Raw genomic sequence first — 144179 nt, 5'->3', positions numbered from 1 at the left:
TCTATATTGCATACCCCTCTGCATATGCCTCAACCTGCTAATGCCTCTATGCCATGACTTGCTTTTAGCCTGATGGGGTCCCTTCCCACCCACTTGTTTATTCCCCCCCCTCGGGGTTGTTCCCTTGCACTTTTCCTTCATTCCCTACTTTTGTGGTCTTGCCATGTGAACGCACCCTACGTTCACTGAACTCCATATCCAACCTTATAGCCCTGTTTCTCCCTCAAAATTGACCATTTTTTCTTTTTACCTACCCTTGTTTCGGTGCACGGTTTTTGAGTTATTAATTTTTGAAGCATTTTGCGCAAATTAGCTGGTTTTCCATGTGAACGCGCTTTGCTTCCTTCGGAACCGTGATCTGACATTATAGCCCTGACAAAAAATTTCCCCCTAACATTTTTTCTTTTTACTCCGAGTCATTCCGATACCCAATTTGTCCACTATTAATTTTTTGGTTTTTCAGGACTTTTTCGTGCGTCTTTTTACATTTTTCCATGTGAACCTACCCTATTTGCATTGGAATTCCAATTTGATTTGACAATCGTGTCCTTCGCGCCTTCCCCCACCTTTTTCCTTTTTCCTCCACCCTCTTTCGACTTCTGGATTTTTAATTATTAATTTTTCAATGAGTTTTCGGGCGTATTTTTGGTGTTTTTTGCATGTGAACCCCTTCTCCTTCCACCAAAATTGCATTTTGACATGACAATCCTGTACCACCCCTTCCTGCGGACATTTTTCCTTCTTATTGCATGTCATTCCGTTGCACGGTTCGTCCAATATTAATTTTCGATCCCATTTTTGGATTTGTTTTTTGGGTTTTTTCCATGTGAGCGCGTCTTATCTTAGTCAGAACTATGTTTTGATGTGATAGGATTGTTGGGCACGTCTTTCTGCACATTTTTACTTTTTCTTGCACCTCGTTCCGATGCACGGATCTTCTGATATTAATTTTTAATTGCGTTTTTTGATCCATTTTTTGTGTTTTTTACACATGACCGCCCTTTACCCCCCCGGAACTCCTGTTGCACATTTTCCCTGTCTTCCCCCTGCTAACCTGCCCTCTTTTTGTTTTTACGCCATTTCGTTTTGATGATCCGATTGGAAGATATTAAATTTTCTTTATTTTTATGTGTTTTCGCGCGCCCGTCTCGCGCGTGAACGCGCCCGTTTTTTATTTTCCGTGTCTTAACGCGCTCTGTCGCGTCCGCGAGCTCTGTCCCAGCCTCCGGGCGCCCTTTCAATCCCGTCACGGTAATTTTTTTTACCCCGCCCCGCGCACGTGCGCGGGACGGGGGTACGCCTCCTTTTTGGGCCCCTATCCTAGCCTCCCTCACCTAACCTTTCCACCCCCTCCCCTAACCCCACCCCTTGGGCAACCCCCCTATGGGCTCCCCTACCCCACCCTCCCCCTACCCTTCCCCGGGCACCCCCAACCCCTACCCCGCCCATAATCCTACCCCTATCCCGCCCATTCCCATTACCCCCAGCCTATCCCGCCCACCACCCCACCCTACCCTACCCCTACCCCACCCCCACCTTTCCCTATCCCCCCTCCCCTCTCCCGACCCCTCCCTACCCTAACCGCCTCCCTCCCTACCTCTCCCCTCCTCTGCGTACTCCTTCCTCCCCCTACCCCTCCCCTCCTCCTCCATTCCCTCCTCCTCTGCTCCCCCTCCTCTCCTTTCCTTCCTTTCCCTCCCTCTCCTTCCTCCTTGCGACAACGCCAGGCCGCCTGCCACCCACCCTCTGCCCGCTCATGCCGCCTGTCGACCCGTGCCGGCCGCTCTCGTCAGCTTCTCCGCCATCGCCCGTTGGCCGCCCTCCGCTTGCCTGCCCCACCTCGTCGCGCGTGGCCAACACCACCTTCGTGGCAGAGGGGCGCGGCCTGGGTCCACCTACTAGTGAGGACCGATCAGCGGCGGCGACAGGCCTGCCATGTGGCGTGAGGCAGTTGCTTGTTTGGGGTCTGGGGCTTCTGGCCTTCTCCAGGCTGGTCATGCTGTGGACGTCAGGCTCGTTGAAGAGGCAACGCCAGTAGCAGCAGGGCAAGAGGAAGCCATCGTCGTCGGCCTCTCCATCATCCTGCCCATCAGCACGCCGTGCGTACAGCAACAAATCTACCAACACTAATGGCAGCCAGAGCCCACAATCCCGTCACCGCCGTCATCTTCCCGTCAGTGTGACCCGCCTGCACGCACCGCTGCTGACGTGGCTGCCCGCCCAAGTCCCCCGCCACCCGGGCTCTGCCCGCCATGGTTGCCACTGGACGCCGCTGCTGCCGCCAACAGCACCCCTGCCGTCTCGACAACGCCCCTGCCGCCTGCGTGCCCCCTCGACAACATCGCCCTGCTCCGGCCTGGTCTCCGCCTGATGCGCCGCCATCCGCACTCTTCGTCTCGCCGTCCTCCTCGCCGCGTAACGCCGCCTTGCCCGCCGTTGCCTCCCTCCTGACGCCCGCACCCATTGCCCTCCTGCCCTCCTCTTGCCCTGCTGCCCTCTGCCACGTGTAGCCCCACCCCCAACCAAGCCCCCCTTCCCCCCATCGAACCACACTACCCCTACCGCACCCCCAACCAAGCCCCCCATCCAACCACACTACCCCTAACCCACCCCCAACCAAGCCCCCCTTTCCCCCATCCAACCACACTACCCCTACCCCACCCCCAACCAAGCCCCCCTTCCCCCCCTTTTTACCCCCCAAACACCCAAAACCAACCCACCCCACCTAAACCCCCCTTCCCCCCCCCCCGCAAACCAACACCACAAAACCCCCCCCTCTTCCCACCATTACATAAACCTACCTTCCCCCCCACTAACACCCCCCCCCCACACAAGCCCCCTTTCCCACCACAAACAACCCACCCCTCTGTAAGCCCCAGTCACACCACTAACACACACACACAACCCCCTTCACACTAAACCCCCCTAAGCACCCCCTTCACACTAAACCCCACCCTACCTCGCTGTCAGCCCCCTGTTCCCCCGCAGCAGCTTACCCCACCCTTTCCATAAACCCCCGTCTCACCCGCCACCACCCTCGTGACGCAGCCAAACGCGCGAGTGGGTGCTTGAGATAGATTGTTCGCGATTGATCGTGCGCGGGTGCGGGAGTTTGTTCGTCCATTGCTGCTACACAACTTCTTTCTGGATATTTTTGGATTGCAGAGAGCGCATTCTTTGCATTTACATACACCCACTACCAGGTATTTTTCCTTTTATTTTTTTATTTTTTTTCAGCTACCCCAAAACCCATGGTTAATTAAAAAATAAAAAAAACCAAACATTTAAAAAAAAAGAATGAACCCTAAACATCACCATGACGCGCGTTCGCGCTCAACACACCATTTTTTTAAAAATAAAAATAAACCAGCCATTCACTTAGCACGCGCTAAGTGCGCTAAAGAGGCACTTTAATATTTTTAATTACAATGAACCAGCCGTCACAAGAGCATGCACTGGCAAAAAAGCGCTCCACATCACCTTAATTTGTAATCAATGAACTTGCATTTAGAGACCCAATCTCGGTATCGAAGTCCGGGATTCGAATTAAAGCACCGCTTTAACCTAATAATTGGTAATTAACTTTTTAAGAAGGAACCGCCGTTTTCTTGTTAAGGTTTATCACTTAATTAAAATTCACCCATTCTTAATAATTTATTAAAATGAACATTTCATTAAATTAATTCCCCCTCACTGCACTTAATTCCCCTTTGTAATAAACCCGGTTTCGTGGGATGGATATGCGCAGTCTTTGGAGTTATTTCCATAGTCCAACACCGGTTTATCACAGATGTGGTCTTGATGTGTGTAGATTGTTGTGATGTTTTGGTTCAGTGTCTTTGTTACGGTTAAGGGTATAGTGTGTAGTTTTTTCTTTATTGCCTTATACGAGGTTTTGGGTGTTTGCATGACGCATAGCATGAAGCTTTCGGTCGCATATGTCTCGAGGTCATGTCGAATTTTTTTTCTCGGCTGTGGTTTGCTTGGGGATAGTTGGTCGAGTCACGTTTTATTGTTTTGGTTGTTCTCTTATCCTTGGTTTTTTGTCTGTTGCTTTGTAGGCATTCTCCTTGATTGTCTGTGTTTGTGGTGTGTGTGTAACCATCTGAATGGCGCCTTCTCATGCTCCTCCCCCTATCCAATATGTCCCACTCATCAGTAGGGATTACTCTTCCCTACTCACTTTTGAGCCTCTCACGAAGGTGGGACTCGCTGCTTTTGTGGCTACCTCCTTTCCATTGCTTCCAGAGGATCCATCGATGTGTGATGAGTTTCTGGCCTCTTACAGCAAAAAGTCGGGACTGGTCCAGGGTATTTCTATGACTTTGACACCTTGAGGCCTAGGGAAGGCTCTTTCTCTTCCCTCCAAAGGTGAACCCTTTGTTACCACTCGCCCACTTTTCTCTAATGAAGAGATTTTGAAGCTGTTACAAAAGCAGACAAGCAAAGTGCTGGATGTTAAGAAGGTGATCAACTCTTCAGGAGTTTCCTTTTTCATGATCACTGATCCTGTGTGGAAGATGGTCTATCAGTTTCTCCAAGACAGGTTTATGCCTGCCAAAACGCCATCCCAGTACTTGTCCAAAGAGCTTTTCACAGCTTCACGAATGGTGTTGAAAGGAGTAGCTATTGATTGGAGCACTTACTTACTCACTAAGATGGATCAACATTTCGTCAAAGTCACCAGGGGTAATGTTACCAATGTTACCTATGGATCGTATTTGTATGCCTTCTTGACCTACTCAGGTTTACAGAAGAGTGTGCCTCCACCTCCTCCATCAGATCCAGTACCTCCTCCTCCACCTTCAGATGAGTCAAAACTAATTGATATAGAGGATGATGATTCTCCGCCTCCCTTGGTCATACAACGCAAATGCTTGAAGCGGGTAGCGGATAAAGCTCCTTCAGTTCTTCCTTTAGTGCCCATTCTTGCTACCTCTGGCAGTGATCTCCCTAGTTATCTCACTTGTAATAACCTGTTCAGAGCACATCGAGAAGGTTCGTTGGATACATCAGTCCCCTCACTGAACAATCTAGTCGTAGGAGATGCAATTCCTTTCCTCTGTAAAGACATTCATAGTTCCATTGAATTGTCAGTGACAGCCTGTGTTCAACAGCTGTATGCTTCCTTTTATGAAGAACTGATGCAGTCTAAGGACCAGTTGCATAAGGCAACATCCGAGTTAGCCTCTGCTAAGGATACCCTAGCAGATTTGTTTAAGAAGATGGAGCAACAAACCCAACTGGTTGCAACCCAATGAGATGAGATATCTTCTTTGAAGATCCAGTTACTAGAGGCTCAATCAGAGGTTACTAGCCTTTCAGAGGAGAAGGAGAGGATGTCCAGCGAAGCGCAGGCGTTCCAAACTCTTTTAGATGTCAAACTTTTAGCCTTACAGACTGCTAATGACACGGTGGAATCACAAGCTTCCCAAATCAAGCAGTTGCAAGATCAACTGGCAAAGTCCCGCTGGCAAAGTCCCGGTCTGTTCCTCCCAGCCCTAATGTTCCCTTGATCCCTTCTCTCTCACAGCAGGACTTGGCTGCTCTTCAGAGACAGGCTACCTTGTATCCTCTCTTCCAAGATAAAGTGGAAAGATGGCAGTCCAGGATGGATTTGCTATGGTCTACATTTGAGCAGTTTCAGGAATATGTTCCACCAGACCATTCTTTCTTTGTCCACTACCACTTACAGAAGTTGGCCTTCTACATGAAGCTTTCCACGATGGATTTACCTCTTCTAGAGGATGGATGGAGTGGGGCTTGGTCTGGTGAGTTGCTGACAGAGGTGGTAAGGATGGTGTTTGAAGATTCTGTCACGACAGATACCATGTTGATGTCCTACATGTATCTACGTGGAGACTTGTTAATTTCCGATGCAGTGGATATGGCTTGGTATGTGGGAGACGTGGTTCTACAAGCTGTTTTGTATGTCAACCATTTGGAGTTGCGCATAGCTGACATGTTCCAGAGTTACTCATCCAAAGTGGCTAATTGCCCTGATAATTCCTGGCATACCATGATTGATTCTGTGGTCCTGAATCAAAGACAGAATATAGCCCCTACCTATGCCGAGAGTACTAATCAATTGAGGGTGGATCTCTTAGCTTATCTTTCAAAACATAATCCGTTTGATTCTACCTTTTTTGATGCCTATCATAGACGATCTCTCTTAGGACCTTCTGTTCCTACCCTCCTGTATTACCAACAAATGGCTCACCGATATCATATATATCTTTCCCTTTGTCAATCTAATTCCACAACCATTTTACCCCTTCTTTTCCAACCTTCATCTTTCCCTCAAATTCCCATTTTTACATACTGCTCTTTTATTAAGGATAGAGTATTTTCCCCTTCTCCACCGTGTCCTTCTCCATCCATTAATGTACCTTCCACCTTTCCTATTTATCAATTAACACCCTTTTTAACTGATTCCCTACAAATTTCAGCCACTCCTTCTTTAAACTATTCTTCCTTTTATGATTTTGCCTATCCCTCACTTCATCCCCTTTTTCTTATTCCACTTCCCTCTCCTAACACTTCTATATCTCAACCACCTCAGTTGGTTAGTGACTATGACGGGTTTGATCATTAGATTTCCAGAAGAAGGGGATGGAGCTCGAATGATTCCCTTACAGGACCTCAGATCAATTGGCCAGTAATCCCAGGAGAATGGACAGCTACCAGTCAAGCATACCAGAACTATATTCATTTTGCTCAGCAGTATTCACAGTTTGCAGATCCTTCAGTGAGATTAACTGCTCACTTTGCTTGGTACCTGGCGTACATGCATAGGCATTCTCATAATGATTCCAAGCCTATTCCAAAGTTGTGCCTGAATGTCAATGTGAGCATTGATTCCCAGCAGCTAGATATATTGTATTTTCATGCCCTTTGTTTGCCTAGCAGATACCTTGTCCTGTTGGAAAGGATGTGCTACCTTCAGTTTTTTCAGAATCCTCCCAAAACATTTGTAGATGAATCTTTGTCTATGGATCGTTTTCGAAATCATCAATCTTTTAAGAGGGATCATCTTCATTCATACCTTTTCCAATGTATGGTGGATGATTTTTAATGAAAATCTCTCTTTTCGGAGGAGTCATTCAGATGGTTGTGTTGTGTGTAGTGTTTGTGTTGTGGGTTAATTTATGTAATAAGATCGTGGTGGTTGCCTATTGGATTGGCTTTCGTGCGAGCTACATTTTGGAGAATTGTGGTGATGGGGTCGTGGTTGGAGAGTTGAAGATGCTGATGAAGAAGAAGAAGAATAAACCTCTTATATCCTTTACAAGTTTGTTGTGATTTTCAGTTTGATAAGCAGTGTTAATGTATAAAGGGTTTTCCTTTCGTTGCATTTTTATATTAGATACAGGTGATAAGTTGGGGTCATGGTTGGATGGATTATTTTTGAAGAGATATTGAAGATCCAAGTTGAGCTTTTGAATGAACTTGTATTCCCTTTTTCCTGGGTCGCGAGGACGCTTTCTTATTAAGTGTGGGGATATGTTGAGTGTTGAAATGACTTGTTTTTTGGCTGATTTTTGTTGTTTTTGAGAGCTGAATGGTTGATTTTATGAGATGATTGGTTGGTTTGGAAGTGGTTTGAGAGTGTCTGGATGATATTGATTGTGTTTTGGAAGCTCATGATGTTTCTTAGTAAATATGTGAGGTTCTATGATGTTCTGATAAGTTCTGATTGGTTCTGTATACCTTCTGTATAGCTTCTGTTTTGTTCTGTTTTGTTATGATTGTCTTCTGTAAGGAGGGATGGAGTATTAATTGATGAAGATTGAGATCTTGTGAAAGATTATTGAATAGTTTGTGAGAGTTTGGAATGGTTTGAGTATGAGTTATGAGGTTTTGATGACCTTCTGTAACCTTCTGTAGGTCTTCTGTAGAGCTTCTGTCTCTATTCTGTTCTGTACTGTAGTTGTTCTGGTACTGTACTGTGACTGTTCTGTATGCTTCTGTATGTGTTTTGTTGAATGAAAGTGTAGCTTGGGAAAGTTTTCTAGCCTTGGAAAGAGGTGAATACAAGTGCAAAAGAGTTGAAAGAAGTGAAAGAAGTAGCTGCTGAAGACTCAAGTGAAGACTGAAGTGAAGTGACAGTAGTGAGCTATGAAAAGACACTGTAGTGGCTCTGGTGACCCTTCATATCAGACATACCTCTTGGGAGGGGTATCCACGACCTAAGAAGGATTATTATGAGTGATTATGAGAGATTTGTAGTGAGGATATGATGTATTATTGATAGAGAGAGAGAGAGAGAGTCAGAGCTAGCCAATTCTACTGAAACAAAGTGATTGTATATGAGAGATTGGGAGAGAAGACTATGAAGATATTGAAGATGAATACTATGTGATGTATTTCCATTCAAAGATGGTGTATTCCTTTGCTTTCTTTGTTATATTGATGGATTTTGTGAAGATATTGAAGAATATGGTTGATTCTATCAAATCCGTGGGAGATCTACATGATGCTGCATGAAGATTTGTTGTGCTTGGTGTTCTTTTCTTCATTGTGATCATATAAAACCTAATAAACAAGCTTGTTGGTGTTACAAGATAGATTTTCTTGCAAGAGAATTCTCTTTTCCTTGGTGTTCCTCTTGGGGTTCCACAAAGTAGCATGGTGATGGCCCTCTCCTCCTCTCAACGAATTCTGCAATGCAGTCAGTCTACTCTTTCCTCCTCATGGCAGTTAGACGGTGATGTGGGCAAGGGGATCAGACTACAGCGGCAGCTGCAATTGGTGATTGGGCAGCGTCTCATCTGGCTTTACAGCAGCCCTCCCTTGCTCTATGGCAAACTCTTCACTCCCTCCTCGAGCTTTCTAACAGCCCCATGCCCCAATCATCCCACCATCCTTAAATAGGTGAGGGGAGGGGATCCTCCCTCCCATGCGTGGCATAGTGCATGTTTTCCCTCCTTGAGCAAGCTCCAGCAAGGAGCTTACTCATACATGCTATTCCCCTCTTCCTCCAGCATGATAGTCGATTGGAGGAGAGGGGGATAATTTAAAAATTTTTCCATTATCTAATTAAAAAAATTATCCCTATGACTTATAAAATCAATTCACGCGTGAAAGATCAAAATGTTACATTCTCTCCCCCTTGGAGAAATCGAGATGTCCTCATCTCGAGATAAACTAGGGATATTGGTGGTTGAGAGTGCTTTCATCTATCCAAGTGGCATCCTCTTCGGGATAATCTTTCCACTGGATGAGGCATTCTCTCAAGGTTCTAGATCTCAATTGTCTCTCCCTAACATCTAAGATCCTGTCAGGCCTTAGTTCAAGGACTCCTTGACTAGGCATTACAACTTGTTGATCATCAAGTACATGGTTAGGACTAGGTACATACTTCTTCAATAGGCTGATATGGAATACATTATGAACCTTTAGGTTCTCCAGGAGTTGGAATTTATAAGCATTAGGTCCTAGGCACTTGAGGATCTTGTATGGCCCATAATACCTTCGACTTAGCTTTTTGCAATCTCCTAGGGATAGAGAACTCTTTTTTGGATGTACACGAATGAAGACCATATCTCCTTCCTCGAAGATTCTATCCTGATGCTTCAAGTCCGCGTATGCCTTTTGTCTATCCTTGGTGGCTTGGATGTCCTGTCTTATTGACTTTATTTGGTCATCCATCTCTTCCAGCATCTACCTTGAAGCTTCAACCCTCAAGGTTGTATCTGAGAAGTTTAGGGGACTTTGACAGTCATGACCATACAATGCTTGGAAAGGGATCATCTGAATGCTTTGTTGGTAAGAAGCATTGTAGGCAAATTCAACCAAAGATAAGTATTGAATCCACCTTTTTGATTCATGATAGCAGTATGCCCTAAGCATATCCTCAATGACTTGATTAACTCGCTCTGTTTGGCCATGCGTTTGGGGATGGTAAGCTGTGCTTAAACAGAGTTGAGTCCCAATGGCTTCAAAGATGGCTCTCTAGAAGTGTGATGTGAAGAGAGAATCACGATCACTAATGATTCTTCTAGGTAGCCCATGTAGCTTGAATATCTCCTTAATAAACAATCTTGCAATGTCTGAGGCTTTATAGTTTGTCTTTACTGGAATAAGGTGTGCAACTTTAGTAAGCATGTCAACCACAACCATAATGGAGTTGTATCCTCCCTGAACTTGGGGTAGGCCAACAAAAAAATCCATACTGATGAATTTCCATTTCATTTGGGGAATGTCAAGCGGTTGCAACTTCCCTGGCATTTTGACATGTTCGGCTTTGATACGTTGACAAGACAAACACTCGATGTATTTGGCATAGATACCTTTGTAGCTAGAGATCTAGCCGTTGATGGGTTCTGCAAAATTAGGGAATTAAGGAATGCCTTGCGACTGAGTGCATCAACAACTACATTCTGTTTTCATGGTCGGTACTTGATTTCAAAGTCGTACTCTTCCAGCACTTCAATCCACCGACTTTGCCTCATGTTGAGCTCGTTCTGGGTAAAGATCCACTTGAGACTCTTATGATCAGTCACTAGAGTAAACTTGTTACCCAACTGGTAGTGTCTCCAAAGTTTTAGAGCATGGATGATAGCTAACAATTCCAGATCATGGGTAGCATAATTCTTCTCATGACTCTTTGGTTTCCTTGAAGAGTAAGCTACTGGGTGACCTTCCTGCATGAGCACACATCCTAAGGCAAGTGTGCTAGCATCAGTTACTACCTCGAGCTCCTTACTGAGGTCTGGAAGTTTCAGGATAGGTGCTAATACCAAACTCTACTTCAACCTATCAAAGCTAGTTTGTTCGGGAGTTGACCATGCAATGGAAGTTTGCTTCTTCAGTAAGTCCATCAGAGGTGCTGCAATCAAATCATAGTTTTTTATGAAGACCCTATACCATCCTGTCAATCCAAGAAAGCTGCGTATTTCATTGATAGTTATTGGTACTGGCCATTCTAGCACATCTTTGACCTTGGCTGGGTCCACTGAGATTCCTTCTGTTGATACGATGAATCCCAGATATTCAATCTGACGCTTGAAGAATGCACATTTCTTCATCTTAGCATACAGCTTATATGACCTCATTGTCTCAAGGACAATCCGAAGTTGGGATTCATGATCTTCCTCCTGTTTGGAATAGATTAAAGTGTCGTCGAAGAAGACGAGCATGAAGTCATCAAGATACATCCTAAAAATATCCTACATTAACGTGTTGAAGGTGGCAAGTGCATTTGTAAGCCCGAATGACATAACTATTAACTCAAAGTGTCCATATCTTGTATTGAAGGCCGTCTTTGGGATATCTTCTTCCTTGATCCTTATTTGATAGTAACCCGACCTAAGATCAATCTTGAAGAAGATCTTTGCACCCTAAAGATGATCAAGAAGCTCATCTATTCTAGGAATAGGGTACTTGTTTTTTACAGTTGATTGATTCAACCGTCGATAATCAATACATAGTCGAAGTGTTCCATCTTTCTTTTTTTGGAATAGTACTAGAGCTCCCCATGGTGAACTGCTAGGACAGATGTAGCCCTGATATAGCAGTTGCTTGAGTTGTTCCTTCAGCTCAATTGCTTTTGGTATGGACATTCTATAAGGTCTCTTTGCAATTGGCACAGCTCCTGGTACTAGCTTGATCTCATGATCCACTTCTCTTTGAGGCGGGAGTTCTGTCAACTCTTCAGGAAATACATCCATGTATTCCTTTAGCCATGAAGGTCCTTCACTAGACTCCTGCTTTTGATCTAGCTTGTTGAGCTTAATTAAGTAAACAGCTAGTCCTTTTCTAACTCCCTTTATAATCTGAGATGCTTTGGCCAATTGAATTTTTGGATTTCCAGCCTCACATTGAGTTGTAACCAATTCCCTTTAAAAGTTTTGAAAGGTAACTTGGCCCTTTCCACAATGAATGTAGGCGTCATTAGGTTTAAGCCAATCCAATCCAAGTAGACACTCATGGATACCTAGGCTCATGACTCTGAATTTGACCAAAGTCGTCTTTACTCCCAAAAAGAATTTCACCTTAGCAGTTTGCCTAGTACAAGTAACCTCACGACCATTTGCCAATTCCATAAGCAAGATAGGTGCTTCTACTGTGGCTATTCCTAATCTTTTTGCACAAGCTGGTGAGATAAAGGAATGTGTACTGCCACAATCAATCAAGGTCTTGAAACTTTTACCTTGATAGTCCGATGGTGTTTGAATCACAAAGAACTGGTGATTCGGGCCTTTCTTGTGTAGAGCGGCATGGACTGTCGCCCTTTCAAATTCTGCTTCCACGGTCGGATCTTCTTCTTCTTCGCATATTTGCCTATGGGCAATGCAGGCAGTTCTTCCTCTGCCTCAGGTAGCGGCTCCCTGACCATGGCCCATTCCTTGGAAAGGTGCTTGGCAATGTCCTCCTCCAAGCTTGGGACATTGCCTCTTGAAATGACCGGGCTCGTTGCAGTGGAAACAACAGATGTTTCGTCCATTGCTTTGAGTAGGAACAAAGTTGTTGACATTTTTAGTTCTTGCTTTCTTTCTTTGTCCGTGATTCTAACCTTGAACTCTCTTCACTTGAGGCCTGAATGCTCCTCTGTTTGGGTCATTATAAGACCAAGTTTTGTTACCCCTTGGTCTAGCTTGCACCTCCTAAATTATAGGGGTAGCTTGAATGAGTGCATCTTGAAGATGTGATGGGTGCATCGATTCGAGATGGATATTCACTGGTGGGTTTAAACCAGCACAAAATTTTGACACCTGCTATGTCATGTCCATCTATGGCGCATACTTAAGAAGTGAGACGAATTTAGAATAGTATGCGTCAAGAGTGAGTCCTAGCTATTTTAGCTCGTAGAACTCATTCATTTTCTGCATGTGATATGCAGGTGGTAAGTATCTTCCTTGCATGGCTTTCTTTAGCTTCTCCCAGGTAACGGATCCTTCTGCGATCCCTTGATCTCTGCACCATTGTTTCCACCAAAGCCTGGCTTCGCCGGTGAGCTTTAGCTTGGCGAGCATAGCCGGATTGGCGGGTGCAGTACCGACTGCTTCAAAGTAATCCTCCATGAATTCAATCCAAATTTCAGCATCTGCTTGGACGGACCTGCCTCTCCCGTCAAATTCGAGTGGCTTAATCTGCTTGAGAAGAAACTTCTTCTCCTGGATTACAACAGTACTTGATGTAGGAGGCGAACTAGGATTCTGTACCTAGGGTTGTGCCTGGACAAAGATTTCTTATCGTTATTACTCGTTAAGTGCTGTGTTTTATATTTCTTTTCCATTTTAGCTATCAACCAAGTAATCTAACCACTTAACTTCTTATCAATTCTCAACGACGGAACAGACATTGATAAAAAGAAGTCTTATTGTATTTATATGGGCATAGCCCTTTCGAAATACAACATATATTGGGATGATAAGCCAACTCTTTATATTTAGTTTGGGGAGAATAATGTTGTATTACATCTATCTATAGGAAATGTATAATAGTATGGTTTCGGGTCATGGATCTTCACGAATCGGTAAATCATTGGAAGTTCAGGGTATCCTTTCCTTTGGAACCCATTCTTCTCATGGCGCCCCAACACTTTAATCCTGTTGGCGGGGATTACACATGTCATTTCCTCATATACATATGAGTTCAGTTCAACCCTCTGACCTCGAATATGTAAAGTTGAATTTACGTGAGCTTCCACAAAAATGAGCAGCTTCACGACTTTTAGGTCTTCCAACCATTTGATCCTCTTTAGGTTGGTCTGTAGGTATGCAAACTGGTAGGCAGTTATATAGTAGATTCCTGAGGCATCCGTCCATCTTTATTCCATGTACAAAGGTGATGGATTATAGACACGCTCTAGGATGTTCATCATCTCAACCCTTTGTCGATAATTTGGAAAATGCCTTGCAGTCATAAACATGACTCGAAACACTAAGAACTTGTTCCATGCTTCGTAATTCTGCAAGACAGCATTGAGAGTAAGGAAATGTTTGGAACAGTAACATTTGCTTTGCTTCATCTTATTAAGATTTCATAAAAACAATTCCATTGTCGAATCGCTCTGATACCAATTGTAACATGTCCACTTGTTAGCTTCAAGACAAGTTTTAGCAGTCCATCGAAAAGGATGTCTAGAAAGCTCCGCTCGGTACTCCCATGGAATGTCACAAGGTTTGCGATCTAGGACTTTCCGAGTCTACCACGAAGCGGAAGTATTTCGACCGTTCCCACTTAGGACCGACTTGAATTAGGGTTTTCCATATTGGTCATTTCCTAACAGCAACTAGCGTTGAACCCGAGCGAACTACTTTACGTAGAAACGCCAGGTTCGAAGCGGATTCATGCTACCCTTGGTTCAAGGAGAATGGGAAACGAGAGGGATGCGAAGCTCAACCTCTCTACCATAAGGCATAGTCCCATTCCGTTCCCCTAAAACAACGTAAATCGGGATCATCTGTATCTTAAACTCTAGGTCAACTCTCTTGCTGTTCGTATTCTCTCAACAATCTTCTAGCTGTACATCATGATTGAGAAAAGTTCCCGGCCAATCGGGACCACCCATCCATAGGACGGACCTATGGCCACATCCACCGTACTTTTCTCAAGTTGTTTTAGTTATTTAATTACCTAACACATTTGGTTGAATAAGTGTCAATTAGCTTCCTTAATTAACCCATTAGGAACTTGTTCTTTTACGTAATAATAGCACTTGACATAGAAAAACAATGTCAAACAAGTTTCTTTTTAACAGGCTATCATATTTATCTTTGAAATACATAAAGTCCAGCCCGTAGGCTTATCCACAATCCGCCCAAAGGCTATCCAACAATCCACAGGGATCACTAATCTAAGTTTTCGCCCATAGATTAGTATGCGGGCCTCGAGATCCAATCCCGAGTCACGTTAGCATCTTGTGTAGGGCCCAGAAGGTGAGGGATTTACGGCCAGAGCTCCCCTGGCACCCAAGCGTCCTCCTGCTCCAAGTAGCGCTTAACAGAGAGACCTCTCACGGCGGGTTTTGTCCACCTTTCCGGCACGGTTAACAACCCCCTTCGTTAGGGTTAGGCAGGTAGTCGGGGGTAACTAAAGCTGCCTCTCCCTTCAGGCCTTCAACCTGAAGCATTAGATATTTATTTATCCTTTAATTCTTTGATCAAACAAAGCAAAATAGTGCTCTTAAATCTGTAACAAGCACAATCATTTCCATTGGTCGTTATTGTTGGCTGACTGCTAAGGAGTGAATCCTTCTTTCCGAGCGCATCCAGCACTCGATCCGAGATTACTTGTGACTTGGCAAGATCCCTTATATCCTGGGTTAGGGCCGTACCCTATTAACCAGACTTCTTCAATATCTTAGTTTCATATGTTATTCCAATTTATTGGTTGGTCTCTTGCTTTCTAGCAATTATCTTTACCCTAGAAAGATACTATATTAGGACGATTATTCATCCTCTTGCAAGATAACTTGCATAAGAATCTGCCAATCTTATTCCGAGGAATTGGCCATTCCCTTGTGATCAAATCACAAGATCATGCGACTCTACAACTTGTTGCACAAGTGTCGCATCAATTGTGGGACTATTTACCCATCGAACGGAGTCACAAAATAATTTGTTCTTAATGGCATTAGGCCGACTTATTAGTCCTAGGGTTTTGAGTTTCATCTTTTTAGCGAGAGATTCTTAGGAAAACCCTAGATCTTTTCTCGCAAGTAGATCCTACTGTCCCTACATTACGTGAATGTGGGCAAGTCTTTAGGGTATCCGAGTTTCAGTTTTAGCAATACGTGCGACTAGGTAAATGTCTTTACCATGCTAACCCTAGTCAGTTCCTTGGGATACGTTGCATGGAATTAACCCTTTTCTAAACGAGTATTCCGTGGTTTTTTTTAGGTGTTTAGGTCTATGCCAATTTAATCAGTCTATTGTTGAAGATAATTACGCTATAATTTCCATAACCACATGACTCATTGTCTACGCGTAAGTTGATTTTCAAACCCTAACTTTTTGGTTTAAGATCAAGCATAGGCTAGGTTATAACATAATTCCAATTAATCATCCTATTACTTGCGAACAAGATTCATGCTAAAAGAATCATCCTTTTACTAATAATTACGCAGTTGAAAAATGATAATTGACTAGAGTTATGTAACTTAAGAATCATTTCATGCCTTGCTATTTTGTATGGATTATTAGCACTTTCCTTAATGACTCATTGCAAAGAAGATATGTCCTAATAATGTGACACGCAGTTTATACTCCTATGCCTAAACAGAGTGCACTATCTTAATTCCGTTTTGTAAATATGGACATCAATCTAAGTTCAATTCATTGCAATGCATAAAACTACCTGCTAGAAATGCATATCAATTGTCTACTCACTTTATTTTGTTCGTTTTATTGAAAATACTAATGACCGAACTTTTCTATCTCATGAGCTAATTATTTCAGAGTTAACCTAAGTATTTAAGACGAAAAATGCATCCTATCTCCAACAATTATCCTCGCACGATTGAATTATAACAATACCAAATAAAAATTAGGAAGGAAAACCTGGACTTGTGGTGAGATGTCCACATGGATGCTAGGAGACGATCCTCCTGCGGTTGCGCCTTGGGATTTCTTAGGAGCCATTGCGAATGTAGCCTTTTCGCCTTGGGTGCGGAGTTACGATCTTGTCCATCTCCTTCGTACACGAACATTGGAAAGGGATTTACGTGGAATTCACATGAAATTGGATGGAAGAATCCCGAAGAGGAGGGAAAAACAAAGTGTATGAAAGGGGCACACAAAGGGCTTTGGATTCCCGGGGCAGGGGGTGTTTTAATAAGCCCACATGACCACGGCTAGGAGGAAGGCCGAAAGAAGAATTTGGCGAGGGCGGGATTTAAAGTCTTTCGATGGTAAGGCTTCTTTAAAGCCATGGAAAGAATACTTTTAGGAATCCCGAGGGGGGGAAGGGGGGGGGGGGAAACAAAAGGTATAAAAGGGCCCTAGGAGGAATTATTGTATGGGGGAAAAAGAAAGGCTTAAGGACCACATGAAGCCCCTTCAAGGGGAAAATTTGGGGGGAAATAGGGGCTTTAAGGAGTCCATATGAGGGCCCTTCAAGGCAAATGTTGGGGGAAAGAGGGGGCTTAAAGGGAGTCTATTCTTTTTGTGTGGGGGGAAAACAAAGGTATGAAAGGGATAAATAAGGGATTTTTGCATGGGGGGAAAAGGGGCTTTAAAAGTCCATATGAAGGGGGGCTTCTTAGGAGCTATAGAAGCTTCCTAAGAAGCTTCCAAGGAGTCTATTCTTTTTGTGTGGGGGGAAAACAAAGGTATGAAAGGGCTAAATAAGGGATTTTTGCATGGGGGGAAAAGGGGCTTTAAAAGTGCATATGAGGGGGTGCTTCTTAGGAGCTATAGAAGCTTCCTAAGAAGCTTCCAAAGCCTCTGGGAGTTTAGAGGAGCCCACATGGAGGGAAAAGGAGCGTGTTCTGGCGGCGAGCTGGCAGTAGAGGACGCCGCAGCGGCGACTTTCTTCCTCCCTCTTGACCAGTGGAGCAGCACGGTGATGGCCCTCTCCTCCTCTGGACGAATTCTGCAACGCAGTCACTCTCCTCTTTCCTCCTTACAGTAATTAGATGGCGATGTGGGCAGGGGGATCAGACTGCAATGGCAGCTGCAATTGGTGATTGGGCGGCGTCTCGTCTGGCTTTACGGCAATCCTCCCTTGCTCTATGGCAGACTCTTCACTCCCTCCTCGAGCTTTCGGGCAACCCCATGCCCCAATCCTCCCACCATCCTTAAATAGGTGAGGGGAGGGGATCCTCCCTCCCCTGCATGGCATAGTGCATGTTTTCCCTCCTTGAGCAAGCTCCAGCAAGGAGCTTGCTCATACATGCTATTCCCTTCTTCCTCCAACACGACAGTCGACTAGAGGAGAGGGGGATAATTTAAAAAATTTGCCATTATCTAATTAAAAGAATTATCCCTACGACTTATAAAAGCAGTTCATGCATGAAAGATCAGAATGTTACACCAAGGGGGTTGTTAGCCACGCCGGGAACATGGACCAAACCCGCCGCGAGAGGTCTCTCCATTGGACGCTACTTGAAGCAGGAGGATGCTTGGATACGAGAGGGGGTCTGGCTGTAAATCTCTTGCCTTCCGGGTCCTGCACAAGAGGCCGACGTGACTCGGGATTGGATCTCGAGGCCTGCATACTAGTCTATGGGTGAAAACTTGGATTAGTAATCCTTGAGGATTCCTGGATTGCCTTCGGGAGAATTATGGATTGCCTTCGGGCGGATTATGGATTAGCCTATGGGTTAGATTATTATGATGTATTCCAAAGACTGTTTAATAAGATAAATTGTTGAAAAGAAACTTGTTTGACATTGTTTTTCTATGTCAGTGCTAAGATTACATGAAGGAACCGATGATTAACTGGCTAATTAAGGAAGTTATTTTTGCGTGTCAAACTAAATGTGGTAGGTAATTAGACAACTAAAGCAACCTTGAGGAAAGTTCGGTGGATGTGGCCATGGGTCCATCCTACGGATGGGTGGTCCCGACAGTTGGCCGGGAACTTTTCTCAAAGAAGTTGACAGCAAGGAACGATTACCTAGAATCTAGGTCACTAGAATCCTGATTTATGCTGTTTTAGGGGAACGGAATGGGACTATGCCTTATGGGCAGAGAGGTCGAGATTTGCATCCCTCTCATTTCCCATTCTCCTTGAACCAAGTGCAGCATGAATCCACTTTGACCCTGATGTTTTTGCATAAAGTTGCTCACTTGGGGTTCGACGCTAGTTACTCTCTAGGAACTTGACCATTAGGGAAACCCTAATTCAGGTCGGTCCTAAGTGGGAACGATCGGAATGCTTCCGCTACGTGGCAGACTGGGGAAGATCTAGATCGCAAGCCCCATAACATTCCATGGGAGTACCAGGTGGCGCTTTCTAGACTCTCTTCTCGATGGGCTGCTAAGACGTGTCGTGCGAGCAAACAGGTGGACATGTTATGGTTGGTATCAGAGTAAACCAACGAGAAACTAATTTATAAGAAAACTTAATAAGGAAAAGTAGAGCAAATGTTGCTGTTAAGATCGTTTCCTTACTTACTTATCAATGCTAACTTGTAGAGTCGTGAAGTATGGAACAGATTCTTGGTGTTCCAGGTTATGTTTATAACCGCGATGCATGCTTTGGATGGATGGGTGTTTCAAGGATCTATTATATAACTTCCCACCGACTTGCATACCTTTGAACCAACTTGAAGAGAATCAAGTGTATGGAGGACTTGAAGATCGTGAAGTTGTTCATCTTTGTTGAAGCTCACGCAAACGCAACCCTACATGTCGGTGGTCGAAAAGTCAAGCAAAACAAGTATGTGTACAAGGAAGTGACTCGAGTAATCCTCGCCGACAGAATCAAGGTGTTGGGACGTTATGAAAAGAACGGGTATCAAAGGAAAGGATACCCTAATCTTCCAATGACCTATCGATTCCTGAAAATCCATGACCCCAATCCATACTATTACTCAATTCCCATAGCTAAATGCAACACAACCTTATTCTCCCTGAATTAATGTATCAGCTTGTTCCATCTCCCCAAGAATAATTGTACTCCAAAAGGGCTATGCCCATATGAATGAAATAAGACTCTTTTTATCAATGACTGTCTTGGCTGAGTGTTGAGAAAAAAAAGTTAAGTGATTTGGTCACTTGGCTAAAAGCTGAATAGGACATGTAATGTAATGTGGAATTCCTACTGGAAGGAAATTCGACTTCGGTCAGATTTAGGGTTATGAACCTCGGTTACCATGAGTGTTTGCTTGGAATGGATTGGCTTAAACCTAATGATGCCCACATTCACTATGGAAAGGGCCAAGTTTTCTTTCGAGATTCTAAAGGGGAATTGGTCACAACTCAAGGAGAGGTTGGAAAGCTGAAAATTCAATTGGCCAAAGCATCTCGGATAATAAAGGGAGTTAGAAAGGGACTACCTGTCTATTTGATTAAGCTTAATAATCTAGACCAGAATTAGGAGTCTAGTGAAGAACCTTCATGGCTAAAGGAGTATGCAGACGTATTTCCTGAAGAGCTAACAGAACTTCCTCCTCAAAGGGAAGTTGATCATGAAATCAAGCTAGTGCCAGGAGCTGCACCAATTGCAAAGAGGCCATATAGAATGTCCATCCCGGAAGCAATTGAGTTGAAGGAGCAACTCAAGCAACTGTTAGACCAAGGTTACATCCGTCCTAGTAGTTCGCCATGGGGAGTTCCAGTGTTGTTCTAGAAGAAGAAAGATGGAACACTTCGGTTATGTATTGATTACAGAGGGCTGAATTAATCAACCATTAAGAACAAGTATCCTATTCCAAGAACATATAAACTTCTTGACTGTCTTCAAGGTGTGAAGATCTTCTCCAAGATTGATCTTAGGTCTAGATACTATTCGAGCGGACGAATACACCTGCCACCTTCAACAGGTTAATGCAGGATATCTTTAGGCCATATCTTGATGACTTTGTACTCATCTTCTTTGACAATACCTTAGTCTACTCCAAACAAGAAGAAGATCATGAACCCTAGCTTCGCATTTTCCTTGATACAATCAGAGCACACAAGCTTTATGCTAAGAAGAAGAAGTGTGCATTCTTCAAGCGACAGATTGAATATCTGGGATTCATTGTATCAATAGAAGGAATCTCAGTAGACCCAGTCAAGGTCAGAGACATTATAGAGTGGCCAATACCAACAACTATCAAAGAAATACGCAATTTTCTTGGATTGACAGGATGGTACAGGGTCTTTATCAAAGACTATGCTTTGATTGCAGCACCTCTGACGGATCTATTGAAGAAGCAAACATCGATTTTATAGTCACCTGATGAACAATCTAGCTTTGATAAGCTAAAGCAAAGCTTGGTATCAGCACCTATCCTGAAACTTCTGGACCTTAGTAAGGAGTTCGAAGTAATAACTGATGCTAGCACACTTTCCTTAGGATGTGTGCTTATGCAAGAAGGTCATCCTATAGCATACTCTTCAAGGAAACTGAAGAGCCATGAGAGGAACTATACTACCCATGATCTGGAGTTGTTAGCTGTCATCCATGCTCTCAAGATTTGGAGACACTACCTGCTGGGTAACAAGTTTACCCTAATGACGGATCATAAAAGTCTTAAGTGGATCTTTACCCAGAATGAGCTCAATATGAGGCAAGGTTGATGGATTGAAGTGCTGGAGGAATATGACTTTGAAATCAAATACGGGCCTAGAAAGGAGAATGTAGTTGCTGATGCACTTAGTCGCAAGACATTTCTAAATTCTCTGATCCTGCAAGATCCATCAACAGCTAGATCTCTAGCCACAAAGGTATCCATGCCAAATAACCCAATACTTGAGTTAGCTAGAGAAGAGGCATGCCATGATCCAACCTATCAAAAGTTGCTAAGGGAGATCCCCATCAAGGATCAAGACCCAAAGCTACAGGCAAAGTATCTAGAATTCTCTATCAATGGTGGACTTATCCACTATAGAACGAGATTATGTATACTGGCAAGCCAGTCCCTCAAGCAAAAAATACTTTGGAAAGCTTATGACTCCCCTCTTTCAGGACATCTTGGCTATGCCAAGACCCTCAATGCAATCAAGAAGAGTTATTATTGGGAGAGGCTTAAAGGTGACATTCTCAAATATGTCACGAAATGTTTGTCTTGTCAACGTATTAAGGCCGAACATATCAAAATGCGAGGGACGTTGCAACCACTTGACATTCCCCAAATGAAATGGGAATTCATTAGTATGGATTTTGTTGTTGGCCTACCCCAAGTTCAAGGAGGGTACAACTCCATTATGGTTGTGGTGGATATGCTCACCAAGGTTGCACATCTTATCCCTGTTAAGACAAACTATAAAGCCTCAGACATTGCAAGTTTATTTATCAAGGAGATATTCAAACCGCATGGGTTACCCAGAAGAATCATTAGTGATCATGACTCACTCTTCATGTCACATTTCTAGAAAGCTATCTTCGAAGCCATTGGGACTCAACTATGTTTTAGTACAGCTTAGATCCCCAAACCGATGGTCAAACAGAGTGAGTCAACCAAGTCATTGAGGATATGCTAAGGGCACACTACTTCCATGAACCCAAAAAGTGGATTCAATACTTACCACTGGTTGAGTTTGCCTACAATGCTTCCTACCAACAAAGCATTCAGACGACCCCTTTGCAAGCATTGTATGGGCACGACTGTCGAAGTCCTTTAAACTTCTTGGATCCAACCTTGAGGGTTGAAGCTTCAAAGAAAATGCTGGAAGATATGGATGACCAAATGAAGTCAATAAGACAGGACATCCAAGCTGCCAAGGATAGAGAGAAGGCATACACAGATTTGAAATGTCAAGATAGATCCTTCGCTGAAGGGGATATGGTCTTCATTCGCATATGCCCAAAGAAGAGTTCCATATCCTTAGGTGAATGCAAGAAGCTAAGTCCAAGGTATTGTGGACCCTACAAGATCCTCAAGTTCCTAGGACCTAGTGCTTATAGACTTCAACTCCCTGAGAACCTAAAGGTTCATAATGTATTCCATATCAGTCTACTGAAAAAGTATGTACCTAACCCTAGTCATGTGCTTGATGATCAACAAGTTGTAATTCCTAGCCAAGGAGTCCTTGAGCTATGGCCTGACAGGATCTTAGATGTTAGGGAGAGGCATTTGAGATCCAGAACCTTGAGAGAATACCTTGTCCAGTGGAAAGATTGTCCCGAGGAGGATGCCACTTGGATGGATGAAAGTGTTCTCAACCAACAATACCCCTAGTTCTTCTTGAGATGAGGACATCTCGATTCCTCTAAGGGGGAGAGAATGTAATATTTCCGCTCGAAATATTAAAGAACTTTGATCATTGCACGCCCACACAAAATTTGTGCAAAGTCATCTCCTGCGTCGATTAATGTTGGTGGCTAAGTGTTTCCACCGCGCACCATGTTAAATTCCGGCTCTGTGTCATGCAAATGAGGCCGGGGCTTGAAGACCGCAAGCCGCATGAGAAACACCCCTTACGTAAAGGCAAATGGATAAATGATTAAAGTAGTGCAATTTTTTTTACTATTTACCCCCTCCCCTCAACCGATGCATGGCAGGGGAGAGAGAGTGGAGCTAAGTGGAGAGAGGGAGGAGTGTGGTGTGGGGATGCATGAGGGAGGGAAGGCATGAAAGTCCTCCATGTGTGTGGATCTCCCCCCCCCCCCCTTACACACTATAAAACCTCCCCCCCTGGAGCTTGGGGGAGAGGCACAAAGGGAGAGAAGAGGAGGCCGTGCTGCAGCCGTCGTTGCCGCCTTACAACGCCACGCAGCCCGCCATCATCATCGTCGTGAAGACCACCAGCTTGCCGCCTGCTGCTGCTGCCCATCCCACTACCATCATCGTCATAATTCTCTCCTCCAATCATTATCCCCCCCTCCACGTAATCCTGTAGAGAAGCAGAAGCTTCTAAAGTTGAGCTTCCATAAGCCTTGTTTTCATGTGCCTCCCCAGTTTTAGAAATCAGACTCATAAGCCCCAACTCCTGTGCGAGGAAAGAAGTATCGGTCTAATAGGCAGATCGGAGATCATGAATAAGGGCAAGGAGAAATCGCAGAGTTCACGTCCACTACATCATCGATGGCCCAAAGCCAAAGATGCAAGGCGCACCCGCGGAAGCCTTGAACCCAAGATTACACGTGGACATCGCTGCAAGTCCTCATAACCAGGTTCTTAGAAGTTTAATTCCGCATTGGGCACGCTTAAAATTCATGGGAAAGTTATGAATGTAAATTACTTATTCATCTTACGAGCTTAGTTGCATGTTGCATTTCAAAAGTGATAAGCCTAAACGCATATTGCATAGGTTAAAAGGATGAAAATTTTGTTTAAATTCACCCTTGTCTTCCTTGCATGAAAGAACAAGCGCATAATGCATCTAGGCCATGATTTCCTAGATATGATTTGTAAGAGATATTCATTAAACATCCATTAGAATGTTGTCCAAGGACTTGCATGGTATGAAAAGGAAACCATGAACTTGCGTGTTACATGCAAAGGTGCTTGCATTTTTAAGACAGATTAAGTATCGTAGAATGGATTAAGTCAACATTGGTCTTATGACATTTATCATGCATGAACTTCATTCGTCAAAGTTCTACCTAGAAAAGGTTGCACGTCATATTAAAGCCTGAAATTCAATTGCATTAAACAAAAGATTGTAGGCATACCTTCTCTATGTAAATCTATGTAGGTTTTATGCAAGTTATTTCCCAAGTTGTCAATCATCATGATTTTAGCAAGGAAAAGAAATGGAACTTGCAAACCTTATAGTTACACAGAAGTAATGAATCGCATATTTACACGTAATGTGATGTTTTGCAACTATTTACACCTTTAGAACAAGTTTAGCATCTTTAAGAAAAGATTGCTTCTTGTCGTAAGATAAGTAGACCGATTTGGCTAGATCACTTGTAAGGGTATAACCCTCAAGGGATTCGTAAAAGCATAACTAGTTGCTACGATGAACACTTCAAAGTGCTAGGTAGGAGATAGCACGTTAAAAATTCTGCATAGTATCGCACTTGGGACGCCAAGTCGAGACTTTCAAACCCAAAGGTCCTGACCACATTCACGGAATGATTGGGTTAATTGGACACCCAACAATTACGATCCAGGGTTTTACCTTAAGGATCGATCGACCTAATTCTAAACTTTCGATTAAGTTTAGAAACCCTGGGGCCAAACGTTATTGGCCTAGTTAGGTTAGGGATTGGGTTAGGTCAAGAGGACTCCCAACCCTATATCTTAGCCAAACATATTTCTTGACCAAGAAACGTCGTTTGATGGGAGAAACGACCCCACAAGTTAAGTGCGACACTTATGCAACAAGTAGTAACGTCGCATGCCTTTGTGTTTTAATCACAAGATAGATTTTCCACTCCTTGGAATAAGGTTGGCAGGTTCTAGTGCAAGTCTAACTTGCAAGAGGATGAGTAGTCATCTTGCTACATCACCCTTCTTGGGCTGATTTGCCAAGATAGGGTAACTATGAATTGCCTAGCAAGCAATTAACAAATCAAGTTAGAGCGACAAGGTCGCCAGGATTTACTCTCTTATTTTAAGAAACCTAAGGTGTTAGTTAATTTGGATTAACAGGGTATAACCCTAACCCATGGATAAAAGGGTAAACAAGCAACGAAACCCTTGGGGATCTTACCAAGTCGCAATTGATCCCGGATGGAATGTTGGACACATTCCGAGAGAAGGATTCACTTCTTAGTAGTTGGCCCCAAATAAATGACCACTGGTTTGATTGTGTTTATATAGTTTAGGAGCACTGTTTGTATTGCTTTGCTCAAAGAAATAAATATGGAAAAATAATGAATGCTTCAGGTTGAAGGCCTGGAGGGAGAGGCAGCATCAGTTACCCTCGACTGTTTGCCTGACCCTAACCAAGGGGGTTGTTAGCCCTGCCGGGAACGTGGACCGAAACCGTCATCAAAGGTCTCTCCGTTGGGCGCTACTTGGAGTAGGAGGACACTTGGGTGCCAGGGGGGATCTTGCCATAAATCCCTTGCCTTCTGGGTCCTGCACAAGAGGCCAACGTGACTCGGGATTGGATCTCGAGGCCCGCATACTAGTCTATGGGCGGAAACTTGGATTAGTAATCCCTAAGGATTGCTGGATTGCCTTCGGGCGAATTATGGATTGCCTTTGGGGTGGATTATGGATTAGCCTACGGGCTTTATTATTATGATGTATTCCAAAGACTATTTAATAAGATAAATTGTTGAAAAGGAACTTGTTTGACATTGTTTTTCTATGTCAGTGCTAAGATTACGTGAAGGAACCAGTGATTAACTGGCTAATTAAGGAAGCTATTTTTGCATGTCAAACTAAATGCTGGATAATTAGACAACTAAAGCAACCCTGAGGAAAGTGCGATGGATGTGGCCATGGGTCCATCCTATGGATGGGTGGTCCCGGTTGGCTGAGAACTTTTCTCAAAGAAGTTGACAACAAGGAACGATGGCCTAGAATCTAGGTTACTAGAATCCTGATTTATGCTGTTTTAGGGGAACGGAATGGGACTATGCCTTATGGACAGAGAGGTCGAGATTTGCATCCCTCTCGTTTTCCATTCTCTTTGAACCAAGTGCAACATGAATCCACTTCAACCCTTACTTTTTTGCGTAAAATAGTTTGCTTGGGGTTCGACGCTAGTTACTCTCTAGGAACTTGACCATTAGGGAAACCCTGATTCAAGTCGGTCCTAAGTGGAAATAGTTGGAATGCTTCCACTACGTGGCAGACTCGGGAAGACCTAGATCACAAACCCCGTAACATTCCATGGGAGTGCCGGGCGGCGCTTTCTAGACTCTCTTCCCGATGGGCTGCTAAGACGTGTCCTATGAACAGATAGGCACATTACATAATCCAAGTTTTTGCCCGTAGACTAGTATGCGGGCCTGGAGATCCAATCCTGAGTCACGTCGGCCTCTTGTGCAGGACCCGGAGGCAAGGGATTTACGGCGAGAGTCCCCGCTGGTACCCAAGCATCCTCCTACTCCAAGTAGCACCCACGAAGAGACCTCTCACGTTGGGTTTGGTTCACGTACCCGGCACGGCTAACAACCCCCTTGGTTAGGGTCAGGCAAACAGTGGGAGGTAACTGATGCTGCCTCTTCCTCCAGGCCTTCAACCTGAAGCATTATTTATTTTTCCATCTTTAGTTCCTTGAGCAAAGCAATACAAACAACTCCTGATATAACGTGTCCCATAGTATTATCCAGGACACGTCTTAGCAGTCCATCGAAAAGGATGTCTAGAAACCTCCGCCCGGCACTCCCATGGAATGTTACGGGTTTTGCGATCTAGTTCTTCTCGCGTTTACCACGTAGCGGAAGTATCCTGGCCATTCCCACTTAGGATCGACCGGAATTAGGGTTTTCCTAATGGGTCATTAGCTAACAGCAACTAGCGTCAGACCCGAGCGAACTACTTTACGCAGAAACGCCAGGTCCGAAGCGGATTCATGCTGCACTTTGTTCAAGGAGAATGGGAAACGAGAGGGATGCAAAGCTCAACCTCTCTGCCATAAGGCATAGTCCCATTCCGTTCCCCTAAAACAACGTAAATCGGGTAAGACGTAACTCTAGGTCATCGTTCTCGTTATTCTTTTTGATGATGATGATCATTCCGCTGTTCTTCAAGATTCTTGAGAAAAGTTCCCAGCTAACTAGGACCACTCAACCGTAGGATGGACCCACGGCCCATCCTCCGCACTTTCCTCGGTTTGTTTAGTTATGTAATTATATAACACATTAATTTGACATATAACAATCAGCTTCTTCAATTAACCTTATTAAGCACTGGTTCCTTCACCTAATCTTATCACGAGACATATAAAAACAATATCAAGCAAGTTCTTTTAACATCTCATCATTTTATCTTTGAAATACAAGAAGTTCCGCCCGTAGGCTTGTCCATAGTCTGCCCGAAGGCTAACCAATAATCTCCAGGGATCACTATTCCAAGCCTCCGCCCATCAACTAGTATGCGGGCCTCGAGATCCAATCCCGCGTCACGTTAGCCTCTTGTGCAGGACCCGGAAGGCGAGGGATTTACGGCTAGAGCCCCCCCTGGCACCCAAGCATCCTCCTACTCCAAGTAGAGCTTAACGGAAAGACCTCTCGTGGCGGGTTCGGTCCGGGTTCCCGGCGCGGTCAAAAACCCCCTTGGTTAGGGTCAGGCAGGCAGTCGGAGGTAACTGAAGCTGCCTCTCCCTTCAAGCCTTTAACTTGAAGTATAGGTACTTTTTTAATTTGTAATTCATAATTCAAACAGAGCCCTAAAATCTCTAGCAAGCACAAACATTTCCATTAATCAACCTAGTTGTATGGCAAACTGCTAAAGAAGTGTTCTTTCCTTTTTGAGTGTATCAGCAGTCGTTCTCAAGATGTCTTGTAACTTGGCAAGATCCTTTATATTCAGGTGTAGGGTATACCCAACTTGGTTAACCCTAAGGTACCATAGATATGCTAGTTTCTGGTTTACAACTTTCCTTATTTCAAAGGATACCCAAAAATACATCTTTTTGCAAGATAGCTTGCGTAAGGATCTGCCGTCCTTGATGAGGGTTTTTCCCTTTTCTCCTTGTGAATCAATCACAAAATGATTTCATACATGTTGCGCAAGTCCTGCGATGGAATAATCTGTTTAGATTCCTTAAGCTGACGTATGTCAGGCCTAGGGTTTCCTAGTTTCTTATTTTTATGAAATTATTGTCCTTACGGTAAGGAAAGTAGTCAAGTGTTTAGGGTATGAGTGTTTCTATGTTTAGATTGGTTCGGTTAGCTTTTGGAAAGATTGGTTCGGTTAGCTTTTAGAAGTAATCTTACTCGTCTTGTCACGGTTTTACTATCCTTGTGACAATTAACTTTCCCAATCAATAAAGTTTAATTTGGCATATAGCATAATGCCAAGATGATACAAAGAGCGACGATACTTCTGGGGACAAAGGCCTAGCTGAGGAATTGGTGTATACACACTTTATTAGTCCCAAGTCCTCAAATAGCAGGGGAAAAGTGTTAATAGAGTGTCATCCAGCAATTCCCATTACATTTTCTTTTCAAATGAGTTCGTATATCTAATTTTTATACTTGTTAATTCCTAACATTTAACTTCCGTTTTCTTTAAGGATGAACTCATGCCAAATAACAATAGTTGCCTTGCTAAGATGTGCAACTAGCAAAGATAACTCCCTAGTAATTTGAGCATCGAAAGAAACCTTTCATGAATTTAGCCATTTTACCATGATTCATTGTGAAAGGAATAAGACTAATGGTGCAAGATATAATTTCTATACTTTAGGAATAAATTACTATAGTAAATGGTTAGTCTTCCCTATAATTTTATAATGCTTGATGCAATTTGAAGAAAGCTAATTTGTATACATTGTCATTCATAAGCTAAATCCTCCGTTAAAAATAACTCGAACAAATATATATTTTCTTAACAATTTTCCTTTGCACGATTGACTTAAAACCGAATTAACACCAAGAAGAAAAATCTGGCTTTGAGGGGAGATATCCACATGGATACCGGGAGATGACCCTCCTGCCGCTACACCTTGGACTTTCTTCGGCCGCATCGTAGTTCGATTGTGAGATAGCCTTTTCCTTTTTCTTCTTGGAAGTCCACCGTCTTCCCCTTCCTTATCTTATACTTTTTTTCCCACTCTTCCTCCTTCACTCCCTCTGCTTCCCTCCCTATCTTTTATCTCACGGCTATATTCTTCCTTACGGGAGACCATACGAGGCCATGATGATGATTTGGATTTTTAGGACATGGGAGTGTGTGGACACCGGCTTGTTTGATAAGACTAAGAACACAAAGCTCAGCTACGAGAGCACTTGCACAAAAAGATTTAAAAAAGTGAGTGAAGGAATTTATGCAAGAAAAATGGAAGTCTGCAAGGTAGCCTAAGGACAAAGTAGGCTTATGGGTGTGACTTGATTAGTTTAAAGAAAAATCCGGAGGGGAAAAAACAAGGCTTGGGGGGGGGGGGGGGGGGAGAACAAGGGCCTTAGGGGGGGGATTTAAGGGGGGGGGGGGAAGAACAAGGGCTTAAGAAGCCCACGTTGGAACCTTCCAAGGAGCTTCTGGAAGGGCCACGTGGGGGGGGAAGAAAAGCTAATTTAGCCAAAACGACAGGACTGGGCGGACTACAGCAGTCGATGGCGATGTGATGGAGGGCAGATGTCGGCGTGGTAGTGGCGATTCGTCTCCCTTTCTTCAGCTCGGAGCTATGGCGGCATTCGGTTCTTCTCTCATGGCCCCCAGCCTCTCTGTACAGCGACCCCCTCCCCTCATTTAAATAGTGGAGGGAGGGGGATCTTTGCTTCTTGCGTGTCGACATGCATGCCCCCCCTGCCTCCAAGGCTCCACTAAGGAGCTTAGTAGCTCCTTCTATTCCCGTCCCCCTCCAGCTCGTCAGTCGGCTGGAGGGATAAGGGGGGGGAATAATTTTTTTTTTCTATTATTCCGATTTAATTTCTCCACATGGAATATTACATTCTCTCCCCCTTGGAGGAATCGAGATGTCCTCATCTCGAGATAAACTGGGGATATTGATGGTTGAGAGTGCCTTCATCTACCCAAGTGGCGTCCTCTTCGGGATAATCTTTCCACTGGACAAGGCATTCTTTCAAGGTTCTAGATCTTAATTGTCTTTCCCTAACATCTAAGATCCTTTCTGGCCTTAGTTCAAGGACTCCTTGACTAGGCATTACAATTTGTTGGTCATTAAGTACATGATTAGGATTGGGTACATATTTTTTCAATAGGCTGATATGGAATACATTGTGAACCTTTAGGTTCTCAAGGAGTTGCAATCTATAAGCATTGGGTCCTAGGTATTTGAGGATTTTATACGGCCCACAATACCTTGGACTTAGCTTCCTGCATTCTCCTAGGGATAGAGAACTCTTTTTAGGGCGTACTCGAATGAAGACCATGTCTCCTTCTTTGAAGATTCTTTCTTGACGTTTCAAATCTGCATATGCCTTTTGTCTATCCTTGGCTGCTTGTATGTCTTTTCTTATTGACCTTATTTGATCATCCATGTCCTCCAACATTTGTCTTGAAGCTTCAACTCTTAGGGTTGGATCAGAAAAGTTTAGGGGACTTCGACAATCATGACCATACAATGCCTGGAAAGGGGTCATTTGAATGCTCTGCTGGTAAGAAGCATTGTAGGCAAATTCAACTAATGGCAAGTATTGAATCCACCTCTTGGGCTCTCGACAGCAGTATGCCCTAAGCATATCCTCAATGATTTGATTCACTCGCTCTGTTTGTCCATCCGTTTGGGGATGGTAGGCCGTGCTAAAACAGAGTTGAGTCCCAATAGCTTCAAAGATAGCTCTCCAGAAGTGTGATGTGAAGAGAGAATCTCAATCACTAATGATTCTTTTAGGTAACCCATGTAGCTTGAATATCTCCTTGATAAACAATCTTGCAATGTCAGAGGCTTTATAGTTTGTCTTTACTGGAATCAGGTGTGCAACCTTGGTAAGCATGTCAACCACAACCATAATGGAATTGTATCCTCCTTGGACTTGGGGTAAGCCCACAACAAAATCCATACTGATGAACTCCCATTTCATTTGGGGAATGTCAAGCGGTTGCAGTTTCCCTGGCATCATGACATGTTCGGCCTTGATACGTTGGCAAGACAAACATTCAGTGACATACTTGAGAACATCACCTTTGAGCCTCTCCCAATGGTAGCTCTTCCTAACTGCATTAAGAGCTTTTGCATAGCCAGGATGTCCTGTGAAGGGAGAATCATGAGCTTCCCATAATATCTTATGCTTAAGTGACTGGCTTGCTGGTATACACAGCCTTGCTCTGTAGTAGACAAGTCCATTATCAATGGAAAATTCTTGATACTTAGCTTGCAATTTCTGATTCTGCTCCTTGGTAGATATTTCCTTTATCATTGCTTGGTAGGTCAAATCATGGCATGCTTCCTCTCTAGCTAGTTCAAGTATAGGGTTGTTTGGCATAGATACCTTTGTAGCCAGAGATCTAGCCGTTGATGGATTCTCCAAGATTAGGGAATTTAGGAATGCCTTGCGACTGAGTGCATCGGCAACTACATTCTCTTTCCCTGGTCGGTACTTGATTTCAAAATCATATTCCTCCAATACTTCAATCCACCGACGTTGCCTCATGTTGAGCTCGTTCTGGGTAAAAATCCATTTGAGACTCTTATGATTGGTTACTAGAGTAAACTTGTTACCCAACAGGTAGTGTCTCCAAAGCTTTAGAGCATGGATGACAACTAATAATTCCAGATCATGTGTGGCATAATTCTTTTCATGACTCTTTAATTTCCTTGAAGAGTATGCTACTGGATGACCTTCCTACATAAGTACACACCCCAAGGCAAGAATGCTGGCATCAGTTACTACTTCGAACTCCTTATTGAGGTCAGGAAGTTTTAGAATAGGTGCTAATACCAAGCTTTCTTCAATTTGTCGAAGCTATTTTGTTCGGGAGTTGACCATGTAATAGAAGTCTGCTTCTTTAGTAAGTCTGTAAGACGTGCTGCAATCAAAGCATAGTTTTTGATAAAGACCCTATACCATCCTGTCAAGCCAAGAAAGCTACGTATTTCTTTGATGGATACTGGTATTGGCCATTCAAGCACATCTCTGACTTTGGTTGGGTCTACTGATATTCCTTCTGATGATACTATGAATCCCAGATATTCAATCTGACGCTTGAAGAATGCACACTTCTTCATTTTTGCATACAGCTTATAGGACCTCATTATCTCAAGGACAATCCGAAGTTGAGGTTCATGATCTTCTTCCTGTTAAGAATAGACTAAAGTGTCATGGAAGAAGACAAGCACGAAATCATCAAGATATGGTCTAAAAATATCCTGCATTAATCTATTGAAGGTGACAGGTGCATTTGTAAGCCCGAATGACATAACCAAGAACTCAAAGTGCCTATATCTTGTATTGAAGGCCGTTTTTAGAATATCTTCTTCCTTGATCCTTATTTGATAGTAACCTGACCTGAGATCAATCTTGGAGAAGATCTTTGCATCTTGAAGACGATTAAGAAGCTCATCTATTCTAGGGATAGGATACTTGTTCTTGACTGTTGATTGATTCAACCCTCTGTAATCAATACATAGTCGAAGTGTCCCATCTTTCTTTTTCTGGAATAGTACTGGAGCTCCCCACGGTGAGTTGCTAGGCCGGATGTAACCCTGATCCAACAATTGCTTGAGCTGTTCCTTCAACTCAATTGCTTCTGGTATGGACATTCTATAAGGTCTCCTTGCAATTGGTGCAGCTCCAGGCACTAGCCTAATTACATGATCTACTTCTCTTGGAGGCGGAAGTTCAATCAATTCCTCAGGGAATACGTCAGCGTATTCCTTTAGCCAAGAAGGTCCTTCATGAGACTCTTGCTTTTGATCTAACTTGTTGAGTTTGATCAGGTAAACAGGTAATCCTTTTCTGACTCCTTTTATGATCCGAGATACTTTGGCTAATTGGATTCTTGGCACTCCTGCCTCACCTTGAGTTGTGACAAACTCCCTTTTAGAGTTTCGAAAGGAAACTTGACCCTTTCCACAGTGGATGTAGGCGTCATTAGGCTTAAGCCAATCCATCCCGAGTAGACACTCATGGATACCTAAATTCATGACTCTGAATTTGACTGAGGTTTTCTTTCCTCCCAGAAAGAATTCCTCCTTAGCAGTTTGCCTGGTACAAGTTACCTCACGACCGTTTGCCAATTCCAGAAGCAGGGTAGGTGCTTCTACTGTGGCTATTCCTAATCTTTTTGCACATGCTGGTGAGATGAAGGAATGTGTACTACCACAATCAATCAAGGTTTTGAAACCTTTACCTTGATAGTCCAACGGTGTTTGAATCACCGAGAACTGGCGATTCGGCCCTTTCTTGTGTAAAGCGGCATGGACTGTCGCTCTTTCGAATTCTGCTTCCATAGTCGGATCTTCCTCTTCTTCTTCTTCGCATCTTTGCCTATTGGCAATGCAGGCAGTTCTTCCTCTTCCATGGGTGGCGGCTCCTTGACCGCGGCCTGCACCTTGGAAAGGCGTTTGACGATGTCCCCTACTGAGCTTGGGACATTGCCTCTTGAAGTGACCGGGTTCATTGCAATGGAAACATCGGAGGTTTCGGCCATTACTTTGAGTAGGAACAAAGTTATTGACATTATTTGTCCTTGCTTTCTTCCTTTGTCCCTGATTGTGACCTTGAACTCTCTTCACTTGAGGTCTGAATGCTCCTCTGTTCGGGTCACTATAGGACCAAGTTTTGTTACCCCTTGGTCTAGCTTGCACTTCCTGAATTATAGGTGCCGCTCGAATGAGTGCATCCTACAGATCTAATGGACGCATAGATTCAAGACGGGTATTTACGGGTGGATTTAAGCCTGCGCAAAATTTGGACACCTGCTGTGTCGTGTCCATCTGTGGCGCATATTTTAAGAGTGAGACAAATTTAGAGTAGTATGCGTCAAGGGTGAGTCCTAGCTGTTTTAGCTCGTAGAACTCATTTATTTTCTGAGTACGACATGCAGGTGGCAAATATCTCCCCTGCACGGCTTTCTTTAACTTCTCCTAGGTAATGGACCCCTCTGAAGTCCCTTGATCCCTGCACCATTGTTTCCACCATAGTCTAGCTTCGCCGGTGAGTTTTAACTTGGCGAGCATGGCCTGATTGGTAGGTGCAGTACCAGCTGCTTCAAAGTAATCCTCCATAGATTCAATCCAAATTTCAGCATCAGACTGGACGAATCTGCCTCTCCCGTCAAACTCCGGTGGCTTTATCTGCTTGAGGAGGAACTTCTTCTCCTGGGTCACAGCAGTACTTGATGTAGGGGGCGAATTTGGAACCTGTACCTGGGGTTGTGCCTGGATAAAAGTTTTCTTAACGTTATTATACGATAATTGACGTTAGCTTATCTTTAGTTCAGCTATCTCGTAAATCATGAAGCTACTTGACTTTTTAACAACTCTGATGCACAGCCACATATTGATAAAAGAAGTTCTTATTTATATTTACATGGGCGTAGCCTTATACAACGTCTCGTGTGATGATAATTCAATCATTACATTCAGTTTGGGGAGAACAAGGTTGTATTGCATTTGTCTACAGGAACTGTGTAATAGTAGGGTTTTGGGTCATGGATCTTTAGGAACCGATAATTCATTGGAAGTTCGGGGTACCCTTTTCGTTGGAATCCATACTTCTCATGGCGGCCCAACACTTTAATCCTGTCGGCTGGGATTACACGGGTTACTTCCTCATATACATATGAGTTCATTTCAACCCTCTGACCTTGAATATGTAAAGTGGAATTTACGTGAGCTTCCACAAAAATGAACAGCTTTACGACTTTCAAGTCTTCCAACCACTTGATCCTCTTTAGGTTGGTCTGTAGATAAGCAAACCGGTGGGCAGCTATGTAGTAGATTCCTGAAGACCCCGTCCATCTTCGTTCTATGTATAAAGGTGATGGATTATAAATTTGCTCCAGGATGTTCATCATCCCAATTCTTTGTCTATAAAGCGGAGAATGCATTGCAGTCATAAACATGACCCGAAACACCAAAAACTTGTTCCACGCTTCATAGTTCTGCAAGACAGCATTGAAGATGAGGAAATGTTTGGACAGCAATAATTTCTTTATCTCATTTTATTGAGATCTCATAAAAACAATTCCGTTGTTGGTCGGCTCTGATACCAACTGTAACGTGTCCCATAGTATTATCCACGACACGTCTTAGCAGTCCATCGGAAAGGATATCTAGAAAGCTCCGCCCGGCACTCCCATGGAATGTTACGGGTTTTGCGATCTAGTTCTTCCCGCGTCTGCCACGTAGCGGAAGTATCCTGGCCGTTCCCACTTAGGATCGACCGGAATTAGGGTTTTCCTAATGGGTCATTAGCTAACAGCAACTAGCGTCAGACCCGAGCGAACTACTTTACACAAAAACACTAGGTCCGAAGCGGATTCACGCTGCACTTGGTTCAAGGAGAATGGGAAACGAGAGGGATGCAAAGCTCAACCTCTCTGCCATAAGACATAGTTCCATTCCGTTCCCCTAAAACAACGTAAATCGGGTAAGACGTAACTCTAGGTCATCGTTCTCGTTATTCTTTTTGATGATGATGATCATTCTGCTGTTCTTCGAGATTCTTGAGAAAAGTTCCCGGCTAACCGGGACCACCCAACCGTAGGACGGACCCATGGCCCATCCTCCGCACTTTCCTCAGTTTGTTTAGTTATGTAATTATCTAACACATTAATTTGACATATAACAATCAGCTTCTTTAATTAACCTTGTTAAGCACTGGTTCCTTCACGTAATCTTATCACGAGACATATAAAAACAATATCAAGCAAGTTCTTTTAACATCTCATCATTTTATCTTTGAAATACAAGAAGTTCCGCCCATAGGCTTGTCCATAGTCTACCCAAAGGCTAACCAGTAATCTCCAGGGATCACTATTCCAAGCTTCCGCCCGTCAACTAGTATGCGGGCCTCGAGATCCAATCCCGAGTCACGTTAGCCTCTTGTGCAGGACTCGGAAGGCGACAGCCAGAGCTACCCCTGGCACCCAAGCGTCCTCCTACTCCAAGTAGAGCTTAACGGAAAGACCTCTCGCGGCGGGTTCGGTCCACGTTCCCGGAGCGGTCAACAACCCCCTTGGTTAGGGTCAGGCAGGCAGTCGGGGGTAACTGAAGGTGCCTCTCCCTTCAGGCCTTTAACCTGAAGTATAGGTACTTGTTTAATTTGTAATTCATAATTCAAACAGAGCCTAAAATCTCTAGCAAGCACAAACATTTCCATTAATCAACCTAGTTGTATGTCAAACTGCTAAAGAAGTGTTCTTTCCTTTTTGAGTGTATCAGCAGTCATTCTCAAGATGTCTTGTAACTTGGCAAGATCCTTTATATTTGGGTGTAGGGTATACCCAACTTGGTTAACCCTAAGGTACCATAGATATGCTAGTTTCTGGTTTACAACTTTCCTTATTTAGAAGGATACCCAAAAATACATCTTTTTGCAAGATAGCTTGCGTAAGGATCTGCCGTCCTTGATGAGGGTTTTTCCCTTTTCTCCTTGTGAATCAATCACAAAATGATATCATACATGTTGCGCAAGTCGTGCGATGGAATAATCTGTTTAGATTCCTTAAGCTGACGTATGTCAGGCCTAGGGTTTCCTAGTTTCTTATTTTTATGAAATTATTGTCCTTACGGTAAGGAAAGTAGTCAAGTGTTTAGAGTATGAATGTTTCTATGTTTAGATTGGTTCGGTTAGCTTTTGGAAAGATTGGTTCCGTTAGCTTTTAGAAGTAATCTTACTCGTCTTGTCACGGTTTTACTATCCTTGTGACAATTAACTTTCCCAATCAATACAGTTTAATTTGGCATATAGCATAATGTCAAGATGATACAAAGAGCGACGATACTTCTCGGGACAAAGGCCTAGCTGAGGAATTGGTGTATACACACTTTATTAGTCCCAAGTCCTCAAATAGCAAGGGAAAAGTGTTAATAGAGTGTCATCCAGAAATTTCCCATTACATTTTCTTTTCAAATGAGTTCGTATATCTAATTTTTATACTTGTTAATTCCTAACATTTAACTTCCGTTTTCTTTAAGGATGAACTCATGCCAAATAACAACAGTTGCCTTGCTAAGATGTGCAACTAGCAAAGATAACTCCCTAGTAATTTGAGCATCGAAAGAAACCTTTCATGAATTTAGCCATTTTACCATGATTCGTTGTGAAAGGAATAAGACTAATGGTGCAAGATATAATTTCTACACTTTAGGAATAAATTACTATAGTAAATGGTTAATCTTGCCTATAATTTTATAATGCTTGATGCAATTTGAAGAAAGCTAATTTGTATACATTGTCATTCATAAGCTAAATCCTTCGTTAAAAATAACTCGAACAAATATATATTTTCTTAACAATTTTCCTTTGCATGATTGACTTAAAACCGAATTAACACCAAGAAGAAAAACCTGGCTTTGAGGGGAGATATCCACATGGATACCGGGAGATGACCCTCCCGCCGCTACACCTTGGAGTTTCTTCGGCGGCATCGTAGTTCGATTGTAAGATAGCCTTTTCCTTTTTCTTCTTGGAATTCCACCATCTTCTCCTTCCTTATCTTATACTTTTTTTCCCACTCTTCCTCCTTCACTCCCTCTGCTTCCCTCCCTATCTTTTATCTCATGGCTATATTCTTCCTTACGGGATACCATATGAGGCCATGATGATGACTTGGATTTTTAGGACATGGGAGTGTGTGGACACCGGCTTGTTTGATAAGACTAAGAACACAAAGCTCAGCTACGAGAGCACTTGCACAAAAAGATTTAAAAAAGTGAGTGAAGGAATTTATGCAAGAAAAATGGAAGTCTGCAAGGTAGCCTAAGGACAAAGTAGGCTTATGGGTGTGACTTGAATAGTTTAAAGAAAAATCCGGAGGGGAAAAAACAAGGCTTAGGGGGGGGGGGGGGGGGAGAACAAGGGCCTTAGGGGGGGGATTTAAGGGGGGGGGGGGGAAGGGGGGAGAACAAGGGCCTTCGGGGGGGGATTTAAAACCTCGGGAGGGGGGGGGGGGGGAAGAACAAGGGCTTAAGAAGCCCACCTTGGAACCTTCCAAGGAGCTTCTGGAAGGGCCGCGTGGGGGGGGGGTGGGGGGGAGAAAAGCTAATTCTGCCAAAACAGTGGGACTGGGCGGACTACAACAGTCGATGGCGATGTGATGGAGGGCAGATGTCGGCGTGGTAGTGGAAATTCGTCTCCCTTTCTTCAGCTCGGAGCTATGGCGGCGTTCAGTTCTTCTCTCACGGCCCCCAGCCTCTCTGTACAGCGACCCCCTCCCCTCGTTTAAATAGTGGAGGGAGGGGGATCTTTGCTTCTTGCATGTCGACACGCATGCCCCCTGCCTCCAAGGCTCCACCAAGGAGCTTAGTAGCTCCTTCTATTCCCCTCCCCCTCCAGCTCATCAGTCAGATGGAGGGATAAGGGGGGGGAATAAATTTTTTTTTCTATTAGTCCGATTTAATTTCTTCATGCGGAATATTACACCTGACTATACAAACACAATCAATGTAGTGGTCGTTTGTTTGGCCAATTGCTAAGGTGTGAATCCTTCTCTCCAAATGCATTCAGCATTCGATCCGGGATCAATTGCGACTTGGTAAGATACCCAAGGGTTTTGTTGTTTGTTTACCCTTTTATCCTTGGGTTAGGGTTTATACCCTGTTATAACCCCAAATTAACAAACACCTTAGGTTCCTTAAACTAAGACAATAAATCCTGGGCAACCTTGTCGCCCTATCTTAATTTATCCATTTCTTGCTAGGCAATTCATAGTTACCCTAACTTGGCAAATCGATCCAAAGAAGGGTGATGTAGCAAGATGTCTACTCATCCTCTTGCAAATTAGACTTGCACTAGAACCTGCTAACCTTGCTCCAAGGAGTGGCAAATCTATCTTGTGATTTAAGCACAAAGCCATGCGATGTTGCAACTTGTTGCATGGGACAAGTGTCGCATCTAACTTGTGGGATCGTTTCTCCCATCAAACGATGTTCCTTGGTCAAGAAGTATACTAGGACAACCCTAACCATACTAGGCGGACAACGTTTAGCCCTAGGGTTTCTAAACTCAATCAGAAGTCTAGTATTAGGCCAATTCACCCTAGGGTAAAAACCCTAGATCGTTATTGTATGGGCGTCTAACTAACCCTAACATTCTGTGAATGTGGGTAGGACCCTTAGATTTGAAAGTCTTGACTTGATGTCCCAAGTGCAATACTAGGCAGAATTTTTAGCGTACTAAACTCTACCTAAGACATTGAGGTAACCATCGTTTGAGTTACACTATTGCAAGCAAATTACCTAATCGATCTAATGGTCTTGCGACTAGACATGATATTTCCTTAGAAGAGATACAAATCCTTTTCCTAAGAGATGTAAATAATTGCAAAACATAACGTCCCATAGAAATATGAGATTCATAGACTTTTCCTTCTATGTAACTAAGAGATTTCAATGATCATTTCTTTTCCCTTGCGCTAAAACTATAATGATGCAACGGAACCAAGCTTTAATGAATGACAATTTAGGACTAACTCGTATAGAAACCTACGTTGAGTTTTAACAAGAACTATACCTATAAACCTTTTGTCCAATGCATTGAATTCATGATTTAATATGAAATGCATCTTTTTCTAAAACAACTTCAATAAAGAAGTTCATGCATGATGAATGTCATAAGACTATTGTTGACTTAATCCATTCTCAGCGGCACTTAATTCGGCTTAAAAATGCAAGCATCCTTGCATGCAATTGGTAAGTTCATGGTTTCCTTTTCATGTAATGCAATTCTTTGGACAATATTCTAATGGATGTTAATGATTATCTAATGCGAATCACAACAAGGAAGTTATTGCCTAAATGCATTATGCGTTTTTTTCTTTTGTGAGGCAATCAAGGATGTATCTAGGCAAATCCACCTTTTACTTAAGCAATATGCTTTCAGGATTGCGACTTGGACGTGCGAGCAATGTGCAACATGCAACTAAATCTTGTAAGACGAATAAATAACTGCACTCATAACTTCCCCATGAAAGTTAATCGTGCTTAATGCATTCCCTTTTATGTGGAATTAAACTTCTAAGAACCTGGGCATTGGGGTTCGAGGTATTATCCACACGTGTGCTTAGGGTAGAAACTCCCACATGAATGCCTCTTGCCATTTCCTTGGGGGCCATTGATGAGTCGAATTCTGGTTCAGCAACTCCTCTTTGGCTCTTTACATGTTATGAATCCCTTTCTGCCCGATGTCTTCTCCTTGCGTAGGACACGGTCTTATAATCGCAGTTCTTAAAGAACTCGAGATGGTGTAGATGAACAAGGCTTATGGAGGCCTTGTTTTAGAAGCTTCTGTCTTCTGAGACAGCAACATGACGTGGAGAGAGAAAGTAAGATGATGATGAGGATAAGGATGAAGGTGATGATAATAATGATGATGATGGTGATGGGAGTGGGGTAGGTGGCAGCAGTGCTGTAGCAGGCGGCGGCAAGCGGCAGTGGCCTGGCGGATGGCGACGGCCTGGGCAGCACAGCATGGACAGTAGCAGTAGTCGTCCCTCCCTTCTCTCTCCCCTCATAAGCTCCAGGGGGGGTCATTGGAGCGCAGATCGGACGCAGGTAGCTCACGTAGTGAATTCCCAAAGGTCCCCAAGAACAAAGCACTCTACTTTTTAGCACAAAAACCAATGTAAAAGCAAGCACGACATGAGACAAGAGACAAATTGGGTTGAATCTCCCCCATGCCTTGTGTGAGCGCTTCACAAAGCATGTATTTAATATATATTTCCAATCTTTTTGCTCAAAAATAGCCCAATTACAAAAATATGACAAGCTTTTAGCTTTTGAGTTTGCTTTCTACCAAAAATAGGAAAATAAAGCTAATGGACGGTGCCCAAAGAGTCTGGCACGCCCAATCTCAATGTCCAAATAAAAATAACATATCCAGGCGCATAAGCACATACAAAATAATAATAAATAATCGATGTCTCTATAGACATAATCAAAATATAGGCGTGGCGCCTATCAAAATATAGTCCAAAGATCGAAAACCCGCTAGACTCCAATGCTTTCCTCCGCCACTGCTGCTATCTCTACACATCAACTGAAGCATTCACAATCGTTAGTAAAATAACACAATTAAACCGACAATAGTGAATACCTAGCAGTCTTCAGCTACATAAATAAATCAACTGGTTAGAAATAAATCCTAACCTTAATTTATTACGAGTGCGCACTCTAAACTCATAAACGTTTATTAATTTAATATGCATTTTGCGGAATCACCCGCTATGGAATCACCCATGTACACACTAAATTAATGAAACGCCCGAAAAGGACAGGCGTCCCCATCAACTTCTCGCACAAAGAATCCTCTTTGCGTATGAGCCCCGGTTATCTAAGTTTACGGAATCCACCGTAAAACCTCACGGAATCCACCGTGGAATATGCCTCCTGGCATCATACCCCCGGGGTGGGATAGCAATTGACCTCAATTGCTATTAGCTCAATGTGGAGCTAACAGAGTGGGGAAAGCATTTAGGTCTCTAGCGTGCATCCATTGTGCTTCTTCTACAGGATGGTTCTTAAATTTCACGAGATATCTAGAGTACCTTCGGCCAGTTCTAGTGGTCATGTAGTCAGTGTCTATGATGGCTTCTGGTTCAAGGATTTCAGTCTCTTCTTCTAGTAAAGGTGGGTTTTCATAGACAGGGTGGATAGGTAATTGTCCTCTAAATGGTCTCAATAAACTAATATGAAAGGTATTATGAATTTTCCAATGAGATGGCAATTCTAACTTGAATGCATTGTCATTAATTTTATGAATGATTCTAAATGGTCCGTAGAATCTAGGGGCTAATTTGACAACTGGATGTCTATCTACACTTTGCAGTCTACGCTTTTCTATTCTAAGCCAAACATAATCATCAACTTTGAAATTCATGGCTTGTCTTTTCTTGTTGGCTTGTTTGGTATATGATTGTTGGGCTTTAGCAATCATATCCTTGACCTCATCAAAAATAGTATTATGCATAACAGCAATATCATCGGCACTTTGTATTCTATTAGACAAAGATGCAACAGGTGTAGATAATCTATGTCCATAAATAACTTCAAAAGGTGCTTTCTTTGTAGATGTGTGCGGTGTATTGTTATATGCAAATTGTAATAAATGTAAATGAGTATCCCATGTCTGAGGTTTAGAGATAGTGTATGCACGTAAAAGATCTAAAATAGTGCTATTTGTGGCTTCTGTTTGTCCATTTGTTTCTGGATGAAATGCAGATGAGAAATCAATCTTTGTGCCTAGATTTGCAAATAGTGTAATCCAGAAATTATTACAAAATCTAGAATCTCTATCTGAAATAATCACTTTTGGCAATCCATGGTTAGTAAAAACAATTTTCAAGAATAACTGTGCTGCTTGTGATGCTGTTAAAGTTTTCTTACATGCAATGAAATATGCTTGCTTACTAAATCTATCTACAATTGTCCAAATCATGTCATGGTTAGATTTAGTATTTGGTAAGCCAGTAATGAAATCCATAGATATATGTTCCCAAGGTTTAGATGGAATAGATAAAGGCATTAATAACCCATACTGTTTACCATGATGTCTTTTTATTCTTTGACAAATCAAACATTCAGAAACAAAATTAGACACATCTACATCCATATGCGGCCAATAAAAATCTTCAGTTAACATGCGTAATGTAGAAATGATACCTCTATGACCTTGATATGGGGGACAATGAATTTCATTTAAAACAAATGATCGGAATGGAATAGTAACACACAGTCTCTTTTCAAAGAACATAAATCCATCATTATATGACAATGAATCAACAGGAATGAAATTATTTTGAACTAATTTTTGCCAATCAGAATGAAAAGTAATATCCTGGTGATATGTGTCTTTCATAGCAATCAAAGAATCAAAAGATATGATAGAAATGTTATAAATTGCAGGTCTTCTACTCAATGCATCAGCAACTACATTTTCTTTTCCAGGTTGGTATTGAATGATAGGATGGAAACTTTGAATGAATGAAGCCCATTTGATATGGCGGTCAGAAATTTGGGGTTGGCTAAGTAGATGTCTAATGCTTTGCTGGTCGGTCTTTATTATGAATTCTGAACCCATTAAATAATGCTTCCATTGTTTTAATGCTTGTACAACTGCTAAGAGTTCCTTGTCATAAGTGGAATATTTGAGCTCAGAGGGTTTCAGCTTAGAACTAGAATATGCTATTGGATGGTTGTCTTGCATTAGCACGGCTCCTATTCCTGATCCGCTAGCATCGGTCACAACTAAAAAGAATGGTCTGTTAAAGTCAGGCAATTGTAGAACAGGGGCATTGGTCAATGCATGTTTGAGTAAATCAAAGGATTTCTGCTGGTTTTCAGTCCATTGGTAAACAATGCCTTTCTTAAGAAGTTTGGTCAGTGGTAAAGCAAGTAATGAGAAATTACGTACAAACTTCCTATAGAAACTAGCAAGACCAAGGAATGAACGTAATTCATGTACATTTTTAGGAATAGGCCAATGCAATATTGCGTCAATTTTCTTAGGATCAACTTTTATTCCTTCTTTTGATACAATATGACCTAGATATTCTATTTCTGTCTTAAAGAATTCACTCTTGTCAGGATTTACAAACAATTGATTTTCTTTCAGTAATTGAAAAACTAATGATAAATGCTCATAATGCTCTTTTTCACTTTGACTGAATACTAAAATATCATCAAAGAAAACAATCACACAATATTGATATTTTAGAAAAATACGGTTCATCATTCTACTGAAAGTAGCAGGTGCATTAGTTAATCCGAATGGCATAACTAAGAATTCGTAATGGCCAAACTGTGTCCTGAATGCAGTCTTAAATATGTCGGATCTATCTAGCCTCACCTGATGATATCCAGATTTAAGGTCAATTTTACTAAATATAGAAGATCCTTGCAGTTTATCCATAAGGTCGTCAACTCTAGGTATAGGATACCTATTCTTTACAGTGATCTTGTTTAATGCTCGGTAATCAATACACATCCGATAAGTATTATTCTTTTTCTTGACTAGGAGCACAGGTGCACCGAATGGAGAACTGCTAGGTCGAATTAAACCTCTATTTAGTAATTCTTCTACTTGACTCTGGATTTCTTTTTGCTCTATTTGATTGTGCCTATATGGGGCTTTGCAAGGTGGTTGTGTGCCAGGTATTAGGTCAATCTTATGGTCTTCTGGACGTGATGGAGGTAAACCTGGTGGTAGGTCTTCTGCAAAACAATCCTTAAAATATGCAAGAAATTCCTTATGTCTAGGGTGCATATGAGTTTCTTTTGCGTGTAATTCATTTACCCAAATGAGATATGATTTAGTATTCTTGCGTAGTGCATGTTTTGCTTGAGTATGCGAAAGCAGTGGAAACATATGAGATGCATGCATACCAAATAAGGTAATAGATTTTCCTTGAAAATTAATATTCATTGTGTGTGTGGAATAATCTATATTGGGATTATGTTGGTGTCTCCATGGCATTCCTAGAATAATGTCGCTAGACTGTAATGGGACAACTAAGAAATTTCTTCTTTCAATATATGGACCAATTTGAATTTCTAAATTTTGAACTTCTTGTGTGCCATTGTACCTAGTACCTAAAAATGCAGCTTTTATGCGATAATGCGTAGGTACTGTATGCAATTTCAATTCCTTTACCAATTTTGCTGAAATAAAATCATGCGTACTACCGTCATCATGCAATATAGTTCTTTCTTTTCCATGCACCATACATTTCATAGTCAACAATGAATGTAAAGTAGGCATACCTGGTAAAGTGTCGGAAGTAGTAGTAGGATCATCTTCTTCTTCAGTGAAATCTGGCATATCCTCATGCTCGTCTTCGTCCATAGCTCCAAGGTAGTTGATATGTGCTGATGGCTTCTTTGAATGACAATTTGCTGCGAGATGGCCTGGCTGGTGACACTTGTAACATACGATGGACTTGGCTTTGGTCACATTATTTGCAATGGCTGGGAGTCTGGGTATATTTGGATTTGCTTGTTGGATAGGTTTAGGATTTGGATTGACAGTGGATGGTAATGCGGGTGGTTTAGGCCAATTCTTGCGGAAAGATGGTGATGAAAAACGACCTGGATTAAACCTTCTGAAATTTGAATTGAATTGTTTAGATCCATAATTACCGTTTGCTTGGAATGGCTGTGGTCGTCGATCTCTTCCACGTAACTTATCTTCAGTGTCGTGAGCTAAGGAGATGGCATCTTCAAGGGTAGCAGGCTTGAACATATTCACCTCAGCGTAGTAATGTCCAAGAAGTCCAGACATATACTTCCGCTTATGTGTCGTCTCTGGTACGTCTTCAAGCATGCGTAGCTGTAGGAGTGCATTCCAAAAACGCTCTGTATACTGTGGAATAGGCTCACGGTCGCGTTGTTGAAGTAAATCCCATTGCTTGATTGCCTTCTCATGAAATTGCGGTGGTAGAAAATTTTGCATGAACTTCTTCTTGAAATCTTCCCATGTAGCAGGACATTCTATACTCTTGCGGACTACAGTCCACCAAAGTGATGCTCTATCTATCAGATGATTAGTAACACACTTGATTTTATCTTTCTCAGGATAAGTTTCCTCATGGAAATAGTCATCAAACTGGCTAATGAATGATAAAACAGTCTTTCCTTCTCTTATGCCATTGAAAGTGCGAAACTTGAAACTTCGTTTACTTATCTTGGATTCCTTGCGAATGGTTTGTGCTTCAAGAGTGGCGTCGATGGTACGGCGTATCAAATCTTCAGCTTGAGGTTCTTCTTTGTCAGTGGACGCTCCTTGTAGCTTTGTCAATTGCGCTTGCAAGGCTTGCCTAGCTCTTCGCTCTTCGTCCAATTGCAACATAATAAGATCCAGCTTTTGCTCCATGGTAGGCTCGGGTAGGTCGTCTTCAGCCATAGGATCATCCATATGTGGGGTAGTCATCCTGTAAAACTCAACAAACCTTTCTCACTCAAAATCAGTTAGCGGGATGAGCGTAGCTCAAATTTGGGGTTACAAGGCTATGTATTTTGGGTATTTTCTTCTTCAATTTTCAGAAATTCTGAAATATTTCTGTCTCCGTTTGCTGAAAGTACTTCAACGAACTTGCGGATAGGTAAAACAGCTTGCTGCGAACAACTTTCCAGTTCTGAGTTTTTGCAAACGAACAAGTCTTCTAGGAGTTTCGAGCGTTAGTCAGTTCTGATTTAGTCTGACTTGCAGAGTTGCAGACTTATGTGACTTGCAGAGTTCCAGACTTGCAGAACTTATTCGACTTACGAGACTTGAAGAACTTGATCAGAAAATACTTGCAGAACTTGACTTCTATGGTGTGACCTGGAGTTTATGGACTTGTGTGTCTTGTCAGACTTGATGAAAGCTTAAGGATTTAAGCTTAATAACTTAAGCTTATTATGGAGAAAGATCCGTCACAAAACGGCGCAATTCGTGGAGGACATGAATATGGATTTGATGCCGTCGCGGAATTTTCGGACCCCCTCATACACCTCGTGATGAATTTTTGAAATGGTTAAGCTTTCTTGTAAAGCTTAAGTCAAGCTTAAACTTGAAAGAGAAAAGAGATATGAAATTTTTTCTCACTGTTTCTTCACGACTTGTATGTGAGGATGTAGGAGTGGTCCTCCGCCGACAGAGAGTGGTCCTTCGCGATCTGACAGTGGAAATAGGGGTTCTTGATCGCCAGAAGTCTGCCTGTATCGACGGTTCGCGACGAGATTGACTGTAGAGGCCGTTTGTTCCTGGAGCTCCGTCTTCGCCCGAGATTGGTAGCGATTGGAAGCCCTTGATCTCTGCTCCGCTCTGATACCACTGGAGCGCAGATCGGACGCAGGTAGCTCACGTAGTGAATTCCCAAAGGTCCCCAAGAACAAAGCACTCTACTTTTTAGCACAAAAACCAATGTAAAAGCAAGCACGACATGAGACAAGAGACAAATTGGGTTGAATCTCCCCCATGCCTTGTGTGAGCGCTTCACAAAGCATGTATTTAATATATATTTCCAATCTTTTTGCTAAAAAATAGCCCAATTACAAAAATATGACAAGCTTTTAGCTTTTGAGTTTGCTTTCTACCAAAAATAGGAAAATAAAGCTAATGGACGGTGCCCAAAGAGTCTGGCACGCCCAATCTCAATGTCCAAATAAAAATAACATATCCAGGCGCATAAGCACATACAAAATAATAATAAATAATCGATGTCTCTATAGACATAATCAAAATATAGGCGTGGCGCCTATCAAAATATAGTCCAAAGATCGAAAACCCGCTAGACTCCAATGCTTTCCTCCGCCACTGCTGCTATCTCTACACATCAACTGAAGCATTCACAATCGTTAGTAAAATAACACAATTAAACCGACAATAGTGAATACCTAGCAGTCTTCAGCTACATAAATAAATCAACTGGTTAGAAATAAATCCTAACCTTAATTTATTACGAGTGCGCACTCTAAACTCATAAACGTTTATTAATTTAATATGCATTTTGCGGAATCACCCGCTATGGAATCACCCATGTACACACTAAATTAATGAAACGCCCGAAAAGGACAGGCGTCCCCATCAACTTCTCGCACAAAGAATCCTCTTTGCGTATGAGCCCCGGTTATCTAAGTTTACGGAATCCACCGTAAAACCTCACGGAATCCACCGTGGAATATGCCTCCTGGCATCAGTCATATAGGCTAAGGGGGGAGAGATAGCCTCCCACGTGGGTGGCTTGCATGCTTCCTCTCTCCCCCATGCTCTCCACATAACACAAGGTTTCCTCCATACTCCCTCTCCCCGCCATGCATCGGCTGGGGGGAGGGGGTTAATAATAAAAAAAAATTGCACAAAATTTGACCATTATCCATTTACCTCTCCTAAAAAGGGTGTTCGCGTGCGGCTTGCGGGTTTTAGTCTCGGCCTTATTTGCACGACGCGATTGGGGTTTATTATCGCACGCGCGGGGTAGGGACTTAGCCACTAACATTATTCCGTTGAGGGAGATGACTTAGCACTGCTTTGCACAGGGCGTGTAGTGGTCAAAATTCTTTAATATTTCATGTGAAAATATTACACTTGGCATCTTAGGCCTAGCATACTTGGCAACAAGCTACAAAGGCTTCATTGGTGCCATTGGATGCACGTGAGAAGCTTCCGCTACTTGTAGAAAAAGCTTCTCAAGAGCTCACCTATCCCGGAGGTGTCATCACCCAAGTGTACTTAACTTCCAAGTGACTATCCACTAGGCTAGTTCTTTTTGTTGTACTATACTATAAACATAGTTTTAATATGCTTGTCTTAGGAGGGTTTCCCAAGCCTTGCTTCCATGAACTAGCATATAATACCTCATCAATTATCTTGAAATGTGCAACCTTTATCATTTTATTTTCAACATAAATAAATTTACAAAATTTATACGCATATTATTTATTAAGAAAAACTAAGTAATGGGGACATTACACCTTTCCTTATTCAAAAATCACTGAAAGAATAAAGAATAAAGTGATAGTGATGGGTGCCCATCACTTGCAATGCAGAAGTGTGCGAGAATTATCAGTGTAATGAATAAATAAGTAGTTTACCTCCAATAATCTCCCACTTAAAGGAAAATATACCCTTAGTGAGGAGAAAACAAGAAAAAAGTGACAAAGTACAAATATATATAAAGTACCATAAGAAAAGAAATAGACATCGTCTCATCTTATGCCCATCATTTTCCTAAGAAAGACATAATATTTTTCCAAGAGACTTTTAGTGAGTAGATCGATAGGATTCTCATCAATAGAGATCTTGACAAGCTCAACAAACGTGTCCCCCACCACCTCCTTGATGAAGTGATAATGCACCTCAATGTGCTTTGTCTTCACATGAAAGGCCAGATTTTCAGCCAATTGAATGACACTCATAGAATCCGAATGCAGTGTAGGGACCATATCACTAATTGTAACGTGTTCCCTAGTATCATCCAGGACACGTCTTAGCAGTCCATCGGAAAGGATGTCTAGAAAGCTCCTCCCGGCACTCCCATGGAATGTTACGGGTTTTGCGATCTAGTTCTTCCCGCGTCTGCCACATAGCGAAAGTATCCTAGTCGTTCCCACTTAGGATCGACCAAAATTAGGGTTTTCCTAATGGGTCACTAGCTAACAGCAATTAGCGTCAGATCCGAGCGAACTACTTTACGCAGAAACGCCAGGTCCGAAGCGGATTCACGCTGCACTTGGTTCAAGGAGAATGGGAAACGAGAGGGATGCAAAGCTCAACCTCTCTGCCATAAGGCATAGTCCCATTCCGTTCCCCTAAAACAACGTAAATTGGGTAAGACGTAACTCTAGGTCATCGTTCTCGTTATTCTTTTTGATGATGATGATCATTCGGCTGTTCTTCGAGATTTTTGAGAAAAGTTCCCGGCTAACCGAAACCACCCAACCGTAGGACGGACCCATGGCCCATCCTCTGCACTTTCCTTCGTTTGTTTTAGTTATGTAATTACCTAACACATTAATTTGACATATAACAATCAACTTCTTCAATTAACCTTGTTAAGCACTAGTTCCTTCACGTAATCTTATCACGTGACATAGAAAAACAACATCAAGCAAGTTCTTTTAACATTTCATCATTTTATCTTTGAAATACAAGGAGTTCTGCCCGTAGGATTTTCCATAATCTTCCCGAAGGCTAACCAGTAATCTCCAGGGATCACTATTCCAAGCTTCCGCCCGTCAACTAGTATGCGGGCCTCGAGATCCAATCCCGAGTCACATTAGCCTCTTGTGCAGGACCCGGAAGGCGAGGGATTTACGGCCAGAGTCCCCCCTGGCACCCAAGCGTCCTCCTATTCCAAGTAGAACTCAACGAAGAGACCTCTCGCGGTGGGTTCGGTCCACGTTCCCGGCGCAGTCAACAATCCCCTTGGTTAGGTTCAGGCAGGCAGTCGGGGGTAACTGAAGCTGCCTCTCCCTTCAGGCCTTTAACTTGAAGTATAGGTTCTTATTTAATTTGTAATTCATAATTCAAACAAAGCCCTAAAATCTCTAGCAAGCACAAACATTTCCATTAATCAACCCAGTTGTATGGCAAACTGCTAAGGAAATGTTCTTTCCTTTTTGAGTGTATCAGCACTCGTTCCCAAGGTGTCTTCTAACTTGGCAAGATCTCTTACATTCCGGTGTAGGGCATACCCAATTTGGTTAACCCTAAGGTACCTTAGATATGCTAGTTTCTGGTTTATAACTTTCCTTATTTAGAAGTATATCCAAGAAATACGTCTTTTTGCAAGATAACTTGCGTAAGGATCTGCCGTCCTTGATGAGGGTTTTTCCCTTTTCTCCTTGTGAATCAATCACAAGACTAAATGATTTCATACATGTTGCGCAAGTCCTGCAATGGAATAATCTGTTTAGATTCTTTAAGCTGACGTATGTCAGGCCTAGGGTTTCTTCATTTAAGAACCTTAGGGACAAACCCTAGTTTCTTATTTTTATGAATTTATTGTCCCTACGGTAAGGAAAGTAGTCAAGTGTTTAGGGTATGAATGTTTCTATGTTTAGATTGGTTCAGTTATCTTTTGGAAGGTAATATTAATCGTCTTGTTACGGTTTTACTATCCTTGCGACAATTTACTCTCCCAATCAATACAGTTTAATTTGGCATATAGCCTAATGCCAAGGTGATACAAAGAGCGACAATACCCCTTGGGACAAAAAGGCCTAGCTGTGAAATTGGTGTATACACACTTTATTGGTTCCCAAGTCCTCAAATAGCAAGGAAAAAGTATTAATAGAGTGTCATCTAGCAATTCCCCATTACATTTTCTTTCCAAATGAGTTCGTATATCTAATTTTTATACTTGTTAATTCCTAACATTTAACTTCCGTTTTCTTTAAAGATGAACTCATGCCAAATAACAACAATTGCCTTGCTAAGATGTGCAACTACCAAAGATAACTCCCTCGTAATTTAAGCATCGAAAGAAACCTTTCTTGAATTTAGCTATTTACCATGAATCATTGCGAAAGGAATAAGATAATGGTGCAAGATATAATTTCTACACTTTAGGAATACATTACTATAGTAAATGGTTAATCTTGCTTGTAATTTTATAATGCTTGATGCAATTTGAAGAAAGCTAAGTTGTATATATTGTCATTCATAAGCTAACTTCTTCGTTAAAAATAACTCGAACAAATATATCCTATCCTTAACAATTTTTCTTTGCATAATCGACTTAAAACCGAATTAACACCAAGAAGAAAAAACCTGGCTTTGAGGTGAGATATCCACATGGATACCGGGAGATGACCCTCCCGCAGCTACACCTTGGACTTTCTTCGGCGGCATCGGAGTTCGAATGTGAGATAGCCTTTTCCTTTTTCTTCTTCGAATTCCACCGTCTTCTCCTTCCTTTTCTTTTACCTTTTTCCCACTCTTCCTCCTTCACTCCCTCTTTTCACTCCCTCTACTTCCCTCCCTATCTTTTATCTCACGGCTATTTCTCCCTTATGGGATACCATACGAGGCCATGATGATGAATTGGATTTTTAGGACATGGGAGTGTGTGGACACCGGCTTGTTTGATAAAATTAAGAACACAAAGCTCAACTAAGAGAGCACTTGCACAAAAAGATCTAAAAAATGAATGAAGGAATTAATGCAAGAGAATGAAAGTCTGCAAGGTAGTGTAAGGACAAAGTAGGCCTATGGGTGTGACTTGAGTAGTCTAAAGAGCTAAGGGGAAAAGAAACAAGGAGGCTTAGGGGGAATTAAAACCCGCGGGGGGGGGGGGGGGGGGGGGACACGGGATTAGGGGGGAATTAAAACCGGGGGGGGAAACAAGGGCTTAGGGAGCCCCCTTGGAAGCTTCCAAGCCTTCTGGAAGCCTCACAAAGGCACGGGGGGGGGGGGGGGGGTGAAAGGGGTTGCGTGCCAAAATGGTGGCTGAACGGCAGCGGATGGCAGCGGCCTCTCGTCTTCCTCCCTCGGCTCAGAGTTATGGCGGCACTCTCCTTGTCTCGCTCGGCCTCTTCTCTCACGGCTCCGCCTTTTCCCTGTACAGCGGCCCCCTCACCTACGCAGCAACAGCAGACCGTCGTTTTTTGAGCCTACGCCCCCCTCGATTAAATAATGGAGGGGAGGGAGATCTTCCCTCCTTGCGTGTAGACACGCATGTCCTCCCTCCCTCCAAAGGCTCCACCAAGGAGCTTAGTAGCTCCTTCTATTCCCCTCCCCCTCCAGCTCGTCAGTCGGTTGGAGGGATAAGGGGGGAATTTAAAAAAAAATCCATTAACTAATTCATTTTTATTAACGCAGGATATTACACTAATATCAAGGTTTGCGACCAGATGGCCTAACCAAAGAGCCTCGTTACAAGCCTTAGTGGTTGCAACATACTCTACCTCTATAGTAGAGAGGGCTAGGCATTTCTACACCTTGGACATCCAAAAAATAGCACCTCCAGCGAAGGTGAACACATGGAGTTCCTACTGTCTACATGTCCTGCATAATCAGAGTCAATGTAAGTATCCTATGACTCTTGTATCCTAGCCACCATAACATATGCACATATTTTCATTGCTCTCAAGGGACCTCCTAATACTCTTTATGGCACCCCAATGTCACCTTCTAAGTGTAGCCATATAGTGTGCCACAACTTCCACTATGAATGCTATATCAAGATGAGTGGTTATCATGGCATACATCAAACTACCTACTGCTAATGCATAAGGAATATTTGCCATCTCAACCTTCTACTCGTCAGAATATGGACAATTGGTATGCCTAACCTTCACATGAGAAGGTCAAGGACAGTCAATAGGCTTAACATCATGCATATGAAACCGCTCAAGGACCTCTTGGATGTACTTCTTATTCAACAACTAAAGGAGTCCCTTAGAGTGATTGCATGTGATATGCATCCCAAGAATATGTGAGAAGAGGCATGTCCCATATCCTCATCTCAAATATGTTCTTGAGCTAACCTTTCAAAGCATGCAACTCATCATGAGTGCTTCCAGCAATTAGCTTATTATCCACATATAGTACCAAAATCATAAGGTTGCCATCACAAGCCTTCTTTCTATATAAACATGGATCCATATCACTATGGTTATATCCCTATGAATGCATGAAAGCATAAAACTTGTGGTATCATTCTCTAGGTGCCTGCATAAGGCCATGAAGGTTGTTTCTCAAATTTCACACTAGGTGTTTCTTACATTTTTCCTCAAAGCCCTTAGACTATTGCATATAAATCTAATCATGCAAGTGCCCATGTAAGAAAGCTATCTTAACATCAATCTGAGAGAGATTCTAATCATGTTGTGCAACCAAGTCAAAACCAAGCATAAGATAGTCATCTTGATGGTAGGAGAGAGACTTCATTGAAGTCAACACCATGCTTGTACTTAAAGCCCTTAACAACCAATCTAGCCTTATAGGCTAGCTTGAGGCATCTAGGGGTACTATTCAACTTGTACACCTACTTGTATGGCAAATCGGAGTTTGTATAGTCTAAAACAAACACCTAGGGAATGGTATCATAAGTTTGATACTTTCATGCAGTCTCAGGGCTTTCAAAGAAGTCAAGTTTATCATTGCTTGTACACCAAGAAGGTAACAGATGGCAGCCTGATTATCTTGGTTTTGTATGTTGATGACATGTTGGATTCACTGAAGGAAAGTCTTCATGGCAGCTTTGACATGAAGAAACTTGGTGATGCCAATTGCATTCTTGGGATGCGGATACTAAAAAATAGATTGAAGGGGTTACTCTATCTATCTCAACAGGAGTATGTATCCAAGATTTTGCAGCATTGCAATATGGAAGGGGGGAAAGAAATTAGAGTTCCATTGCCTCCATATGTGAAACTCAATGCAGAGGACAGCCCTACATCTGATGATGAGAAGGCTAAAATGACCAAGATTTTGTATGCTACTTCAGCCGTTGGTAATTTGATGTATGCTATGGTTGCTACACATCCTAACATTTCCTTTGCAGTGGGAGTGGTTAGCAGGTATATTGCAAACCCTGGCAAGAAGCGTTCAGAAGCATTGAAAGGTATTATGAGATACCTCAAGGGCACAAAGGATTTGTGCATCTACTTTGGTAAGAAGAAGACATTTGTCGTTGGCTTTACGGTGTCAAGATTGTGGGAGAGAAGGAAGGAGTCTCGCTTGAAGCTTTCTTGCTTACACAATGGGGGAAGACACACAAGGGTGGAGGCTGAAAACAGTTTTCCTCTTCTTAGTTGTGTAAGCCAAAAGAACTCAAGTACAAAGAAATAGAAGAACCCTCTATATGGGTCTCAAACCAAACTCAACTAACTAAGGTGGCATACTAACTGAGCCACGAACTAGAGTAGATAAGGATAGCTATCATGTAGCTATTATTCATGGGCGGTGTACCAACCGCATCTGCAACTAACACGTCGGTGACATAAATGCACAACGGTCACCCTGGCGTATCACGAGTGGAGCTCGATATCTCAACATACGGATGTAGACTATTTTGGACATGTGGACTATAGGAAGTCCACTAGAAGGTATGTGTTTAAATTCACAGGGGGATCTGTCTCTTGGATATCTAGGCTGCAAAAGTGTATTGCATTGTCTGCTATGGAGGCTGAGCATGTGGTTGCCCCACTCAGGCATGTAAAGAGGCCTTATGGTTGTCACCTTTGGTTTCCGAGCTTGGGATTACTGAGGTTCATGTCCTCCACTATGATAGTCAGAGTGCTATCATGTTAGTACAAAACCCTATCTTTCATGCTTGCAAAGACAAAACATATATAGGTGAAGTATCGTTTTATCAGAAAGGTACTTGACAACAAGAGCATTGAGCTGATCAACGTGCATAATGATGATAATCTTGCAAACCTTCTCACGAAAGGTCTTCCAACAGAGAAGTTTGCCTATTTCTGGCAAGGGTATTGGATAGGTATAGTCTATTCAGCTTTGTACATACTTAGACTTAGTTGATTCTTTTCTTCTACCTTTGGGCACATTGCCTTTGGGAGGGGGGAGGTTGTTGGGATAAAGGGAAGTGCTTATGTCCGCCCATAAGGGCTACGTGTACATAGTACATATACCTATCTAAAATCATTATTAAGGTACACTTTTCAATACCACAAATTGTGTGTCTCTATCTCTTCTCTCTCTCAACCTCTACATCTCCACACAAAAGCTCCATTGCAACTAACTCAACATACCAGAAGTAGGGTAGAGTGAAAATCTTAGATTGCTATGAGATTTGGTGTGCGAGCAAAGCACTGTATTTTCTGTAAATTAGGCCTTTCAAAAATTTCCATAGGTTTTTGGGATGTTTGAGACCGTTTCAAGCCATGTTTTAGAGCCGCAAGGTTGTGGACAAAAGTTTCAGGGTATATTGTAATTTCGGTTGTATTGACCGAAAGTGGGTGCACAGGTTACAAATTTCGACTCTCTAATTTTTGAGGTGTTGTCCAGGAAGTAAATATGAAGTTTATCTATAAACAAGTTGCAGATTACATGTAGTATTGAGCAATAAGTGAAAAATGCTGCTTGTTGTTGTGCACTTGTTGTGAAAGGTTGCAAAAGACTAGCTTGCTCTATTGTATCATTTTTTGTGATAATGGTAGAGAACAGTGGAGATCCCAGTATTGAAAAGCTAGACAAGAATAACTACCCTTCATGTAAGTTTTGTGTAACGAACTTCCTCATTAGAAAGGGCCTTTATGAGTTTGTTTTAGGTGATGAAAAGGAGCAAGAGCTGAGTATCCCTCCGACTACATATGAATTAAAGGCATGGAAAGAATGAAATGCAAAAGACAAAAAGGTGATGCACTAGCTATCTGCAATCATTGATAATACTATGCTGGGACATATCAGGAATGCAAAAATCTCACATGTAGCTTGGACAATTTTTTAGAACATATTTTCAGTAAATACAAAGGCACAAAATATTATACTCAAGCAAGAGTTCAATGCCTTGAAGAAAGGGAAAATGCATGTTAATGAGTATGTTTTGAAGGTGAGGAGCATTGCAGATGCTTTAACAATGATTGATACAATGCTTGATGATGACGATTTGGTTTCATCCACTTTGAGTGGCCTTAATAATGAGAAGGCAGGAAAATCATTTGTCACTTCTGTATATACGTACGAAAGCCATTTTTAGATTTCAATGATCTGGTCTCTATCATAATTACCGAAGAGATCAATATGCACAGTGCTTGTCTGAAAGAAATGGTAAATAGGTCCAAGCATTTACTCAAGTTTAGGAGGGGGATGTGGTAGATCCTCTTCAAGAGGCCCTGGTATACGGGACATGCTGGGGATAACCAGCAAAACAGGTTTAATCGCCAATTTGGTGAAATCTAGGCTTCAGGAGGCCAGGAAACTTTAAAGAGGCAAGGGAAGCTCTAGAGGAAGAGGTGGATGGTAGAACAAAGGTTCTAGAAATTTTGCTATTATTTGCCATTATTATGGCAAAATAGGTCATATTGCAGCCCATTGTTATGCCAAGAAGGATGATATTCGCAATGGTAAATTGTACAGCAAGAAAATTATGCATCGTCTTCATGACCAGATCAAAGACAAAAATGAGCATTTGTTTGTTATGCAGCATATGATGAATGCAATTACAAGAAAGGGGACACATGATGATGTATGGTGCGTCAATTGATATGCATATAATCATATGAGCAGTCATGTTGAATGGTTTGGAGAGATGCAGGACTTACAAAATCCTTGGATACATTGTTTTCGCTAATGGAATCTCAGTAGACCCTACCAAAGTAAAAGATATCCTAGAATGGCCAATACCTAAGATAGTAAAAGAAATCGGAGGATTTTTGGGATTGATAGGATGGTACCAAATCTTCATCAAAGATTATTCCCTTGACAAATCTTTTGAAGAAAAATACAATAATCATTTGGATCATTGAGAATTAAGAAAGCTTTGATATGCTTAAAAAAGCTATAACCATTGCACGTGTACTAAAACTCCCTCACTTCAATCAACAATTTGAGGTGATCATCATTGATGCAAGTAAACTTGCAATCAGTGGGGTGCTAGTACAAGAACAAAGACGAGTGGCCTATACTTTTAGAAAATAAAGCCCTACGAGTCCAACTATGCCACTCATGACCTTGAGTTACTTGCAGTAATCCATGCCTTGAAACTATGGAGACACTTGCTATTGGGAAGGAAATGCACTTTAGTGACAGATCATAAAAGTCTTAAGTGGATCTTCATGCAAGTTGACCTAAACATGAGGTAAAGAAGATGGATAGAGATACTGTAAGAGTTTGATTTTTGAAATTAAATATCATCCAGGGAAGGACAATGTTGTAGATGCCTTCACCCAAATAGACTTTCTTAACAGCATTATCAAAGTTTGAAGCTTTAGAACCATATCCATAGTTGATAACCCTGTACTTGAGCTTGTACACAAAGCTATTTCTCAGGATAAGGAATATGAAGGACTCATGACTAAGGTACTTCAAGAAGTAAGCTCTGACAAACAAAGATCTAAGATTAAGGACTATCATACTAGCAATGGTTATCTATATTACCATGATCGCCTTTGTGTCCCAAAAAGTCCAGAAGTGAAGGTCAATATCTTATGGGAAGCACATGATAGCCCTAGTGCAAGACATATGGGGTATGCCAAGACACTCAATGCAGTTCGTAAGAGCTATCATGGGCCAGTATTGAAAATGGATGTATTAAAGTATGTAACTCTATGCTTGACTTGTCAAAGAGTCAAGGCAAAAAGGATCAAGATGGTTGGAGCACAAATGAAATGGGAATCAATAACTAGGGACTTTTTTGTTGGATTACGTACTACTGGTGGTAGTGGATATGATTCCATAATGGTAGTGGTTAATAGATTAACAAAAGTTGCACACTTGATCCCAATCAAAACAACCTATAAGTCATCTGACATTGCTCGAGTCTTTATCAAAGAAGTATTTAGGCTATATGGATTGCCAAAGAGCATAATTAGTGACCAAGACTCCAGGTTCAACTCTAATTTTTGGACTTGCCTATTCCAAGAAATTGGAATGCACCTATGCTTCAATACTATTTATCATCCTCAAATTGAAGGCCAAACTGAGAGGGTGAACCAGACCATTGAAGATATTCTAAGGTCTTATTGTGGCAAAGAATGGAGACAGTGGATTAAACACCTACCTTTGGTGGAGTTTGCTTATAACACTATCCTTCAACAAATAATCAAGATGTCACCATTTTAAGCCTTGTATGGGCAAGAATGTCATACACCTCTAAACTTTTGAGATCCCACTCTCAAGGTAGAGGCTTCTAAGGCAATGCTTGAAGAGATGGACCAACAAATCCAATTGATCCGACATGACATTCAAGCTGCTCAAGATCAGCAAAAGTCCTTTGCAGATCTTGAAAGATCAATAAGAACATTCAAGGAAGGTGATATGGTGTTTCTAAGGGTAAGGCCCAAAAAGAGCTCATTATCCTAGGAGAAATACAAAAAGTTTAGTCCAAGGTACTATGGACCATATGAAGTAATCAAAGTAATGGAAAGGCAAGCTTACAAGCTTAAATTGCCACCCCATCTCAAGATTTACAAATGTATTTCATGTAAGTCTTCTGAAACCTTTTGTACCAAACCCCAATCATGTGCTTAATGACGAACAAATAGTCATGCTTGCCCAAGGAATTCTGGAAATGCAACCCACGAAGATTCTAGATACAAGAGAGAAACCTATAAGAAGCCGAATCCTAAGAGCACACCTAGTACAATGGAAGGATTATTCTGAAGAGGATGCCACTTGGATCAATGAGGTAACCCTTATTAAAGAATACCCCCAATTTCTCTAGAGATGAGGACATCTTGATTTCTCTAAGGAGGGAAGAATGTAATGTTCTCATTACGTAGTTTATTTTAATAAACAATGTGCATATACATTTTGAAAAGTGATTTGTGTTAAAAGAAAAATGATAAAGATTACACATTTGAAGATAATTGATGAGGTATTATATGCCAATTCATGGAGGGAAGGCTTGAGAAACCCTCCCAAGATAAGATTATTAAAACTATGTTTGTAGTATAGAACAACAAAAAGAACTTGCCTAGTTGATAACCACTTGGTAGTTAAGTGCACTTGGGCGACGACACTGCTAGGATGGGTGATCTCTCAGGAAGCTTTTCCTACAACTAGTTGGAGCTTCTCATGCATAGCCAAGGACACTAATAATGAAACCTTCATAGCCTATTGCTAAGTATGCGAGGGCCGAGATGCCAATGTCAAAGCCTTGGTTGCCACCTTAGTCGTGAGCCTTAGAGTGATTGTAACGTGCCCACCTACCGGCTGTCCAAGTACATTTTAGTAATCCATCAAGAAATGATTCTAGTTGTGTCCGCTACTCCCATGGAATGTTTCAAGGTTTATCGCCTGGGATTTTTTGAGTCCGCCTCGCACTGGAGCATTCACGGCCAACCCACTAGGATCGACCTACAATCTGGGTTGCTAGGGTTAAGGTCTCCTGACAGCATTCTAGCGTCCGGTCGTCCGGTTTTGGACTTCCTAGTTTAAGCAAAGATATCCAGTCCGAAGTAGATCCATAATGCACTTGGTTCAAATAGAATGGGAAATGAGAGGAATGCACCACTCAACCTCTTTGCCCGTAGGGCATAGTCCCATTTTGGTCTCCTAAAATGGCATGAATTGGGTTCTAACTTAACTATACCTAAAGTCACCCGGTGATCAATCCTTGTGAGAAGCCTACCAGTTCTCTGGGACCACCTAGCCGTAGGATGGACCCATCGCGGATTCTGTCCACCCATTTCCCTTGACAGCTTTAGTTTTCTAATTAGGTCCTACCACATTTATGTACGATATTTAAAATCAATTTAATTAATTAAGCCTTTTAGGGCACGTAGTTCATTCACGTAATTTACAACACATATACAAAAACAAAACAAGCAGTCCTTTTGTCAAACAAGTTCCTTAACTTATCTTCAAGTTAATCTTTGTCTCGTACCCATATAGGAGAATTATGTATCCCTTCTGTCTAATAGAAGTACTTGGTCTAAATCTCATGGCACCAAAATTTCCATCCTTTGTGTAGAATAGGATCTTCCAATGCCTCTAGACATTGGGCTCACGGTAGTCTACAATTCCATTCTAGACTCGCAGCAAGGGGTGTCGAGAGCTCCACTGACCCCAAGCGAGCTAGGAGTGAGACACACTTTCCGTGGTTAATATTTTCACCACTCGACCTTCGGCCCGTGAATCAAGCAGTGCCCTATTAGAGTAATCCACGGTGTGATCTTGGAGATGATCCACCCGTGCAAATATCCTTTCTTAATTAACCAATTAAGAATTAAGCATAATCAAAGCAATCAACCCTAATATCATCTTCTAGGAAAACATCACTTTATTCCCATGGCAACTTGTCATTGCTGACCCATGCCATGCATTTTCCATCAACACGATGTTTTTGCCAGTAATAACTTTTCCTAACATCATTAAGAGTTTTTGCATACCCTGGGTGTCTTGAAAAAGGAGAATCATGTGCTTTCCAAAGTATCCTTCTCTTGAGAGTCTGACTTGAAGGAATGCATAGTCTCATTGTGAAATAAACAAGTCCTTCGTCTTCATTTATAGAGAATTCTTGATACTTAATCTTGAGTTTGGGATCTCGTTCCTTATTCTGAACTTCCCAAAACAATTGTTGATAGTCTGGGTCCTTATTTGCTTCATCCTTGGTCAACTTGATGATAGGATTAGTTGGTATTGATACCATTGTAGCCAGAGTTTCTGACCTCGATGGTTCTTTAGTGATAAGAGCATTAAGGAAGGCTTTACGGCTAAGGGCATCTGCTACTACATATTCTTTATCGGGTCTGAACTTAATTTCAAAGTCATACTCCTGTAGAACCTTGATCCAACGTCGTTGCCTCATATGAAGATCAGGCTGAGTAAAAATCCACTTAAGACTTTTATGATCTATGACTAAGGAAAACTTATTTCCAAGCAAGTAATGTCTCCATAATTTGAGAGCATGAATCACAGCTAATAACTCTAGGTCATGAGTAGCATATTTCTGCTCATGGGTTTTCAATTTTCTTGAAGAGTAAGCTACAGGATGTCCTTCATGCATTAGTATACATCCCAATGCAAGAGAGCTGGCATTTGTGACAACTTCAAAATCCTTGCTTAAGTCAGGTAGCCTTAAGATAGGAGTAGTTACCAAACTATGCTTTAGTTGCTCAAAGCTAGACTATTTGATTGGCGTCCAATTAATGGCAACTTGCTTCTTAAGTAAGTTTGTAAGAGGTGCTGCAATTTGAGCATAGTTTCTGATGAATACCCTATACCATCCTGTTAGACCTAGAAAACTTCTCACTTCCTTGATAGTGGTTAGGGGTCACCAATCTTGAACATCCTTGACCTTGGCATGATCTACTGATATACCCTCCTCAGCAGACACTATGAATCCCAAGTATTAAATCTTTCTTTTGAAAAATGCACACTTCTTCTTCTTGGCATACAACTTGTGTGTTCTCATTGTCTCTAGGACAATGCGAAGATGTTCACGATCTTCTTCCTCCTTAGAATAAGTTAGGATGCCATCAAAGAATACAAGAACAAAATCATCAAGATGAGGTCTAAAAATGTCCTACATTAACCTGTTGAAGGTAGCTGGAGCATTTGTAAACCCAAATGACATCACGATGAATTCAAAATGACCGTATCTTGTGTTGAAGGCGGTCTTTGGAATATCTTCATTCTTGACTCTAATCTGATAATATCCTGACCAAAGATCAATCTTAGAAAAGATCTTTGCTTCTTGTAGATGATTAAGAAGCTCATCTATCCTCGGGATTGGATACTTTTTCTTTACTGTCACCTGGTTTAGCCCTCGGTAGTCGATACAAAGACGGAGAGTTCCATCTTTCTTCTTTTGGAATAATACTGGGGCTCCCCATGGTGAACTGCTTGGCCGAATATACCCTTATTCTAGCAGTTGCTTGAGTTGCTCTTTTAGTTCGATGGCTTCAGGAATAGACATTTTGTAAGGTCTCTTTGCCACTGGAGTGGCTCCTGGAACAAGTTTGATCTCATGATCAACTTCTCTTTCCGAAGGTAACTCAGTTAGCTCTTTAGGAAATATATCGGCATACTCTTTAATCAGGATGGTTCTTCTTCTGCATGACCATCTTGATTTATCTTGTTAAGATTGATCAAGTAAACAGGTAATCCTTTCTTCAAGCCTTTCAAAATTCGAGAAGCTTTTGCTAATTGAACTTTAGGTTTCCCTATTTCACCTTGTATAGTTGCTATTTCACATTCAAATCCTGAAATGTGGCTTGACCTTTTCCACAATGGATATGAGCATCATTGGGAATCGGCCAATCCATTCCTAGTAAACATTCATAGGCTCCTAAGTTCATTACTCTGAACCTTATACTAAAAGGTTTTCTCCTAGGTTAAACTCTACCTTGGCAGTTTGCTATGTAGAAAGTACTTCCTTTCCATTTGCTAATTCCACAAGCAGCTTTCATGCATTTACTGTATCTATTCCTATCTTCTTAGCACACTTGGGCGAAATAAATGAGTGTGTACTTCCATAGTCAATGAAAGCTTTAAATGATTTACCTTGATGACTAGCCGGTGTCTGTATTACCGAATATTGACGATTTGGTCCTTTCCTGTGGAATGCAGCATGAATAGTTGCTCTTTCAATATCTTCTTTCAAAGTAGGGTCTTCCTCCTTATTAGTCTCTTTTAGGGTAATATTTGGCGTTCTTCCTCTTGCCATAGCTACTTGACCATGGCCTTCGGCAGCTCTGCCTTGACCTTGAAATTGGCCTTGGTGATGGTTCCTACCAAGCTTTGGACAATCTCTCCTGAAATGTCTTGTCTCCTTGGTGAAATTGTCCTTGGGTTCTTTTTTCTTGAACTTTGAATCCTCCTTTGTTCTGGTTATTGTAGCTCCAGAACTTATTGTTGTTAGGCTTTGATTGTACTTCCCGCACAATAGGAGCAGCTCGAATCAAAGCATCCTAGAGATCTATGGGGCGCATTGATTCCAAACGAGTGTTTAGAGGATAATTTAGCCCATTGCAAAACTTGGACACTTGTTGAACAATATCCATGGGGGGTGCATATTTAAGAAGAGAAACAAACTTGGAGTAGTATGCTTCCAAGGTCAGTCTCATTTGCTTCAGATTGAAGAACTCATTCATCTTTTGGGTGCGATAAGCTGGAGGCAAATACCTTCCTCTTACAGCTTCTTTCAGCAAATTCCAAGTAATGGTATTTTCAGGGACATCTTGATCTTGGCACCACTGCTTCCACCAAAGTTGAGCTTCACCAATTAATTTTAGCTTAGCTATCATGGCTTGGTTGGCTGGGATAGTTCCAACAGCAGTAAAATAATCCTCCATAGATTCGATCCAAATCTCTGCATCGACTTCCACATTTTCACCTTTCCCGTCGAACTCTAGAGGTTTGACTTGCTTCAAAAGATTCCTTTTCTCTTGAGCTTCGTTGGGAATTATTGTGGGTGCAAGATTCTGAGAAATTTTCAGCAATTCATAAGTTAAATTTTACAAATCTATATAGCATCAATAATAGAGTTCAATACTCAAATTATCTCTCGCTTAGTTTATTGAAACAACTCTCAAATAAACTCTCTTCCCATGCTAAAGTTAAATTGCAATTTCAGAGGTTTCAAGAAAAAAAAATAAGGTTGCATTATTTCTCTGATTGATAAAGTATCAAACAATCTTTTATTACAATGGATGTACAAGGTAATTAGATGGAAGGAAATACATTATGCAGATGGCTTGCAGGCTCATCTTATTTTCTTTTAGGAAAGGATTCCCTACTACAATCTAAGTATGACACTCTGATACATCCTTTATGAAGTAACTTGGATTCGAAGAGTAAATATCTAGGAATCTATATTTTTTAGGGAGTTCAGGAAATCCGTCTTTTTTGTAGTTGTGGTGGCTAGAGCGACCTATGACTTTTATTCTGTCAATCGGGAGGATCTTCATGGCTTCCCCATAGATATATCGGTTTAGTTTGATCTTCTTGCCTCTATTATACAGGGTTGAGTTTACACTGGCCTCATGAAATAGATAGATCTTGACAACTTTAAGATCTTCTATCCATTTTACCATTTTCAGATTATTTTGAAGATAACCTAGACAACTTGCATTGATATAGCAATATCCTCCGCTAATCATCCACCCTCTTTCACGATATAGAGGCGAGGGGTTGTACAACTGATCTAGTACCCGCATCATTTGAATTCTCCAGGAAAAATTGGATGAATGCATAGCTGACATAAACATTACTCGAAAGATCAAGAATCGCTTCCAAGATTCATTATTCTGCCATAATTCAAAACATACATTAATAAAGAGAAGAAAACATGTCCTAGACTATGCTTGGAAAAAATATTTTTCTTAAGCTTATGTCGTAATCTATACTAATGTGTGCTCTGATACCAACTGTGAGGTGTCGGCTAGTCTCAATCCACAACACACCTTTTAGTAGTCCATTAGTAGGTTTTCCATAAATGATGCCGCCCGGTGCTCCCTTGGAACATCACGGGGTTTGTCACCTAGGCCCTACCGAGTCTACTTCGCAACGGGAGAGTTTCGGTCGAACCCACTAGGATTGATCTGAAGACTTGGGTTCCTAAAATCGGATGGGTCTCCTAGCAGCTAGCTAGTGTCAGTAATTTCGAGACCCACTTTTAGAGGATTACTCATTCTGAAGCGGACTCGCCATTGCACTTAGTTCAAAGAGAATGGGAGATGGAGGGGAGTGCGGTACGTCAACCCTCCTACCCATAGGGCAAAATCCCATTCTGACCCCCTAAAACAATACAAGTCGGTTCTACCTAATGACTAATTGGTCAATTTACCGTCTTCCTATTTCTATTGCCGATTTAGAAAAGCTCCCAGCTCACCGGGACCACCCTACCATTGGATCGACCTATCGGGGGTTATGCCCACCTGGTTTCCTCTGATGATGGGTCATCTTTAGTTTTTTAATTACCTACAATACATTTATTGGAACATATACAACCAGCTTCCTTAATTAGTCCATTAAGTCACTGGTTCCTTCACATAATTTATCTCATCAACACGCATACAATTCGAGTAGTAAAGCAAAATTATTTATTATATTGAAAGTTTATTACCATTTTCATCATTCCGTCCTAGCGGAAGATACATAGAATTCCATAAGGATATTCTGTCCACCAAGATTCCACCCTCATAACTAGTATTTAGGGTTCCAGGATCCCATCTTGGGTCACGAAGGGGCTCATCAGATTCTTGGAACAATGTAAGATTTACAACCAAAGCCCCCTCTGGCACCTACAATTCCTATTGTCTGAGACTATCCCTACTGGCAGACCTTTCACCTACAGAGCCTGTCCAAGCCTCTCATAGCGATAATCGTGACCCCCTTGGAGTAGGATCTCGCCGCTAGCTTGGGGGTAGCCTAGCGGGATCCTTCCTTTTATTTTGTCTGACAATATTTTCAATCAGAGATCTAGATTCTAGCAAACACAAATAGTCCTTTCAAATGTGTATCAAATGATGCAATGACAATCACCCCAACATGTAATTCACAGCTTCACATAGCCAAGGTAGACCTTATCCTAAGGTAACCTTACATTCTAATGAGGATTCTCCTCCCCATAAAGAAGTGTTGAGTACATCTCTTATAACATGTTAAGCAAGGCATGAATTTTGCATTTGGGTTCACTTATGCAACATAAGAAAAATCCCTTAAAGAAATATATTGTGTCAATAACTCAACGAGATGACCTATAGGACTCCTACATAGACAATCAGTTTCTATAACCATCTCTAGTCAACTCTTAACTTGTCGCATTTGACCATAACTATATCGAATGCGTATAAAGACATGTACAAAATCCTTTGGCAATCAATTCTATCCTGATTCTATGACTTAGAATCTCAATTAATCTAGCTACAAATCATAGTGATTAATTGTTTATGCTTGTACTAATATGTTTTCTAGATGAGTTATCAATTTGTGTAAGTGAAGAATATGGAAACTAATATCTTATGTAATTATCTTATATAGCAAAATAATAATCTAGTAATGAATAACCTAGTTTGACAACATGATGACATTAGGAACTTTGTCTTTACTTGCACTCACATTAGCCACACTCAATGTTCCATTGGTAGTGGCAACTCCTGCAACCTCGGGCACTCCCGTATCATTGGCAATACCCGTTGCTTGACAGGTTGCGTTGGTCCCTATGGTTTTTCCACTTTGTCACTTTGGAGCCATTGTTCACATGTGGTTCGAGAGATAGGGAAGGTGGAATAGATTTGAGATGAGAGAGCGTAAGAGAATATGGCTTAGGTAAAGATCGAGACAAGGGATTTGAGCTCTCTCTCTCTCTCTCTCTTTTTAGCTTCTTCTTGTAGCCTCTTGAAGGAGTATCCTTATTTCCTCTTCTTCTATCTCGCAGCCTCTCGGGGTCTCCTTATGTCTCCCTAAGTGCCCCCCATGCTTCTTATTTATAGTGAATTGGAGAAGAAGGGTTGGCTGAGAGGAGGAGCTCTTTATGGAGGGGGATCTTGGAAAGATCAGTGATCTGATGCTCAAATCATAAATCTGATGGTTCCATTGGCTCTAAAAGGAGGGTAAAACTCCAATACACTTGCTTAGAAAGCTCTCAGTTCACTCCTTCTTCTTCTCTCTATTCAAAGTGCTACCTACTGCCTGTAGACTGCGATCACGACGCATGTGATTTTGCTAATCACTTTTCTTTATTTTTATTTTTATAAAATCTTCAAACTAACTAACACATCACTTGTCCTTTATTTTAAATGACATCCAGTTCTAGAAATCGCCATATCTTTTTTTAAAAATTTAAAAGATAATATCTAAAATATTCTAGTCTTATCCAAAAGTCTAATATTCTTAGACCATCCTTACTACCCACATTAACATTAGTGATTAATATAGCTCATATTTCTTGTTCACATTATAACTTCCATGAAGGGTGGCTACGGTCCTTGTTAATTCATAAGAAATATTGAGTTATGACTCTCGATTTTATTTATTATTTATTTTTTATGTTAGTTAGTTATTAATGTTAGTTAATTTTTTTCTTTAGTTAGTAACCTTACTAACTTATTAATTGACTAACTAACTTTTGAACTAACTAACTAACTTTTATTGCCTGTGAATATTACAAAAGTATCGGAGCCACCAAGGGGATCTACATGTGGATGCATGTTTGCTTGAATAAGTCAATCATTCTCAAAAGTTCTTGTTGTTGTTTCATAACGTCAGCCATTAGGTTCTAAATTTGAAGGTTGACTATGTCAAGTTTGCCTCAACTCGATTGGGATCCAGACTCTATGCTCATGCTTCTCTCCTTATGAAGATCATCTATGCAGATTGCTTCATCTAAGACTCCATTCAGATTTGTGTAATCTAGCATAAAATTGCCAGTGAGAGACTCCTAGATCTTTTCATCATGGATTCCCTTGTAAGCCCTCATGACTATTTTGGTGGCCAGTTTCTCTCCAAATGATATGTATTTATATAACCTTTGTAGTTCAAACACATAATCCCACATCCTTTGAGATTGTCCCCATAGCTAGCCTCTGTGAATCTTTTGATGAAAAGAGTCTTCAAGTTTGCAAAAGAAGCCTTCTTAGCCACATCAAATCCAACGAACCTTTTCACCCATGCAAAGCCCAAAGGATTGAGCTTGCTTGGCATCTCCTGTAAGGTTATTGGCCTCACAAACTTGCTCAAATTTCTCAATGAAGCTATATGGATCATCTTCATGCAATACTTATCCAGTTCTTTTCCCATTAAGGGACTTAAAAATAAACAAGCCATACACAACTAAATGCAATGAACTTCCCTTGATACATGGATTTTCTCAAATTCCATCTTTCAAATATGTGAGAAGAGGCTTATCCCTTCCCATGACCTATTCTCGTCCATCATACTATGGAGCATAATGTATCTCATGCAAGAATCTAAACAAGCATCTATCAATTTGGAAATACATTACTTACGACCGGTACTGCAATTAGATTGACATTGATGCCTTCACCCGAAGATTCATTGCTGGTTGAAGGATTGCCATCTGCACGCGACATTCTTCGCTTGGAGGTTATCATCCGCAAGTAGACTCAAGAGATTAAGAAGGCAGAATAGATTCGAGATGGGAGAGGGTAAGAGAAGATGGCTAAGTCAAGGATCATGATAGAGGGAATTTGTGCAACCTCTCGAGGTAACTCTTCTCTCTCGCTCTCTCTTGAGCTGTCTCTCACAATCTCTTAGAGGGGGTATCCTCCTCTCTACCTCTCTCTCATAGCCTTTTGAGGTCTCCTTATGCTCTCTTGTGCCTCCCTATGCCTCATATTTATAATGAATTAGAGAGAAGTAGATAAGGCTGAGAACAAGAGTGGAGGGGCTCTTGGAAGACTCAGTGATCTGATGCTTAGATCATAAATTTGATGGTTGCATTGGCTCCAAACAGGGGGTAAAACCCTACGACACTTGGTTACAAAGCTCTCGGTTCACTGCTTCTTTTCTTTGTTTGAAGTGCAGTCTACTGCCTGTAGACTATGATCGCGGCACTCGCGATTTTGTCAGTCACTTTTATTTTTCTTTTTATAAAATCTCCAAAACTAACTAAAACATTACTTATCTTTTCTTTTAAATGACTTTCAGTTCTATCTTTTTAGGATAATATCTAAAATATACTACTTTTTTTTTGCCCAAAAAATCTAATATCTTTGGACCATCCAAACTATACACCTTAATACTAGTGATTAATAAGGCTCATAAGTCTTGATATCACATTGTAACTTCCATGAAGGGTGGCTATGATCCTTGTCAATTTGAGAAAAATCTCGGATTTACGACTCTCAATTTTTCTAAATAAAATATTTTTAATTAAATAAAAATTATTATCTATTAAAGTTAGTTAGTTTTTACCTTAGTTAGTCTTTAGTTAGTAATCTTACTAACTTATTAACTGACCCACTAACTTTTGAACTAACCGACTAACTTTTAATACATGGAAATATTACATCCTGCTCTCCTGAGAGAAATTGAGATGTCCTCATCTCGAGAGAAACTGGGTAAGACAAGCATTAATGGAGCTTAGGGCCTGTGGGTTAGGACCCACCATACATCCGCTACGCTACTCTTAATGTTTCAGGTAGTGCAACTTATATTGTTACAAGAGTAGGATTTATTCTCAATAGAAGTTGTGTTACATGTCGATTAAGCTTCTAGGATTTTTAGTCCTCTTGATAAGGTGTAGTGGCTTCTAGGTCTTCGTCTTCATCTCATTCCTCTATATACCCATAGACTACACCTATGTAGCTTCGTTTTCTTGGTGGCTCAAGGTCTTTTGGACTTAGATCAGGGCAGTCTACTTGGAAGTGTCCTAGCTCATTACAATGGAAGCATTGATGGTAGGGACATCTCCTACAAATGTGCCCTATCTCTTTGCATGTATGGCATCTTTTACCCTGATGTCAAGAGTCATCTTTGCTACAATTGGTCAATTGAAGTTATTGGATGATTGGATTCGCTTGGAGTAATGCATCTTGCAAGTTTGTTGGATGGATTGCTTGAAGACGGTGGTTTAGAGGAGTATTCAGGTCATGGCAAAATTTGGATACTTGCTATGCAATATCCATAGGTGGCGCATATTTTAGTAGGGTTACAAACTTTGAGTAGTAAGCTTCCAGGGTTAATTCCAGTTGCTTGAGCTTGAAGAATTCATTCATCTTCAAAGTTTGGTAGGTTTGTGGAAAGTATCATGCACGTACAGTATCTTGCAGGTGAGCCCAAGTAACAGTGGCTTCAGAAATACATTGATCTTTGCACCATTGCTTCCACCATAACCGAGCCCTGCCAAGTAGCTTAAGTTTGGCTATCATTGCTTGATTCATTGTCATGAAGGAAAATACAACATTAATATTTGCACCTTGGATTAATTCCAGCCTTTGTAAATTGAGCCCTAGCCTATGTGTACATGTGTGAACAGCCCTTAAGTTTGGAAAGGGAGTTAGAATAAAAGGGACTAGAGGCCAAAGGCAAGACATCTTTTGATCATTTAATAATCTTGGCTTTACCATTTTCTTGGAGTTAGCTTCTTCTTAGCCTATGAAGCACTCAGCCATGGCCGTCATATATTCTTGAATTCCCAAGCATTAATACATGATGAGGATGTCTTGGTGCAATAGATTTGTTAATTCTTTGTTGTAGCTTAGTTAATTTTCAATTTCAGTTAGATTTCATTCCATGGTTGATTGCTTTCTTACATTGGTATCAGAGCATGTGTCTTTGATCCTTGGTTACATCAATTTTCATGGTTATGATCTTGCTGGGGAGGTCTTAATCATGGAGGAGTTGGTTACATCAAGACTTGATTGATCTGTCATCATGGAAATCTATGTCTAGTTATCTGGGGATGATTTACATAGAACCGTGGTTAGATCTGAAGTCACTGTCACAAACAATGGTCAAGAAGATGGTTCTTGGTATGCATGATGGAGGATCTTGGCAATATCCATTGGATAATGGAGGTTCAGGGCTTAATTGACAGGTCGTCATCAAATTTTACCCCATTTTGAAGGCTTATGGACCAAAAGAGGGTTAGACATGGCTGGAGGACACTTTAATTGTGGTTACTTTTGAGAAGGAAGGGTTTCCTCTTCTCTTTCCTCTTTCCTTCAAGCTTCCCTACAAACTGCCATGGACATTTCTTCTCAGATCTTCTTCCCATGACCTCTAGTGCTCAAATGGCTTATGCAAGAATTTTGTATGGGTCTCGAGCTACCTATTGAATACCTATATGCTTCATATCCATCTCATTTTCATCACGTGCTATAAGAGGACATATTGCAGCAGTTTGCGCTATTTTTTTTATAGCCCCCCCCCTCTTGATCAACAAAACGTGATGCATTTGGAGATTATACTCTTCATAGAATGATCAAATGGAGTGCAACTATGGAGTATCCATCATCTTATACTTGATCTTTCACTCTTTTTGAAGATGGGAGCTTTCTCAAACCCTAGGTATGGAGCTTTATGACAGTTTTGGACAGAACTAAAATTTCTCAAATTTCTTCATCAAGATCAAAGGGTTTTTGCTCTATTATACTCCCTGAGGCTTCTACATACATCCTAGTACCAACATTGATTGATCTTGAAGCTTGAAGCTTTGATGGAGCATGGATATGGAGATCGCAAACCCTATGCATAACAGTTTGGGACAGCATCAAAGATTCCTGAAATTTTTGAAGCAAATCATGGGGCTTTTGTGGGCAAAGCATCTCTGAAGCTTCCTCAACCATTTCCCCTCAAGAATCCATCAACATTGGACCGACATTGAAGGAGATTGAAGCCAATGGAGGTCTAGGTATTCAATGGACAGCATGAAGCTTTTATGCCATTAAATTTTGGCATTCCCTCTCAAATTTCGGGATCTCTTGGACACATTGAAGCCTTCTTTATTACCTATTGCAACCTACTTCAAGTAGAGAAGGTAATCGGTCTTCATCAACCCTCATTTGGAGCAAATTGGAGCATTCATGGAGTCATGGAGCTCTCATGGGATTAATGAAGCTGAAGCTTATCAAGGAAGGGATTATTCTTGAAGATTGAAGATCTCTTGGACCGATTTTAGAAGGATTATCAAGCTCAACTCACCTATGTCAACCATTATGGATTGAAGGTCATTCCATCAACAATACTCTTCTCCAATCAATCAAATGAGGTACTCTAATCACTCTTAATTTCTCTTTACATCCAATTGCTGATCTCATTTCCAATTGTTGAAGAGAAATAAGAGGATTAATGAAGCTTTCATTCATAGCCTAATGCATTACATGAAGCCTATAGGTTATGTCAGTCATTGTCTTTACTAAACCTCTTCAATTTACTGAAATGGCCATCTCTAAATGTCTCAAACTCTTCCATAATGAATTAGCATTACCCATCTACTTTCATTCACTGAAATCAGTAATTTCTTGACCTTCATTACTCAATCTTTATTGCCTAACCCTGACATGAAATTGATTGCCTATTTTGCCTCTTGATCATAAGAAAATCATTACCCAATTGGTAAGTGAGAAAAGCTTTGTAAGCAGTGAGTCACTACTGAGGTAAATACCTCTCCATTTCTCATTTACATTTCAGCCTTTTCAATTCCAATCTTGCATACCATGAAAGGGCAAATGAAAGGCAATTGTATTTCCTTCCTATTCCATGCATATCATACTAATTTTTAGAGCTAGAATTCACTTGCCATGTACATGCCCACGAGGAAAAGTGGATGCTGGGTGAGTTGGTAGGACAAAAGAGAGGTGACCCTCCCCTACTGACGAGGACCCTGAAGGGGAGCGCAACTCGGCCCGAGAGGGAACTTTGCAAACCCCTCGGGTCTCGGATCCCATGCATTTTCAAGTTTAGGTGCAGGTACAAATCTCAAAGGCACTTGAAATCAGCCTACAGCATGAGTTTATGGGCAGTGAGTTCTTGAAATATTGGCAAATGTATGGTACTCATGAATGTATGGCAAATGTATGAAGACATATGGCTACAGTAAAATGTATGCATCCTATGGTAAAGACACTATGGTTTAGCATTAAAGTTTGGGACAGAGTATGTATGCATACCCTCATTAAAGATTGCAATCTACATTGAGTTAGACATCCATTTTACTGATTACAGAGGTCATTTTTAGTATGGGCAGATGTATGAGACTCTCCTACAGGGTTATGAAGTTGGTACATGCTTGGTATTAATGGTACAAGTCATTAATTGACTAGAACAGGGTATTCACTACCTGCAGGAATTTTCAGACAGCAACAGAAAATCCTTTACAGAAATTTCTATACTTATCCATTTTCTGCCCTTGATAGCTCATTGGATAGAGGACTCTTGAAGCTTCGAACAGAGCCAAAGACCTTGTAATTTGGATCTCTAGAAGTGAAGATAATCAAGTTTTTCTACTGTAGGAAATTCAGGACAAAAATCAACCCATGGCTAGGAATAAGAAGAGAGACCCTGTTTTGGATACTATCAATGAAGAATTGAAGGAATATCAACAGGAAAGGGGTGAACATCAATAGGAAAGGGGTGAACATGACACTTCTCAAGATGCCATTTACCGAATGCATTATGAGAACGAAGAGGTCGATGCAAGTTCCACCCACTCCCCTACCAATCAACCCATAGAGATGTCTCATATCTCAATAAATTCAAACAGTTTTCAACAATTGTCAAATGACATAAAGGATATGAAATCAGGCTTTGAGGGTATGAGGTTGGGTATTGACAAGCTTGTAGCACTTCTTGGTGAGAAAATGTTGCCTACAGCTGGTCTTAATGTCCCAGATCCTCATATGGTTGAAGAACCACCTAAACCACCTACTCCTAAGGTGGTAGGTCAATTTGAAGTTGGAGAGTCATCTAAAGTTAAGGATTTTGTTCAGCCCACTTCACTTCAGCCACAATTCCATCAACAAGAGGGTCACTTTCAGCCACATGGGCAAGATCCTCAAGAGAGAGTGCAAACAAACTTAAAGCATGATGAAGACATCCATGGGTGCAACTCTTTCTACAAGCAATTTTACCCTCAAGAAAATGTTGGTGGCTATGAGCAAGGGCATGTTAATTCAGCCCCAAACTCTTATGGGCAGCCACATGGACATATGAATTCAGCCCCAAATGCTTTTGGACAGCCACAACATAATTTCTCTAATCAAGTGCATCCCAATAGGCCAAGTCCCATGTCACATTATGGTTGGAATCAGCAAAATAATGGGCAGCAACCACCTTTCAACTCACCTATGCATGGACAACCTCAAGGGAACCATGGACAACCTCCCAATGTGAGCAACACAGACTTTCAGCCTCAAGGACATTGTTTCCAGCCACAAAGACATGGTATGCATTATGGATAGCAAACTCCTTATGCACAAGGGCATGGAAATAATGAATATCCTAGGCAAGGACCTTTTGGCAATTCTTTTGGGCCACAACACCATAGTGGGCAGCAGCACCATAATGGACAACGTCCTCAATACGAGAGAGAGTACAAGGAGAAAATAATTATCTCAAACTTCAAGGGAGAGAACCCTTCACCCATGGAGTTGGAGGAGTGGTTTGACAAGTTAGAGATGTATTTTTCCCTTTACCCAAGGCCCGAGAATGCCAAAGTAAAATTTGCAGCCCTTCATCTAGAAGGCTATGCTCACACTTGGTGTAGATATATGGCGAGGATGGGACATGACTTCTTGTCTTGGGATGCATTGAAAATGCTATGATTGAAGTCTTTGTTTCCCCTATTGAAAAAGAGCGGTTAGAGAAGAAGTGGTATGCACTTGAGCAACGTGGTCTCTTGGTTAGAGAGTACTCAAATCAGTTTTTGAACCTTTCGATGTATGTTCATGGGGTATCTGATAGTGCCAAGTTGAATAAATACATATTTGGTTTGGAACCTATTCTTTCTTCCGAAGTTGGAGCCATGAATCCTACATCCCTACAAGCTGCCATTCAATTGGCTGAACATTATGGGAAGAAATACAAGGGTTTTCAGCCAAAAACAGGGCATTCTTTTCAGCCTACGCAGTTCCCAAGGACATCAGGCCATTATGGGCATGCTAAAACTGATTTTCAGCATATTGGGAAGCCATCAAATACTTTCAGCAATACCTACAGCAAGATACCCACTTTTCCTACTGTTTTTGGGTCAAAACAAAGCAGTAATTTCAGACCTAATGCTGAAAATAGATTTGATGGAAAGAGAACTGATATAAGTGCCAAAACTTCAGCCCCTACTCAAGGCAAACATGTATCAAATGACAAGCTCAAAGATATGTATGCTAAAGGACTATGCTTCAAATGTGGAGAGAAATGGTCACCCGATCATAAGTCCAAATGCAAGGCCAAAAATATGAAGATTAGCATGATCATCGAGGATGATTCCGATGTTGAATCTATTGAAGGAAGCTTGGCTCAGCCTGATGTCACAACAACTCAAGAAGAGGCGCATGAAAATGAAGAGAATGTCCATGATGAGTTCTATGATCCGATGGATGGGTTTCCTTTCGACCCGGGTGGTCATTATTTGGATGATTCATGGACTGATTTACATCCATCGCTATGTGCCATATCAAGTGATGCATGGAGTGGTTCAAGAGGGGATAATACCCTACGCCTTAAAGGTCAAATCAAGGGAAGGACTGCTCATATACTCATTGATACGGGAAGTACACATAGCTTCATTAATGCTAAGTCACTCAATGGGCTGAAATTGAATACGCATGAAATGCCTACATCACTCAAAATCCAAGTGGCAAATGGAAAATTTGAGAAGAGCAATCAATGCTGTCCAAATGTACCTATCACCCTTTCCCCATTGTGCACTACATCGGTGAGCCTAATTGCATTAGAAATGGGTCCCATTGATATAATACTTGGCTGCAATTGGCTGAAATCTTTGGGCAGATTTACCATGGATCTCAACAACATGGAAATGGAGTTTAAATGGTGTGGACAACAAGTAACACTACATGGAGTTGAAAAGAAAAGAATGGAGATGATCAGCCCCAAGAAGGTTAAGAAAGAGATAAATGCAAAGGCATGTATATTCACCATTCTTCTTTCCAAGATTGAAGAGGATCAGCCCTCTTCTCCTACCAACAATATGGACCCATGTCTTTGTAAATTGTTGAAAGAATATGATGATATTTTTCAGCCACCTACCTCTCTTCCTCCCAAAAGAGAAGTGGATCATCCCATTGACTTGCTGCCCAATACAAAGCCCATCAACAAACCACCATATCGCCTCTCCAAAGTGGGAAGAGAAGAGATAGAACGCCAAGTCAAAGAGCTTTTGGAAATGGGTCTCATTGAGGCAAGCCAATCACCTTTTGCTTCTCCAGTCCTTCTTGTGAAGAAGAAAGATGGCTCCTTTCGAATGTGCATTGATTATCGCGATCTCAACAAGGTCACTATCAAGAATAGGTATCCAATACCTAGAATAGATGATCTCTTAGATGAATTGAAGGATGCCAAGGTGTTCTCCAAAATTGACTTGAGATCGGGATATCATCAAATACGCATGAAGGAAGGGGATGAATTTAAAACAGCCTTCAGGACGGAGAGGGGTCTTTACCAGTTTATGGTTATGCCTTTTGGGTTATCAAATGCTCCAGCCACATTCCAGTCTCTCATGAATAAGATACTTCAGCCATTGCTCTTTAAAACAGTTTTGGTATTCTTTGATGACATTTTGATCTATAGCAAGAATAAAGAAGACCATTTGCAGCATGTAAAAGAGGTCTTTGACATATTGAGGATACACAAACTGTTTGCCAAGGCCACTAAATGCTCTTTTATGACAAAGGAAGTTGAGTACTTGGGTCATATAGTGGGAGAAGATGGAATCAAAGTGGATCCTAAGAAGGTTCAGTGCGTCAAAGAATGGCCTACGCCAACCAATGCCACTTCATTAAGAGGTTTCCTTGGTTTGTCATCCTTTTATCAACGGTTTATGAAGAACTATGCTCATGTTGCAGCTCCTCTTACTGATCGGCTGAAAAAGGAGGCCTTCTTCTGGGATGAGATCACTGACAAGAGCTTTAATGAGCTGAAGCAATTGCTTGTTTGAGCACCCATACTAGTTTGCCCTGACTTCTCCAAGACTTTTACCATTTATGCAGATGCCAGTGGTAGAGGTTTTGGGGCAGTTTTGGTACAGGAGCATGGTGTCATTGCATTTGAGAGCAGAAAATTTGATGACAAAGAGAGAGAGATGCATGTTTATGAGCAGGAGATGCTTGCTATCTTACATGCAATCAAGAAATGGCACCACTACCTCTATGGGACACACTTCAAAGTCAAAAGCGATCATAGGGTCTTGAGATATTTTCTCTCACAGCCCAATCTTTCTCCCAAGCAAAAGAGATGGTTAGCCACTTTGCAATCATATGATTTTGAAATATCATACATGGCTGGCAAGGATAATGTGGTGGTTGATGCGTTATCAAGAATGTGGGCATGCAGTCTATCTATTGTGTCTACCATCTATAAGGATTGGATTGAAGACATTCAAGAGGACTATGTGCTTGATGAGCATGCTGCCCATATTTTACAAAAATTACAGCAAGGGTGTGATGCTGAATTTCCTAATTTTAAAGTGCATAATGGCCTCTTATGGTTTAAGGGTAAAGTGTACTTGATTCCCAGCAATAAATTCAAGCTGAAGGTGCTTCAAGAGATGCATTCATCGCCAATGGCTGGTCACTTGGGCCTTTTCAAGACGTTTGATAGAGTTCATCAAAGATTCTATTGGAAAGGTCTATGGAAAGATGTTAAAGAGTATGTATCTCAGTGCTTGGAGTGTCAGCAAAATAAGGATTCCACTCTATTACCAGCCGGCTTACTTCAGTCTTTACCCATACCTACGGGAAAATGGACAGATATTTCCATGGATTTCATAACGGGATTGCCTACTACCAATCATGGATGGAACAGTATCTATGTGGTAGTTGATAGATTGACCAAATCAGCCCACTTTATCCCAACTAAAGTCCAATTTTCAGCAAGGCAAGTCGCCGAGCAATTTATGGAAGGTGTGTTCAAACTACATGGTATGCCTATGAGAATAGTATCAGGCCGTGATTCGAAGTTTATGGGCAACTTCTGGAAAAGTCTATTCTCATCTATGGGTACTTTCCTCACTCCTAGCACGGCCTATCACCCTCAGACTGATGGGCAAACGGAGAGAGTCAATCATTGGGTGGAAGTGTACCTTAGGCATTATTGTCATGACACACAAGCTTCATGGGATCGTTGGATCCACCTTGCTGAATTTTTCTATAATAACACGCACCACATGAGCATTGGGATGTCTCTGTTTGAAGCTCTTTATGGGTATAAAGTCCAACTTCCATCAGTTTTATTCCATGAAGACATCAACCCACAAGCAAAGGAAGAGTTGGAAAGAATGGAGTTGCTCATGAGGCAATGCAAGGACAACATAAGGAAAGCATAAGAGGTAATGAAGGTCTATGCAGATGAGAAAAGAAGACATTTAGACTTCAAGGTTGGAGATTGGGTATTTCTCAAAGTACCCAAGACGCATTATGCTTCATTAAAGGGTGGGAACAATAAGCTTGCTCATAGGTTTTATGGGCCATACTTGATCTTGGACAAAATTGAAGAGCTTGCTTATAAATTTCAGCTACCATCTTCTACTAGAATACCTGGTGTATTCCATGTTTCACAGCTGAAGAAGTATGTTGGGCCCGATGTACAAGTATTGGAAGAGTTACCACCATTGGATGATGCAGGACTGATCATATATGAACCTGAAAGCATTATTGGAAAGAGAGAGAAAGTTCTCAGAAATCGTACTCTCATTGAGTATCTCATTAAGTGGAAGAATTTGCCCATTGAAGAGTCTTCTTGGAAACCATCCACTTATGTCAGTAACTTTCCTTGGTTATTACAGGATGATATATGATGCAGTATGCAGTGATTGTGCAGAGATAGCTTGCTGTATGAAATTTTTGGAAACAATAAAACTGTCCTGACTTGATCAAAATTTGATTTTAATGTTATGGGGTGATGCTTGGGAGTGTATACTTCATTTCTACACCTCATACGCCTCATTTGGACCAATATATCAAAAGTTATGGCAGTTTTAGTGAATCAGCCCTATTTGGACAACAGCCAGTTTTCTCACAGTTTGGCATGCAAAAAGATCTTCTTTACATAGACAGTGCTTTCTTATCACTTGGAAGATGAATGGGCATGATTACTATCATCCTTGACTTGGATTTAGTCCATTACTTCCTGGTTTTGAGGACAAAACCATCTTCAGGACGGGATGGTTTGTCATGAAGGAAAATACAACATTAATATTTGCACCTTGGATTAATTCCAGCCTTTGTAAATTGAGCCCTAGCCTATGTGTACATGTCTGAACAGCCCTTAAGTTTGGAAAGGGAGTTAGAATAAAAGGGACTAGAGGCTAAAGGCAAGACATCTTTTGATCACTCAATAATCTTGGCTTTACCATTTTCTTGGAGTTAGCTTCTTCTTAGCCTATGAAGCACTCAGCCATGGCCGTCATGTATTCTTGAATTCCCAACCATTAATACATGATGAGGATGTCTTGGTGCAATAGATTTGTTAATTCTTTGTTGTAGCTTAGTTAATTTTCAATTTCAGTTAGATTTCATTCCATGGTTGATTGCTTTCTTACATTCATGGAGGCAGTTCTCGAAGCAGAGAAATAGTCATCCATCGACTCAATCCATATCTCTGCCTCTGCTGTGACATCTATCCCTTCTGTATCAAACTCCGGTGCCTTAAGTTGCTTGAGAAAGGATTTCTTCTCTTGCATGTCAACATTCGTGGGTATAAAAGGTGCCTGACAATCAAGCCATACCACTCACGTTATTTTTGTTTAGGATATATCTAAGAACCAAACATTAATCAATCATGCATCATCATGAAGTTTTGCTTTAATACCAATTGTAACATGCTCGCCTATCGGCTGTCCAAGCACGTTTTAGTGGTCCATTGAGAAACAATTCTAGGTGTCACCGCACAGCACTCCCATGCAATGTTTCAAGATTTTTCGCCTAGGGTTTCCCGAGTCGGCATCGCAATGGAACATTCACAGCCAACCCAGTAGGATCGATCTAAAATCTGGGTTCCTAGGATTAAGGTCTCCTGACAGCATTCTAGCGTTGGGTTTTGGACATCCTACTTTACGTAGAGATACCCTATCCAAAGTAGATCCATATGGCACTTGGTTCAGAGAGAATGGAAAATGAGACAGTGTCAAGATTGTGGGAGAGAAGGAAGGAGTCTCACTTGTAGCTTTCTTGCTTGCACAATGGGAGAATACACACAGAGGTGGAGGCTGAAAATAGTTTTCCTCTTCTTAGTTTGTGTAAGCCAAAAGAACTCTCGTACATAGAAATAGAAGAACCCTATATATGGGTCTCAAACCAAACTCAACTAACTAAGGTGGCATACTAACTGAGCCACGAACTAGAGTAGATAAGGATAGCTATCATGTAGCTATTATTCATGAGCAGTGTACCAACCGCATCTGCAACTGACAAGTCGGTGACATAAATACACAACGGTCACCTTGGCATATCACGAGTGGAGCTCGATATCTCAACACTCCCCCTCGAGCTCAATCCCAATTCCTGCACACCAAGCAAGTCTCTGAACTTACGCAGCTTCTCTGCACCCAATGCCTTTGTGAATATGTCAGCTACCTGATCCTCTGTGCTGACATAAACTAGATCAATAAGACCTAGTAAAACCCTCCCCACACATAGTGATAATGCACCTCAATGTGCTTTGTTCTAGCATGATAGACTGGGTTATTTGCCAAGTGTATACTACTCATGTTGTCACAATAAATGACAACTGGCCCATCTGTAGACTGATGCATATCATAAAGTAGCTTATGCAACCAAGCTACCTCACATGCAGCCATTGTTGGACCCCTGTACTTAGCCTCTGTGCTCGACAAGGCAACTGTAGGCTGTTTCTTGCTACTCCAAGTGACTGCAGCACTCCCAAAAGAGAACAGATATCCACTGGTAGATCGTCTATCAGAGATGCTACCAGCCCAATCAGCATCAGTGTATCCATGCAACTGTATCTGAACCCCAGTCTCATAAAATAGTCCATACTGCAATGTGGACTTCACATACCTGAGTATGCGTCTAGCCGCATCCAAATGCGGTTTCCTTGGAGCCTGCATAAACTGACTTACCAATCGAACAACATAACTCAAATCTGGCCTGCTAATAGTCATATAAATCAAGCTTCCTACTATGCGTCTATACATAGTAGGGTCTTCCAGAAGCTCACCTGCATCTGCGCTCAGCTTCACATTCTGCTCCAAAGGAACTGAGATAGGCTTACAGCCTTTCATCCCATATTTGGACAGCATGTCCAATCCATACTGCCTCTGTAAGAGCTGTATCCCACTTGGTGATGTAATCACCTCAATGCCCAGGAAATAATGTAGCTCTCCCAAATCCTTCATCTCAAACTTCTACTTCAATAGCATTTTCACATGAAAGATATCTTCATTACTATCACCTGTGATAATCAAATCATCAACATAAATGACAAGCATCATAATACCTTTCTCTGTTTTTCTCACATAAAGTGAGAAATCTGCCTTGGAAATCTGAAAGCCAATAGTGACAAGATACTATCCTATCTTGTCAGACCATGCTCTAGGTGCTTGCTTCAAGCCATACAATGCTTTCTTCAACCTGCAAACAAACTCAGGATGAACAGCATGCACATAACCTGGTGGTTGCTCCATATATACCTCTTCTTGCAAATCACCATGCAAGAAGGCATTCTTTACATCCATCTGATGTAAAGACCATCCCTTTGATGCAGCCATAGCAATGACTGCTCTTACAGTTGCCATCCTTACAACCGGACTGAATGTTTCTTCATAATCAATGCCATATGTTTGTGCATACCCCTTGACTACTAATCTTGCCTTGTATCTGTTCACAGAACCATCTGCATTGAGCTTCACCTTATAAACCCACTTACAACCAATTGCATTCTTACCTTTAGGCAAAGGTACCGATTCCCATGTAGCATTTGCTTCCAAGGCATCCATTTCTTCATCCATGGCTTTCTCCCATTTTTCTTTTCCCATGGCTTGCTCAAAAGAAGTGGGTTCTGGTTCCTGTATCACTTTGACCATATATGCATAGTGAATGGCTATAAATCCATCATATTTCAGTCTATCCACAGGATACCTAGCTCTCGTAGACCTGCACAAAATAGGTTCACTCCCAGGTGCTCTCAAAACATCCTTGGTCTTCCTTACTCCAGGTGTAATAATAGAAGGAATACCCAACTCATCATCAATGCTCTGTTCTGAGCCACTGGATTCACCATCCACATAAGAGTGAACTACATTCACATCAAACATGGGCTGATCAACCTTCTCTTTTCCTTTTCGTGATACCTGCATACCACTATCTGCATTGCTTTGAGAAGATTCTCCTGATCTCAATCTGCCTGTCCATGGCGAAGAATGTGAACCACTGCTAGAGGACGCTCCAGGTCCACTAATATTTTGTGACTGCTTCTGTGAATTCTGTGCAGCATTACCATTTTGTGCATCTACATCATCAATCACATTTACTAGTTTATACCAACTACTCATCTCATAAAAAACAACATCTCTGCTCACTATAACCTTACGAGTAGAAGGGTTATAGCATCCATACCCTTTTTGCTATTACAGAGAGTAACCAATAAAGATGCACTTCTCAGCTTTTGGATCCAACTTGGATCTCAACTCATCTGGCACATGTACATAGGCAATGCAACCAAAAATTTTCAAATCAGAAATATCTGGTTTCCTACCAGTATACCTCTCCTCTGGAGTTATCCCATGTATTACTGCAGTGGGAGTCCTGTTCATTTTGTAGACTGTTGTAGCAACTGCTTCAGCCCAATAAAAATCTGGCAGGTCTTTTTCATTGAGCATGGCACGAGATACCTCTCCAATATGCATGTTTTTCCTTTCTGCAATTCCATTTTGTTGTGGGATATGATTGCATGAATATTGCTGCTTTATGCCATGCTCCTGCAGGAACCTTGCAAACTCATTTGAGAGGTACTTTCCCCCTCCATCTGACCTTAGGGATTTTATTTGCAGACCTGTTTCATTTTCAGCCATAGCTTTAAGAGTTTTGAAATGCCCAAAAACTTCACTTTTCTTTTTCATAAAATACACCCAAAATTTTCTGCTATAGTCATCAATAAAAGTGACAAAATAATGACAGCCTCCAAGAGATACAGCTTTAGTAGTCCACACATCAGAGTGGATTAATTCCAATGGCTTCTTACTCTCTTGAACATGTCTAGGAAATGGTTTCCTTGCCTGTTTTTCAAACTGACAGGCTTCACATACCTTATGCATTTCTGCAACCTTGAATTTTGGCAATCTTGCAACAATATTTTGGGCCTGCATTGATTTAAGTCGATGTACATTAACATGACCAATGTGTTTATGCCAGATATCAATATCTGCAACTACACCGGTCCCATCTGCAAACATTGCTGCACTCAATTCAGACATGTCTACATCCAATGTAAACATTCTGCCCTTCTTCTTTCCTTTTGCTATCAAGCGACCTTTATTTTTCATATCCTCAACAAAGCATCCATGAGGATTAAATCTGACCTGCAAGCCCTGCTCAACCATTTGACCAACAGAAACCAGATTCTTGGTGATATTCAGGACATGAAATACATCAAACAGGTATTTCTTTTTCCCATCCTGCATAGACAAAGGAATTTTTCCAATCTGCACAATAGGATGTGCAATATCATCACCAGTCTCCACAAATCCTGGTTTTTCCATTTTCCTTGCATCCTCCATCCATTCTGCATGACCTGTCATGTGGTTTGATGCACCTGAGTCAACATACCATACATCATTGCTTTCTTCTGTACTTGTCACAGAATTGTTCATGTGCTGCACCATAAACAAATGCTCATTTCTGTCATCACCCTGTCTACTAGAAGATGCATAATTCCCTTGTTGCAGTTTTCCATTCATGATGTCATTCTGCTTTTTATAGCAGTCTTTAGCCATATGACCCATTTTACCACAGTAGTAGCATTCAACATTACTGTTTGCATTTTGGCCTCTTTGCCATCCACCACGACCTCTTTGGCTCCCCCTGCCTCTAGAGTTACCACGTTCTCCTCCATAGGACTGGTTTTCTTGAGTTTCTGCATATTCTGATTTCTACCACGGCCTCCAAATCGGCCTCCTCTACCTCTGCCTCTACCTCTTCCAGCATTTGAGTAGAAGACAGCTTCTTTTGAAGTTTCTCCTGAAGAAGATGCACCACCATTTCTCTGCTCCTCAGAAATTAGAAGAGCAATCAACTCCTCAAAATCAGGAAATCTTTCATGGACGAAAATGGATGTTCGGAACTGTGCATAATCCTTTCCTAGACCATTCAAGGTCACAGAAACTAAATCATCATCTTCCACTGGTGACCCAATGGAAGCAACTGCATCTGCAATCTTCTTCACCTTCATGTGGTAGTCATTGATGCTCATATTTTCTCTTTGCACATTATGCAACTCTTGCTTGAGCTGCATTTTCCTGGCTTGCGTATTTGTGCTATACATTTTTGACAAAGTATCCCATGCCTCCTTTGGCGTACTTGCATCCTGAATATGCACAATCATAGAGTCTGAAATACTGATAGACAGCCAATACATAACTTTCCTGGCTCCCTCATGCCATGCTTTGAATGCCTGCATTTGCTGTTGATTGGGAACATCAGGAAGAACTGGTTCTTCTTCATTTTCTACAACAAATTCCCAATATCCTTTTCCCATAAGGAAATTCGTCATTCTAAACTTCCATGCTTGGAAGTTGTTCTTGTCAAGCTTTTCAGTGACAATCTGTGAAAGAGAATCAGACGCCATTACAGAACACTGAAAAAAATTCTGTCACTGCAAAGAAAACTTCAGCCTCACAAGGGCTAATCTGCAAAACTGGCAAAAGTGGTATTTGACCACACAGTCACTTCCTAGTGACGATTTTGCATCAACAGGCAACGGGGATGATTCTGTAACTCCCAATGTCTCTACGCACAGGCATACGATGCAATTTCTACAGTAACTTTTCACCGACCTATAGAAGAGTGGTCGCACAGCATAAAATAGGGCTTTTTCCTGAGTGCGTGCAGAAAACTTCCGCCTCCAAAACAGGCCCCGAAATGGCCTCAAATCAAAAAAACAGGGTCGCCAAGGGCTAAAGCCCTTACCCGCATCATATATTGCCCTCTTGCTTCACCGCGAAGGGCATCTCAACCTGAGACAATGCACTCTTGCAATTTCCGGCTGTGCTGCCTGTAGAGATCTGCTCCCAAAACAGAAAATGAAAGCAACACTGCTCCTCTTACCAGAACACCGCGAGCTTGGCTTGCTTTCTTGATCTCCTTACCACAAACAAGGCTCCTGATACCATGTTAAGATTGTGGGAGAGAAGGAAGGAGTCTCACTTGTAGCTTTCTTGCTTGCACAATGGGGGAATACACACAGAGGTGGAGGCTGAAAACAGTTTTCCTCTTCTTAGTTTGTGTAAACCAAAAGAACTCTCATACATAGAAATAGAAGAACCCTATATATGGGTCTCAAACCAAACTCAACTAACTAAGGTGGCATACTAACTGAGCCACGAACTAGAGTAGATAAGGATAGCTATCATGTAGCTATTATTCATGGGCGGTGTAGCGACCGCATTTGCAAACTGACAAGTCGATGACATAAATACACAACGGTCACCCTGGCGTATCACGAGTGGAGCTCGATATCTCAACAGACGGATGCATCGCTTAATCTCTCTGACTGTAGGGCATAGTCCCATTTTGGTCTCCTAAAACAGTATGAATTGGGTTCTAACTTAACAATACATAAAGTCACTTGATGATAAATCCTTGTGAGAAGGCTCCTAGTTCTCTGGGACTACTCAGCCATAGGAAGAACCCATCGGGGATTCCGTCCACTCACTTCCCTTGATAGCTTTAGTTTTCTAATTAGGTCCTACCACATTTATGTATGACATTTAAAATCAGCTTCATTAATTAAGCCTTTTAGGGCACAGATTTCGTTCACGTAATTTAGAACACATACACAAAAAGAGAATAAGCAGTCCTTTTGTCAAACAAGTTTCTTAACTTATCTTCAAGTTAATCTTTGTCTCCTACCCATACAAGAGAATTATGTATCTCTTCTATCCAATAGAAGTACCTAGTCCAAATCTCATGGCTCTTAAATTTCCATCCTTTATCTAGAATAGGATCTTCCAATGCCTCCAAACGTTGGGCTCATAGGAGTCTACAACTTCATTTCAGACTCGGCAAGGGGTGTCGAGAGCTCTACTGACCCCAAGTGACCTAGGAGTGAGACACACTTTCCGTGGTCGGCCTTTTCACCACTCGACCTTCGACCTGTGAATCGAGCAGTGCCCTCTTTGGATAATCCACAGTGCAATCTTGGAGATGATCCACCCGTGCAAATATCCTTCCTTAACTAGTCAATTAAGAATTAAGCATAATCAAGGCAATCATCCCTAATATCATCTTCTAGGAAAACATCCCTTTATTCCCATGGCAACTTGTCATTACAAACCCATGCCATGCATTTGCCATCATCACAAGCCTTGGAATATTTATCCAAATCACAATGCAACAATTAATTGATTGGAAGAAAAACATTTAGGGTGTTGTTCAATCAACCAACAAAACTAATTTTACTTTTCCCAAACAATACAAGAATAGATGCGATAATAATTCCATCACATTTTCACTCTCCCCTTTGGGATCAAAGAGCGATTCTACACAAAATTTACTTAATACTTGCAGTTCTTCCCCCTAAAATAGTGGACAAGGTGATCAACGTTGGAAGCCGGCTAAGCCAACAGTGGCTAAAAAGAGCTTCACCCTCTTGATCCCTCACTCCCACGCACTCATTCCCTCACTCTCACACTCCCTCCCTCAAGAGCACTATCAAATATATGAGAGGAGGCCTATCCCTTCCCATGACATATTCTCATCCATCATAGTATGGAGCATAATGTGTCTGATGCAAGAATCAAAACAAGAATCTATCAATTTGGAAATACATTACTTACGATCGGTACCACAATTGGATTGATAGTGATGCTTTCGCCCGAAGCTTCGTTGTTGCTGGTTGAAGGATTACCATCCGTACATGACATTCTTCACTTGGAGGCCATCGTTCGCAAGTTGACGCAAGAGATTAAGAAGGCAGAATATATTTGAGATGGGAGAGGATAAGAGAAGATGGTTAAGTCGAGGATTGAGATAGAGGGAATTTGTGCAGCCTCTCGGGGTAACTCTTCTCTCTCTCTCTCTCTCTCTCTATCTCTCTCTCTCTCTCTCTCTCTCAAGCTCTCTCTCACAATATTATGGAGGGGGTATCCTCCTCTCTACCTATCTCTCATAGCCTTTCGGGGTCTCCTTATGCTCTCTTATGCCTCCCCATGCCTCATATTTGTATAAATGAATTAGAGAGGAGGGGATAACACTGAGAACAAGAGTGGAGGGGCTCTTGGAAGACTCAATGATCTGATGCTTAGATCATAAATTTGATGGTTGCATTGGCTCCAAAAAGGGGGTAAAACCCTAAGACACTTGGTTACACAGCTCTCAGTTCACTCCTTTTCTTTGATCGAAGTGCTATCTATTTCCTGTAGATTGCGATCGCACGATTTCGTCAATCACTTTTCTTTATTTTTCTTTTCATAAAATCTCCAAAACTAACTAAAACATCACTTATCTTTTCTTTTAAATGACTTTAAGTTCTATCTTTTTAGGATAATATCTAAAATTAACTAGTTTTCTTTTTCCCAAAAAATCTAATATCTTTGGACCATCCAAACTATACACCTTTAAACTACTGATTAATAAGGCTCATAAGTCCTGATCACGTTGTAAATTCTGTGAAGGTTGGCTATGATCCTTGTGAATCCGAGAAAAATATCAGATTTACGACTCTCGATTTTTCTAAATAAAATATTTTTAATTAAATAAAAATTATTAGCTATTAATGTTAGTTAGTTTTTACCTTAGTTAGTCTTTAGTTAGTAATCTTACTAACTTATTAACTGACTAACTAACTTTCGAATAAACAGACTAACTTTTATTACATGGAAATATTACAGTGATGCCTCCTTAATGATGCAACATCGCACGGTGCTCACCCATATATTCGTAAATTTTTGTCTTCACGATACAAAAACTGGAGCTCTCTCTCTGATGCCATCGATGATATCATCGAAGACACTAAAAGCAAGCGTTCTCTCTTTATCATCGATGATGTAATTAAAAAATGCTAAAAGCAAGTGTTTTCTCTTTCCTTCCCCACGATTACTATATAAACAGGGGTAGAGTGTCACATCAAAGAACAACCCATGCAAAAGTCTCTCTGTTATTGATGCAAGGAAGCTCTCCTGCAATCAGTCGAGCCTCTCTCTCCACACATACATGGAAGTGTTGCTACTTAAATCTATAAAGCTTCTTCCATGGCTCCCAAGAGAGGTCGAGACGCTAATGATGAAGGTCATGGTCAGAGAGCTCTTCATCGTGAGGAAGTAGTCACTACTGAGGGAACTCAACATGAAGTTGAAGCGCAAGCGGAAGTTATCCCCAAATCCATTCAACTCGAAGGACTGGTTATTCCACAACAAACCAAGGTTGTGATCATAACTCATAATCACGATGGATGGCCAAACGGAGATAATCAGGAAAGGATCACCATTTTACACCTATGCAGAAGCACTACTACTCAAATCTATCATGCTTCTTCCATGGCTCCCAAGAGACGTTGAGATGTTGAGGGAGGTCATGCTTGGAGAGCTCCCTATCATGAGAAAGTATCAATGCTAAGGGAACTCAACACAAAACTAAAGCACAAGCATAAATTACCCCCGAATCCATTCAATCCAAAGGACTCGTTATTCCACAACAAACCGAGATTGTGATCATAACTCATAATCATGATGGATGGCCAAATGGAGATAATCAAGAAAGGATTACTATTTTATGTTATTGCTTTTTTTGCATCTTACAATAAAATGAGGGATAAGTTAGTAATGTTAGAAAAGCCCATAGGATAAGTGTATTACATAGATTATGATTAGTTAGAACAAACTTAAACTTACAAAAACATGTTAGTATTATCAATTGCTTTTTACAAAAATACGTTAGTATTATCAATTACTTTTTAGGGAAGAACACAAGAATTGATGAGGGGGATAGATCCTATGCATCGCATACATTGAGAAGTGTGTTAAAAATGTTTTATAGTTATCATGCTTCTTCCATGGCTCCCAAGAGATGTCGAGATGCTAAGGGAGGTCATGCTTGGAGAGCTCCCCATTGTGAGGAAGTATCACTACTGAGGGAACTCAACACAAAATTGGAGCACAAGCAGAAATTACCCCTGAATCCATTCAACCCGAAGGACCGGCTATTCCACAACAAACCGAGATTGTGATCATAAATCATAATCATGATGGATGGCCAAATGGAGAAATCAGGAAAGGATAACTATTTTATGTTATTACTTTTTTTGCATCTTACGATAAAATGAGGGATAAGTTAATAATGTTAGAAAAGCCCATAGGATAAGTGTATTACATAGATTACGATTAGTTAGAACATACTTAAACTTACAAAAATATGTTATTATTATCATTTTCTTTTTACAAAAATACGTTAGTATTATCAATTGCTTTTTAGGGAATAACATGTGAATTAATGAGGGGGATAGATCCTATGCATCGCATACATTAAGAAGTGTGTTAAAAATATTTTATAGTTATGATTGCTTTTGGATTTATGAATGATGAATTATGTCTCTTATGATTCCATTGTGGTGGTTTAGGAAAGTGAGAGGCTTCGATCTTGACCATTGAATGCTTATGGTTGGATAGACCCGATAAGTACCAACACTAGATAGAGCTGATTAAATTGAAATCTCCCAATATGGGTAGGATCTCGGTAAGATTAGTTACCTGGTTTAACACCATTTTAGGGGGCCGGAGCTGAGACTTTACGTTATGGATAGAGGGATCAAGTGACACTCTCCCTCGTCTCTCACTCTGGGTCCTAGGTTCATATGGGGGCCGGAGCTAAGATTTTATGTTCAACTAAGTCCTAGGTTTCCCATGGGGAGACTAGATGGTGATGTGTATGGATATGAATTTTGGTTGACTACTAAGAGGACTCCTCTAGGTATGTTGGAGGATGCACCTCATAGAAGGCTTCCATACTCACACTTCTACACTTGGACTTTCACACTAGGGCTTCCATACTGACACTTTCACACTAGGACTTCCACACTCACACTTTCTCACTTGCACTTCTACACTCTCACTTTCACACTTGCACTTTGGCACTAGGACTTCCACACTCACACTTCTGCACTAGGACATCCCCCCTTGCATTTCCATGATGCTAGGATTTCTATACTCGCAGCTTTGTATCATGATTTCCACACTCACATTTTCACACTTGCATTTTGACAATTGCACACTAGGCCTTCTATACTTGTACTTACACACTAGGACTTTCATGCTTGCACTTCCATACTCTCACTTTTGTACTAGAATTCCACACTTGCACTTCTAGACTCAGTCTTCCACACTCACACTTTCACATTTGCACTTCCACACTAGGACTTTTGCATAAGGACTTTTGCATTATCCTTGTTTCTGGACTTCCCACTTTTTGAAATTAGGTCTTTGCATTGATTAAGGTTCAAGTTGACACATTGAAATTTGGGTGTCTATAATTCTTTGTGGCTTTTGTTTGCACATGGCTACCTTGTTTTTAGGAAGGATATAAGCTTAATTTTAGATAGAACTCTTATGTGTTTTTTAAATCAAACTCTATCCAAGTGATATGTAACGTGTCCACTAGAATCCTCTAGGACACGTCTTAGCAGTCCATCGGAAAGGTTGTCTAGAAAGCTCCACCCGGCACTCCCATGGAATGTTGCGGGTTTTGCAATCTAGGACTTTCCGCGTCTGCCACGTAACGGAAGTGTCCTGGCCGTTTCCCACTTAGGATCGACCGGAATTGTTTGGTCATTTACTAACAGCGACTAGCGTCAGACCTGATCGAACTACTTTACGCAGAAACGCCTGGTCTGAAGCGGATTCATGCTGCACTTGGTTCAAGGAGAATGGGAAACGAGAGGGATGCAAGTCTCGACCTCTCTGCCATAAGGCATAGTCCCATTCTGTTCCCCTAAAACAGCGTGAATCGAGTAATCGGTAATTCCAAGTCATCGTTCTCATTACTTGTTTCGGTGATGTTGATCATCCCTCTGTTCGTTGAAGACTTTGAGAAAAGTTCCTGGCTAACCGGGACCACCCATCCATAGGACGGACCCATGGTCCATCCTCCGCACTTTCCTCGGTTTGTTTTAGTTATGTAATTACCTACCACATTAATTTGACATATAACAAACAGCTTCTTTGATTAACCCTGTTAAGCACTGGTTCCTTCATGTAATCTTATCACAGGACATAAAGAAAACAATGTCAAACAACTTCTTTATTATCATTTTATCTTTTTATCTTTGAAATACAAGGAATTCCGCCCGTAGGCATGTTCATAATCCGCCCGAAGGCTATCCAGTAATCCACCAGGCATCACTAATCCAAGCTTCTGCCCGTAGACTAGTATGCGGGCCTCGAGATCCAATCCCGAGTCACGTTAGCCTCTTGTGCAAGGCCCGGAAGGCGAGGGATTTACGGCCAGAGCCCCCTCTGGCACCCAAGCGTCCTCCTGCTCCAAGTAGAACTCAACGGAGAGACCTCTCACGGCGGGTTCGGTCCACGTTCCCGGCGCGGTTAACAACCCCCTTGGTTAGGGTCAGGCAGGCAGTCGGGGGTAACTGAAGCTGCCTCTCCCTTCAGGCCTTCAACCTGAAGTATTTAGATATCGTTTCATCCTTTAGTTCATTGAGCAAACAATGCAAACAGTGCTTTCTAAACCGTTACAAGCACAATCAATTCCAGTGGTCATTTTAGCTGGCAAACTGTTAAGGAGTGAGTCCTTTTCTCCGAATGCAACCCGCATTCGATCCCGAATCAATTGCAACTTGGCAAGATTCCTATCGTCCTTGGGCTAGGGTCATACCCTGTCAATACTTTAGGTTTGGTTTATGGTAAATTCCGGCGACCATGTCGCTTTAGTTTATTGATTAATCATTTTCGTCCAAGCAAATGCCTAGCTTCCCTTAACTTGACAAAGTTTCCCTAATTAGGCTAGAGTAAAAGGACGACTACCCTTTTCCCCTTGCGAGTTTAAACTGGCGCAAGAACCTGCCAACCTTAATCCACGGAATGGCAAAACTTCTCACGATCAACCCGCAAAGCTATGTGACATTGCAATTTATTGCACAAGTGTCGCCTCCATTCTAAGAGATCATTTCCCTTAATGAATGACGTATTCAGGTCACGGAATTAACTTCAGTCGAGAAGGAGGGTTTAGGGTGTCTTTTACCCACCCATCCTAATTTCACTAAATCGACAACGTTTAGTCCAACTCAAATCGAGTTTCATCATCTTGAACGCTTGGTCCTTAAGGTAGGAATCCTAGATTATTGTTTACATGAGCATCCAATTAGCTCAACATTTTGGGAATGTGGTTAGGACTATTGGCTTGAAGGTTTCGACTTCGCGACATTTGGAAAACTTGGCCGAATCCTTAACCTAGTTAGTGTTCGGGGTGTCTATCGTACCATATGATTCCTTTGTGGTTAGGTGATTTGGATAATTCATTATGCTTGTCTCGCGACAAGGATGAATCCTTCCTAGAGACAATAAACTAGATCTAAAAGAGGAAACATAGTTGCAACAAACATATTACATGTAAACATGTGCTTCATTGCTCCCACGCATCACATGGTTCACAATAACTCTATCTTTCCTTGATATAGTAAAAATGCATGATAATCTGGATACTAACCTTCCTAGGACATACTAGGACTTACATCAAATAATCATGCTTACAACCTTGTTGTCTACACTTTAGAATCTCATGCTTTGATAACCCATGCGACCTTTTCTAGATACGGCTCCTAATGAATGGAATTTTTGCATGATGACTATGCAACACGCAACTTTCCCCTAGCTACAATGTAGTTAATGAAGTTCATACCAACTAAAACTAGTGTTAACTTATTCCATGTTACATGCTACTTGCAAGTTCATAAGGTCATTTTCGTACTCTTCTATTTCTTTTCGGCTAATATCTTATGGGTGTTAACTTTTCCTCATGAATCATTACAAGGAAGATGTTGCCCAAAATGCGGCACACGCTTATTCCTACCATGTCTAGGAAGAAAAATGCACTTATCAATTTCATTTCTTTGCCCTAAGTAATATATGTTTAGATTCATTACTTTGATAATGTACCAAAATAGCTACATGCAGCTAGTCTTCTACGGCGGACAACTCGTTTCAATTTCATGTCATGCTTCAACCTTGCCTAATGTTTCAAGAGATACTTTATCCAATGTATTTTTACCACTGCCACATGCCTTAAAAATAAGCGTAAAATGCATTCTTCCTTATGGAACTAAGTGCACCTAATCATTCCTTTATGCGAAAATAAACTTGGAAGAACCTGGACTTGTGGGCTCGGGGAGATATCCACTTGAATGCTTGGAGATGAACCTCTCGCAGGCGCACCTTGTGATCTTTTTGGGGCCATCGTGGTCGTGGTCTCGGCTTCTGGTTAGCCTTTGCGGTCTACGAATTGACTTGCCTTGGCATGCAACCTCCCGACCTTTGCCTTTTTCCCTCGTACGCAGGAGATTCCTTTACGAGATTTTGGATAATTGGTGCTTGCGGAAGAGGGCTTTATGAGTTCTTTAGGGAAAACCCGGGTTGGCACGGAATTGATTCACGGATGGCTTGTGGGCTTTGAAGTCTTTTTGCGAAAAGCCTTTTACGAAGGGTCTTGTGGGAGGTCTTTATGGGCTTCACCTTCTCCTCTTCAAAGTCCCGTGGAGGGGGTATGAATGGGTCTATGGGGGATGTAGTGGGAAGGGGGCTTAAGGAAGCCCCCCCCTTAGAAGCTTCTCAAGAAGCTTCTTAAGAAGCTTCTAAGAAGCTTCTGAGCTTCTGCAGCGACGTCGAGGGGGGGGGGGAGTCATAATCCAGCGGGCAGCGGCGGACTGAGGTGGCCTGGCGGTCTGGGGCGGCAGCTATGGCGGCTGGCGGCTGGCGGACTGGGGCGGCAGCGTGGCGGCTTCACGACGGCGACCTCCTCCTTCTCACAGCCCGCCCCTCCTCTCTCCTTGACTCCCTGGGGAGGGGGGGTTTTTATAGGCCTTGGGGGGGGGTGGGGAAGAGGGCCTCCACACACGTGGAGGACTCCCCCTCATGCAGTCCAACTCACTCCTCCTTGGCCATTCCCCCCCCACACTCCCTCTCCTCCAACCATGCATCGGCTGGGGGAAGGGATAATAATTAAAAAAATTTGCCTTGAATTTATCCAATTGCCCCTTAAAAAAGGGTGTTCCCACGCGGTTTTTACGGTCCTCAACCCCAGCCTCTAATTTACAATGTGGTGGCCTCATTTTTTAGCGTGAATGGTATGGATTAAGCTACCAATAATACGATGTAGGTGATACCCTTGCACAGGATTTACACGGCGTGCAAGAAGTCAATATTTACGGTACGCAGTGTGCGGAAATATTACATGATATGAGAACTTGTATGCTATGAAGTTAAAATACTAAAAGATACAACATAGTAGGTTGAAAGCTCAACATGAATTTTGTAACTACCCAAACAACCAAAGAAGCTTTCAATTGCATCCCCCCCATAGCCCAAACCCTCAACACACATAGAACTACAAGGCCTAGGCTAAAACTCAAGATTGATTTTGTTGTATGCACTTGACAAATGGTAAGATGATCCCCTCTCCTTTCAAAAAGTGGGGCCCTAGAACTGTACAAATCACTGCTACATCAACATTTGACTATTCTCTCATCACTAGCTCAATTCTCAAGGCCACACCTCTTAAGGAGCTCATTGATCACTTAGTTGTAGGAGCTCACATGGCCCAAACATTTTTGGCTAGGATGGGCAATACACCTACCCAATGAGACCAAGCCAAGTGCCCTTAATGGGCACTTGGTTAATGGTACTTGGCTCGATCTCATTGGGCACATGTATTGCCCATTAAGGGCACTTGCTTTGATCTTGTTGGGCAGGTGTATTGCTCATTAAGGGTGCTTGGCTCAATCTCTTTTGTCAAGTATTTTTTTTAAAGTCCCTTAAAGGGAAAAGAACTAGATAATTATTGCATTGAAGATGATCCATATAGCTTCATTGAGCAATTTGAGCAAGTTTGTGAGGCCAATAACCTTATAGGAGATACCAAGCATGCTCAAGCCTTTGGGCTTTGCATGGGTGAAAAGGTTCGTTGTATTTTATGTGAGTAAGAAGGCTTCTTTTGCAAACTTGAAGACTCTTTTCATCAAAAGATTCACAAAAGCTAGCTATGGGGACAATCTCATTGTCCAGTATCAATGGATATGAAACAATAGGAAGAAGAAAGTATGTGGGATTATGTGTTTGAACTACAAGGGTTATATAAATACACCTCACTTGGAGAGAAACTAGCCACCAAAATAGTCATGAAGGCTTTCAAGGGATTCCATGATGAAAAGATCTAGGAGGCTCTCACTAGCAGTTTTGTGGTAGACATAGGGGGTTCACTCATAGTAAAGAAGACATGTCACCTGCGTGCAAGGACTTAAAAAAAAACCCCTATTTATGAAGCTTGTAAGACTAATATATCCCCCTATTTAAGCTTATAATATATATGACTTTTTATATATCCCCTTTCTTAAATGCAAGTCTTCATAGAACATATACTAACATTCTTTTTAAAAGTTGGAATTATCCTAAGCAATTAAAAGTATCAGAATGGTCATATCACAAAGTGATTTATGTAGTGGCACTTGGATACCATCAAAGTGTTTTGCAATGTTTTTGAGTGCCCGTGCCCCCTTACCACATGAGGAGAGACAATACGTGAATCAAACCCCTTTATACTTAAAATGACTATACCAAGCGGACACCAAGATCTCTTTGGAAGAAGGGGAGTTGAAACTCTCTACCAAAACCATGGGAGACTGTCAACTCCCCCCCTCCCACACTATGATTAATTCAAGCTCTCTTTGGAAGAAGGGGAGTTGAATCTCTCTACCAAAACCATGGGAGAGTGCCCCCCTCCCACACTATGATTAATTCAATAACCCTACTTGTCAAGGTCTCTTCTATGCCATGGAGAAACCAATCTATGGAGAGAGGTGATCAAATGCATCCCCCCCTTCTTTTTTCCCTCTATCCCCTCCTTAAATTTAAGTTCAATATAGGAAATTAAGAGGGCTCTACCTCTAATGTATATGCTTAAGTGTCCCCTTCCAAAAACCCCCCTCCGTTACACTCACATGATACAATTTAAAAACATCTATAGTGAACCCCCCTGGGGTGCTAGATTACACAAATCTCCATGGAGTCCTAGATGAGGCAATCTACATAGAGGATCTTCATGAGGAGAGAACATAGAGCCTAGAGTCTGAATCCCAATCGAGTTGAGGAAAACTTGAGATAGTCAAACTTCAAACTTAGAATCTAATGGTTGACATTATGAAACAACAAAAAGAGCTTTTGAGAATGATTGACTTATTCAAGCAAACATGCATCCACATGTAGAGCCCCTAGGTGGCTCCGATACTTTGCACCATATCCAAATAGAGGCTTCTCATGTCTAAGATGAGTTATAGATCTACTTGCTCCCCTAGAGCAAAGACCTACTATGCCTAGAGCTGACACCAACTCATTTGGCATTCCATGAACTCTAGGCCTACCAATCATAACCCATACACCTAGTGATACCCTAGTTCAACATGTTGAAGAGCTCCTCGAGGATGAAGATAATACAAAATTGTATATTTCTTATGATGAGAAGGAAGGAAATGCAATGTTCATGGACTATAGACAAGTATTGATCATATTGTTAGGGGAAGCTAAAGGGCAAGGCGTGATGTAGCCTCAAAAGACTCTTTCCTATTAGAATTGTGGCCAATATTGGTCATATCTCCACCTAGTGCCCTCAGAAATAAGAATAATCAAACTAGAATAATGTTGGATAAATGTGTCTTTGAATGTGGCATCACCCACATGTATCCCTTGCCCAAAGTGGAAATCTAGCATCAGCAAAGCCATAGTACTACCCAATGTGCCCTTGAGTCTCTTTATGGTCAAGATGCTGAAGGATGAGGATGTGACCCCCATTCCAAATGATTTCATTAACTAGAGTATAAGAAAGCAAGGTGGAGTCAATATCCTTGGCCAATATTTGGTAATTAGATCTATCATTGGAAATAAGAATGCAAAGAAGAAGGCTTAGTGTGCTGCTCTCATGCTTTAGATTGATAGAGCAACCTTAGTCCTTGTAGTCTCTTTAAGTGCTAAGCAAGCTACATCTACATTACATACTAAAATGGTTGCCTTAACCAATGTAGGTGAATACCCAAACCCTAAACATCAACTAACAATGATTAGTAAGGTCAAGAATTGGGTGGAAGAAGCTCAAGCTAAAATTAGGTTTGAAGAAGCCAATAAAATTTGTAGCCACATAGTAGGAATAGCACAGTTCCCTTGTCTCTTTGATTGGCTCTAACACTTTTTAAAGATCAACAACTAAATTTGGAGTCCAACTATAGGCTCAAGGCTAGTCGAGAAAGATCCAATATCAAAAAATAGACCCAAGAATTTTAGTTGCATTGTCCTCTATGAGCATCTCAATACCCTTGGGTATGCTATTTAAATGCCATTTGGAGAACTTTCATGACCTAGATTGATGGAAATGATGAGACCATTGATGGCTTCTACAAAATTGATAGGATGGAGATGATGTTATACAGAAACTCTATGCTTTAAATTTGACTTATCTCTCTCCAGTTGAAGTTCAAGAAATTCTTTATGGATAGAAGGGTGGGATAATCTACTTAGCATGGAATAAGTATTTCATTTACTTTCTCTCATACTTGCTCTCACACACTCTCATTTTAGACTCTCTCTATAAGTCTTCTTAGAGATGCTTTCTCATTTTTGGTCACTTTACACAAGCTTTCTTTCTCTCTCACTCAATTTCTCTTGATCAGTATTTGTGTCTCCTTTTCTTAGTTTATTATACATGTGTTTCTTATATAAAATCTAATATTGACAAGATACTCTTTGATCTTGTTAGACATGCTCTAGGTGCTTGCTTCAGCCCCATAGAGTGCCTTCTTTAACCTACACACATATGTGAGATGTTGTAAATCCTCATAATCTATTGACTAATCCATATACACTTGTTCTTGCAATTCACCATGCAAGAAGGCATTCTTAACAACCATTTACTGCATACTTTAACCTTTGCTAGTGCCAAGGCAATCATGCATCTAATAATTGCCATCCTAACAACTGGACAGAATGTCTCTTCATAATCTATGCCATATGTTTGAGCATAGCCTTTTGCAACTAGCCTAGACTTATACCTGCTAACGGAACCATTTTTATTATGCTTGACTTTGTAAACCCACTTACGGCCAATAGATTTCTTACCCTTAGGCAAGGGTACCAAATCCCAAACCTTATTGGCTTCTAATGCAGCCATCTCCTCATCCATTGCTGCATCCCAATGAACATAACCAACATCATCCTCAAACAAGTGGGCTCAACATCCTCAACTACCTTCACCATATAAGCATAATGGTGAGTTGCATAACCTTCAAAACCAAATCTTTTAACAAGGTATCTAACCCTACTAGACTTGCGTACCACTAGATCACTCAGGGGAGCCTTTACATTACTGTGTGCTCTGTGTACACCTAGTGTCTTGATTGAAGGAATACCAAGATCATCATCCAAAATCTCTAAACCATTAGAATCTCCATCAAGTCCCAAATGACTAGTAGATGCATCATTACCATCCAACACTTTCTTCTTTCCTTTGTCTTTGCTTGCAACACTTATAGATCCACCTGAAGATGTGGGGCTACTCCTTAGTCTCCCAAACCAAGGGCTCACTATAGGTGTAGTACCAAATGATGTTTCTAGTCCACTAAGACTCCATGATTCTTGCTTTTCTTTTTGCACATAGCTATCATGATCATTATCATCATTTAATACATCACTAGCAGGTGTATACCAACTGCTCATCTCATAAAAAATAACATCCCTGCTCATTCTGAACTCACATGGACAGGCTTATAACAATTATGCCCTTTCTGCTCTAATGAGTATCCAATAAAAATACATTTTTTAGCCTTTGGATTAAGCTTCTTCCACAGCTCATCTAGCACATGAATATATGCAACACAGCAAAATACCTTCAACTGTCATACATCGGGCTTCTTGCTTGTAAATCATTCTTCCTGTTTCATCCCATGAATTGCAACTACAGGAGTTTTGTTAATAATATAGACAGTAGTATATATGAATAAATTCAAACCAAAAATATTTTGGCATATTCTTTTTAGTCTCAATGCCCGTGCAACTTTTGCAATATGCCTATTCTTTCTTTTTGCAACCCCATTTTGCTATGGGTTATACTTGCAAGTAAATTGCCTCTTTATCCCATGACTCCTTAAGAAGCCACTAAACTCAGTAGAGAGGTACTCTTCCACTCCATCTGATCTCAAGTACTTAACTTTCAAGCCTGTTTCTATTTCAACAACTACCTTGAAAGATTTGAAGTGCTCAAATATATCACTCTTTTCCTTCATGAAATATACCCATAGCTTCCTTGAACAGTCATTAATAAATGTGACAAAGTATTTGCTGCCATCAAGAGATATATTCTGTGTAGGCCCCCAAATATTTGTATGCACTACATCAAGTTTATTTCTGCTCACTTCTCTATCATGCAAAAAGGGTTGTCTCACTTTCTTACCAAACTGGCATGCTTCACACACTTTATGAAATTTTGCAACTCTAAAAGAAGGAAACCCTGTAACAATCCTTAAGACTGCATTAATTTTAGCCTTTGCACCATTTGCATGTCCAATATGTTTATGCCATATTTCAACGTCTACAACCACTCCTTTTCCTTTAGCATACATAGCAGCATCCATTGCAGGAATTCCAACATCTAAAGTGAACATGCGACCAACTCTACTTTCTTCTGTGATCAACCTATACTTATCATTAAAGTCTTCTACAAAACAACCTTTTGTATTGAATTGAATCTACAACCTTTGCTCAACCATTTGGCCAATAGACACTAGATTCTTTGTGATTGATGGCACATGTAATACATATGTCAAACTATTTGTCTGGTCATCATGCAAGGACAAGGGAACCTTTCTAATGTGTAACATTGGGTGGCATGAATCATCACTCATATACACATAACCTATGCATTTACTCATCTTGGCATAGAGCTGATTTTCGCAGAGTGTTACTAGGCCGATCTTTAAGTGACCTTCATGTTCCTCTATTGATTTGGAGTACACTAGTATATTGTCAAAGAATACTAGCACAAAATCATCTAGATATGGTCGAAAGATGTCTTGCATTAGACAGTTAAATGCGGTTGGGGCATTAGTCAATCCACATGGCATGACCGAAAATTCATAATGGCCATACCTAGTGATTAAGGCAATCTTTGGGATATCTTGTTCCTTGATTTAGATTTGATAGTAGATCAATCTTGGAGAAAACATTGGTTCTATGTAGGTGATCTAAAAGTTCATCTATGTTGAATATGTGATATTTATTCTTGACTGTAACCTGGTTTAGTCCTCTGAAGTCAATGCAGAGTCTAAGTATTCCATCCTTCTTTTTCTGGAAGAGGAGAGGCGCTCCTTAAGGTGAATTACTTGGGTAGATAAAGCCTTGCTCTATCAGTTGCCTCAATTTCTCCATAAGCTCAATCTCTTTAGGAATAGACATTTTGTATGGTCGTTTTGATATTGGTTAGGCTCCAAGAACCAATTTTATTTCATGATCAACCTCAAAATTTGGAGGTAGTTGAGCTGATTCTTCTAGAAAGACATTAATCTAGGAAGCTAGAGTGCCTTCATTAGTCTTTTCAATGTTATTCAACCGGATCATGTAGATTGGTTGACTTTTCTTCAATCCTTTTTTGAGTCATCTTGCATTGGCTAGTTGGTGAACTCTAGTTCTTCCAGCTTTCCCATATGCCTTTATGGTTTCCCCTTCCAGGTCTTGAAAGATTATTTCCTCTTCAACACATAGAAACTCGGCTTTGTTCTTCTTGAGCCAATCCATTCCCATAATGTAAGCGTAGCATCCTAGTGGTAGGATTCAGAATTCTACTTCAGTTGTATTGCTGTCTAACTCAAATTGAAGTTTCCCTATAGTTTTAGTTGAGGTGATTTCCTTCCTACTAACCAATTCTACTATCATTTTCCTTGTCCCCATGGATTCTAAATGCAATCTTTTAACTATTTTGGACACAAGAAAGAAATGAGTGCTACCACAATCAATCAAGATTATAAATGGTGTATCCTTGTAAGTAGCTAGAGATTGAATTACTGAACATTGGTGGTCCGCTCCTTTTCTTTTCCACGGCAGCATGAATGGATCCTCTTTCAATTTCTTCACCTAATGTACATTCCTCGGGCTCTCCAATTATGGTATTTACCTAGGCACCAACTACTCTTCCACATCCACAGCCTGGGTTGTTGTTGCCATTCCCTCGACCTCCTCCACCAGCCTGGTTTGGATTGGAATTTTGAGAATAGTTAGGACAATTTGTCCTTAGGTGTCCAATCCTTCCACACTGGTAGCATTGCATGTTTCCTATCCCATTTGGTGATTGGGTGATTGCATTAGTTCTACCATTCCCTCTGGCATTGGCCATGTTGACACCACGGTTTGGGTAGCCCCTTCCATAGTTGTTTATTGGGCAGTTCCTTTGGCCAATTTGAGTGATTTCCTTGGCCATAAGATTTGCTTACATAAGAGCATCTTCAAGAGTCATTGGTCTCATTGATTCAAGGCGGGTGTCCAAGGGGGATTTAGTCTTTGGCAGAACCTTGCAATCTGTTGAGATGCTGTCATTGGGGGTGCATATTTGCACAAACTCACAAACTTAGAATAGTATCCTTCCAAGGTTAGGTTTAATTGTTGTAAGTTGTAGAATTAATTCATCTTGATTGTTTCAAAAGACGGGGTAAGATAACATCCTTTCACAGCTTCTTTGATTTGCTCCCAAGTTTGGGAAGCTTCTATTACCCCTTTCTCTTAGTAAAGCTATTTTCACCAAAGTTTAGCTTTGCCAATAAGACAAAGATGAGCAGTCATGGATTGATTTGCAGTAGTAGTTTTAGCGGCTAGGAAATAGTTTTCCATAGCCTCAATCCAAGCTTTTGTATCTTGCTCCAACTTGGGTCCTTCACCGCTAAACCTATGCGGTGGTGTATGCTTGAGAAGAAACTTCTTCTCTTGGAGTTCCTTGTATATTTCATCAATTCACAGTAGTTGGCGATTCTGATTACCACACAAGCTAAATGTTAGATTTGATTTTCTAAGAGTTAAAGTGCCTACTCTCTCTTAGTCAACTTTAGAAAATAAGGTAATCTTTATTTATCAAAAGAAGAAATACAATGGAGATCAATCATGGAGCTCGTGTAATGGTACATTTACAAAATAATGGGGTTTCTTATCTATCTCTAAGGCTCTATACACTGAGGGTGAAGGAGGGTATCCTCTGATAGAGTAGCCATTTCGGGCATGTCTCCCATGGACTACTATATAGTCATGAGGTATAATTCGGATGACTTGTTCATACACCCAATAATGTAGGGTCATGGTCTCCCCATTAATTGTCACAGTATCATTAACCCTCTACCCTTCAAATAAGAAACATCGAACTAGTTTTAGTTCTTCAAGTTGTTTCAAAAAATTGAGATGGACTTTCACATCTTCGTACAGAGTTGAGTCTAAGTAAAAGTAAGGGTCATCCCATCCCCAGGTTGGGCTCCAGTTGTAGCCCCTTCATAAGCTTAAACAAGTCCATAGACGGGGTCTAAGATAGCCATTATGCTCTCTATTAATTCCAACATGTTTAACAAGCAAGCAATGGAATATATTATCTCAGAAATCAATCACATAATAAAAGCATACTTCATCATTAGCAACTCAGCTATCATCATAAGCTCATAACTCGGGGTCTTCAAAAATAATAACAAGACTTTATATTTATGAAAAATAAAAACATCCCATGCCAAAATAAGGTCTTCTTGGCAGTACAACAACTCTCTTGTGTGGTACTATTTGTGGCACTTTGTGATATACCCACAAGGTTTCATGTATAGGCTCATTCACAATTTCTAGTAACCGTTCAACAAAGGCATTGAACAAAAGGTATATCTTAACTATCCTTAGTTTTTTAGCCTATTGAAATCTCCATAGCTTGTAATGAAGAAGGATGTTACGCCAACAATATATCCCCATATGTGTCCTATTCCTTGGCCAAAAATCTCTCATGTACCATGAGTTAGGATAAGGTTGCAATACAATTGGAGGAATAAAGATCATTTCCATTATCTCAAATATGGCCTTGTGGTATGCAAAATTATTCGACCCTAAGGCTACTTGGTACATGATGGGAAAAATATCCCGCAAACGTGTATCTTCCTCATCGCTAAGTTCATGTGGGAACAATGTGTACGCAAGATAATTAACAACAGTCTTCTTGAAACAAGTGTGGTTATTTTATTAATTTATTTTATACATTGACTACTTAACCTTACACTAAAAAACTTTTTTGAAACCTGGCTCTGATACCACATGTGAGGTGTCTCCTCCGACACACCCAAAGGAGTCCTCTTAGTAGTCGACTAAAATTCATATCCATGTACATCACCATCCAGTCTTCCCATGGGAAACCTAGGACTTAGTTGAACATGTGAATCTTAGTTCTAATTCATAGGGGAAGCATGGACAAGTCACCCCTAACAACAATCTAACGCCCACCTAAGAAATACCACTTTGTAATCAATCAAAGGCAAGAATGAGGTTAACACCACACTTAGTTCAAAGAGAGTGAGAGATGGGGGAGAGTGTAACTCGAACCCCATACCCATAAGGTAAAATCTTAGCTCTGTGTAACGTATCCACCTATCCGCTTGTAGGACACATCTTAGCAGTCCATCGAGAAGAGAGTCCAGAAAGCGCCGCTCGGCAGTCCCACAGAATGTCACGGGGTTTGCGATCTAGGTCTTCCCAAGTCTGCCATGAAGCGGAAGCATTCCAGCCGTTCCCACTTAGGATCGACCTGAATCAGGGTTTTCTTAATGGTCAAGTTCCTCGGAGGTAACTAACGTCAAACTACTTTACGCAAAAACATCAGGGTCAAAGCGGATTTATATTGCACTTGGTTCAAGGAGAATGGGAAAAGAGAGGGATGCGAAGCTCGACCTCTCTGCCCATAAGGCATAGTCCCATTCCGTTCCCCTAAAATAGTATAGATCGGGTCTCTAGCTTTCTAGATTCTAGGTCATCGTTACCTTGCTCTCAATTCTGTTGAGAAAAGTTCTTGGCCAACCGGGAACACCCTTCCATAGGACGGACCCATGGTCACATCCACCACACTTTCCTCAGGTTGCTTCAGTTATCTAATTACCTACCATATTTAGTTTGACAAGCAAAGATAGATTCCTTAATTAGCCAATTAATCACTAGTTCCTTCACGTAACTTAGGCACTGACATAGAAAAACAATGTTAAACAAGTTCATTTTCAACATTTGATCTTTATTTATCAGTCTTTGGAATACATCATATAATCCAGTCCGAAGACTATTCCATAATCTGCTCGAAGGCAATTCCAGCAATCATCAGGGATTGCTGTTCCAAGTTTCCGCCCGTAGACTAGTATGCGGGTCTTGAGATCCAATCTCGAGTCACGTCAGCCTCTTGTGCAGGACCAGGAGGCAAGGGATTTACGGCCAGAGCCCCTCTAGCACCCAAGCGTCCTCTTGCTCCAAGTAGCACCCACGGAGAGATCTCTCGCGACAGGTTCGGTCCACATACCCGATGCGACTAACAAACCCCTTGGATAAGGTCAGACAGACATTCGAGGGTAACTGATGCTACCTCTTCCTCCAGGCTTTCAACGTGAAGCATTAGTTATTTTCCAGCATTAGATTCCTTGAGCAAGAAAGTACAAACAGTGGTCCTAAGTATACAATCACAATCATTCCAGCGGTCATTTGTATGGCCAACTGCTAAGGTGTGAATCCTTCTCTCTGAATACATCCAACATTTGATCTGGGATCAATTGTGACTTGGCAAGATCCGCAAGGGTCTCGTAAACTAAGTTGCTTGTTTACCCTTTATCCTTGGGTTAGGGTTTATACCATGTTAACCCAATTTAACAAATACCTCACGTTTTCTTACATCAAGGTCAATAAATCCTGGACAACCCCATTGTCCTCACTTGATTGGTCAATTGCTTGCTAGGCAATTCATAAATTCCCTAACTTGGCAAATCAGCCTCATAGAAGGGTGATGTAGCAGGATGTCTGCTCATCCTCTAGAAAATTAGACTTGTATTTAGAATCCACCAACCTTGTTCTAAGGAGTAGCAATACCATTTTGTGATCTAGACATAAAACCATGCAATGTTGCAACTTGTTGCATGAGATAAGCGTCGCACCTAACTTGTGGGATTATTTCTCCTGTCATACGGTATTCCTGGGACAAGAATACTTTGGTCAAGATGTAGGGTTTAGGAGTCCTCTTGACCCAATCCAAACCTTAACCCTGCTAGGCCGATAGCTATTTTGGCCTTAGGGTTTCTAAATTCATACGGAAGTTTAATATTTGGCCAATTGATCCTTAGGGTAAGAACCCTAGATTGTTCTTGCATGGGCGTTTAACTAACCCTAACATTTCGTGAATGTGGGTAGGACCTTTGAGGTAAAAAATATTAAGTCGGTTTCCCGAGTGCGATACTAGGCAAAATTTTAACGCGGTTTGGCTCTACCTAGCGCATTGAGGTGATCATCATTTGAGTTACACCATTACAAGCGATTTACCTAATTTATCAATTGTCTTGCAACAAGAGGTGACCTTTCCTTAGAGATGCAAATACTTTTCCTAAAAGATATAAATAATTTCAAGATATAACATTCCATGCACATATGCGATTCATAGACTTTTTCCTTTTATGCAGCTATAAGTTCTACAATGATCGTTACTTTTCCTTGCCTAAACTATAATGATTGACAATTTAAAGCTAACTCATATAAACCCTACGTTGATTTACATCAAGAACTATGCCTATAAACCCTTCATTTAATGCATTGAATTCAAGCTTTAATATGAAAATGCATCATTTTCTAAATACAAACTTCAATAAAGAAACTCCATGCATGAGCGAATGCCATGAGACCATTTATGATTTAACCCATCCTTTAGCACTTAACCGACCTAAAATGTAACCATCCTTACATGCAATTTGCAAGTTCATAATTCCTTTCCATGCATTGCGACGATTTGGACATCATTCAATGGGCATCTAAGATTATCCTCTATACGAATCACAACCATAAATTTACTTCATAAGTGCATCATGCGACATAAGATCTATCTTTCTTAGCACGATATCATCTTCTAAGTTATGCATTATATGTTCAAGACGATTGCAACTTGACCATGGAAGTGCAAACAATTTCAAATATTCGACATGCACTAAACTTTGTAAATCGAATGAATAAATGAATTTATAACTTCCCTATGAAAATTTAAACCTACCTTATGCATCCTCTCATGCGAAATTAATTTTTAAGAACCTAGGCACTGAGGTTGTCCACACGTGTACTCGAGGTGGAAACTTCCGCATGTGCGCCTCTCGCCATTTTCTTGGGAGCCATTGACGAATCAAATCTTGGTTCAACAACTCTCCTTTAGTCACTTCGTGTATCAAATCCTCTTTGTCCAAGATCTTCCCTTCTGCGCAGGACACGGCCTTTGCAGACTTGGTTTTTAAACCCCCGGGGGAGCCACGGGTGAATAGGGCCTATGAAAAGCTTTTATAGAAGCTTCCAAGCCTCTGGAGTAACCAGAGATGACATGGAGAGAGAAGAAGATGAGGATGATGAAAATGACGATGATGATGAGGATGGTGTTGATGGTGGGAGTGATGATGATGATGAGGATGACAGGGCGTGGCGCAGCAGGTGATGATGGCGGTAGCCCCCAGGCGGCATGGCGGCGTCTTCCACGGCAGCAACAACAGCACGTTACCTTCCTCTCTCCTCCCTCAAGCTTCAAGGGGGAGGTTTTTATAGGCTAAGGTAGGGGGGGTAGCCTCCAAGTGTCGGGCTACATGCCACCTCCCCATGCCAGAAAAGCAAGAATCATGGAGTCTTAGTGGACCGGAAATATCATCTAGTACTACACCTATAGTGAGCCCTTGGTTTGGGAGACTAAGGAGTAGCCTCACATCTTCAGGTGGATCTATAAGTGTTGCAAGCAAAGACAAAGAAAACAAGAAAGTGTTGGATGGTAATGATGCATCTACTAGTCATTTGGGACTTGATGGAGATTCTAGTGGTTGAGAAAGTTTGGATGATGAGCTTGGTATTCCTTCAGTCAGGAAAGTAGGTGTACATAGAGCACATAGTAATGTAAAGCCTCCACTGAGTGATCTAGTGGTACGCAAGTCTAGTAGGTTTAGATACCGTGTTAAAAGATTTGGTTTTGAATGTTATGCACACCATTATGCTTATATGGTGAAGGTAGTTGAGGATGTTGAGCCCACTTGTTTGAGGATGATGTTGGTCATGCTTATTGGTATGCAGCAATGGATGAGGAGATGGCTGCATTAGAAGCCAATAAGACTTGGGATTTGGTACCCCTTCCTAAGGGTAAGAAATCTATTGGCTGTAAGTGGGTTTACAAAGTCAAGCATAATACAAATTGTTCCGTTAGTAGGTATAAGGCTAGGCTAGTTGCGAAAGGCTATGCTCAAATATATGGCATAGATTATGAAGAGACATTCTATCCAGTTGTTAGGATGGCAATTATTAGATGCATGATTGCCTTGGCACTAGCCAAAGGTTGAAGTCTGTAGTAAATGGTTGTTAACAATGGCTTCTTGCATGGTGAATTGCAAGAACAAGTGTATATAGAGTAGCCAACAAATTATGAGGATTTACAACATCCCACATATGTGTGTAGGTTAAAGAAGGCACTCTATGGGGCTGAAGCAAGCACCTAGAGCATGGTCTAACAAGATCAAAGAGTGTCTATATTAGATTTTGTATAAGAAACACATGTATAATAAACTAAGAAAAGGAGACACAAATAATGATCAATAGAAATTGAGTGAGAGAGAAAGAAAGCTTGTATAAAGCGACCAAAAATGAGAAAGCACCTCTAAGAAGACTTATAAGAGAGAGAGTCTAAAAAGAGAGTGTGTGAGAGTAAGTACAAGAGAAACTAAATGAAATACTTATTCCATGATAAGTAGGTTATCCCACCCTTCTATCCATAAAGAAATTCTTGAACTTAAACTGGAGAGAGATAAGTCAAATTTAAAGGATACAATTTCTATCAATTTTGTAGAAGCCATCAATGGTCTCCTCATTTCCATCAATCTAGGTCATGAAAGTTTTCAAAATGGCAGGATGGACTTTAAAGATCATACCCAAGGGTATTGAGATGCTCATAGTGAACAATGCAACTAAAAGTCTTGGGTCTATTTCTTGATATTGAAGCTTTGTCAACTAGCCTTGAGCCTGCAGTTGGACTCCAAATTTAGATGTTGATCTTTAAAAAGTATTAGAGCCAATTAGTGAGACAAGGGAACTGTGTTATTCCCACTATGTGACTACAAATTTTCTTGGCTTCTTCAATCCTAATTTTAGCTTGAGCTTCTTCCACCCAATTCTTGACCTTACTAATCATTGTTAGCTGATGTTTAGGGTTTGGGTATTCAACTACTTTGGTTGAGGCAACCATTTCACTATGTAGTGTAGATGTAGCTTGTTTAGCACTTAAAGAGACTCTAGGGACTAAGGTTGGTCTATCGGTATAAAACATGAGAGCAGCACACTGAGCCTTCTTCTTTGCATTCTTCTTTCTAATGATAGATCTAATTACCAAATATTGGCCAAGGATATTGACTCCACCTTGCTTTCTTATACTCTAGTTAATGAAATCAGTTGGAATGGGGGTCACATCCTCATCCTTCAGCATCTTGACCATAAAGAGACTCAAGGGCACAGTGGGTAGTACTATGCCTTTGCTGATACTAGCTTTCCACTTTGGGCAAGGGATACATGTGGGTGATGCCACATTCAAAGACACATTTATCCAACATTATTCCAGTTTGATTATTCTTAGTTTTGAGGGCACTAGGTGGAGATATGACCAATATTGGCTACAAGTCTAATAGGCAAGAGTCTTTTGAGGCTACATCATGCCTTACCCTTTAGCTCCCCCTAACAACATGATCAATACTTGTCTATATTCCATGAACATTGCATTTCCTTCCTTTTCATCATAAGAAATATACAATTTTGTATTATCTTCATCCTCGAGGAGCTCTTCAACATGTTGAACTAGGGTATCACTAGGTGTATGGGTTATGATTGGTAGGCCTAGAGTTCATGGAATGCCAAATGAGTTGGTGTCAGCTCTAGGCATAGTAGGTCTTTGCTCTAGGGGAGCAAGTAGATCTATAACTCATCTTAGACATGTGAAGCCTCTATTTGGATATGGTGCAAAGTATCAGAGCCACCTAGAGGCTCTATTGTGGGTGCATGTTTGCTTGAATAAGTCAATCATTCTCAAACGCTCTTGTTGTTGTTTCAAAATTTCAGCCATTAGGTTCTAAGTTTGAAGGTTGACTATCTCAAGTTTGCGTCAACTCTATTGGGATTCAGACTCTAGGATCTAGCTTCTCTCCTTATGAAGATCCTCTATGGAGATTGCCTAATCTAAGACTCCATTTAGATTTGTGTAATCTAGCGAAAAATTGCTAGGGAGAGCCTCCTAGATCTTTTCATCGTGGATCTCCTTGAAAGCCTTCATGACTATTTTGGTAGCTAGTTTCTCTCCAAATGAGGTGTATTTATATAACCTTTGTAGTTCAAACACATAATCCAACATCCTTTGAGATTGTCCCCATAGCTAGCCTCTGTGAATCTTTTGATGAAAAGAGTCTTCAAGCTTGCAAAAGAAGCCTTCTTAGCCACATCAAATCCAATGAACCTTTTCACCCATGAAAAGCCCAAGGCTTGAGCCTACTTGGCATCTTCTGTAAGATTATTGGCCTTGCAAAATTGCTCAAATTGCTCAATGAAGCTATATGGATTATCTTCAATGCAATACTTATCTAGTTCTTTTCCCATTAATGGACTTAAAAATATACTTGCCAACTGAGATTGACCCAAGTACCCTTAATGAGCAATACACCCACCCAACAAGATCAAGCCAAGTGCCCTTAATGGGCAATACATGTGCCCAATGAGATCGAGCGAAGTATCGATAACCAAGTGCCAATTCTCATTGGGTAGGTGTATTGCCCATCCTAGTAAAAAATGTTTGGGCCATGTGAGTGTAACGTGTCCACTAGGATCATCCAGGACATGTCTTAGCAGTCCATCGGAAAGGATGTCTAGAAAACTCCGCCCGGCACTCCCATGGAATGTTACGGGTTTTGCAATCTAGGTCTTCCCGTGTCTGCCCCGTAGCGGAAGTATCCTGGCCGTTCCCACTTAGGATCGACCTGAATTTGGGTTTTCTTGTTTGGTCATTAGCTAGCAGCAACTAGCGTCAGACCCGATCGAACTACTTTACGCAGAAACGCCCGGTCTGAAGCGGATTCAAGCCGCACTTGGTTCAAGGAGAATGGGAAACGAGAGGGATGCAAGGCTCGACCTCTCTGCCATAAGGCATAGTCCCATTCCGTTCCCCTAAAACAGCATAAATCGGGTAATAGGTAATTCTAAGTCATCGTTCTCGTTATTTGTTTTGGTGATGCTGATCATCCCTCTGTTCGTCGAGGACTTTGAGAAAAGTTCCCGGCTAACCGGGACCACCCATCCATAGGACGGACCCATGGTCCATCCTCCGCACTTTCCTCGGTTTGTTTTAGTTATGTAATTACCTACCACATTAATTTGACATATAACAAACAACTTCCTTGATTAACCCTGTTAAGCACTGGTTCCTTCACGTAATCTTATCACAAGACATAAAGAAAACAATGTCAAACAACTTCTTTATTATCATTTTATCCTTTTATCTTTGAAATACAAGGATTTCCGCCCGTAGGCTTGATCATAATCCGCCCGAAGGCTATCCAGTAATCCACCAGGGATCACTATTCCAAGCTTCTGCCCGTAGACTAGTATGCGGGCCTCGAGATCCAATCCCGAGTCACGTTAGCCTCTTGTGCAGGGCCCGCAAGGCGAGGGATTTACGGCCAGATCCCCCTCTGCCACCCAAGCGTCCTCCTGCTCCAAGTAGAACTCAACGAAGAGACCTCTCGCGGCGGGTTCGGTCCACGTTCCCGGCGCGGTCAACAACCCCCTTGGTTAGGGTCAGGCAGGCAGTCGGGGGTAACTGAAGCTGCCTCTCCCTTCAGGCCTTCAACCTGAAGTATTTAGATATCTTTTCATCCTTTAATTCATTGAGCAAACAATGCAAACAGTGCTTCTAAATTGTTACAAGCACAATCAATTCCAGTGGACGTTTAGCTGGCAAACTGTTAAGGAGTGATTCCTTCTCTCCGAATGCAACCCGCATTCGATTCCGGAATCAATTGCAACTTGGCAAGATTCCTATCGTCCTTGGGTTAGGGTCATACCCTGTCAATACTTTAGGTTTTGTTTATGGTAGATTCCGGCGACCATGTCGCTTTAGTTTATTGACTGGTCATTTGCTTCCAGGCAAATACCTAACTCTCCTTTTCTTGGCAATTATTCCCCAAGAAAGGTGATGTAACAGGATGACTACTCATCCTTTTGCAAGTTAAACTTGCGCAAGAACCTGCCAACCTCATTCCAAGGAATGGCAAAACTTTCTTGTGATCAAACCACAAGGCTATGCGACGTTGCAACTTGTTGCACAAGTGTCGCCTCCATTCCAAGAGATCATTTCACTCATTGAATGGTGTTTTCTGGTCAAGAATTGTGATTAGACTCGAAGTAGGGGTTTGGGCGTCTTCTTACCCAGCCCATTCCTAATTGCACTAGACCGACAACGTTCGGTCCTAGGGATTCCAACTCAAACCAAGTTCTAGCACTAGGTCGAATGATCCTTAGGGTAGCAACCTTAGATCGTTTTATGCATGAACATCCAATTTACTCAACATTTCGTGAATGTGGGTATGATCTTTGGGTTTGAGGGTTTTGACTTGGCAACAAGTGTAAAACTAGGTCGAATCCTTATCGCGCTAAACCCTAGTTAGCACTTGGGATATTTGTCATATCGACTGAACCATGCCCATATGAATTCCTTGTGGGTTAGGTGATTTAGACAACTCAATATACTTGTCTTGCGACAAGGATGAACCTTTCCTAGAGATAATAAACTAGATCTAAAGGAGGAAAAATAGTTACAACTACACCAATACATGTAAACATGCGATTCAGTGCTTCTACGCATCACATGGTTCACAATAACCCTATCTTTCCTCGGTAAAGTAAAAATGCCTGATAATTTGGACACTAACTTTCCTAGGTCCTACTAGGGCTTACATCAAATAATCATGCCTACAACCTTGTTGTCTACACTTTAGAATCTTATGCTTTGATAAACCATGCAACCTTTCCTAAATGCGGCTCCTGATGAATGACATTTTTTGCATGACGACTATGCAATACGCATCTTTCTCCTAGCCCAATGTAGTCAATGAAGCTCATACAAAACTAAAACTAGTGTTAACTTATTCCATTTTACATGCCACTTGCAAGTCCATAGATCATTTTCGTGCTCTTCTATTTCTTTCCGAATAACATCTTATGGGTGTTAATTTTTTTCTCATGAATCATTACAAGGAAGATTTATCTAAAAATGTGACATGCCATTAATCTTTCCATGCCTAGTAAAAAGGTGTACCTCAATAATTTCAACCTTGTAATGAGGTAACAGTTGTCCTAGGCTTGCCACTTTTGAATGCACAAAAGGAAACTTACTGATAAGGTCCTACAATTGCATAGACACCTTATGCTCTTTTTCGTTCATTTCATTGAAAAATACAAACGACCGATCTTCAATCGTGAGTTACTTCCTTTAAAATAGCCAATGTATTTCAATCGCAAAAGTGCATCCTGATTCCATGAAATAACCATGCATAATTGCTACTTCGACGTAAATCAAAAATAGGAAGAAAACCTGGACTTGCGGGTTCGGTGAAATGTCCATATGAATATTAGGAGATGATCCTCCTACGGTTGCGCCTTGTGACTTTTTAGAGGCCATCGCGAATTCGATCTCCGGTTAGCCTTTGTGGATTTCAACTTCTTGCCTTGGCTTGCAATCTTATGACCTTGGCCTGTCTCCCTTGTATGCGCAATTCCTTTTGAGATATGGCTTCCTTGACCGAAGTTCCGACTTGCGGAATTTGACTTTGGAAGGCCTTAGGGTTCTTATGAGGACCCTTGGACAATGGAGGTTTGAGAGCTTTAATTCACCTTGAAATTCCGGGTTTAGGAAGGATTTTGTGGGCCTTGCGGAAAAGGGGAACTCTAAATCCCAAGCCTAGGGCCTTATGGGTGATTAGTGGCAAGGCCTTTATGCTTAATTTCTTCAAAATTCTGGGGTAAAGGTTCTTGAAAAAGGGCCTTAAAGCAACCCTCTTCAATGGGCTTATGGGGGAAATCGAGTGGGAAGGGGTTTAGAGGAACCCCTCTTCTTCTTTATGAAGAACCGACCTAGGGCCTTAGTAGCTTCCTTTGCTTCAAATCCCGTGATGGGCTTATTGAGGATCAAAAGGGAGGGCTTTAAAACCCGCCTAGGGAATGGCTTGTGTGAGATCCAAAGGGAAGGGGACTTAAAAATCCCGGGGGTAAAATGGGTTCTCAGGGAGTTGCAGTCTATACGCATTAGGTCTTAAGCACTTGAGGATCTTGTATGGTCCACACCCCTTGGACTTAGCTTCCTGCAATCTCCTAAGGATAGAGAACTCTTCTTTGGGCATACGTGAATGAAGACCATGTCTCCTTCCTCAAATATTCTACTTTGACACTTCAAATCCGTGTATGCCTTCTGTCTATCCTTCGCAGCTTTGATGTCCCGAGAAAGTGAAATCATGAGCTTCGCACAATATCTTCTGTTTAAGTAACTGGCTTGCCGGTATACATGCTCTCATTCTATAGTAGACATGTCCATTATTGACAGAGAATTCATGACCTTTGGCCTATAGCTTTTCTTCCTGGTCCTTGATAGAGATTTCCCTTAGCACCTTTTGATAGGCTAGATCATGGCATGCTTCCTCTCTAGCTAGTTCAAAAATAAGGTTGCTTGGCATAGATACCTTTGTAGCTAGAGATCTAGCTATTGATGGATTCTGCAAGATTAGGGAATTTAGGAATGCCTTGCGACTGAGTGCATCAGAAACTACATACTCCTTTCCAGTTCGGTACTTGCTCTTAAGGTCATACCCCTCCAGCACTTCAATCCACCGACATTTCCTCATGTTGAGCTTGTTCTAGGTAAAGTTCCACTTGAGACTTTTTATGATCAGTCACTAGTGTAAACTTGTTACCCAGCAAGTAGTGTCTCCAAAGCTTGACAACTAAAAGTTCAAGATCATGGGTAGCATAATTCTTTTCATGGATCTTCAGTTTCTTGAAGATTTGGCTATAGGATGACTTTTCTATATAAGCATGCTAGTATCAGTTACTTCCTCTACTCCTTACTGTGGTCTAGAAGTTTTAGGATCGGTACTAATACCAAACTTTGCTTCAACCTATCAAAGCTAGTTTGTTCGGTAGTTGACCATGCAATGGATGTTTGCTTCTTCAATAATTCTGTCAAAGGTGCTGCAATCAAAGCATAGTTTTTTTTTTATGAAGACCCCATACCGTCTTGTCAGCCCAAGAAAGCTGAGTATTTCTTTGACAGTTGTTGGTAGTTGGCCATCCTAGAACATTTCCAACTTAGGCTGGCTCCACTGAGATTCCTTCTACTGATATGATGAGTCCCGGATAACCAATTTGATGTTTGGGGAATGCACATTTCGTCATCTTAGCATACAGCTTGTATGACCTCCTTGTCTCAAGGAAAATCCGAAGTTGGGGTTCATGATCTCCTTCTTGTTTGGAATAGCCTAGAGTGTCATCAAAGAAGACGAGCACAAAGTTTATCAAGATATGGTCTAAAGATATCCTTCATTAACCTATTGAATGTGGCAGGCACATTCGTAAGCCCTAATGACATAGCTAGAACTCAAAGTGTCCATATCTAGTGTTGAAGGTCGTCTTTGGGATATCTTCTTCTTTGATTCTTATCTGATAGTAACCAGACCTAAGATAATCTTGGAGAAGATTTTGGCACTCTGAAGACTATCAAGAAGCTCATCTATTCTAAGAATATGATATTTGTTCTTGACTGTTGATTGATTCAACCCCCTGTAATCAATACATAGTTGAAGTGTTGCATCTTTTCTTTTCTGGAACAGTACCGGTGCTTCCCATGGTGACTGTTAGGACGGATGTAGCCCTAATCTAGTAGTTGCTTGAGTTGTTCCCTCAACTCAATTGCTTCCGATATAGACATTCTATATGGTCTCTTCGCAATTGGCGCAGCTCCTATTACTGGCTTGATCTCATGATCTACTTCTCTTTGAAGTGGGAGTTCTGTTAACTCTTCAGAAACTACGTCCCGTATTCCTTTAGCCAAGTGACCAAATCACTTTTACTTCTCTATCAATATTCACAGTCAAGACAATCGTTGATTTTTTTAACAAAAATTTATTCCATTCATATCAGCATAGCCCTTACAATTATTTCTTGGGGCGATGGAACAAGTTAATACATTAATTCGAGGAGAATAAGATGTTGTTGCATTCAGCTACAGGAACTGAGTAGTAGTACGGATTGGGGTCATCGATTTTCAGGAATCGATAGTTCATTGGAAGATTAGGGTATCTTTTCCTTTGATATCCATTCTTCTCATGACGTCCCAAAACCTTGATTCGGTCGGCAGGGATTCTTTGAATCACTTCTCCGTACACATACTTATTCTGGTTAACCCTTCGACCTCCGACCTGTAGGGTCGCGTTTGCATGAGCCTCAACAAAGACGAACAGCTTTACGATCTTCAAATCCTCCATCCACTTGATTCTCCTCAAGTTAATTTGAAGGTACGCAGGTCGATAGGCAGTTATGTAATAGATCCCTGAAACACCCATCCATCTCCGTTCCACATACACAGGCGATGGATTGTAAATGCGGTCTAGGATGTTCATCATCTCAACCCTTTGTCGATAATCCGTGGAATTCATCGCGGTCATAAACATGACTCGGAACACTAAGAACTTGTTCCATGCTTCATAATTCTGCAAGACAGCATTGAAAGTAAGGAAATGTTTGGGACACAACATTTGCTTTACTTCTTATTAAAATTTCCTAAAAAACAAGTCCTTTGTTGGTTTTCTCTGATACCACCTGTAACGTGTCCACTAGGATCATCCAGGACATGTCTTAGCAGTCCATCGGAAAGGATGTCTAGAAAACTCCGCCCGGCACTCCCATGGAATGTTACGGGTTTTGCAATCTAGGTCTTCCCGTGTCTGCCCTGTAGCGGAAGTATCCTGGCCGTTCCCACTTAGGATCGACCTGAATTTGGGTTTTCTTGTTTGGTCATTAGCTAGCAGCAACTAGCGTCAGACCCGATCGAACTACTTTACGCAGAAACGCCCGGTCTGAAGCGGATTCAAGCCGCACTTGGTTCAAGGAGAATGGGAAACGAGAGGGATGCAAGGCTCGACCTCTCTGCCATAAGGCATAGTCCCATTCCGTTCCCCTAAAACAGCGTGAATCGGGTAATAGGTAATTCTAAGTCATCGTTCTCGTTATTTGTTTTGGCGATGCTGATCATCCCTCTGTTCGTTGAGGACTTTGAGAAAAGTTCCCGGCTAACCGGGACCACCCATCCATAGGATGGACCCATGGTCCATCCTCCGCACTTTCCTCGGTTTGTTTTAGTTATGTAATTACCTACCACATTAATTTGACATATAACAAACAGCTTCCTTGATTAACCCTGTTAAGCACTGGTTCCTTCACGTAATCTTATCACAAGACATAAAGAAAACAATGTCAAACAACTTCTTTATTATCATTTTATCCTTTTATCTTTGAAATACAAGGAGTTCCGCCCGTAGGCTTGATCATAATCCGCCCGAAGGCTATCCAGTAATCCACCAGGGATCACTATTCCAAGCTTCTGCCCGTAGACTAGTATGCGGGCCTCGAGATCCAATCCCGAGTCACGTTAGCCTCTTGTGCAGGGCCCGGAAGGCGAGGGATTTACGGCCAGAGCCCCCTCTGGCACCCAAGCGTCCTCCTGCTCCAAGTAGAACTCAACGGAGAGACCTCTCGCGGCGGGTTCGGTCCACGTTCCCGGCGCGGTCAACAACCCCCTTGGTTAGGGTAAAGCAGGCAATCGGGGGTAATTGAAGCTGCCTCTCCCTTCAGGCCTTCAACCTGAAGTATTTAGATATCTTTTCATCCTTTAGTTCATTGAGCAAACAATGCAAACAGTGCTTCTAAATTGTTACAAGCACAATCAATTCCAGTGGACGTTTAGCTGGCAAACTGTTAAGGAGTGATTCCTTCTCTCCGAATGCAACCCGCATTCGATTCCGGAATCAATTGCAACTTGGCAAGATTCCTATCGTCCTTGGGTTAGGGTCATACCCTATCAATACTTTAGGTTTTGTTTATGGTAGATTCCGGCGACCATGTCGCTTTAGTTTATTGACTGGTCATTTGCTTCCAGGCAAATACCTAACTCTCCTTTTCTTGGCAATTATTCCCCAAGAAAGGTGATGTAACAGGATGACTACTCATCCTTTTGCAAGTTAAACTTGCGCAAGAACCTGCCAACCTCATTCCAAGGAATGGCAAAACTTTCTTGTGATCAAACCACAAGGCTATGCGACGTTGCAACTTGTTGCACAAGTGTCGCCTCCATTCCAAGAGATCATTTCACTCATTGAATGGTGTTTTCTGGTGAAGAATTGTGATTAGACTCGAAGTAGGGGTTTGGGCGTCTTCTTACCCAGCCCATTCCTAATTGCACTAGACCGACAACGTTCGGTCCTAAGGATTCCAACTCAAACCAAGTTCTAGCACTAGGTCGAATGATCCTTAGGGTAGCAACCTTAGATCGTTTTATGCATGAACATCCAATTTACTCAACATTTCGTGAATGTGGGTATGATCTTTGGGTTTGAGGGTTTTGACTTGGCAACAAGTGTAAAACTAGGTCGAATCCTTATTGCGCTAAACCCTAGTTAGCACTTGGGATATTTGTCATATCGACTGAACCATGCCCATATGAATCCCTTGTGGGTTAGGTGATTTAGACAACTCAATATACTTGTCTTGCGACAAGGATGAACCTTTCCTAGAGATAATAAACTAGATCTAAAGGAGGAAAAATAGTTACAACTACACCAATACATGTAAACATGCGATTCAGTGCTTCTACGCATCACATGGTTCACAATAACCCTATCTTTCCTCGGTAAAGTAAAAATGCCTGATAATTTGGACACTAACTTTCCTAGGTCCTACTAGGGCTTACATCAAATAATCATGCCTACAACCTTGTTGTCTACACTTTAGAATCTTATGCTTTGATAAACCATGCAACCTTTCCTAAATGCGGCTCCTGATGAATGACATTTTTTGCATGACGACTATGCAATACGCATCTTTCTCCTAGCCCAATGTAGTCAATGAAGCTCGTACAAAACTAAAACTAGTGTTAACTTATTCCATTTTACATGCCACTTGCAAGTCCATAGATCATTTTCGTGCTCTTCTATTTCTTTCCGAATAACATCTTATGGGTGTTAATTTTTTTCTCATGAATCATTACAAGGAAGATTTATCTAAAAATGTGACATGCCATTAATCTTTCCATGCCTAGTAAAAAGGTGTACCTCAATAATTTCAACCTTGTAATGAGGTAACAGTTGTCCTAGGCTTGCCACTTTTGAATGCACAAAAGGAAACTTACTGATAAGGTCCTACAATTGCATAGACACCTTATGCTCTTTTTCGTTCATTTCATTGAAAAAACAAACGACCGATCTTCAATCGTAAGTTACTTCCTTTAAAATAGCCAATGTATTTCAATCGCAAAAGTGCATCCTGATTCCATGAAATAACCATGCATAATTGCTACATCGACGTAAATCAAAAATAGGAAGAAAACCTGGACTTGCGGGTTCGGTGAAATGTCCATATGAATATTAGGAGATGATCCTCCTACAGTTGCGCCTTGTGACTTTTTAGAGGCCATCGCGAATTCGATCTCCGGTTAGCCTTTGTGGATTTCAACTTCTTGCCTTGGCTTGCAATCTTATGACCTTGGCCTGTCTCCCTTGTATGCGCAATTCCTTTTGAGATATGGCTTCCTTGACCGAAGTTCCGACTTGCGGAATTTGACTTTGGAAGGCCTTAGGGTTCTTATGAGGACCCTTGGACAATGGAGGTTTGAGAGCTTTAATTCACCTTGAAATTCCGGGTTTAGGAAGGATTTTGTGGGCCTTGCGGAAAAGGGGAACTCTAAATCCCAAGCCTAGGGCCTTATGGGTGATTAGTGGCAAGGCCTTTATGCTTAATTTCTTCAAAATTCTCGGGTAAAGGTTCTTGAAAAAGGGCCTTAAAGCAACCCTCTTCAATGGGCTTATGGGGGAAATCGAGTGGGAAGGGGTTTAGAGGAACCCCTCTTCTTCTTTATGAAGAACCGGCCTAGGGCCTTAGTAGCTTCCTTTGCTTCAAATCCCGGGATGGGCTTATTGAGGATCAAAAGGGAGGGCTTTAAAACCCGCCTAGGGAATGGCTTGTGTGAGATCCAAAGGGAAGGGGACTTAAAAATCCCGGGGGTAAAATGGGTTCTCAGGGAGTTGCAGTCTATATGCATTAGGTCTTAAGCACTTGAGGATCTTGTATGGTCCACACCCCTTGGACTTAGCTTCCTGCAATCTCCTAAGGATAGAGAACTCTTATTTGGGCATACGTGAATGAAGACCATGTCTCCTTCCTCAAATATTCTACTTTGACACTTCAAATCCGTGTATGCCTTCTATCTATCCTTCGCAGCTTTGATGTCCCGAGAAAGTGAAATCATGAGCTTCGCACAATATCTTCTGTTTAAGTAACTGGCTTGCCGGTATACATGCTCTCATTCTATAGTAGACATGTCCATTATTGACAGAGAATTCATGACCTTTGGCCTATAGCTTTTGTTCCTGGTCCTTGATAGAGATTTCCCTTAGCACCTTTTGATAGGCTAGATCATGGCATGCTTCCTCTCTAGCTAGTTCGAAAATAAGGTTTCTTGGCATAGATACCTTTGTAGCTAGAGATCTAGCTATTGATGGATTCTGCAAGATTAGGGAATTTAGGAATGCCTTGCGACTGAGTGCATCAGAAACTACATACTCCTTTCCAGTTCGGTACTTGCTCTTAAGGTCATACCCCTCTAGCACTTCAATCCACCGACATTTCCTCATGTTGAGCTTGTTCTAGGTAAAGTTCCACTTGAGACTTTTTATGATCAGTCACTAGTGTAAACTTGTTACCCAGTAAGTAGTGTCTCCAAAGCTTGACAACTAAAAGTTCAAGATCATGGGTAGCATAATTCTTTTCATGGATCTTCAGTTTCTTGAAGATTTGGCTATAGGATGACTTTTCTATATGAGCATGCTAGTATCAGTTACTTCCTCTACTCCTTACTGTGGTCTAGAAGTTTTAGGATCGGTACTAATACCAAACTTTGCTTCAACCTATCAAAGCTAGTTTGTTCGGTAGTTGACCATGCAATGGATGTTTGCTTCTTCAATAATTCTGTCAAAGGTGCTGCAATCAAAGCATAGTTTTTTTTTTATGAAGACCCCATACCGTCTTGTCAGCCCAAGAAAGCTGAGTATTTCTTTGACAGTTGTTGGTAGTTGGCCATCCTAGAACATTTCCAACTTAGGCTGGCTCCACTGAGATTCCTTCTACTGATATGATGAATCCCGGATAACCAATTTGATGTTTGGGGAATGCACATTTCGTCATCTTAACATACAGCTTGTATGACCTCCTTGTCTCAAGGAAAATCCGAAGTTGGGGTTCATGATCTCCTTCTTGTTTGGAATAGCCTAGAGTGTCATCAAAGAAGATGAGCACAAAGTTTATCAAGATATGGTCTAAAGATATCCTTCATTAACCTATTGAATGTGGCAGGCACATTCGTAAGCCCTAATGACATAGCTAGAACTCAAAGTGTCCATATCTAGTGTTGAAGGTCGTCTTTGGGATATCTTCTTCTTTGATTCTTATCTGATAGTAACCAGACCTAAGATAATCTTGGAGAAGATTTTGGCACTCTGAAGACTATCAAGAAGCTCATCTATTCTAAGAATATGATATTTTTTCTTGACTGTTGATTGATTCAACCCCCTGTAATCAATACATAGTTGAAGTGTTCCATCTTTTCTTTTCTGGAACAGTACCGGTGCTTCCCATGGTGACTGTTAGGACGGATGTAGCCCTAATCTAGTAGTTGCTTGAGTTGTTCCCTCAACTCAATTGCTTCCGATATAGACATTCTATATGGTCTCTTCGCAATTGGCGCAGCTCCTATTACTGGCTTGATCTCATGATCTACTTCTCTTTGAAGTGGGAGTTCTGTTAACTCTTCAGAAACTACGTCCCGTATTCCTTCAGCCAAGTGACCAAATCACTTTTACTTCTCTATCAATATTCACAGTCAAGACAATCGTTGATTTTTTTAACAAAAATTTATTCCATTCATATCAGCATAGCCCTTACAATTATTTCTTGGGGCGATGGAACAAGTTAATACATTAATTCGAGGAGAATAAGATGTTGTTGCATTCAGCTACAGGAACTGAGTAGTAGTACGGATTGGGGTCATCGATTTTCAGGAATCGATAGTTCATTGGAAGATTAGGGTATCTTTTCCTTTGATATCCATTCTTCTCATGACGTCCCAAAACCTTGATTTGGTCGGCAGGGATTCTTTGAATCACTTCTCCGTACACATACTTATTCTGGTTAACCCTTCGACCTCCGACCTGTAGGGTCGCGTTTGCATGAGCCTCAACAAAGACGAACAGCTTTACGATCTTCAAATCCTCCATCCACTTGATTCTCCTCAAGTTAATTTGAAGGTACGCAGGTCGATAGGCAGTTATGTAATAGATCCCTGAAACACCCATCCATCTCCGTTCCACGTACACAGGCGATGGATTGTAAATGCGGTCTAGGATGTTCATCATCTCAACCCTTTGTCGATAATCCGTGGAATGCATCGCGGTCATAAACATGACTCGGAACACTAAGAACTTGTTCCATGCTTCATAATTCTGCAAGACAGCATTGAAAGTAAGGAAATGTTTGGGACACAACATTTGCTTTACTTCTTATTAAAATTTCCTAAAAAACAAGTCTTTTGTTGGTTTGCTCTGATACCACCTGTAACGTCTCCACTAGGATCATCCAGGACACGTCTTAGCAGTCCATCGGAAAGGATGTCTAGAAAACTCCGCCCGGCACTCCCATGGAATGTTACGGGTTTTGCAATCTAGGTCTTCCCGTGTCTGCCCCGTAGCGGAAGTATCCTGGCCGTTCCCACTTAGGATCGACCTGAATTTGGGTTTTCTTGTTTGGTCATTAGCTAGCAGCAACTAGCGTCAGACCCGATCGAACTACTTTACGCAGAAACGCCCGGTCTGAAGTGGATTCAAGCCGCACTTGGTTCAAGGAGAATGGGAAACGAGAGGGATGCAAGGCTCGACCTCTCTGCCATAAGGCATAGTCCCATTCCGTTCCCCTAAAACAGCGTGAATCGGGTAATAGGTAATTCTAAGTCATCGTTCTCGTTATTTGTTTTGGTGATGCTGATCATCCCTCTGTTCGTCGAGGACTTTGAGAAAAGTTCCCGGCTAACCGGGACCACCCATCCATAGGACGGACCCATGGTCCATCCTCCGCACTTTCCTCGGTTTGTTTTAGTTATGTAATTACCTACCACATTAATTTGACATATAACAAACAGCTTCCTTGATTAACCCTGTTAAGCACTGGTTTCTTCACGTAATCTTATCACAGGACATAAAGAAAACAATGTCAAACAACTTCTTTATTATCATTTTATCCTTTTATCTTTGAAATACAAGGAGTTCCGCCCGTAGGCTTGATCATAATCCGCCCGAAGGCTATCCAGTAATCCACCAGGGATCACTATTCCAAGCTTCTGCCCGTAGACTAGTATGCGGGCCTCGAGATCCAATCCCGAGTCACGTTAGCCTCTTGTGCAGGGCCCGGAAGGCGAGGGATTTACGGCCAGAGCCCCCTCTGGCACCCAAGCATCCTCCTGCTCCAAGTAGAACTCAACGGAGAGACCTCTCGCGGCGTGTTCGGTCCACGTTCCCGGCGCGGTCAACAACCCCCTTGGTTAGGGTCAAGCAGGCAATCGGGGGTAATTGAAGCTGCCTCTCCCTTCAGGCCTTCAACCTGAAGTATTTAGATATCTTTTCATCCTTTAGTTCATTGAGCAAACAATGCAAACAGTGCTTCTAAATTGTTACAAGCACAATCAATTCCAGTGGACGTTTAGCTGGCAAACTGTTAAGGAGTGATTCCTTCTCTCCGAATGCAACCCGCATTCGATTCCGGAATCAATTGCAACTTGGCAAGATTCCTATCGTCCTTGGGTTAGGGTCATACCCTGTCAATACTTTAGGTTTTGTTTATGGTAGATTCCGGTGACCATGTCGCTTTAGTTTATTGACTGGTCATTTGCTTCCAGGCAAATACCTAACTCTCCTTTTCTTGGCAATTATTCCCCAAGAAAGGTGATGTAACAGGATGACTACTCATCCTTTTGCAAGTTAAACTTGCGCAAGAACCTGCCAACCTCATTCCAAGGAATGGCAAAACTTTCTTGTGATCAAACCACAAGGCTATGCGACCTTGCAACTTGTTGCACAAGTGTCGCCTCCATTCCAAGAGATCATTTCACTCATTGAATGGTGTTTTCTGGTCAAGAATTGTGATTAGACTCGAAGTAGGGGTTTGGGCGTCTTCTTACCCAGCCCATTCCTAATTGCACTAGACCGACAACGTTCGGTCCTAGGGATTCCAACTCAAACCAAGTTCTAGCACTAGGTCGAATGATCCTTAGGGTAGCAACCTTAGATCGTTTTATGCATGAACATCCAATTTACTCAACATTTCGTGAATGTGGGTATGATCTTTGGGTTTGAGGGTTTTGACTTGGCAACAAGTGTAAAACTAGGTCGAATCCTTATCGCGCTAAACCCTAGTTAGCACTTGGGATATTTGTCATATCGACTGAACCATGCCCATATGAATCCCTTGTGGGTTAGGTGATTTAGACAACTCAATATACTTGTATTACGACAAGGATGAACCTTTCCTAGAGATAATAAACTAGATCTAAAGGAGGAAAAATAGTTACAACTACACCAATACATGTAAACATGCGATTCAGTGCTTCTACGCATCACATGGTTCACAATAACCCTATCTTTCCTCGGTAAAGTAAAAATGCCTGATAATCTGGACACTAACTTTCCTAGGTCCTACTAGGGCTTACATCAAATAATCATGCCTACAACCTTGTTGTCTACACTTTAGAATCTTATGCTTTGATAAACCATGCAACCTTTCCTAAATGCGGCTCCTGATGAATGACATTTTTTGCATGACGACTATGCAATACGCATCTTTCTCCTAGCCCAATGTAGTCAATGAAGCTCGTACAAAACTAAAACTAGTGTTAACTTATTCCATTTTACATGCCACTTGCAAGTCCATAGATCATTTTCGTGCTCTTCTATTTCTTTCCGAATAACATCTTATGGGTGTTAATTTTTTTCTCATGAATCATTACAAGGAAGATTTATCTAAAAATGTGACATGCCATTAATCTTTCCATGCCTAGTAAAAAGGTGTACCTCAATAATTTCAACCTTGTAATGAGGTAACAGTTGTCCTAGGCTTGCCACTTTTGAATGCACAAAAGGAAACTTACTGATAAGGTCCTACAATTGCATAGACACCTTATGCTCTTTTTCGTTCATTTCATTGAAAAATACAAACGACCGATCTTCAATCGTGAGTTACTTCCTTTAAAATAGCCAATGTATTTCAATCGCAAAAGTGCATCCTGATTCAATGAATTAACCATGCATAATTGCTACTTCGACGTAAATCAAAAATAGGAAGAAAACCTGGACTTGCGGGTTCGGTGAAATGTCCATATGAATATTAGGAGATGATCCTCCTACGGTTGCGCCTTGTGACTTTTTAGAGGCCATCGTGAATTCGATCTCCGGTTAGCCTTTGTGGATTTCAACTTCTTGCCTTGGCTTGCAGTCTTATGACCTTGGCCTGTCTCCCTTGTATGCGCAATTCCCTTTGAGATATGGCTTCCTTGACCGAAGTTCCGACTTGCGGAATTTGACTTTGGAAGGCCTTAGGGTTCTTATGAGGACCCTTGGACAATGGATGTTTGAGAGCTTTAATTCACCTTGAAATTCTGGGTTTAGGAAGGATTTTGTGGGCCTTGCGGAAAAGGGGAACTCTAAATCCCAAGCCTAGGGCCTTATGGGTGATTAGTGGCAAGGCCTTTATGCTTAATTTCTTCAAAATTCTCGCGTAAAGGTTCTTGAAAAAGGGCCTTAAAGCAACCCTCTTCAATGGGCTTATGGGGGAAAGCGAGTGGGAAGGGGTTTAGAGGAACCCCTCTTCTTCTTTATGAAGAACCGGCCTAGGGCCTTAGTAGCTTCCTTTGCTTCAAATCCCGGGATGGGCTTATTGAGGATCAAAAGGGAGGGCTTTAAAACCCGCCTAGGGAATGGCTTGTGTGAGATCCAAAGGGAAGGGGACTTAAAAATCCCGGGGGTAAAATGGGCTTTATAGGGACTCCGCGGGAAGGGGGCTTAGAGAAGCCCCCTTAGAAGCTTCCTAGAGAAGCTTCTAAGAAGCTTCAAGGACTGCACATGACGGCGTGGCAACGTGGAGGCCTACTGACGGCGGCTAAACGAGCCCAGGTAGCTGGCGTCTCCCTCTCCTCCACGGCGTAGCTTCTTCTCCCTCCACGCCGGACCCCGCAGCTCTCCCCTCTTCCACGGCCGCCTTCCTTCACGCCGCCTTCTCCTTCACGGCCCTTTCTGCACGGCCGTCTCCTTCACGAGCCCCCCCATCACGATCGCCTCGTCCTTCATGGTCGACAAAGTGGCGCCCCCATCCTCCTTCACGGTCGCCCCCCCTCACGGCAGCCTGGCGACCATCCCCCCATCACGGCAGCCTGTCGTAGCCTCCTTTTTTCTTCCCCCCCTCCACAAAGGGGGTTCTTATAGTCCAAGGGGGGGGAGAGGGGACCTCCCCACGTGGCCCGTTGCATGGCTCTCTCCCCCCACCTCCTCATGCTGCCCTTACTAGCCCATCCCTTTCCCCCAGCCATACATCAGCTGGGGAGGATAAATTCAATTTTTTTTTTGCAATAATTCCACCTATCCCCTTAACCTCCTCCCAAGAGGGAGTTTTCCCGCGGCTATGCAGGTTTGAATCCCCGGCCTTATTTTCCTAAGGTGGAGTGTCTCCATTTCTCGCGTGTGGTTATAGATTAGCTGCTGGCACTGGTGATAATCTTTGCACGAGTTTACGATGAGAGCGGGAGGTCGGTTTAGTAATATTCTCAAATGGGAATATTACATTCTCTCCCCCTTGGAGGAATCGAGATGTCCTCATCTCGAGATGAACTGGGGATATTGTTGGTTGAGAGTGCTTTCATCCATCCAAGTGGCATCCTCCTTGGGATAATCTTTCCACTGGACGAGGCATTCTCTCAAGGTTCTGGATCTTAGTTGTCTCTCCCCAACATCTAAGATCCTGTTAGGCCGTAGCTCAAGGACTCCTTGGCTAGGCATTACAACTTGTTGGTCATCAAGTACATGGCTAGGATTAGGTACATACTTGTTCAATAGGCTGATATGGAATACATTATGAACCCTTAGGTTCTCAGGGAGTTGCAGTCTATATGCATTAGGTCTTAAGCACTTGAGGATCTTGTATGGTCCACACCCCTTGGACTTAGCTTCCTGCAATCTCCTAAGGATAGAGAACTCTTCTTTGGGCATACGTGAATGAAGACCATGTCTCCTTCCTCAAATATTCTACTTTGACACTTCAAATCCGTGTATGCCTTCTGTCTATCCTTCGCAGCTTTGATGTCCCGAGAAAGTGAAATCATGAGCTTCGCACAATATCTTCTGTTTAAGTAACTGGCTTGCCGGTATACATGCTCTCATTCTATAGTAGACATGTCCATTATTGACAGAGAATTCATGACCTTTGGCCTATAGCTTTTGTTCCTGGTCCTTGATAGAGATTTCCCTTAGCACCTTTTGATAGGCTAGATCATGGCATGCTTCCTCTCTAGCTAGTTCGAAAATAAGGTTGCTTGGCATAGATACCTTTGTAGCTAGAGATCTAGCTATTGATGGATTCTGCAAGATTAGGGAATTTAGGAATGCCTTGCGACTGAGTGCATCAGAAACTACATACTCCTTTCCAGTTCGGTACTTGCTCTTAAGGTCATACCCCTCCAGCACTTCAATCCACCGACATTTCCTCATGTTGAGCTTGTTCTAGGTAAAGTTCCACTTGAGACTTTTTATGATCAGTCACTAGTGTAAACTTGTTACCCAGCAAGTAGTGTCTCCAAAGCTTGACAACTAAAAGTTCAAGATCATGGGTAGCATAATTATTTTCATGGATCTTCAGTTTCTTGAAGATTTGGCTATAGGATGACTTTTCTATATAAGCATGCTAGTATCAGTTACTTCCTCTACTCCTTACTGTGGTCTAGAAGTTTTAGGATCGGTACTAATACCAAACTTTGCTTCAACCTATCAAAGCTAGTTTGTTCGGTAGTTGACCATGCAATGGATGTTTGCTTCTTCAATAATTCTGTCAAAGGTGCTGCAATCAAAGCATAGTTTTTTTTTTATGAAGACCCCATACCGTCTTGTCAGCCCAAGAAAGCTGAGTATTTCTTTGACAGTTGTTGGTAGTTGGCCATCCTAGAACATTTCCAACTTAGGCTGGCTCCACTGAGATTCCTTCTACTGATATGATGAATCCCGGATAACCAATTTGATGTTTGGGGAATGCACATTTCGTCATCTTAGCATACAGCTTGTATGACCTCCTTGTCTCAAGGAAAATCCGAAGTTGGGGTTCATGATCTCCTTCTTGTTTGGAATAGCCTAGAGTGTCATCAAAGAAGACGAGCACAAAGTTTATCAAGATATGGTCTAAAGATATCCTTCATTAACCTATTGAATGTGGCAGGCACATTCGTAAGCCCTAATGACATAGCTAGAACTCAAAGTGTCCATATCTAGTGTTGAAGGTCGTCTTTGGGATATCTTCTTCTTTGATTCTTATCTGATAGTAACCAGACCTAAGATAATCTTGGAGAAGATTTTGGCACTCTGAAGACTATCAAGAAGCTCATCTATTCTAAGAATATGATATTTTTTCTTGACTGTTGATTGATTCAACCCCCTGTAATCAATACATAGTTGAAGTGTTCCATCTTTTCTTTTCTGGAACAGTACCGGTGCTTCCCATGGTGACTGTTAGGACGGATGTAGCCCTAATCTAGTAGTTGCTTGAGTTGTTCCCTCAACTCAATTGCTTCCGATATAGACATTCTATATGGTCTCTTCGCAATTGGCGCAGCTCCTATTACTGGCTTGATCTCATGATCTACTTCTCTTTGAAGTGGGAGTTCTGTTAACTCTTCAGAAACTACGTCCCGTATTCCTTCAGCCAAGTGACCAAATCACTTTTACTTCTCTATCAATATTCACAGTCAAGACAATCGTTGATTTTTTTAACAAAAATTTATTCCATTCATATCAGCATAGCCCTTACAATTATTTCTTGGGGCGATGGAACAAGTTAATACATTAATTCGAGGAGAATAAGATGTTGTTGCATTCAGCTACAGGAACTGAGTAGTAGTACGGATTGGGGTCATCGATTTTCAGGAATCGATAGTTCATTGGAAGATTAGGGTATCTTTTCCTTTGATATCCATTCTTCTCATGACGTCCCAAAACCTTGATTCGGTCGGCAGGGATTCTTTGAATCACTTCTCCGTACACATACTTATTCTGGTTAACCCTTCGACCTCCGACCTGTAGGGTCGCGTTTGCATGAGCCTCAACAAAGACGAACAGCTTTACGATCTTCAAATCCTCCATCCACTTGATTCTCCTCAAGTTAATTTGAAGGTACGCAGGTCGATAGGCAGTTATGTAATAGATCCCTGAAACACCCATCCATCTCCGTTCCACGTACACAGGCGATGGATTGTAAATGCGGTCTAGGATGTTCATCATCTCAACCCTTTGTCGATAATCCGTGGAATGCATCGCGGTCATAAACATGACTCGGAACACTAAGAACTTGCTCCATGCTTCATAATTCTGCAAGACAGCATTGAAAGTAAGGAAATGTTTGGGACACAACATTTGCTTTACTTCTTATTAAAATTTCCTAAAAAACAAGTCCTTTGTTGGTTTGCTCTGATACCACCTGTAACGTCTCCACTAGGATCATCCAGGACACGTCTTAGCAGTCCATCGGAAAGGATGTCTAGAAAACTCCGCCCGGCACTCCCATGGAATGTTACGGGTTTTGCAATCTAGGTCTTCCCGTGTCTGCCCCGTAGCGGAAGTATCCTGGCCGTTCCCACTTAGGATCGACCTGAATTTGGGTTTTCTTGTTTGGTCATTAGCTAGCAGCAACTAGCGTCAGACCCGATCGAACTACTTTACGCAGAAACGCCCGGTCTGAAGTGGATTCAAGCCGCACTTGGTTCAAGGAGAATGGGAAACGAGAGGGATGCAAGGCTCGACCTCTCTGCCATAAGGCATAGTCCCATTCCGTTCCCCTAAAACAGCGTGAATCGGGTAATAGGTAATTCTAAGTCATCGTTCTCGTTATTTGTTTTGGTGATGCTGATCATCCCTCTGTTCGTCGAGGACTTTGAGAAAAGTTCCCGGCTAACCGGGACCACCCATCCATAGGACGGACCCATGGTCCATCCTCCGCACTTTCCTCGGTTTGTTTTAGTTATGTAATTACCTACCACATTAATTTGACATATAACAAACAGCTTCCTTGATTAACCCTGTTAAGCACTGGTTCCTTCACGTAATCTTATCACAGGACATAAAGAAAACAATGTCAAACAACTTCTTTATTATCATTTTATCCTTTTATCTTTGAAATACAAGGAGTTCCGCCCGTAGGCTTGATCATAATCCGCCCGAAGGCTATCCAGTAATCCACCAGGGATCACTATTCCAAGCTTCTGCCCGTAGACTAGTATGCGGGCCTCGAGATCCAATCCCGAGTCACGTTAGCCTCTTGTGCAGGGCCCGGAAGGCGAGGGATTTACGGCCAGAGCCCCCTCTGGCACCCAAGCATCCTCCTGCTCCAAGTAGAACTCAACGGAGAGACCTCTCGCGGCGTGTTCGGTCCACGTTCCCGGCGCGGTCAACAACCCCCTTGGTTAGGGTCAAGCAGGCAATCGGGGGTAATTGAAGCTGCCTCTCCCTTCAGGCCTTCAACCTGAAGTATTTAGATATCTTTTCATCCTTTAGTTCATTGAGCAAACAATGCAAACAGTGCTTCTAAATTGTTACAAGCACAATCAATTCCAGTGGACGTTTAGCTGGCAAACTGTTAAGGAGTGATTCCTTCTCTCCGAATGCAACCCGCATTCGATTCCGGAATCAATTGCAACTTGGCAAGATTCCTATCGTCCTTGGGTTAGGGTCATACCCTGTCAATACTTTAGGTTTTGTTTATGGTAGATTCCGGCGACCATGTCGCTTTAGTTTATTGACTGGTCATTTGCTTCCAGGCAAATACCTAACTCTCCTTTTCTTGGCAATTATTCCCCAAGAAAGGTGATGTAACAGGATGACTACTCATCCTTTTGCAAGTTAAACTTGCGCAAGAACTTGCCAACCTCATTCCAAGGAATGGCAAAACTTTCTTGTGATCAAACCACAAGGCTATGCGACGTTGCAACTTGTTGCACAAGTGTCGCCTCCATTCCAAGAGATCATTTCACTCATTGAGTGGTGTTTTCTGGTCAAGAATTGTGATTAGACTCGAAGTAGGGGTTTGGGCGTCTTCTTACCCAGCCCATTCCTAATTGCACTAGACCGACAACGTTCGGTCCTAGGGATTCCAACTCAAACCAAGTTCTAGCACTAGGTCGAATGATCCTTAGGGTAGCAACCTTAGATCGTTTTATGCATGAACATCCAATTTACTCAACATTTCGTGAATGTGGGTATGATCTTTGGGTTTGAGGGTTTTGACTTGGCAACAAGTGTAAAACTAGGTCGAATCCTTATCGCGCTAAACCCTAGTTAGCACTTGGGATATTTGTCATATCGACTGAACCATGCCCATATGAATCCCTTGTGGGTTAGGTGATTTAGACAACTCAATATACTTGTATTACGACAAGGATGAACCTTTCCTAGAGATAATAAACTAGATCTAAAGGAGGAAAAATAGTTACAACTACACCAATACATGTAAACATGCGATTCAGTGCTTCTACGCATCACATGGTTCACAATAACCCTATCTTTCCTCGGTAAAGTAAAAATGCCTGATAATCTGGACACTAACTTTCCTAGGTCCTACTAGGGCTTACATCAAATAATCATGCCTACAACCTTGTTGTCTACACTTTAGAATCTTATGCTTTGATAAACCATGCAACCTTTCCTAAATGCGGCTCCTGATGAATGACATTTTTTGCATGACGACTATGCAATACGCATCTTTCTCCTAGCCCAATGTAGTCAATGAAGCTCGTACAAAACTAAAACTAGTGTTAACTTATTCCATTTTACATGCCACTTGCAAGTCCATAGATCATTTTCGTGCTCTTCTATTTCTTTCCGAATAACATCTTATGGGTGTTAATTTTTTTCTCATGAATCATTACAAGGAAGATTTATCTAAAAATGTGACATGCCATTAATCTTTCCATGCCTAGTAAAAAGGTGTACCTCAATAATTTCAACCTTGTAATGAGGTAACAGTTGTCCTAGGCTTGCCACTTTTGAATGCACAAAAGGAAACTTACTGATAAGGTCCTACAATTGCATAGACACCTTATGCTCTTTTTCGTTCATTTCATTGAAAAATACAAACGACCGATCTTCAATCGTGAGTTACTTCCTTTAAAATAGCCAATGTATTTCAATCGCAAAAGTGCATCCTGATTCAATGAATTAACCATGCATAATTGCTACTTCGACGTAAATCAAAAATAGGAAGAAAACCTGGACTTGCGGGTTCGGTGAAATGTCCATATGAATATTAGGAGATGATCCTCCTACGGTTGCGCCTTGTGACTTTTTAGAGGCCATCGTGAATTCGATCTCCGGTTAGCCTTTGTGGATTTCAACTTCTTGCCTTGGCTTGCAGTCTTATGACCTTGGCCTGTCTCCCTTGTATGCGCAATTCCCTTTGAGATATGGCTTCCTTGACCGAAGTTCCGACTTGCGGAATTTGACTTTGGAAGGCCTTAGGGTTCTTATGAGGACCCTTGGACAATGGATGTTTGAGAGCTTTAATTCACCTTGAAATTCTGGGTTTAGGAAGGATTTTGTGGGCCTTGCGGAAAAGGGGAACTCTAAATCCCAAGCCTAGGGCCTTATGGGTGATTAGTGGCAAGGCCTTTATGCTTAATTTCTTCAAAATTCTCGCGTAAAGGTTCTTGAAAAAGGGCCTTAAAGCAACCCTCTTCAATGGGCTTATGGGGGAAAGCGAGTGGGAAGGGGTTTAGAGGAACCCCTCTTCTTCTTTATGAAGAACCGGCCTAGGGCCTTAGTAGCTTCCTTTGCTTCAAATCCCGGGATGGGCTTATTGAGGATCAAAAGGGAGGGCTTTAAAACCCGCCTAGGGAATGGCTTGTGTGAGATCCAAAGGGAAGGGGACTTAAAAATCCCGGGGGTAAAATGGGCTTTATAGGGACTCCGCGGGAAGGGGGCTTAGAGAAGCCCCCTTAGAAGCTTCCTAGAGAAGCTTCTAAGAAGCTTCAAGGACTGCACATGACGGCGTGGCAACGTGGAGGCCTACTGACGGCGGCTAAACGAGCCCAGGTAGCTGGCGTCTCCCTCTCCTCCACGGCGTAGCTTCTTCTCCCTCCACGCCGGACCCCGCAGCTCTCCCCTCTTCCACGGCCGCCTTCCTTCACGCCGCCTTCTCCTTCACGGCCCTTTCTGCACGGCCGTCTCCTTCACGAGCCCCCCCATCACGATCGCCTCGTCCTTCATGGTCGACAAAGTGGCGCCCCCATCCTCCTTCACGGTCGCCCCCCCTCACGGCAGCCTGGCGACCATCCCCCCATCACGGCAGCCTGTCGTAGCCTCCTTTTTTCTTCCCCCCCTCCACAAAGGGGGTTCTTATAGTCCAAGGGGGGGGAGAGGGGACCTCCCCACGTGGCCCGTTGCATGGCTCTCTCCCCCCACCTCCTCATGCTGCCCTTACTAGCCCATCCCTTTCCCCCAGCCATACATCAGCTGGGGAGGATAAATTCAATTTTTTTTTTGCAATAATTCCACCTATCCCCTTAACCTCCTCCCAAGAGGGAGTTTTCCCGCGGCTATGCAGGTTTGAATCCCCGGCCTTATTTTCCTAAGGTGGAGTGTCTCCATTTCTCGCGTGTGGTTATAGATTAGCTGCTGGCACTGGTGATAATCTTTGCACGAGTTTACGATGAGAGCGGGAGGTCGGTTTAGTAATATTCTCAAATGGGAATATTACATTCTCTCCCCCTTGGAGGAATCGAGATGTCCTCATCTCGAGATGAACTGGGGATATTGTTGGTTGAGAGTGCTTTCATCCATCCAAGTGGCATCCTCCTTGGGATAATCTTTCCACTGGACGAGGCATTCTCTCAAGGTTCTGGATCTTAGTTGTCTCTCCCCAACATCTAAGATCCTGTTAGGCCGTAGCTCAAGGACTCCTTGGCTAGGCATTACAACTTGTTGGTCATCAAGTACATGGCTAGGATTAGGTACATACTTGTTCAATAGGCTGATATGGAATACATTATGAACCCTTAGGTTCTCAGGGAGTTGCAGTCTATATGCATTAGGTCTTAAGCACTTGAGGATCTTGTATGGTCCACACCCCTTGGACTTAGCTTCCTGCAATCTCCTAAGGATAGAGAACTCTTCTTTGGGCATACGTGAATGAAGACCATGTCTCCTTCCTCAAATATTCTACTTTGACACTTCAAATCCGTGTATGCCTTCTGTCTATCCTTCGCAGCTTTGATGTCCCGAGAAAGTGAAATCATGAGCTTCGCACAATATCTTCTGTTTAAGTAACTGGCTTGCCGGTATACATGCTCTCATTCTATAGTAGACATGTCCATTATTGACAGAGAATTCATGACCTTTGGCCTATAGCTTTTGTTCCTGGTCCTTGATAGAGATTTCCCTTAGCACCTTTTGATAGGCTAGATCATGGCATGCTTCCTCTCTAGCTAGTTCGAAAATAAGGTTGCTTGGCATAGATACCTTTGTAGCTAGAGATCTAGCTATTGATGGATTCTGCAAGATTAGGGAATTTAGGAATGCCTTGCGACTGAGTGCATCAGAAACTACATACTCCTTTCCAGTTCGGTACTTGCTCTTAAGGTCATACCCCTCCAGCACTTCAATCCACCGACATTTCCTCATGTTGAGCTTGTTCTAGGTAAAGTTCCACTTGAGACTTTTTATGATCAGTCACTAGTGTAAACTTGTTACCCAGCAAGTAGTGTCTCCAAAGCTTGACAACTAAAAGTTCAAGATCATGGGTAGCATAATTATTTTCATGGATCTTCAGTTTCTTGAAGATTTGGCTATAGGATGACTTTTCTATATAAGCATGCTAGTATCAGTTACTTCCTCTACTCCTTACTGTGGTCTAGAAGTTTTAGGATCGGTACTAATACCAAACTTTGCTTCAACCTATCAAAGCTAGTTTGTTCGGTAGTTGACCATGCAATGGATGTTTGCTTCTTCAATAATTCTGTCAAAGGTGCTGCAATCAAAGCATAGTTTTTTTTTTATGAAGACCCCATACCGTCTTGTCAGCCCAAGAAAGCTGAGTATTTCTTTGACAGTTGTTGGTAGTTGGCCATCCTAGAACATTTCCAACTTAGGCTGGCTCCACTGAGATTCCTTCTACTGATATGATGAATCCCGGATAACCAATTTGATGTTTGGGGAATGCACATTTCGTCATCTTAGCATACAGCTTGTATGACCTCCTTGTCTCAAGGAAAATCCGAAGTTGGGGTTCATGATCTCCTTCTTGTTTGGAATAGCCTAGAGTGTCATCAAAGAAGACGAGCACAAAGTTTATCAAGATATGGTCTAAAGATATCCTTCATTAACCTATTGAATGTGGCAGGCACATTCGTAAGCCCTAATGACATAGCTAGAACTCAAAGTGTCCATATCTAGTGTTGAAGGTCGTCTTTGGGATATCTTCTTCTTTGATTCTTATCTGATAGTAACCAGACCTAAGATAATCTTGGAGAAGATTTTGGCACTCTGAAGACTATCAAGAAGCTCATCTATTCTAAGAATATGATATTTTTTCTTGACTGTTGATTGATTCAACCCCCTGTAATCAATACATAGTTGAAGTGTTCCATCTTTTCTTTTCTGGAACAGTACCGGTGCTTCCCATGGTGACTGTTAGGACGGATGTAGCCCTAATCTAGTAGTTGCTTGAGTTGTTCCCTCAACTCAATTGCTTCCGATATAGACATTCTATATGGTCTCTTCGCAATTGGCGCAGCTCCTATTACTGGCTTGATCTCATGATCTACTTCTCTTTGAAGTGGGAGTTCTGTTAACTCTTCAGAAACTACGTCCCGTATTCCTTCAGCCAAGTGACCAAATCACTTTTACTTCTCTATCAATATTCACAGTCAAGACAATCGTTGATTTTTTTAACAAAAATTTATTCCATTCATATCAGCATAGCCCTTACAATTATTTCTTGGGGCGATGGAACAAGTTAATACATTAATTCGAGGAGAATAAGATGTTGTTGCATTCAGCTACAGGAACTGAGTAGTAGTACGGATTGGGGTCATCGATTTTCAGGAATCGATAGTTCATTGGAAGATTAGGGTATCTTTTCCTTTGATATCCATTCTTCTCATGACGTCCCAAAACCTTGATTCGGTCGGCAGGGATTCTTTGAATCACTTCTCCGTACACATACTTATTCTGGTTAACCCTTCGACCTCCGACCTGTAGGGTCGCGTTTGCATGAGCCTCAACAAAGACGAACAGCTTTACGATCTTCAAATCCTCCATCCACTTGATTCTCCTCAAGTTAATTTGAAGGTACGCAGGTCGATAGGCAGTTATGTAATAGATCCCTGAAACACCCATCCATCTCCGTTCCACGTACACAGGCGATGGATTGTAAATGCGGTCTAGGATGTTCATCATCTCAACCCTTTGTCGATAATCCGTGGAATGCATCGCGGTCATAAACATGACTCGGAACACTAAGAACTTGCTCCATGCTTCATAATTCTGCAAGACAGCATTGAAAGTAAGGAAATGTTTGGGACACAACATTTGCTTTACTTCTTATTAAAATTTCCTAAAAAACAAGTCCTTTGTTGGTTTGCTCTGATACCACCTGTAACGTCTCCACTAGGATCATCCAGGACACGTCTTAGCAGTCCATCGGAAAGGATGTCTAGAAAACTCCGCCCGGCACTCCCATGGAATGTTACGGGTTTTGCAATCTAGGTCTTCCCGTGTCTGCCCCGTAGCGGAAGTATCCTGGCCGTTCCCACTTAGGATCGACCTGAATTTGGGTTTTCTTGTTTGGTCATTAGCTAGCAGCAACTAGCGTCAGACCCGATCGAACTACTTTACGCAGAAACGCCCGGTCTGAAGTGGATTCAAGCCGCACTTGGTTCAAGGAGAATGGGAAACGAGAGGGATGCAAGGCTCGACCTCTCTGCCATAAGGCATAGTCCCATTCCGTTCCCCTAAAACAGCGTGAATCGGGTAATAGGTAATTCTAAGTCATCGTTCTCGTTATTTGTTTTGGTGATGCTGATCATCCCTCTGTTCGTCGAGGACTTTGAGAAAAGTTCCCGGCTAACCGGGACCACCCATCCATAGGACGGACCCATGGTCCATCCTCCGCACTTTCCTCGGTTTGTTTTAGTTATGTAATTACCTACCACATTAATTTGACATATAACAAACAGCTTCCTTGATTAACCCTGTTAAGCACTGGTTCCTTCACGTAATCTTATCACAGGACATAAAGAAAACAATGTCAAACAACTTCTTTATTATCATTTTATCCTTTTATCTTTGAAATACAAGGAGTTCCGCCCGTAGGCTTGATCATAATCCGCCCGAAGGCTATCCAGTAATCCACCAGGGATCACTATTCCAAGCTTCTGCCCGTAGACTAGTATGCGGGCCTCGAGATCCAATCCCGAGTCACGTTAGCCTCTTGTGCAGGGCCCGGAAGGCGAGGGATTTACGGCCAGAGCCCCCTCTGGCACCCAAGCATCCTCCTGCTCCAAGTAGAACTCAACGGAGAGACCTCTCGCGGCGTGTTCGGTCCACGTTCCCGGCGCGGTCAACAACCCCCTTGGTTAGGGTCAAGCAGGCAATCGGGGGTAATTGAAGCTGCCTCTCCCTTCAGGCCTTCAACCTGAAGTATTTAGATATCTTTTCATCCTTTAGTTCATTGAGCAAACAATGCAAACAGTGCTTCTAAATTGTTACAAGCACAATCAATTCCAGTGGACGTTTAGCTGGCAAACTGTTAAGGAGTGATTCCTTCTCTCCGAATGCAACCCGCATTCGATTCCGGAATCAATTGCAACTTGGCAAGATTCCTATCGTCCTTGGGTTAGGGTCATACCCTGTCAATACTTTAGGTTTTGTTTATGGTAGATTCCGGCGACCATGTCGCTTTAGTTTATTGACTGGTCATTTGCTTCCAGGCAAATACCTAACTCTCCTTTTCTTGGCAATTATTCCCCAAGAAAGGTGATGTAACAGGATGACTACTCATCCTTTTGCAAGTTAAACTTGCGCAAGAACTTGCCAACCTCATTCCAAGGAATGGCAAAACTTTCTTGTGATCAAACCACAAGGCTATGCGACGTTGCAACTTGTTGCACAAGTGTCGCCTCCATTCCAAGAGATCATTTCACTCATTGAGTGGTGTTTTCTGGTCAAGAATTGTGATTAGACTCGAAGTAGGGGTTTGGGCGTCTTCTTACCCAGCCCATTCCTAATTGCACTAGACCGACAACGTTCGGTCCTAGGGATTCCAACTCAAACCAAGTTCTAGCACTAGGTCGAATGATCCTTAGGGTAGCAACCTTAGATCGTTTTATGCATGAACATCCAATTTACTCAACATTTCGTGAATGTGGGTATGATCTTTGGGTTTGAGGGTTTTGACTTGGCAACAAGTGTAAAACTAGGTCGAATCCTTATCGCGCTAAACCCTAGTTAGCACTTGGGATATTTGTCATATCGACTGAACCATGCCCATATGAATCCCTTGTGGGTTAGGTGATTTAGACAACTCAATATACTTGTCTTGCGACAGGGATGAACCTTTCCTAGAGATAATAAACTAGATCTAAAGGAGGAAAAATAGTTACAACTACACCAATACATGTAAACATGCGATTCAGTGCTTCTACGCATCACATGGTTCACAATAACCCTATCTTTCCTCGGTAAAGTAAAAATGCCTGATAATCTGGACACTAACTTTCCTAGGTCCTACTAGGGCTTACATCAAGTAATCATGCCTACAACCTTGTTGTCTACACTTTAGAATCTTATGCTTTGATAAACCATGCAACCTTTCCTAAATGCGGCTCCTGATGAATGACATTTTTTGCATGACGACTATGCAATACGCATCTTTCTCCTAGCCCAATGTAGTCAATGAAGCTCGTACAAAACTAAAACTAGTGTTAACTTATTCCATTTTACATGCCACTTGCAAGTCCATAGATCATTTTCGTGCTCTTCTATTTCTTTCCGAATAACATCTTATGGGTGTTAATTTTTTTCTCATGAATCATTACAAGGAAGATTTATCTAAAAATGTGACATGCCATTAATCTTTCCATGCCTAGTAAAAAGGTGTACCTCAATAATTTCAACCTTGTAATGAGGTAACAGTTGTCCTAGGCTTGCCACTTTTGAATGCACAAAAGGAAACTTACTGATAAGGTCCTACAATTGCATAGACACCTTATGCTCTTTTTCGTTCATTTCATTGAAAAATACAAACGACCGATCTTCAATCGTGAGTTACTTCCTTTAAAATAGCCAATGTATTTCAATCGCAAAAGTGCATCCTGATTCCATGAATTAACCATGCATAATTGCTACTTCGACGTAAATCAAAAATAGGAAGAAAACCTGGACTTGCGGGTTCGGTGAAATGTCCATATGAATATTAGGAGATGATCCTCCTACGGTTGCGCCTTGTGACTTTTTAGAGGCCATCGCGAATTCGATCTCCGGTTAGCCTTTGTGGATTTCAACTTCTTGCCTTGGCTTGCAGTCTTATGACCTTGGCCTGTCTCCCTTGTATGCGCAATTACCTTTGAGATATGGCTTCCTTGACCGAAGTTCCGACTTGCGGAATTTGACTTTGGAAGGCCTTAGGGTTCTTATGAGGACCCTTGGACAATGGAGGTTTGAGAGCTTTAATTCACCTTGAAATTCCGGGTTTAGGAAGGATTTTGTGGGCCTTGCGGAAAAGGGGAACTCTAAATCCCAAGCCTAGGGCCTTATGGGTGATTAGTGGCAAGGCCTTTATGCTTAATTTCTTCAAAATTCTCGGGTAAAGGTTCTTGAAAAAGGGCCTTAAAGCAACCCTCTTCAATGGGCTTATGGGGGAAATCGAGTGGGAAGGGGTTTAGAGGAACCCCTCTTCTTCTTTATGAAGAACCGGCCTAGGGCCTTAGTAGCTTCCTTTGCTTCAAAGCCCGGGATGGGCTTATTGAGGATCAAAAGGGAGGGCTTTAAAACCCGCCTAGGGAATGGCTTGTGTGAGATCCAAAGGGAAGGGGACTTAAAAATCCCGGGGGTAAAATGGGCTTTATAGGGACTCCGCGGGAAGGGGGCTTAGAGAAGCCCCCTTAGAAGCTTCCTAGAGAAGCTTCTAAGAAGCTTCAAGGACTGCACATGACGGCGTGGCAACGTGGAGGCCTACTGGCGGCGGCTAAACGAGCCCAGGTAGCTGGCGTCTCCCTCTCCTCCACGGCGCAGCTTCTTCTCCCTCCACGCCGGACCCCGCAGCTCTCCCCTCTTGCACGGCCGCCTTCCTTCACGCCGCCTTCTCCTTCACGGCCCTTTCTGCACGGCCGTCTCCTTCACGAGCCCCCCCATCACGGTCGCCTTGTCCTTCATGGTCGACAGAGTGGCGCCCCCATCCTCCTTCACGGTCGCCCCCCCCTCACGGCAGCCTGGCGACCATCCCCCCATCACGGCAGCCTGTCGTAGCCTCCTTTTTTCTTCCCCCCGTCCACAAAGGGGGTTCTTATAGTCCAAGGGGGGGGAGAGGGGACCTCCCCACGTGGCCCATTGCATGGCTCTCTCGCCCCACCTCCTCATGCTGCCCTTACTAGCCATCCCTTTCCCCCAGCCACACATCGGCTGGGGAGGATAAATTCAATTTTTTTTTTGCAATAATTCCACCTATCCCCTTAACCTCCTCCCAAGAGGGAGTTTTCCCGCGGCTATGCAGGTTTGAATCCCCGGCCTTATTTTCCTAAGGTGGAGTGTCTCCATTTCTCGCGTGTGGTTATAGATTAGCTGCTGGCACTGGTGATAATCTTTGCACGAGTTTACGATGAGAGCGGGAGGTCGGTTTAGTAATATTCTCAAATGGGAATATTACATTCTCTCCCCCCTGGAGGAATCGAGATGTCCTCATCTCGAGATGAACTGGGGATATTGTTGGTTGAGAGTGCTTTCATCCATCCAAGTGGCATCCTCCTTGGGATAATCTTTCCACTGGACGAGGCATTCTCTCAAGGTTCTGGATCTCAGTTGTCTCTCCCCAACATCTAAGATCCTGTTAGGCCGTAGCTCAAGGACTCCTTGGCTAGGCATTACAACTTGTTGGTCATCAAGTACATGGCTAGGATTAGGTACATACTTGTTCAATAGGCTGATATGGAATACATTATGAACCCTTAGGTTCTCAGGGAGTTGCAGTCTATACGCATTAGGTCTTAAGCACTTGAGGATCTTGTATGGTCCACACCCCTTGGACTTAGCTCCTACAACTAAGTGATCAGTGAGCTCCTACAACTAAGTGATCAATGAGCTCCTTAAGAGGTGTGGCCTTGAGAATTGAGCTAGTGATGGGCAAATAGTCAAATGTTAATGTTGTAGTGATTTGTGCAGTTGTAGGACCCCACTTTTGGAAAGGAGAGGGGATCATCTTACCATTTTTCACAAGTACATACAACAAAATCAATCTTAAGTTTTAGCTTGGGCCCTAGAGTTCTATTTGTGTTGAGCGTTTGGGCTATGGGGGGGATGCAATTGAAAGCTTCTTTGGTTGTTTGGGTAGTTAAAAACTTCATGTTGAGCTTTCAAGCTACTATGTTGTATCTTTTAGTATTTTAACTTCATAGCATACAAGTTCTCATATCACTTGGATACAGTTTGATTTAAAAAACACATAAGAGTTCTATCTAAAATTAAGCTTATATCCTTCCTAAAAACAAGGTAGCCATGTGCAAACAAAAGCCACAAAGAATTATGGACACCCAAATTTCAATGTGTCAACTTGAACCTTAATCAATGCAAAGACCTAATTTCAAAAAGTGGGAAGTCTAGAAGAAATGATAATGCAAAAGTCCTAGTGTGGAAGTTCAAATGTGAAAGTGTAAGTGTGGAAGACGAAGTCTAGAATTGCAAGTATGGAGTTCTAGTACAAAAGTGAGAGTATGGAAGTGCAGGCATGAAAGTCCTAGGGTGGAAGTACAAGTATGGAAGACTTAGTGTGAAAGTGCAACCATGAAAGTCCTAGTGCATAAGTATAAGTGTGAAAGCCCAAGTGTGGAAGTGCAATTTCCAAAGTGCAAGTGTGAAAATTTGAGTGTGGAAATCATAGTACAGAGCTGCAAGTGTAGGAATCCTAGCATCATCGAAGTGCAAGGAGGGAAGTCCTAGTGTAGAAGTGTGAGTGTGGAAGCCCTAGTGCCAAAGTACAAGTATGAAATTGAGAGTGTAGAAGTGCAAGTGCAAAAGTGTGAGTGTAGAATTCCTAGTGTGAAAGTGTTAGTGTGGAAGCCCTAGTGAGAAATTCCAAGTGTAGAAGTGTGAGTATGGAAGTCTTTTGTGAGGTGCCTCCTCCAATAGACTTAGTTGAGCATGGGAAACCTAGGACTTAGTTGAGCATGGGAATCTCAATTCTAGTTCACAAGGGAAGTGTGGACAAGCTACCCCTATTAGCAATCTAATGCCCACCTAAGAAAGATCACTTTGTAATAGGCAGGAGTGAGGTTAACACTGCAATTGGTTCAAAGAGACTGAGAGACGAGGGAGAGTGTAACTTGATACCCCTACCCATAATGTAAAATCTTAGCTCCAATCCCCTAAAATGGTGTTAAACCTGGTAACTAATCGTACCCATATTGGGAGATTCATGATTTCATCAGCTCTATCTAGTGTTGGTTGGAATGTTACCCGACTTATCGAGACCAACCAGCCATAAGTGTTCGATGGTCAGGTTCGAAGCCTCTCACTTTCCTCGATCGGGTTTGGTTTAGTTTTCTAATTAGCAAAGCATACTACCACTCTGTTTGGACATATAAAAACATCTTCCTTTTATTACTCCGTTACACTAGATTCGTTAAACTCAATCTTTAGCGTATAACAAACGATTCAAAAATTAGATACTTTATTCCATAATAACAAGTAGAACCATCACTCCACAAAGTGGTACAAAATCCATCTTTTTATAGAAAGATATTGTCCAACCTAGGATAGGACCTTCTAATCCCTATCGCACTCCATCCATGGTCAACAAGGATTTTATTGGCTCAAAGTCCCTCTAAGCTTCCCTAAGCCTCAAGAGCCGTCCTACATAATAGGGGCACTTATCACTTGGCCCTTTTTCCCCCTTAGCTGCTCGAGTGATCAAAAACCAAAAACACCTACCTCCCTCTCGAGAATAGGACCCCCATCCACATGTGATTTTTTCCACTCTCCACAGAGTGTTAGGAAGCTTTGGGTCAGGGACCCCAATGTCTCAAACCACCACAATACACAACTCATCCCAGCTGTGCAAGCATGGAATCATAAGAGACATAATTCATCATTTATAAATCCAAAAGCAGTCATAACCATAAAACATTTTTAACACACTTGTTAATGCATGCAATTCATAGAATCTATCCCCCTCATCAATTCCCATGTTCTTCCCTAAAAAGTAATTGATAATACTAACATGTTTTTGTAAAAATAAATTGATAACACTAGCATGTTTTTGTAAGTTTAAGTACGTTCTAACTAATCGTAATCTATGTAATAGACTTATCCTATGGGCTTTTCTAACATTACTAACTTATCCCTCATTTTATGGTAAGATGCAAGAAAAAAAATAACATAAAATAATAATCATTTCCTGATTATCTCCATTCGGCCATCCATGGTGATTATGAGTTATGATCACAATCTTAGTTTGTTGTGGAATAACTGGTCCTTCAAGTTGAATGGATTCAGGGGTAATTTTTGCTTGTGCTTCAACTTCGTATTGAGTTCCCTTAGCAGTGAATACTTCCTCGCGATGGGGAGCTCTCCAAGCATGACCTCCCTCAGCATCTCAACATCTCTTG

The sequence above is a fragment of the Lygodium microphyllum genome, chromosome 14 (assembly GCF_053477565.2).
Source record: "Lygodium microphyllum isolate KBCC chromosome 14, Lygodium_microphyllum_v1.1.10, whole genome shotgun sequence".
NCBI lineage: Eukaryota > Viridiplantae > Streptophyta > Polypodiopsida > Schizaeales > Lygodiaceae > Lygodium > Lygodium microphyllum.
The sequence above is the reverse complement of the archived record's forward strand: the minus strand, read 5'-3'. Positions refer to the sequence as shown.